Source organism: Salmo trutta, chromosome 25 (assembly GCF_901001165.1).
Source record: "Salmo trutta chromosome 25, fSalTru1.1, whole genome shotgun sequence".
In the NCBI taxonomy this organism is placed as follows: Eukaryota; Metazoa; Chordata; class Actinopteri; order Salmoniformes; family Salmonidae; genus Salmo; species Salmo trutta.
Genome location: NC_042981.1, coordinates 7,522,744 through 7,666,922, shown reverse-complemented (window position 1 = coordinate 7,666,922; position 144,179 = coordinate 7,522,744). Strand labels below are relative to the sequence as shown.

The 144,179-nt window shown below is 43.9% G+C and overlaps 2 protein-coding genes and 1 pseudogene across 2 annotated transcripts in view; all 3 read left to right on the top strand.

Annotated features, from left to right (window-relative positions):
• alkbh1 (alkB homolog 1, histone H2A dioxygenase) overlaps window positions 1–1,516 on the top strand; it is an 8,674-nt gene extending 7,158 nt beyond the window's left edge. The window contains exons 5-6 of the mRNA XM_029712801.1: window positions 91–284; window positions 889–1,516. Of these exons, the coding sequence (XP_029568661.1) occupies window positions 91–284; window positions 889–1,333 (639 nt within the window). The 3' untranslated portion in view covers window positions 1,334–1,516. The remainder of the gene's footprint in view (window positions 1–90; window positions 285–888) is intronic.
• A 22,077-nt stretch (window positions 1,517–23,593) lies between these two features.
• Window positions 23,594–86,586, top strand: LOC115161767 (serine palmitoyltransferase 2-like; annotated as a pseudogene).
• Window positions 86,587–93,446: 6,860 nt separating this feature from the next.
• On the top strand, window positions 93,447–135,287 carry LOC115161766 (isthmin-2-like). Its single transcript, XM_029712552.1, has 6 exons — window positions 93,447–94,086; window positions 100,544–100,789; window positions 103,838–104,858; window positions 129,003–129,140; window positions 130,746–130,814; window positions 134,770–135,287. The coding sequence occupies exons 1-6, from the start codon at window positions 93,952–93,954 to the stop codon at window positions 135,285–135,287; spliced, it is 2,127 nt and encodes a 708-aa protein (XP_029568412.1). The 5' UTR covers window positions 93,447–93,951.
• The last annotated feature ends 8,892 nt before the right edge of the window (window positions 135,288–144,179 follow it).

The following is a 144,179-nucleotide window of genomic DNA, read 5'->3' as shown; positions in this document are numbered from 1 at the left end:
AGGCTTGTGCAACATGGATGTTATGCTTCTTCCCTGAAATGGAAATGAATGAATACATTGTTTTTAGTTATTTATTTTTTTCTGTTGCAGACATATTCAGCAGATCACTACACTCCGTTCCCATCAGATCTCCACTCTATATCCGGCCATGTGGCCGCAGCCTGCCGATTTCCTGGGTTCAACGCAGAAGCTGGAATCCTCAACTACTACCGCTCCGATTCCTCACTCGGGATCCACGTAGACGAATCAGAGCTGGACCACACTAGACCCCTCCTGTCATTCAGGTGAGTGGAGGAGGGGCTTGTTGTACCAACCCACCAACCACGGCTTTCAGTGGGTGAACCGTGTTAGTGTTGATTGCATTCGATTTGGAACCTGAATGCCTTCCGGGTGTGAGCCGGGTGCCCCATTCTGACCAATGCCGAAGTCGGCTCAAAACAAAACTGACGTAGGTTAAGCACGTGGAGTGATGAGTAGGGTTCTGTGTGTTCACATGCAACAGTGATTGCTTTTGATTTAAACCAAAAAATGCTTTATCTGCCTTCCCTAAGAAAACCAGTTTGAAATTTGGGGAAAGAGATGTACCATGCTGCGTTGTTGACAATACAACCGAGCAGCACAGATTACTGTTCCATTTGAGCAGGGCGCGCCTCCCACACCGGCTTCGCCCGGACACGTGACGGGCCATAACACGGGGCAGCTTAATCAAACTCCCTCATTGAATATTGTCTCAATTCATCCTAAATTACAATCTGACACTCTTTGGTAATACTCTCTGGATGTGTTACTCTGAATGTGAAAGCGACTATTGACCATTTACTGTTTGTCTTGTCGTTGTTGTTATCCTCATAAGTGTCTTCCCCTCTCTTTTTTTTGGATTGACGTCAGTTTCGGCCAATCCGCCGTCTTCCTGCTTGGTGGAACTCAGAGGGAAGACCCGCCCACCGCCATGTACATGCACAGCGGTGACGTCATGGTAATGTCAGGACACAGCCGCCTCCTCTACCACGCCGTGCCTCGCGTCGTCCCCGCCCCCAAGGGAGACCCCTTACACCCCTCTCTGGAGGAGGAGGGCCCAGGGTCAGACCAGGGACTCGCCCAGGGAGAGGCCACCCTGATCCAGCCGGTTTCAGAGGAGGACTGGGCGGTGTGCTCCGGGTACATCCAGACCTCCAGGGTGAATATGACCATCAGACAGGTGCTTGGGTCTGGCCAGGCCTTCCCTGCGATGGACACGAAAGACAAACGAATAGACATGGGACAAATGGATGGGTACCATGACAACCAGGATGGAGAGAATGTGGGACTGAAGAGGAGGAGGAGTGACTCATGACACCACACCAAATGAGGTTACATGTATGGACTGTTAAATGTTAACAGGTCAAAGAGGAGTACCAGAAGACAGTTATAATAACAAGAGATCTACTGTACAGTGTTACCTCTTATGATGAATATTTATTTCTGGATAATTTCACATGGTGATGTTGTAATAAATGTGACATTGTATTTAAAGAAATTGTGGACTCCTTCATTTTACACCAAATGAGTTATGCAGGGTCAGCTGTTACATACTGTATGCAGACTGATGTCGTCGTGGAGTTATTTGAGGTCAGCTGTTACATACTGTATGCAGACTGATGTCATAGTGGAGTTATGTGAGGTCAGCTGTTACTGTATGCAGACTGACATCATAGTGGAGTTATGTGAGGTCAGCTGTTACATACCGTATGCAGACTGACGTCATAGTGGAGTTATGTGAGGTCAGCTGTTACATACTGTATGCAGACTGACGTCATAATGGAGTTATGTGAGGTCAGCTGTTACATACTGTATGCAGACTGATGTCATAGTGGAGTTATGTGAGGTCAGCTGTTACTGTATGCAGACTGACATCATAGTGGAGTTATGTGAGGTCAGCTGTTACATACTGTATGCAGACTGATGTCGTCGTGGAGTTATGTGAGGTCAGCTGGCAAGGTGTAGGCCGGTTCAAAGCACTGAAAACCCAGATTCTTTGATCTTGATATTGTGGTATCTGGATCAGAATGATCCTATCTGATTAGTTTCTTAAACCGGATCAAAAACACCCAGATCAATTTGATGCTGGATTACAAAAAAAGACAATTGCAGAATCCAAATCATTCTGATCCAGATTAAAAGTTTTGGAAAAACTGGGCCCTGGAGACAAGAGAGTGAAAATAGCATCAACACAGACAGACCATAAACATCCCTCTCCTCATTGGAAACCTATTAAAAGTTATTATTTTTTATAAAAGGTGATGGTTTTCTCTCTACGTGTTTGAAGTCATGAAGCAGTGAAGCCACCTGAAGTTCTTCAACACTTGTTCTGCCCCTTGAGAAACGCATCACTGGAGAATAACACTGGATTAATTGCCTCCTATTGAAAATGTGTTTCTTAAAGGGGTCAGAGAAACCTGATAGAGGGAGAATAAATTGGTTTCATGGTGAGATATTTTGTGTGTTCTTCTGTACTGCTGTAAACCAACAGTTTATACTGTAGCAGTGATTATTAGTCAACTATAGTCGAGTTCAGAGTTTCACTACATTAATTAGAGCAAACAAAGAAGTTGTTTTTATAAATGGGTTGTGATGTTTGTTTGTCTCTGTGAAATAGGAAAAAATAGTCTTCATGGTCCATTTATGGAGACTGTAATGTTGGAATGAGCAGTGAAGTGAACTGCAGTTGACCCATATCACATGACGAGTTCGCCGGAACGCCGGCAGATGGCGATAATGAGTAGTTTCATCTTACCGTCCAAAGGCATTGTATGCAGCTGGCTATACACTTGTATACCCTGCGGACCGGTTCATACATAAAAAAATCTCCAGGCTGCAAAGACGTCAATTTCCTCCTTAACTCGATTTAATGGCGAGAAGGCGGGGGAAAAAATGTGGAAAATATATGCGCCTGTTTTTTGTGAAACACCATTTTCCACCACCGTGCTAAAGTGGCTAATGTTAACTCCCTGATGTTGTGCCCCTCGTTCAGCCAAGGGTAAACAACAGACTGCTGCAACCTGATTGGCTGAACGCAATACGCAACATCAGGGACTAGCATTCCTAGGTATTCGCCATTAGCATGGGGGTGGAAAATGGTGTTTCGTAAAGAAAGCATACATATTTTCTATTTTTTTATTTTCCGTGTATGGGAGACGAGTGTATAAAATGCCTTTGGACGGTAAGATGAAACGACTCATTATCGCCTTCGGCTAATGATGAGTGAACTGGGGGAGAGCTGAGACTTGTAGAAGAGGATCCAGAAAAACGTTATTGTCCAGTGTGGGACGTTAGGTCATCATGACATGGACAGATATTACAGGATCACTTTGTCATCAACAGGATCTACAGTTGTTTTGTACTTGTATTATATAATACAGACAGTTTATGTATTACTTTATTTATAAGAGAGTTGGACTAATTTTTAGAATGTTGAATATTGTTCTAGACATTCAGTTTCATAGCATTATTTAAATATTCCCCATGTTATGTTAATGAGGAGCCAACATGGCTGCCATAGAATGTTGTAGTGTCATGTAAATGGAAGAGCCAACATGGCTGCCATAGAATGTGTCATGTAAATGGAGAGCCAACATGGCTGCCATAGAATGTTGTAATGTCATGTTAACAGAGAGCCAACATGGCTGCCATAGAACGTTGTATTGTCATGTTAATTGGCTCTAACATGGCTGCCATCTTTTAGGTGGTTGATGAATTTAACAGCTCCTTTCTGAATTTTGATATTTAGCGGGTATCGGCCTAATTCTGCTCTGCATGCATTATTTGGTGTTTTACATTGTGCACGAAGGATGTTTTTGCAGATTTCTGCATGCAGTCTCAATTTGGTGTTTGTCCCATTTTGTGAATTCTTGGTTGGTAAGCGGACCCCAGACTTCACAACCATTTACAATTCAATGGCTCAGACTTGAGACGTATGTGGCAGGGTCTACAGGAAATTAGGGACTACAAAAAGAAAACCAGCCACGTTATGGACACCGACATATTGCTTCCAGACAAACTAAATACCTTCTTTGCCCGCTTTGAGGATAATACAGTGCCACCGACGTCGCCCACTAACAAGGAATGCGGGCCCCCCATCTCCATCTCCGTGGCCGACGTGAGTAAGACATTTAAACCTGTTAACCCTCGCAAGGCTGATGGCCCAGACGACATCCCTCAGAGTATGCGCAGACCAGCTGGCTGGTGTGTTTACGGACATATTCAATAGCTCCCTATCCCAGTCTGCTGTCCCCACATGCTTCAAGATGACCACCATTGTTCATGTACCCAAGAAGGCAAAGGTAACTGAACTAAATGACTATTGCCCGGTCGCACTCACCTCTGTCATCATGAAGTGCTTTGAGAGACTAGTCAAGGATCATATCACCTCCACCTTACCTGCCCCCCCCCCCCCCCCCCGACCCACTTCAATTTGCTTACCGCCCCAATAGATCTACAGACGATGCAATCGCCATCACACAGCACACTGCTCTATCCGATCTGGACAAGAGGAATACCTATGTAAGAATGCTGTTCATTGATGACTACAGCATAGCATTCAACACCGTAGTACCACTCAAGCTCATCATTAAGCTGGAGGCCCTGGGTCTCAACCCGATCATGTGCAATTGGGTCCTGGACTTTCTGACAGGCCGCCCCTAGGTGGTGAAGGTAGGAAACAACATCTCCACTTCACTGACCCTCAACAGTGGGACCCCACAAGAGTGCGTGCTCAGCCCCCTCCTGTACTCCCTGTTCACCCATGACTGTGTGGACATGCACGCTTCAAACTCAATCATGAAGTTTGCAGACGACACAACAGTAGTGGGCCTGATTACCAACAATAGTGAGACAGCCTACAGGGAGGAGGAGAGGGCAATCTGAGTGTCGTGTCAGGAAAACAACCTCTCACTCAAAGTCAACAAAACAAACGAGATGATCGTGGACTTCAGGAAACAGCAGAGGGAGCACCCCCCTATCCACATCGAAGGGACAGTAGTGGAGAAGGTGGAAAGTTTTAAGTTCCTCGGCGTACACATCACAGACAAACTGAGATGGTCCACCCACACAGACAGTGTAGTGAAGAAGGAGCAACAGCGCCTCTTCAACCTCAGGAGGCTGAAGAAATTTGGCTTTTCACCTAAAACCCTGACAAACTTTCACAGATGCACAATTAAGAGCATCCTGTCGGGCTGTATCACAACCATGTACGGCAACTGCACCGCCCACAACCGCAGGGCTCTCCAGAGGGTGGTGCGGTCTGCACAACGCATCACCGGGGGCAAACTACCTGCCCTCCAGGACACCTACTGCACCCGATGTCACAGCAAGGCCAAAAAGATCATCAAGGACAAAAACCACACGAGCCGCTGCCTGTTCACCCCGCTACCATCCAGAAGGCGAGGTCAGTACAGGTGTATCAAAGCTGGGACCGAGAGACTGAAAAACATCTTCTATCTCAAGGCCATCAGACTGCTAAACAGCCATCACTAACTCAGAGAGGCTGCTGCCTACATAGAGACTCACTAGTCACTTTAAACAATGCCACTTTAATCATGTTTTACATATCTTACATTACTCATTTCATATGTATCTTGTACCATCTATTGCATCTTACCTATGCCGCTCGGCTAACGCATCCATATATTTATATGTAAATATTCTTATTCCATCCCTTTAGATTTGTGTGTATTAGATAGTTGTTGGGGAATTGTTAGATTCCTTGTTACATATTACTGCACTGTCGGAACTAGAAGCACAAGCATTTGGCTACACTCGCATTAACAGCTACTAACCATGTGAATGTGTCAAATAACATTTGATTTGATTGTTTAAAGGGCAATGGGTTCTGTTTCTGATTCATGTATTTTTAGCCAGATCCTAATTGGGATGTCAAATTGTATGTTCCTTTTGATGGCGTAGAAGGCCCTTCTTGCCTTGTCTCTCAGATCGTTCACAGCTTTGTGGAAGTGTCTCTCTCTCTCTCTCTCTCTCTCTCTCTCTCTCTCTCTCTCTCTCTCTCTCTCTCTCTCTCTCTCTCTCTCTCTCTCTCTCTCTCTCTCTCTCTCTCTCTCTCTCTCTCTCTCTCTCTCTCTCTCTCTCTCTCTCTCTCTCTCTCTCTCTCTCTCTCTCTCTCTCTCTCTCTCTCTCTCTCTCTCTCTCTCTCTCTCTCTCTCTGTTCTGAAGGAGAGCACCAGCTGCCGTTGGTTGTTAAGGTGATGGCGGGCTTGGCTAGGAGCGTTGTAGCAGCAAGGCCTCTCCATGTCTTCATTAGACCCAATTATGCCATTTCACTCCTGCTTTGTTTTTAGTTGGCCAGCCTGCCCCCGTTTCCATGGTCACCGATAGAGCACTGCTAGCTGCTCTTTTCAGACTGCTTTGGCTAACGGCTAGCTGTGCTCTTGACTGACAGACAGACAAACAGGCTTTGTGTTTTGAGGTCATCTATTGTGAAATAGGTCAGGAGTTTTTCAATGTGATCTGATCAGGAAAAAGTCTGGGCTATGGTAGAGCGGCCATATTATTATATGGGCCTATTATCCTGATGACCATGTGTGGTCAGCAGTGATATACTGTAGTGGTAAATTCTAAAAGGTTTGTTTACTCTCCGCTAGCCTACTGGTGGTCCGCCAGCATCGAGGTATGAAGTCAGTCATGAAGTCACTCATGAAGTCAGTCATGATGTCTGGCATGAAGTCTGGCATGATGTCTGGCATGAAGTCTGGCATGAAGTCACTCATGATGTCTGGTGTGAAGTCACTCATGATGTCTGGCATGAAGTCTGGCATGATGTCAGGCAGGATGTCTGGCATGAAGTCACTCATGAAGTCAGTCATGATGTCTGGCATGAAGTCTGGCATGATGTCTGGCATGAAATCAGGCATGATATCTGGCATGAAGTCATGCATGAAGTGGGTAGCAGTTTCATAATGTACATACTGTAAGGCCTCTAACGCTAATTGAAAACAATTTTTCCTACTCCTTGTATTAGCTTATGAGTTTTGACCTGACCAGGAAGGACTCCAGGCCCTAGCTATAGCCTGTAGCCTTGTTATAGAATAGAACTACCAGGTCACATGGTCATGAAAAACAGAAAGCTGCCTCCCTGGACCTAAACCAGAAAGCTACCACCCTGTGTTTGACTTGCTTGGTTATTCAGAGGGTGGAAACTGAAGGGAACTGGCGTCTAACATTCGCAGAGTACGACCCTGCCTCACACAGGAAGCGGCGCAGGTCCTAGTCCAGGCACTTGTCATCTCCCGTCTGGATTACTGCAACTCGCTGTTGGCTGGGCTCCCTGCCTGTGCCATTAAACCCCTACAACTCATCCAGAACGCCGCAGCCCGTCTGGTGTTCAACCTTCCCAAGTTCTCTCACGTCACCCTGCTCCTCCGCTCTCTCCACTGGCTTCCAGTTGAAGCTCGCATCCGCTACAAGTCCATGGTGCTTGCCTACGGAGCTGTGAGGGGAACGGCACCTCCGTACCTTCAGGCTCTGATCAGGCCCTACACCCAAACAAGGGCACTGCGTTCATCCACCTCTGGCCTGCTGGCCCCCCTACCTCTGCGGAAGCACAGTTCCCGCTCAGCCCAGTCAAAACTGTTCGCTGCTCTGGCACCCCAATGGTGGAACAAGCTCCCTCACGACGCCAGGACAGCGGAGTCAATCACCACCTTCCGGAGACACCTGAAACCCCACCTCTTTAAGGAATACCTGGGATAGGATAAAGTAATCCTTCTACCCCACCCCAAAAGATTTTGATGCACTATTGTAAAGTGGTTTTTCCACTGGATATCTTAAGGTGAATGCACCAATTTGTAAGTCGCTCTGGATAAGAGCGTCTGCTAAATGACTTAAATGTAAATGTAAATGTCTATTTTGTTTTCTGGCCTGTAGAAGAGATTCAGAACCAGGGGTAAATTGGTTCCTAGTCTCCTGTCCTCCACACTGTGACCGTTGAGTTCTCCTTCCCAGCGAGTTCGCCCAAGGGGGAACAGAGGAGTGAAACTACTTTTGTTTACATTTAACATACTCTCCTTTTGTGAGCGAGAGCTGGAGAGTGCTGTGTCTCTTTGTCCCTCTCTTTTTCTATTCCTCTCTCCCTCTCTTCTGTCCTCTATCAATTCTCTCATCTTTAGGCAGCCTGTCATTTTTTGTCTTTCAATTACACCGACTCCCAAGGTAACTGTTTGCTGAGTGTTCCAGAGAGGGGTCTGTAAAATGGTTCCAGGGCACAGCTGTAATTGGTAGCAGGTTAGGTGTAGAGAAAAACGCTGTGTGTTTTCCCATGCGTTATCACATAACTAGGTGTTATTGGCTTTCTGATGTAGCTAGACCTAGCTGCAGGCACTGCTAGGAAAATTATGTCATTGAAGCGCTTTGATTTCATAAATTAGTCATATGTAATGAAACAGGTCTTACTAACACATTACTACTACCCATCATGGTTTAGTTAAAAGTTTACATACGCATCATGGTTTAGTTAAATGTTTACGTTGGTTGTTTAATTGATCAAGGTTAGGTATTTCTATCTATTCTAATCCGATGATCCCGCCTGCATTGGGAAACTAATCAAGATAGCTTGTGGATATATATTTCAGTTGTTGTTTGTCTTCTGTTAGATAATCTTTCTCTAAAAGTTGTATGCTCAGCTAAAGCCCTGGTAATTCCAGGAGGCCTTTATATGTGTAGTGCATACAGCAAGTGACTTGACCAGCATCCTGCTGTGCTAATGGTGTAATCCCACCTCTGAATGAAGCCTGTGGTTCGTGCTAAATCAACAGTAATCATCTCACAGGTAGATGCAACGCGCTGCAGTGCAACAGTGACACCGGTAGGCCAGAGGCGGTAGTGCAGTGGTTCGCTGTAGCAGCAGGTGCATCTGTTAGTGTATTTACCGTGCTAGAGGGATACATCTTTAGAGGTGTTGATCACAGTGCTATATGGTCTCTCAATCAGGTGCTACACTGTAAAAAAAAAGGTGTTGAATCTACTTTTAAAAAATGAAGATGACAAGAAGACACTTAATATTATTTAGTAGATCTAACTTCCTATGTTTTTGAGTATAATGTTTTGGTTTTGTTGAATTTACACAAATTAAGTAAGTCCAGGTAATTAACAATAGCCATGAAAATGTGTTGGATTTACTGACAATATGATTAAATATGTCGATGTCACACAAATATTTAGTAAACCCAACATATTAGCGTTCAAATCAAATCAAAATGTATTTGTCACATGCGCCGAATACATCAGGTGTAGACCTTACAGTGAAATCCTTACTTACAAGCCCTTCAACCAACAATGCAGTTTTAAGAAAAAGACATAAAGAAAAATAAGAATTAAAAGTAACAAATAAACACTTAATGTTTAATATTGTTTAAGGTGTTCAATCATTTGTATTTGAACTGACTTTAGCGGGCGCTGTAACTGGGGATAGAACTGCAAGCATTTCAGGATTCAGCATTAGTCTCTGTCATTAAGAGGGGTGATGCTGGGAATGGGTGGCCTCATCATTGAACATTCATTTGCTTGACAATTTTGATATCCCTTTGTCATGACACCTCAACAAGCTGCTTAATAATACTATAGAAATATACAACATTCTGTAAGAGAATCATAAAGTCTAAAAATGTTGATTTATCCACAATTCTCTAAAAACGTAGCCATGTGGCAAGTTGTTGCAAGAACTTACAATTCTTAAGTTGTGAGAAATACAATTATTATTCAAATGTGCTCAATTTATTCAAATTGAGTAAATTAAAATCAGTCAATTTCTTTCTCTTTGGTTATCCTAAAAAAATATATACAGTTGAAGTCAGAAGTTTACATATACTTAGGTTGGAGTCATTAAAATGTGTTTTTCAACCACTACACACATTTCTTATTAATTAACAAACTATAGTTTTGGCAAGTCGGTTAGGACATCTACTTTGTGCATGACACAAGTCATTTTTCCAACAATTATTTACAGACAGATTATTTCACTTATAATTCACTGTATCACAATTCCAGTGGGTCAGAAGTTTACATACACTAAGTTGACTGTGCCTTTAAACAGCTTGGAAAATTACAGAAAATTATGTCAATGCTTTAGAAAATTCTGATAGGCTAATGGACATCATTTAAGTCAATTGGAGGTGTACCTTTGGATGTATTTCAAGGCCTACCTTCAAATTCAGTGCCTCTTTGCTTCACATCATGGGAAAATCAAAAGAAATCAGCCAAGACCTCAGAAAAAAATTGTAGACCTCCACAAGTCTGGTTCATCCTTGGGAACAATTTCGAAACGCCTGAAGGTACCACATTCATCTGTAGAACCAATAGTACGCAAGTATAAACACCATGGGACCATGCAGCCGTCATACCGCTCAGGAAGGAGACGCTTTCTGTCTCCTAGAGATTAACGTACTTTGGTGCGAGAAGTGCAAATCAATCACAGAACAACAGCAAAGGTCCTTGTGAAGACGCTGGAGGAAACAGGTACAAAAGTATATATATCCACAGTAAAACGAGTCCTATATCGATATAACCTGAAAGGCCACTCAGCACGGAAGAAGCCACTGCTCCAAAACCGCCATAAAAAAAGCCAGACTACGGTTTGCAACTGCGCATGGGGACAAAGACCGTACTTTATGGAGAAATGTCCTCTGGTCTGATGAAACAAAAATAGAACTGTTTGGCCATAATGACCATCGTTATGCTTGCAGGAAAAAGGAGTAGGCTTGCAAGCCGAAGAACACCATCCCAACCGTGAAGCACGAGGGTGGCAGCATCATGTTGTGGGGGTGCTTTTCTGCAGGAGGGACTGGTGCACTTCACAAAATAGATGGCATCATGACGTAGGAAAATTATGTGGATATATTGAAGCAACATCTCAAGACATCAGTCAGGAAGTTAAAGCTCGGTTGCAAATGGGTCTTCCAAATGAACAATGACCCCAAGCATACTTCCAAAGTTGTGGCAAAATGGCTTAAAGACAACAAAGTCAAGGTATTGGAGTGGCCATCACAAAGCCCTGACCTCAATCCTATAGAACATTTGTAGGCAGAACTGAAAATGTGTGTGCGAGCAAGGAGGCCTACAACCCTGACTCAGTTACACCAGCTCTGTCAAGAGGAATGGGCCAAAATTCACCCAACTATTTGTGGGAAGCTTGTGGAAGGCTACCTGAAACATTTAAACTGTTTAACTTGGGTCAAAGTCAATGCTACCATATACTAATTGAGTGTATGTAAACTTCTGACCCACTGGGAATGTGCTGAAAGAAATAAAAGCTGAAATAAATCCTTCTCTCTACTATTATTCTGACCTTTCACATTCTTAAAATAAAGTGGTGATCCTAACTGACCTAAAACGGCATTTTTACTAGGATTAAATGTCAGGAATTGTGAAAAACCGAGTTTAAAGTTATTTGGCTAAGGTGTACGTAAACTTCTGACTTCAACTGTACTTACAGTATGAGCAACGTATTAAGTAGATTTTTTTTAAATGCAAAAATTAAATTAACAAATTATTGAAACAACTTGCATTCATTTTTATTAAGTATGTTTTTCTTTCTTTTTTTTTCAATTCACCCCATAATAATTTTTTACAGTGTAGAGTTTAGATTTTAACGGTAGCGGTTAAACGTTACAAAAGTTTATTGGTTTAAAATTCATACTTAACATTTGATGGGATATACTCTTTATAAATAGACTAAAAAACAATAGTATTTTGAAGGGTTTCCTTCTCCATGAACTCATATACATACTTTAAAAAACTGCTCATTTTTTTATGGAGAGACAGTATCGAGTGACAGGTGCAGCTGGCTAAGCAACAACAGTGTCTGTTGGAGCGTAGTGACATCATGCCCTGAGGGGATTATAGAGCAGGCCCAGTCACGTCTAGGAAGGTGATACCAGTGCACACACAAAGGAATACTCTGTGTACAGGCTAGGCAGCCTGGGCTGTCAAACTCTGAGGAATGGAATCTTTGAGTGGATTCTTCTTGTGACTGGGAGTGATGCCAGACAGAAGCAATTAGTAATATATGGCCTGCCCGGGGATGAGAACAAATATGAGGACAGTCAGGACTGCTATCAAGTGTAGCTAGACAGCTAAATGCTTTTGGCTTATTTATTTTTGGACTTATTTGTCAAGTGGAGTCCTCCATTTTGGAATTATCACTTAATTAACCTGTTAACTGACAGAACTACTGCAGGGCACTGTAACGATCGTCGCCTGGTGACGAGGAAGCGGACCAAAACGCAGCTGGGAGCGAACACATGTTTATTGAACACACTGGAATTAAACATGTACACAAAATCAAGAAAACTGTCGATACGTTACGTGCTCAAAACAAAGAGACAACAACCCACAAACATCGTGGGGGGAAAAGGAACTTAAATATGATTCCCCAATCAGAGGCAACTAGCGACAGCTGTCTCTGATTGGGAATCGACAGAACCCAACATAGAAATACGCCCCAAAGCAAGGCTATACCAAAACATAGAAAATAAACTATAGAAATGCCACACCCTGACCAAAATAGAAGAGTTCACCTGGTCAGGGCGTGACAGTACCCCCCCTCCAACGGTGCGTACTCCCGGCGCACCAACCTAAAGTCTATTAGGGGGGGACCCGGGTGGGCGCCTCACCCTCGGTGGAGGCTCTGGCCCCGGGCGTGTTTCTCCCCCTGCCTCCACCCTAGCCTTACCCCTCTGGCCCGGACTGGACCACGGTGGAGCGGCATGCTCAGGCTCCGGAGCGGAGCCGCCGACCGGAACAGGACTGGTCACCGGTGGACCGGACACAGGCCGTGCCGGACTGTGGACACGCGCCGTGGGCCTGGTGCGAGGAACAGGGACGGGCCGGACAGGACCGGGGACACGCACCACCAACCTGGTGCGGGGAGCAGGGACGGGCCGGACTGGCCTGGGGACACGCACCACTGGCTTGGTGCGGGGAGCAGGGACGGGCCGGACTGGACTGGGGACACGCACCACTGGCTTGGTGCGGGGAGTAGGAATGGGCCGGACAGGACTGGGGACACGCACCACTAACCTGGTGCGGGGAGCAGGGACGGGCCGGACTGGGGACACGCACCACTGGCTTGGTGCGGGGAGCAGAGACGGGCCGGACAGGGGACACGCACCACTAACCTGGTGCGGGGAGCAGGGACGGCCGGGGACACGCACCACTAACCTGGTGCGGGGAGCAGGAACGGGCCGGACAGGACTGGGGACACGCACCACTAACCTGGTGCGGGGAGCAGGGACGGGCCGGACAGGACTGGGGACACGCGCCACTAACCTGGTGCGTGGAGCAGGAACGGGCCGGACAGGACTGGGGACACGCACCACTAACCTGGTGCGGGGAGCAGGGACGGGCCGGGCCGGACTGGGGACACGTACTGGTGACCTGAAGCGTGGAGCTGGTTTAGCCACTCGTCCTGGCTGGATGCCCATCCTAGCACGGCATGTGCTGGGCATGTCCACCGGACGCACCGGGCTGTGCGGGCGCACTGGCGACACAGCGCGCAACTCCGCTTCCCATGGCTTGGTGCGGGGAGCAGGGACGGGCCGGACAGGACTGGGGACACGCACCGTGGGCTTGGTGCGGGGAACAGGAACGGGCCAGACAGGACTGTGAACACGCACTGGTGACCTGAAGCGTGGAGCCGGTTTAGCCACTCGTCCTGGCTGGATGCCCATCCTAGCACGGCATGTGCTGGGCATGTCCACCGGACGCACCGGGCTGTGCGGGCGCACTGGCGACACAGCGCGCAACTCCGCATACCATGGGTCCTCCTCCAGATCTTCCCTCTGCAGGTCCTCAATCAAACGCCTCATCTCCTTCTCTTCCTCCGCCGTCATCCCCCATGAGAGCAGTGGTCTGGGCTCTTCCTCTGCCCTTCCGGACCACCCCATTAGCCCCCCCCAAAAAAAATTATTGGGGGTGTTTTCCGGGCCTCCTCGACCGCCGCCTGCGACTCCGTCTACCGACTGGCTTTACCCCCTCGACCTGGGAATCCGTCCGCCAGGGTCCTTTCCCCGACATGATCTCCTCCCAGGTCCAGAACTCCTTCCCCTCGCGAGCCCATCTCTCGCGCTCCTTTTCCTCCCGCTGCTTGGTCCTGGTTTGGTGGGTTGTTCTGTAACGATCGTCGCCTGGTGACGAGGAAGCGGACCAAAACGCAGCTGGGAGCGAACACATGTTTATTGAACACACTGGAATTAAACATGTACACAAAATCAAGAAAACTGTCGATACGTTACGTGCTCAAAACAAAGAGACAACAACCCACAAACATCGTGGGGGGAAAAGGAACTTAAATATGATTCCCCAATCAGAGGCAACTAGCGACAGCTGTCTCTGATTGGGAATCGACAGAACCCAACATAGAAATACGCCCCAAAGCAAGGCTATACCAAAACATAGAAAATAAACTATAGAAATGCCACACCCTGACCAAAATAGAAGAGTTCACCTGGTCAGGGCGTGACAGTCTCTCTCTCTCTCTCTCTCTCTCTCTCTCTCTCTCTGTCTCTCTGTCTCTCTGTCTCTCTGTCTCTCTCTCTCTCTCTCTCTCTCTCTCTCTCTCTCTCTCTCTCTCTCTCTCTCTCTCTCTCTCTCTCTCTCTCTCTCTCTCTCTCTCTCTCTCTCTCTCTCTGTGTGTGTGTGTTCACACACATCTGTAAGTCATGTGTGCTGTAATGGAAACTAAAAAAAGGACATCTGACAATGAATGCCAAGGCAACTCAGTGTCTGGTTCAACTCTGAGTCCTTGGTTGATCGTTTCAGATGCCAATAAATCCCCAGGTATAAGAAAGTCTACCACGTACCATCTCATTCCCTCACAGCATGAGTGTGAAGATACACTTCAAGCACTAACCAGCCAGTGTAGGTGTGGCGGCTAGGAGGTTTTATGGGGAGGTGCTGAGGCATCAGTTATTGAGGTGTTACAGTGCCACCATATCGCTAACTGGCGTGATTAACCAGTCAGACTGACCACAGGAGGCTAGCTGGTGTTTGGTCACACATGGTAAATTACCACAGCAGCCGTCGACCCCGTGGCAAAATGTAAGGCAAAAAATGGCTACTGTCTCTCTCCATCTGTCCCTTAGCCGACTATACTGTTACTTCTCCATCTCTCTCTCCCTCCCTCTCTCATTCCCTCCATCTCTCTCTGCCAGCAGCTAACATTAATTCAGGCAGGGAAGGAGAGAGAAACTGCTTAGGCCCCCCCCCCTCTCCTCTCCCCAAACCGGTTTTATTCCCATCAGCTCCACGTCTCTTATCGGCCTCTTCCAGACGCATGGCGGGCGAGAGAAAGATAATGAGGTGGCAATATATCAGACTTCGATCACTTTGTCCCCTTATCGGCCATGACACCAATCTCCTTGACTGACATTCCGGCCAAACTGTCATATACAGTGCCTTCAGAAAGTACTGATACCACTTGATTTTGTTTTGTTAGCATAAATTCTATATTTATTTAAAAAAAAATCTTACCCATCCACACACAATACCCCAAAAAGACAAAGTGAAAACATGTTTCTTGACATTTTTGAAAATGTTTTGAAAATGAAATACATAAATACGGTATGTGTATTCACACCCCTGAGTCAATACATGTTAGAATCACCTTTGGAAGCGATTACAGCTGTGAGTCTTTCTGGGTAAGTCTCTAAGAGCTTTGCACAGCTGGATTGTACAATATTTGCACATTACTCTTGTTGTTTTTCAAGTCTTACCATATACTTTTGCCTTGCAAAAGTATTCATCCCTTTTGGCATTTTTCCTATTTTGTTGCATTACAATCTGTAATTGAAATGGATTTTTATTTGGATTTCATGTAATGGACATACACAAAATAGTCAAAATTGGTGAAGTGAAATGAAAAAAATAACTTGTTTAAAAAAATTATTTAAAAACTAATGGAAAAGTGGTGCGTGCATATGTATTCACCCCCTTTGCTATGAAGCCCCTAAATAAGATCTGGCGCAACCAATTACCTTCAGAAGTCATATAATTAGTTAAATAAAGTCCACCTGTGTGCAATCTAAGTGTCACATGATCTCAGTATATATAAACCTGTTCTGAAAGGCCCCAGAGTCTGCAATACCACTAAGCAAGGGGCACCACCAAGCAAGCGGCACCATGAAGACCAAGAAGCTCTCCAAACAGGTCAGGGACAAAGTTGTGGAGAAGTACAGATCAGGCTTGGGTTATAAAAGAATATCTGAAACTTTGAACATCCCAAGGAGCACCATTAAATCCATTATAAAAAAATGGAAAGAATATGGCACCACAACAAACCTGCCAAGAGAGGGCCGCCCACTAAAACCCATAGACCAGGCAAGGAGGGCATTAATCAGAGAGGCAACAAAGAGACCAAAGATAACCGTGAAGGATCTGCAAAGCTCCACAGCGGAGATTGGAGTATCTGTCCATAGGACCACTTTAAGCCGTACACTCCACAGAGCTGAGCTTAATGGAAGAGTGGCCAGAATAAAGCCATTGCTTAAAGAAGAAAATAAGCAAATACATTTGGTGTTCGCCAAAAGGCATGTGGGAGACTCCCCAAACATATGAAAGAAGGTACTCTGGTCAGATGAGACTAAAATTTAGCTTTTTGGCCATCAAGGAAAACGCTATGTCTGGCGCAAACCCAACACCTCTCATCACCCCAAGAACACCATCCCTGGCAGCATCATGCTGTGGGGATGTTTTTCATCGGCATCGACTGGGAAACTGGTTAGAATTGAAGGAATGATGGATGGCGCTAAATACAAGGAAATTCTTGAGGGATACCTGTTTCAGTCTTTCAAAGATTTGAGACTGGGACGGAGGTTCAACTTCCAGCAGGACAATGACCCTAAGCATACTGCTAAAGCAACGCTCAAGTGGTTTAAGGGGACACATTTAACTGTCTTGGAATGGCCTAGTCAAAGCCCAGACTTCAATCTAGTTGAGAATCTGTGGTATGACTTGGAGTAGTTTTGCCTTGAAGAATGGGCAAAAATCCCAGTGGCTAGATGTGCCAAGCTTACAGAGACATACACCAAGAAACTTGCAGCTGTAATTGCTGCAAAAGGTGGCTCTACAAAGTATTGACTTTGGGGGGTGAATAGTTATGCACGATCAAGTTTTCTGTTTTTTTGTCCTATTTCTTGTATGTTTCGCAATAAAAAATATTTTGCATCTTCAAAGTTGTAGGCATGTTGTGTAAATCAAATGATACAACCCCCCAAAAAATGTTTAATTCCAGGTCGTAAGGCAACAAAATAGGAAAAATGCCAAGGGTATACTTTCGCAAATCACTGTATTTTCAAGGTGATTTAAGTCAAAACTATAACTAGGCCACTCAGGAACACTCATTGTCTTCTTCGTGTAAGCAACTCCAGTGTGTATTTGGCCTTGTGTTTTAGATTATTGTCATGTTGAAAGGTGAATTTGTCTCCCAGTGTCTGTTGGACAGCAGACTGAACCAGGTTTTCTTCTAGAATTTTGCCTGTGCTTACCTCTATTACATTTCTCTTAATCATAAAACAATAATCTCTATTCCTTGCCGATGACAAGCATAACCATAACATGATGCAGCCAACACCATGCTTGAAAATGTTTTGTGTTGGATTGCCCCAAACGTAACATTTTGTGTTCAGGACATAAAGTTAATTTCTTTGCCACATTTTGGGCAGTTTTACTTTAGTGGTGTGTTGTAAACAGGATGCATGTTTTGGAATATATTAATCTGTACAAGATTCCTTCTTTTCACTCTAACTTTTAGGTTAGTATTGTGGAGTAACTACAATGTTATTGATCCATCCTCAGTTTTCTCGTATCACTGCCATTAAACTCTGTGTTTTAAAGTCACCATTGGCCGCATGGTGAAATCCCTGAGCGGTTTACTTCCACTCCGGTAACTCAGTTAACTCACTGTAAAGTCCATGGAGAATAAGAGCTCCTCCTCCCAGCTGCCCACTGCACTGAGGCTAGGTAACACTGTCACCACCGATAAATCCACAATAATTGAGAATTTCAATAAGCATTTCTCTACGGCTGGCCATGCTTTCCTCCTGGCTACCCCAACCCCGGCCAACAGCTCCGCACCCCCTGCAGCTACTTACCCAAGCCTCCCCAGCTTCTCCTTCACCCAAATCCAGATAGCAGATGTTCTGAAAGAGCTTCAAAACTTGGACCCCTACAAATCAGCTGGGCTAGACAATCTGGACCCTCTCTTTCTAAAATGATCTGCCGAAATTGTTGCAACCCCTATTGCTAGCATGTTCAAACTCTCTTTCGTATCGTCTGAGATTCCCATAGATTGGAAAGCTGCCGCGGTCATCCCCCTCTTCAAAGGGGGACACTCTAGACCCAAACTGCTACAGACCTATATCTATTCTACCCTGCCTTTCTAAGGTCTTCGAAAGCCAAATTATCAAACAGATTACCGACCATTTCGAATCCCACCGTACCTTCTCTTCTCCGCTTCTCCGCTCTGGTTTCAGAGCTGGTCACGGGTGCACCTCAGCCTCGCTCAAGGTCCTAAACGATATCATAACCTCCATCGATAAGAGACATTACTGGGCAGCCGTCTTCATCGACCTGACCAAGACTTTCGACTCTGTCACTCACAATATTCTTATTGGCAGACTCAACAGCCTTGGTTTATCAAATGATTGCCTCGCCTGGTTCACCAACTACTTCTCTGATAGAGTTCAGTGTGTCAAATTGGATGGCCTGTTGTCCGGACCTCTGGCAGTCTCTATGGGTGTGCCACAGGGTTCAATTCTCGGGCCGACTCTCTTCTCTGTATACATCAATGATGTCGCTCTTGCTGCTGGTGATTCTCTGATCCACCTCTACGCAGACGACACCATTCTGTATGTTTCTGGCCCTTCTTTGGTCAATGTGTTAACTAACCTCCAGACGAGCTTCAATGCCATACAACTCACCTTCCGTGGACTCCAACTGCTCTTAAATGCAAGTAAAACTAAATGCACGCTCTTCAACCGATCGCTGCCCACACCCGCCCGCCCGTCCAGCATCACTACTCTGGACGGTTCTGACTTAGGTATTTGTAGTTGTCCACATATTCTATGTGTCTGGTTAGACTGTAAACTCTCCTTCCAGACTCACATTAAACATCTCCAATCCAAAATTAAATCTAGAATCGGCAACCTATTTCGCATCAAAGCATCCTTCACTCATGCTGCCAAACATACCCTCGTAAAACTGACCATCCTACCGATCCTCGACTTCGGCAATGTCATTTACAAAATAGCCTCCAACACTCTACTCAGCAAATTGGATGCAGTCTATCACAGTGCCATCCGTTTTGTCACCAAAGCTCCATATACTACCCACCTGTAATGCGTGTATATGGGAGGCGAAGTCAAGTGGGAGGAGAGCGGAGTATAATAAACAGGCGCACTTTAATACCGGTACCAAATGACAGCACATAACACATACAAGTGCCAAAAACATGGTCTAAAACAAAAGTGCAACGCACGAGAATAATCCACGTCACAAATAACAATCACTCACAAATACAACATGGGGAACAGAGGGTTAAATAATAAACAAGTGATTGGTTGAGTGAAGCCAGGTGTGATAAGACAAAGACAGAACAAATGGAAAATGAAAAGTGGATCGGCGGTGGCTAGAAAGCCGGTGACGTCGACCGCCGAATGGACTGGGAGACTAGTCAGGATCGAGGGGAAGTTGAATGGAGCAAAGTACAGAGAGATCCTTGATGAAAACCTGCTCTCGAGCTCTCAGAGCCTCAGACTGGGACGAAGGTTCACCTTCCAACAGGACAGCGACCCTAAGCACAAAGCCACTGTGTGGCTTAAGGACAAGTCTCTGAATGTCCTTGAGCGGCTCAGCCAGAGCCCGGACTTTAACCCGATCGAACATCTCTGGAGAGACCTGAAAATAGCTGGGCACCGACGCCCCCCATCAAACCTGACAGAGCTTGAGAGGATCTGCAAAGAAGAATGGGAGGAACTCCCCAAATACAGGTGTGCCAAGCTTGTAGTGTCATACCCAAGAAGACTCGAGGTTGTAGTCTCTGCCAAAGGTGCTTCAACAAAGTACTGACTAAAGGGTCTGAATAAATTTGCTAACATTTCTAAAAACCTGTTTTTGCTTTGTCATTCAAAATCAAATAAAATGTTATTAGTCACATGCGCGAAGTACAATAGGTGTAGACCTTACAGGGAAATGCTTACTTACGAGCCCCTAACCAACAATGTAGTTTCTTCTGGAGGAGAAATAAAAACTTGCAAGTAAGTAAAGAGCAGCAGTAAAATAACAATAGTGAGACTATATACAGGGGGGTACCGGTACAGAGTCAATGGGGGGGACAATGCAAATAGTCTGGGTGGCCATTCGATTAGATGTTCAGGAGTCTTATGGCTTGGGGGTAGAAGCTGTTTAGAAGCCTATTGGACCTAGACTTGGCGCTCCGGTACTGCTTGACGTGCGGTAGCAGAGAGAACAGTCTATGACTAGGGTAGCTGGAGTCTGAACATTTTTAGGGCCTTCCTCTGACACCGCCTGGTATAGAGGTATTGTGTGTAGATTGTTGAGGGGAAAAAAACAATTTAATACATTTTAGAATACGGGTCTGAATACTTTCCGAATGCACTGTAGCTAGATTTAATAGGCTAATGTTGGCTTTCTGGCCTGACACATCATTGCCCATGAAAGGAAGTTAGGCTAGCTAGCAAGCATTTTAGCCAGTTAGCCTAGGACAACAAAACTAAAAGCGTGTACTGTATCACAGAGTCATAGACCGTTTAGGCAACATGAAAGAGGAGGATGGCATTGGCTGTTTCTCTACAAGTAGTGTGAGTCAACATGTTACGCACTCACAGAAATCAGTAACATGGGTGGCCATATCATAATAGCTTACGTTCATTGACTAAATCGTTTTTGGTATCTTTTAGTTGTCACTGTGCTGGAATAGTGGAGGTGGTGCCTGTTTTCATTGCGACTTGCTGTAACTCCCCATGGTTCTAAATCGATAGTTGCTTAGTAGTCCGAAAACATGTGGGAAACATTAACTTGCTTGACCATGCTGTATGTTTTGTGTACTTCACAGGAGAGATGTTGCTCTCCGGTTTTGTGATGAAGCAAAGGTGTGGTTGAATTTATTCCACCACTCACTGTGCTGTGTCTAGTTATTGTCTCGGCTTTAGGCCTACATATTATGGTGTCAACGCATATGAACTAACAGGTTATAGAGCAAACAACGCAATTATCACAACACATACAGTAGGTTGTAATATGGCTTTTGTTTTCTGGCTTGACTTCCCCGTGATTTTACCCACGCACCACTACTGATAATAGTGGAGTCCTACCGCACCACACTGCCCATCCCACCTACTGGTGTGTGTGTGTGTGTGTGTGTGATGGTTCTACCTTGTCCTTGATGGAGGAGGTAGGTACATTATATGCCTCGGCCTAGTGAGGCTATCTCCGGTCTCCACTCTAACACAGGGCTAGGAAAAAAACACCTCATTCCCCACTTATAGGGCCTGGATAGAGGTTATGAAAGAAATAACAGCAGTAATCATTTTAAGAGTGTTGAGCTTTACTACATGTCACCCATACTTCTTCTTAGGCTCTCATCATTTTAAAAGGCAATTACAGTCAAAAGAAAACTTGACACCTGTTAAGAGTGTGAACCACTCAGTCATGAATTTGACAAGAATATCTGTTTTCAAGTTCTGTCAAATTTCAAGACCTTAACAGTCCTTAACAGTCCTACTTCACATGTCAGAGGAGCCCAAACAGTAGAGGTTACTACAGCTAATTTCCACTACCGAGGACCACTCAAATCAAATCAAATTTATTTATATAGCCCTTCGTACATCAGCTGAAATCTCAAAGTGCTGTACAGAAACCCAGCCTAAAACCCCAAACAGCAAGCAATGCATGTGAAAGAAGCACGGTGGCTGGGAAAAACTCCCTAGGAAAAACTTCTGAGAAAGGCCAAAAACCTAGGAAGAAACCTAGAGAGGAACCAGGCTATGAGGGGTGGCCAGTCCTCTTCTGGCTGTGCCGGGTGGATATTATAACAGAACATGGTCAAGATGTTAAAATGTTCGTAAATGACCAGCATGGTCAAATAATAATAATCATAGTAATTGTCGAGGGTGCAACAAGCACGTCCGGTGAACAGGTCAGGGTTCCGTAGCCGCAGGCAGAACAGTTGAAACTGGAGCAGCAGCATGGCCAGGTGGACTGGGGACAGCAAGGAGTCATCATGCCAGGTAGTCCTGAGGCATGGTCCTAGGGCTCAGGTCCTCCGAGAGAAAGAAAGAAAGAGAGAATTAGAGAGAGCATATTTACATTCACACAGGACACCGGATAAGACAAGAGAATACTCCAGATGTAACAGACTGACCCTAGCCCCCCGACACATAAACTACTGCAGCATAAATACTGGAGGCTGAGACAGGAGGGATCAGAAGACACTGTGGCCCCATCCGATGATACCCCCGGACAGGGCCAAACAGGCAGGATATAACCCCACCCACTTTGCCAAAGCACAGCCCCCACACCACTAGAGGGATATCTACAACCACCAACTTACCGTCCGAAGACAAGGCCGAGTATAGCCCACAAAGATCTCCGCCACGGCACAACCCAAGGGGGGGGCGCCAACCCAGACAGGAAGACCACGTCAGTGGCTCAACCTACTCAAGTGACGCACCCCTCCCATGGACGGCATGGAAGAACACCAGTAAGTCAGTGACTCAGCCCCTGTAAAAGGGTTAGAGGCAGAGAATCCCAGTGGGAAGAGGGGAACCGACAAGGCAGAGACAGCAAGGGCGGTTCGTTGCTCCAGCCTTTCCGTTCACCTTCACACTCCTGGGCCAGACAATACTTAATCATAGGACCTACTGAAGAGATAAGTCTTCAGTAAAGACTTAAAGGTTGAGACTGAGTCTGCGTCTCTCACATGGGTAGGCAGACCATTCCATAAAAATGGAGCTCTATAGGAGAAAGCCCTACCTCCAGCCGTTTGCTTAGAAATTCTAGGGACAATTAGGAGGCCTGCGTCTTGTGACCGTAGCGTACGTGTAGGTATGTACGGCAGGACCAAATCGGAAAGATAGGTAGGAGCAAGCCCATGTAATGCTTTGTAGGTTAGCAGTAAAACCTTGAAATCAGCCCTTGCCTTAACAGGAAGCCAGTGTAGGGAGGCTAGCACTGGAGTAATATGATCAAATTTTTTGGTTCTAGTCAGGATTCTAGCAGCCGTATTTAGCACTAACTGAAGTTTGTTTAGTGCTTTATCCGGGTAGCCGGAAAGTAGAGCATTGCAGTAGTCGAGCCTAGAAGTAACAAAAGCATGGATTAATTTTTCTGCGTCATTTTTGGACAGAAAGTTTCTGATTTTTGCAATGTTACGTAGATGGAAAAAAGCTGTCCTTGAAGCAGTCTTGATATGTTCTTCAAAAGAGAGATCTCCCTTTTCGAATCTGAAGGCTCCTGAACTGCACCCACCCCTGAATGCCCCAATACCATAGGCTGTTTCTGGTTGCTAGGGGCGTTTATTTCCGGTATTGCAGCTGCTGCTGGAATGTCAGGTCAGAATTCATTTCGGCACAACGTTTGCTACGTTGCGTGACGGTTTGTACTGATCGACGCGTTTCCCTTAAACGGTACACTGATTTTCAATATACTTTGAGGTACGTTTGCTCCGGTTTGGTGGATGTGGCCCTGATCAATATCGTTGTTTCTATGTGAAACCGCATAATTCGTTCAGTACAGTAACTGTTACCGGTTCCGTTGAATTAAAACGTTCCGTCGTTCTGAACGCACCCCTGGTTCCTGGTTATGGGTTTTGCGAGCTGAGACTGGCACGAAATCACACTGGAGTTCCCCATTCTGTGCTAGGCAGCTACATGCATGTTACTGTCGGGTCCGCAGTCATAGGCAAGCATGACCGAAAGCTCCGCGAATGGAGACGTTTTTCACCGAGCTAAGAACGGATTTAAACCGGGAAGAAACTACTATCCTGCTATCCCGAGGAAAAGGTAAGGACCTAGTGCACGATGAGGATGGATGGTAGGGAAGTGGCGAGGCTTATCTGCATATCCGCAAGCTGCAAATCAATATACTTAACTAAGTGTATTTAGCTTGATACGTTTTTAAACTGTAGCTAACCCGTGTTTATGGTTAGCTTTACTGATATCGATTTCAATTTGCTCAACGGTCTGCTAGCTAGACGTGACAATTGTTGGCCACCTTGCAAAAACGTTACCTAGGTACGTATATAGCATTATGTAACGTTACATCCCACGAGTGTTCGCTAATAATACCTGCAGTTGCCAGCTTCCTGTTTTCTTTTTTTTTGTTGCCTTTTATCTTATACAAACAATATGCAACATACTAACTTGCTAGCTAAAATGTCGACAATAATTTTGGTCATCACTGACATCTTCATTGTTCTCTAGGAAATGTTGAGTGTGTGCTGTGGAAGTCCAAACAGCAATGTCCGACAAGTCAATACGTTAGAAATATCTATAAACTGGGTCTTAGTTGGTCTGGGAAGGTCAAATATTTTCCTGTGTTTCTCTTTTTGTAATAGAAACAATGAAAAATGCATCATTTTTAAAGAAAGAAGTCTGCAAATGGTGTGTGTGTACACTTGGAATAAATACACCTTGTATTCCCCGACCTCCCAGCTTCCTGTCTATGGAAGGAACTCAGAGGAACAGAGAGCACTTTTAGGCTAATTCATTTTCTACCCCTGCCTGGATCCATACTTCATTTTAATTAGTGTGTTCTGAATTCGATAACATCTCTTTGAGCCAACAACAATTATATATCCTAAGAGGGCTCTCAATGAAAATCCTCAAAGAAAATGAAGAAGTATATCAACGGCTTGCCCCATAGGTAGAACAATGTAAATGTAATCTATAAATAAAAAGAAATACATGATTTCTATGGGTAGAGAATTGCATTAAAAGTTAAACCCTGGCCCAGATCCGTGTAGTGCTGTCTTGCCAACTAGGTTATGACATAATAATAATAATATTAATATTCCATTTGGCAGATGCTGTTATCCAAAGCGACTTACAGTCATGCGCGCATACATTTAGGTGGCCCCGAGTGGGAATCGAACCACCGACCTTTGGTTTTGCAAGCCCCATGCTCAAACGACTATGGTCCTATAGGTAGAGCAATATCATCTGTTTTATTACATTTATTCCTAGATTCTATTTCAATGGATTGAGCATTGCATTGGAAGTGAATCCCTGAGTCCCAGGTCAGTTTAGTGCCGTCTTGCCAACTAGGCTATTACAATTCCATTAGGAGTTGGTAAGAAAGCACAAATAGGTCTTGGATACAGGCTATGAATCAATGATTTACTGTCACTGTTGATGTGCCTACTTGCTGTAGCTTTACTACCTAGTCCTCTGCCTTTCCCAGGCACTTCATAAGGCAGAGGCAGGGAAGGGAATGCATGGTCTGGTTGATTGTAGTGCAGGTGACAGTCACCATCGCTAGCCTCTGAGGTATGTGAGAGAGGGGTATGACTAGTCACATGTGGTTACAAAGCAGTATGTATTGCCTTGAGCTACTGGCTTGATGTTTCAAGGGAAAGACTCAAAGGCCACGGAATAGAGCTAAGCACAGGCAGAGTCCTAGAATAAAACCTGTTTCAGTCTGCTTTCCAACAGACACTGGGAGACAAGTTCACCTTTCAGCAGGTCATTAACCTAAAACACAAGGTTTCAATGTTCCTGAGTGGCCTAGTTACCATTTTGACTTACATTTGCTTGAAAATCTGTGGCAAGACTTAAATGGCTGTCTAGCAATATTCAACAACCAATTTGAAGAATTTAAAAAAAATTAATGTGCAAATATTGTACAATCCAGGTGTGTAAAGCTCTTAGAGACCTACCAAGAAAGAGTCACAACTGTAATCTCTGCCAAAGGTGTGTTTACAGAGTATTGACTCAGAGGTGTGAATACTTAATGAGATATTTCTGTATTTCATTTTCATAAAATTTGCAACAATTTTTAAAAACATGTTTTCACTTTGTTATTATGGGGTATTGTGTGTAGATGGGTAAAAACATAATCTCTTTAATCCATTTTGAATTCAGGCTGTAACACAACACAATGTGGCATACATCACAGGTTATGAATACTTTCAGAAGGCACTGTGTGTGTTTCAAACCTCACTATTGCACTGTGTGTAATGTCCACATGTGCAATATGATCAGTTTTTATTTGCAGAAAATGACAACTGGTCAAAATAACAAAAAAGATGCAGTGTTGTCAGACCTCGAATAATGCAAATATTGCCTTGATTCATGCGTCCTTCACAAAGACAAATCTGATCCTCCACCAAATTTCTCAGTGTGTGCGAGACCTGGAGAGGCCTACAAACCACAGTGTCTCGCACCCACTGTGAAATTTGGTGGAGGATCGGTGATGATCTGGGGGTGCTTCAGCAAGGCTGGAATCGGGCACATTTGTCTTTGTGAAGGATGCATGAATCAAGCCACGTACAAGGTTGTCCTGGAAGAAAACTTGCTTCCTTCTGCTCTGACAATGTTCCCCAACTCTGAGGATGGGTTTTTCCAGCAGGACAACGCTCCATGCCCCACACCCAGGTCAATCAAGGTGTGGATGGAGGACCACCAGATCAAGACCCTGTCATGACCAGCCCAACCTCAAGACCTGAACCCCATTGTAGCTGGAGGGCCACCAGATCAAGACCCTGTCATGGCTAGCCCAACCTCCAGACCTGAACCCCATTGAAAACCTCTGGAATGTGATCAAGAGGAAGATGGATGGTCACAAGCCATCAAACAAAGCTGAGCTGCTTGAATTTTTGCGCCAGGAGTGGCATAAAGTCACCCAACATCAATGTGAAAGACTGGTGGAGGGCATGCCAAGATGCATAAATGCTGTGATTGAAAATCAGAGTTATTCCACCAAAGTTAAAACATTAGTATTGTGATGTTTAAAAATGAGTATGAACTTATTTTTTTTGCATTATTCGAGGTCTGACAACACTGCATCTTTATTGTTATTTTGACCAGTTGTCATTTTCTGCAACTAAATGCTCTAAATAACAATATTTTTTATTTGGAATTTGGGAGAAATGTTGTCAGTAGTTTATAGAATAAAACAAAAATGTTCATTTTACACAAACACATACCTATAAATATTAAAACCAGAGAAACTGATAATTTTGCAGTGGTCTCTTCATTTTTCCCAGAGCTGTATATATGTTTTTGTTGACATAAAATCCATCAAATCAAAGTTGATTTGTCACGTGTAGAGGATACAGCAGGTGTAAACGACACAGTGAAATGCTTACTTGCTCTTCCTTCACCGTACAGTAATACTTAGTCAGATAAACCCCACTGGGATGAATACAGTTTATTGAATTGACGTTTCCTCCATTCCCCAGATGCAGCACACATCGTATAATGGCAGCAGCGGTCTGGCCCTGTACAGCCGTCCCTTCAACGAGTCGTTTGAGGAGACTCCCATGCTGGTTGCGGTCTTCACCTACTTAGGCTACGGCATCCTCACCGTCTTCGGTTACCTCCGAGACTTCCTCTGGCACTGGAAGATTGAGAGGTGTCACATCGCTGGCGAGAGGGAGGAGCAGAGGGTAAGACTGTATAGCCACCTCAACTGGCTCAGTCCACAGTCTGTTTGCAAAAACCTTTTTACTTCTCATCACCATCTTCATCAACATCATCATTCTTTAAAATGATTCCCCAGAAAATAAAGTTCACCCCTAAAATCTAAGTAGACAGATTATTTCAAAAGTGGTATTTTATTTTTGTTAATTTTACTTTAGACCACTTGTTAGGTATTAAAATTAGGTTACCTTCCTCATTGGAATTGTACTTTCGGAAGCATTCACAATAACACATACACCCATTTTATTTAGACTCAGTAGTCCCATTTTCAGGAGGATATCAAATAACACAAGTGTTTTTTTGTTGTTGTTTTTTTTAAACACTCAATGTAATGTTTGTGAAAAAGGAAGGAAAGCCTTAGCCAGTCAAAACCACAGGCCATTCAGTGTAACACATCATTAATTCATTGTGACATACAGTAGTAAACAGGAAGTAGAAATATGTGGAGAATGTAGTTGTGTCCTCCTGTACTACACAGACCTTCACTCACTCACTGCCAGTAAAACAAGATTTCAGAATTTTTTGGGGGGGCACTGGGTCACCCTTGGAGGAGAAAAGCAGGAAAGTTTATCGCCCGAAGGATATCCTACTTTATGTTGCTTCACAGACTCACTTTGCCATCGGGTTTGAAGAAAGTGAAAACGCTTTCAAGGAAAAAAGCTGAATGCCTGTGGGGCTTTTTCAGTCATGTGTATGCTAAAGCTAACCTCTGCATACAGTGCATTTTGAAACTATTCAGGCCCCTTGAATTTGTCCACATTTTGTTACGCTACAGCCTTATTCTAAAATTGATTAAATTGTTGTTGTTTTTTTCCATCATCAATCTACACACAATACCCCATAATGACAAGTAAAAACAGTTTTTTTTTAAATGTTTGCAAATGTAAAAAAAAAATATATATATATATCACATTTACATAAGTATTCAGACCCTTTACTCAGTACTTTGTTGAAGAACCTTTGGCAGCGATTCTTCGAGTCTTCTTGGGTATGACGCTACAAGCTTGGCACCCCTGTATTTGGGGAGTTTCTCCCATTCTTCTCTGCAGATCCTCTGAAGCTCTGTCAGGTTGGATGGGGAGTGTTGCTGCACAGCTATTTTCAGGTCTCTTCAGAAATGTTAGATCGTGTTCAAGTCCGTGCTCTGGCTGGGTCACTCAAGGACATTCAGAGAGTTGTCCCGAAGCCACTCCTGCATTGTCTTGGCTGTGTGCTTAGGGTCGTTGTCCTGTTGGAAGATGAACCTTTGCCCCAGTCTGAGATCCTGAGCGCTCTGGAGCAGGTTTTCATCAAGGATCTCTCAGTACTTCAAGGATCTCTCTGTCCGTTCATCTTTGCCTCGATCCTGACTAGTCTCCCAGTCCCCTCAGCTGAAAAACATCCCCACAGCATGATGCTGCCACCACCATGCTTCACCGTAGGGATGGTGCCAGGTTTCCTCCAGACGTGACGATTGCCATTCAGGCCAAAGAGCTGAATCTTGGTTTCATCAGACCAGATAATCTTGTTTCTCATGGTCTGAGAGTATTTAGGTGCCTTTTGACAAACTCCAAGCGGGCTGTCGTGCCTTTTACTGAGGAGTGGGTTCCGTCTGGCCACTCTACCATAAAGGCCTGATTGGTGGAGTGCTGCAGAGATGGCTGTCCTTCCGGAAGGTTCTCCCATCTCCACAGAGGAACTCTGGAGCTCTGTCAGAGACCATCGGGTTCTTGGTCACCTCCCTGACCAAGGCCCTTCTCCCTTGATTGCTCAGTTTGGCCGGGCGGCCAGCTCTAGGAAGAGTCTTGGTGGTTCCAAACTTCTTCCATTTAAGAATAATGGAGGCCATTGTGTTCTTGGGTACCTTCAATGCTGGAGACATTGTTTTGTATCCTTCCCCAGATCTGTGCATCGACACAATCCTGTCTCGGAGCTCTACGGACAATTCCTTCGACCTCATGGCTTGGTTTTTGCTCTGACATGCACTGTCAACCTTATATAGACAGGTGTGTGCCTTTCCAAATCATGTCCAATAAATTTAATTTACCACAGGTGGACTCCAATCAAGTTGTAGAAACATCTCATGGATGATCAATGTGAACAGAATGCACCTGAGCTCAATTTCGAGTCTTATAGCAAAGGGTCTAAATACTTATGTAAATAAGATATTTCTGTTTTATATTTTTAATAGTGTGCAAAAACTTCTAAAAACATGTTTTTTTTTTCTTTGTCATTATGGGGTAATGTGTGCAGATTGATGAGAAAAAAACAAATAAATAATCAATTTTAAAATAAGACTAATGTGGAAAAAGGCAAGAGGTCTGAATACTTTCCGAAGGCACTGTATACGGAGAGATTAAACTCTAACATGTTTAACTGTTCTTTGACTGTGAGCCTGTATGCTTAGTGTAATATGGATGAATGGGCCGTAGTGCACTGAACATGCCTGACGTGATGTGGGAACTGGAGGCTGGTCACATAGCATATCACATGATAACACTGAGCAGTATGTGTGTGGTCGATACTAGGGAATGGGAATATTACTAATTTTAATCTCTTTCCCTATCCCTCTTTTCATATCCCTCTTTCCCTATCCCTCTTTCCCTATCCCTCTTTCCCTATCCCTCTTTCCCTATCCCTCTTTCTCTATATATCCATCTCTCTCTCTAGCTAGCCCTCTAGGACTTTGTCCCACTTTACCAGGACTTTGAGAACTTTTTTGGGGAACTTATACATGTGGATCCGTGACAGTTGGAACCGGCCCATCTGCAGTGTCCCGGGGGCCAAGGTGGACCTGGTGGAACGTGTGTCACACGATTACAACCGGACCTTTGAGTGAGTGTCACAGTCACAGGAAGTGTTCCAATTGGCACCCTATTTAGTGTAGTACTAGGGTCCCTGGTCTAAAGTTGTGCACTATATAGAGAATTTGGGATGTAGCCACAGAGTTGGTAGAAGAAGACCCTGACCACTGATCTAGGGTCAGATTATCCCAGTAATGGTTAGGATTCAGGTTTGGGTTTACTGATCTAGGGTCAGATGATAACATTAGCCCTGTAATGGTTAGGATTCAGGGTTGGGTTTACTGATCTAGGGTCAGATGAGAACATTAGCCCTGTAATGGTTAGGATTCAGGGTTGGGTTTACTGATCTAGGGTCAGATGAGAACATTAGCCCTGTAATGGTTAGGATTCAGGTTTGGGTTTACTGATCTAGGGTCAGATGAGAACATTAGTATAGAAACAGTGAGAAATAATAGATAAGTAATGACAGAAGGGATGGGCCTCTCCAAGCCTGGTGGACCTCCAAGCCTTTATTCCAGACCAGCGTAAATACACCAGATTAGGCCTAAATAATCAACTAATCATGGCCTTCAATTTGCACCACGATTATGTAATATGTATAAAAAATGTCTGAAGGTGTATAGACGGTGTGTCCAGTAAAGTCTTAAAGGCATAGTTAGGGATTTTGGAAGTTAGATGTTGTTTCACAAGCCAATGTTAACTAGCTTAGAGCAAAGACTGGTAGCCCCATACACTACCCACCACTGCAACCTGTATGCTCTCGTTGGCTGGCGCTCGCTTCATATTCGTCGCCAAACCCACTGGCTCCAGGTCATCTTATAAGTCTTTGCTAGGTAAAGCCCCGCCTTATCTCAGCTCACTGGTCACCATAGCAGCACCCACCCATTGCACGTGCTCCAGCAGGTATATTTCACTGGTTATCCCCAAAGCCAACACCTCCTTTGGCCTCCTTTCCTTCCAGTTCTCTGCTGCCAATGACTGGAACGAATTGCAAAAATCAATGAAGCTGGAGACTTATATCTACCTCACTAACTTTAAGCATCAGCTGTCAGAGCAGCTTACAGATCATTGCACCTGTACATAGCCTATCTGTAACTAGCCCACCCAACTACCTCATCCCCATATAGTTTTTTTTTCTCTCCTTTGCACCCTAGTATCTCTACTTGCACATTCATCTTCTGCACATCTACCATTCCAGTGTTAATGCTAAATTGTAATTATTTTGCCACTATTGCCTTACCTCCCTAATCTTACTACATTTGCACACACTGTATTAGATTTTTCTATTGTGTTATTGACTGTACATTTGTTTATCCCATTTGTAACTGTTGTATGTGTCGAACTGCTTTGCTTTATCTTGGCAATGTCGCAGTTGTAAATGAGAGCTTGTTCTCAACTAGCCTACCTGGTTAAATAAAGGTGAAATAAAAAAAAAAATGTGAACGGGATGGTGTACCTTTTTGCTTTGTGATCATTTGGTTAGATTTTCTGAGTGCTGTCCTGAGGCTCTATGGCAGGGCTATTCAACTAGAGTTGAAGTCAGAAGTTTACATACACTTAGGTTGGAGTCATTAAAACTAGTTTTTCAACCACTCCACAAATTTCTTGTTAACAAACTATGGTTTTAGCATGTTGGTTAGGACTTTGTGCATGATACAAGTCATTTTTCCAACAATTGTTTACAGACAGATTATTTCACTTATAATTCACTGTATCACAATTCCAGTGGGTCAGAAGTTTACATACACTGAGTTGACTGTGCCTTTAAACAGATTGGAAAATTCCAGAAAATGATGTCATGGCTTTAGAAGCTTCTGATAGGCTAATTGACATAATTTGAGTCAATTGGAGGTGCACCTGTGGATGTATTTCAAGGCCCACCTTCAAACTCAGTGTCTCTTTGCTTGACATCATGGGAAAATCTAAATAAATCAGCCAAGACCTCAGAAAAAAATGGTAGACACAAGTTGGTTCATCCTTGGGAGCAATTTCCAAACACCTGAAGGTACCACGTTCATCTGTACAAACAATAGTACTCAAGTATAAACACCATGGGACCAAGCAGCCGTCATACCGCTCAGGAAGGAGATGCGTTCTGTCTCCTAGAGATGAACGTACTTTGGTGCGAAAAGTGAAAATCAATCCCAGAACAGCAAAAGACCTTGTAAAGATGCTGGAGGAAACAGGTACAAAAGTATGTGTGTCCACAGTAAAACGAGTCCTATATCTACATAACCTGGAAGGCCGCTCAGCGAGGAAGAAGCCACTGCTCCAAAACCGCCATTAAAAAAAGCCAGACTACTGTTTGCAACTGCACATGGGGACAAAGGTTGTACTTTTTGGAGAAATGTCCTCTGGTCTGATGAAACAAAAATAGAACTGTTTGGCCATAATGACCATCGTTATGTTTGGAGGAAAAAAGGGTACGCTTGCAAGCCGAAGAACACCATCCCAACCGCGAAGCACGAGGGTGGCAGCATCATGTTGTGGAGGTGCTTTGCTGCAGGAGGGACTGGTGCACTTCACAAAACACCATCATGAGGTAGGAAAATGATTTGGATATATTGAAGCAACATCTCAAGACATCAGTCAGGAAGTTCAATTTTGGTCGCAAATGGGTCTTCTAAATGGACAATGACTCCAGCATACTTCCAAAGTTGTGGCAAAATGGCTTCAGGACAACAAAATCAAGGTATTGGAGTGGCCATCACAAAGCCCTGACCTCAATCCTATAGAAAAATTTGTTGGCAGAACTGAAAAAGTGTGTGTGAGCAAGGAGGCCTATAAACCTGACTCAGTTAAACCAGCTCTGGAGGAATGGGCCAAAATTCACCCAACTTATTGTGGGAAGCTTGTGGAAGCCTACCTGAAACGTTTGACCCAAGTTAAACAATTTAAAGTCAATGCTACCAAATACTAATTGAGTATATGTAAACTTCTAACCCACTGGGAATGTGGTTAAAGAAATAAAAGCTGAAATAAATCCTTCTCTCTACTATTATTCTGACATTTCACATTCTTAAAATAAAGTAGTGATCCTAACTGACCTAAGACAGGGAATTTTTACTAGGATTAAATGTCAGGAATTGTGAAAAACTGAGTTTAAATGTATTTGGCTCAGGTGTACGTAAACTTCCGACTTCAACTGTATATTCTTACAGGAGCCAGATGTAAAAAAAAAAAAAATATGAATTGCGGTGGGGGCATTTTGCCCGTGCGATTATTCTAATTTTGAACTGTATAAAAATGCAACACACAATAAAGCAGTCTTTCAAATTAAATGTTGCTAAAAGTAGAAGTGGAGGTGCGGCCTGTCAACATTTTGTTTTAATCATAATTGAAAAGGAAAAGGCGCAACGTTCACCGTTATTATTTTTTTTAGTTTAAACAACTATTCAAAATGTAAAAGGCACTCGCACATCTGAGCTATCTTTTTTGCAGCTGCATGGTAACAGTTGAATAAAATGAGAAAAAAGAAGAAACCCGCACACTGCTCTTGATAGTATCACTGATCTTTAATAAGCTTTACGTATCGGCCTTATGGCCTTCATCAGAGCTTTACGTATCGGCCTTATGGCCTTCATCAGAGCTTTACGTATCGGCCTTATGGCCTTCATCAGAGCTTTACGTATCGGCCTTATGGCCTTCGTCAGAGCTTTACGTATCGGCCTTATGGCCTTCGTCAGAGCTTTACGTATCGGCCTTACGGCCTTCATCAGAGCTTTACGTATCGGCCTCAGGGCCTTCATCAGAGCTTTACGTATCGGCCTTATGGCCTTCGTCAGAGCTTTACGTATCGGCCTCAGGGCCTTCATCAGAGCTTTACGTATCGGCCTTATGGCCTTCATCAGAGCTTACGTATCGGCCTTATGGCCTTCATCAGAGCTTTACGTATCGGCCTTATGGCCTTCATCAGAGCTTTACGTATCGGCCTTATGGCCTTCATCAGAGCTTTACGTATCGGCCTTATGGCCTTCATCAGAGCTTTACGTATCGGCCTTACGGCCTTCATCAGAGCTTTACGTATCGGCCTTATGGCCTTCATCAGAGCTTTACGTATCGGCCTTATGGCCTTCATCAGAGCTTTACGTATCGGCCTTATGGCCTTCATCAGAGCTTTACGTATCGGCCTTATGGCCTTCATCAGAGCTTTACGTATCGGCCTTATGGCCTTCATCAGAGCTTTACGTATCGGCCTTATGGCCTTCATCAGAGCTTTACGTATCGGCCTTATGGCCTTCATCAGAGCTTTACGTATCGGCCTTATGGCCTTCATCAGAGCTTTACGTATCGGCCTTATGGCCTTCGTCAGAGCTTTACGTATCGGCCTCAGGGCCTTCGTCAGAGCTTTACGTATCGGCCTTATGGCCTTCGTCAGAGCTTTACGTATCGGCCTTACGGCCTTCATCAGAGCTTTACGTATCGGCCTTAAGGCCTTCATCAGAGCTTTACGTATCGGCCTTACGGCCTTCATCAGAGCTTTACGTATCGGCCTTATGGCCTTCATCAGAGCTTTACGTATCGGCCTCACGGCCTTCGTCAGAGCTTTTGTGCGTTTTTTATATTAGCACCCTTATGTAGACCTAGCCACACCCACATCCGTTTCAGGCATCGAATGGGGTTGGAGTCGAGGGGAAACATAAGTGCTACCTGTCACGTGTGCTCCCTCTCCGGCCTCTAGGTCACCAGGCTGCTCGTTATGGCGCACACCTGTCACCGTCGTTACTCACACCTGCGTATCATCAGACTCACCTGGACTCCATCACCTCCCTGATTACCTTCCCTATAGATCTCACTCCATTTGGTTCTTTCCTCAGGCATTATTGTTTCTGTTCCTGTGTCATGTCTGTGCGTCGTTTATGTTTCTTGTTTTATATTATGTTGCGTTTATTTATTAAAACACTCACTCCCTGAACTTGCTTCCCGACTCTCAGCGCACATCGTTACACTACCAAATATAACAATGTACATTTCATTAATATTCAAATAAAGTGTATACATAAATGTATTAAACACGCCTGTAAAACCACAATGAGGTCATCGACCTACCAAGCAAGTTTTCATAAATTGTTGGGTACAGTGTAAGAAAAATGTCAGAGTAATCTGAAATAGAGGCATAATTCATGTTCACATTTACAACATAACATACATCGGCATTTCATCATGAAGACCTCTAGATAATGTCTGGAGGGTGAAAATCTTTTGCTCAGAGTATTATTTATATCACCTCCCCTGTCTGATATCTTAACTGTCTCTAAGCCACAAAATCTAAAAGTAGAAATGTCATGTTTTAGGTCATTAATATGAACTGCGACTGGATAATATCCCTGTCGTATCTCCTCAAATCAAATTTTATTGGTCACATACACATGGTTAGCAGATGTTAATGCAAGTGTAGCAAAATGCTTGTGCTTCTAGTTCCGACCATGCAGTAATATCTAACAAGTAATCAAACAATTCCACAACAAGTGTAAAGGAATGAATAAGAATATGTACATATAAATATATGGGTGAGCGATGGCTGACCGGCATAGGCAAGATGCAGTAGATGGTATAGAGTACAGTATATACATATGAGATGAGTAATGTAGGGTATGTAAACATTATAAAGCGGCATTGACTAGTGATACATTTATTACATCCAATTTTGAATTGTTAAAGTGGTTAGAGATTTGAGTCAGTATGTTGGCAGCAGCCACTCAATGTTAGTGATGGCTGTTTAACAGTCTGATGACCTTGAGATAGAAGCTGTTTTTCAGTCTCTCGGTCCCAGGTTTGATGCACCTGTATTGACCTCGCCTTCTGGATGTTAGCGGGGTGAACAGGCTGTGGCTCGGGTGGTTGTTGTCCTTGATGATCTTTTTGGCCTTCCTGACATCGGGTGGTGTAGGTGTCCTGGAGGGCAGGTAGTTTGCCCCCGGTGATGCGTTGTGCAGACCTCACTACCCTCTGGAGAGCCTTACGGTTGTGGGCGGAGCAGTTGCCGTACCAGGTGGTGATACAGCCCGACAGGATGCTCTCAATTGTGCATCTGTAAAAGTTTGTGAGTGCTTTTGGTGACAAGCCAAATTTCTTCAGCCTCCTGAGGTTGAAGAGGCACTGCTGCGCCTTCTTCACCACGCTGTCTGTGTGGGTGGACCATTTCAGTTTGTCCGTGATCTGTACCCCGAGGAACTTAAAACTTTCCACCTTCTCCACTACTGTCCCGTCGATGTGGATAGGGGGGTGCTCCCTCTGCTTTTTCCTGAAGTCCACGATCATCTCGTTTGTTTTGTTGACGTTGAGTGTGAGGTTATTTTCCTGACACCACACTCCGAGGGCCCTCACCTCCCTGTAGGCCGATTTAACTTCTGATTTAAGTTCAAAGATTCTCTGTTTGAGAGAACGAGAGGTTTTACATAGCACAGCCCACATGGAAATTTAATCATGTAGATAACATGAGGGGGGAGCACGTAATAATGTCATTAATTTGGAACTATTTTCCTGTATGTGGGTGGCAGAAATATTCACACTTCATCATATTGTTGCACTGTGCGCATCCTCTGCATTTATAGCTACCATTCCGAAGAGGGTGTAAAAGAGCTTGGCTGATTTTCTTTTGTGGCTGGCAGTTGGCATGGACCAATTTATCGTGTAAATTGCGACCTCTCCTATACACAATAAGTGGTGGATTCTTACTTTCAGCTGTCAAAGCTGGGTCTGATGAGAAAACATGCCAGTGTTTCTTGACAGCATCTCCCACTTTTCACGAGTTCAAAGTCTAAGTGGTGCTGAACATTACAGTGTTCTTTAGCTCTAGCGAGTATTTTTTGTAGCAGTTCATCACATGTATAGAGATTAACTAAATAAAGGTGAAATAAATAAAAATGTTTTCCCCAATGCCAAATTAAGAGTTTCATCCACACATTGTAGAGAGTAGCGTCTTCTTAGAAACCCATTGTTCATCTCCGCTGCTTTTTCTAGATAGTCCTCTGTGGAGTGGCATATATACGGCGGTCTGAAAAACGGGCTTCTTGGAAGTCCTCTTTTTAATGGCACAGGGTGGAAGCTGTCCCCTTGTAATACAGTACTTCTGTCCGTTTCTTTTATATACAGAGTTGTTCATTGAGTAATGCCATAAAGTCTGACAGCTCTTCCCCCGTTCCTCCCCATATGCAAAACATGTCGTCAATATATCAATACCACTTCAGGACTTTATTCAAAAATGTATTTTCATTTTCATTATTAACAAATACAATCTTCTGTTAAACCCGTTATTGGTAAGATCTTGTTTATGAAGTATGTTGAGTCTTTCACATATGACCTCAATGCTTGCACATGAGATTCGACAATGGTTCTAGCATTGAGCCTATTCCTGCCACCACTAATTGCCTTGTTGTGTTTTATGTGTAATTTCGGCAAATGTACAGGCATGGACGTATGACGTTCATTATTGAGTTGTCTCTGAATCTCTTCTTTGTATTTTTCATAGTCTAAAACAACTACAGCACCCTACTTATCTGCAGGTTTAATAACAAAAGATGAATCTTTCATTTATTCATTAAGTGCCTGTTCTTCTGTTCTAGTGAGGTTCTTCTGAATGTGGTTTGTTTGTCTCGTATACACTGACATGGCTTCTTGTTCGACTAACCTACAATAGGTATTAATCGAGGAGTTGTTAACTATAGGACAGAATTTGCTTTTGGGTTTAAAATGCGTACCAGTTCTTTGAGTTTCTAGACCCGAAACAGTGTTTTGAGAACACGTGCTTAAATTTAATCTTGCGAAAGAATTTAAACAGATCTACTTTCGTATCAAATGGTTTGTCTGTACATGTAGGAGAGGCACCTTAGATAAGACTGAGACTTGCGTGTCAGTAAGGTATTTTTTGGAGAGGTTAATTACCGCGTCCTGCTGTAGCTCCGTGTCCACTGCCTGTGTTCCTGGTCTCCTCTTTGACCGCTTACCTCTCCTACATCGTTTCTTTCGTGGAGCCTTGTTGTGCTGCTTTCGGGCCGATACGTACAGCTTATTAAAGAGCAGTGATACTATCAAGAGCAGTATGCGGGTTCCTTCTTTCCTCCTTTTTTCTCATTTAAACAACTACTAAAAGCTTCATAAAAGTAATTCAGTTATTTTAAAATAATCTGAAAACTAAGCATCTCAATAAATAACGCAAAGATATGTCAAATCAGGTAATGCCAAATTCCAGTCTGAAGGAAGTGTGCTTTAAATTAATTTCCCTCAGTCATTGGGTGTGTTTTTTTTGTCCCACTCCCTTCTAAAGAGTCCTTCTGAGTATCAGAGAGGGAAACAGAGAGTTGTCGCTTGTCCCACTCCCTTCTAAAGAGTCCTTCTGAGTACCAGAGAGGGAAACAGAGAGTTGTCGCTTGTCACACTCCATTCTAAAGAGTCCTTCTGAGTATCAGAGAGGGAAACAGAGAGTTGTCGCTTGTCCCACTCCCTTCTAAAGAGTCCTTCTGAGTATCAGAGAGGGAAACAGAGATTTGTCGCTTGTCCCACTCCATTCTAAAGAGTCCTTCTGAGTATCAGAGGGAAACAGAGAGTTGTCGCTTGTCCCACTCCCTTCTAAAGAGTCCTTCTGAGTATCAGAGAGGGAAACAGAGAGTTGTCGCTTGTCCCACTCCATTCTAAAGAGTCCTTCTGAGTATCAGAGAGGGAAACAGAGATTTGTCGCTTGTCCCACTCCATTCTAAAGAGTCCTTCTGAGTATCAGAGAGGGAAACAGAGAGTTGTCGCTTGTCACACTCCATTCTAAAGAGTCCTTCTGAGTATCAGAGAGGGAAACAGAGATTTGTCGCTTGTCCCACTCCATTCTAAAGAGTCCTTCCGAGTATCAGAGAGGGAAACAGAAGGCAGGTGTTCCTGAGAGTCATAGCTTTCTGGAATGGGGTCATAATATTTTGTAGCTTGAACCCTTCAAAAGCTAGAGGAAAATTCTTATAAAGAAAAAAGAATAAACATGCCACAAAGCTAAAGAGCGCTAGAAACCACACTATATACCAGGGATTTCCAAACTTTTTCACCCAGACACCCTTACAGTAATGGCACCATGTATTTTTCTATGGGCACAAGCACTGTTCATGACACAAACTGTTCACACCCTTGTTGTTGGCAGAGAGAAAATTGTACAGGTTTAAAGCTTATTTCCTTCAATTCTACACATTTTGTCATGGGGTGCAGAGAACATTTGTCAGTTTTAAAGCTAATTTTATTGCAATTCTATTGTTTCATCTCTTGACATTGTAAGGCTGTGTGATTTAAATGTTAAGGTGTCGCTTGTTTTTAGGTGGTTGTAAAAATGTAATTGTCTCTTATTTCAATTGGAATAAGGATTGGCTTAATTCTAATCTACACGTGTTCTTTTTGTTTTTCTTTGAACTCTGCATGCAGTATTTCGATTGGATGTTTGGCCCATTTGGTAAATTCATTATTGGAGAGTTGACCCCCTACTTCACTGCCATATAGAGAATTAGTTCTTTGATTGATTAATTGATTGGAACATTTTGAGACAGATTCTAATTGGAATTTTGATTTTAATATTCATTTTAATGGCATAGAATGCTCTTCTTGCTTTGTCTCTCAGCTCATTCACAGCCCTGTGAAAGCTACCTGTGCTGCTGATATTTAGTCCTAGATATGTGTCGTTTTTGGTGTGTTCTAATAGAACTGTGTCTAAATATAATTTATATTTGTGATCATGATAGCCGGCAGAAATACTTTGCACATTTTACAGTGTGCATTCGGTTCAGGTCAGGGAGGTACAACCATATTCTTTACAATACCATAGCTGCTAGCCATAGCCTACTGACAATGCAAATGCCACAGCAACTCCCGGCACACAAAACCTCAGCTCCGGGCCGCAGACAGGCTGGGAGACAGTAAAATGTGCATTCTAATATTCCCAACATTGGAATGATATTCTAATATTATACATTTCCAGAACCTAAATAATTCCATATGCTATGCCTAACCAGCCATATCATTTTTTCAAACCTGGACGTTTTACATAGCCTGTCTTACCTTGCTTTTAATAGCCTACAGACAAAATCCGACCATAGAAAAAAAGCGAATATTTCCTGATATGCCATTGAAACCAGCATTTCTTCTTCCATTATCCAAAGGCAGTAAGGCACAATCCTATTGTTGCATCTTCAGATATTCCCTCTTTCTACCATCAGGCTGAATATCCATCTCTGTTACATTATGAAAAAACGCTTGCATCAGGTGCGCGTTTGAGAATGGTGTTCTCACTTTGGAACAGATCATTTTTTTCCCTGTTTTGATCAATTCGATTGAATGAGTTAGTTCAGATTTATACCATTAGCTTTCGAGTCTCTGCCCTGTGTGACTCCTCCTCTTTAGCCCAAAAGCATGCAACGTAAAAATATTTCATTGGTGTTTTTTAATTTTTTTGTACTTTCAAAATTAGATCAACACTCCAACAGGAACTGTTAAAACATGTTTTTAACGTAAAAACTCTTATTATGCAAATGTATTTTATTTCTCATTTAAGATAACATTTTAATAATAATTTATACAATTTCTATAGCGCTTTTCCTAGAATCTCAAAGCACTTCAAGAACAAAAAAACAAACAAGCAATATATCATGGCAGGTCCAGGGTACAGTGTGGGAGTACGCTTACCGGTAAAATGGGAGCTTATGAAAATTAACACAAAATGTCAAAACCAACTATAGTCAATCACACCATTATTTAACATTACTTCATGTCATCCGCATGAAAAATGTGCGAATTGATTTGAAACCGACGAGAACACTTCCATTTTTCCAAGGTGGAGATGAGTGGCCGAGACGCTAACAGACAGACAAGGTGGAGATGAGTGGCTGAGACGCTAACAGACAAGGTGGAGATGAGTGGCTGAGACGCTAACAGACAGACAAGGTAGAGATGAGTGGCCGAGATGCTAACAGACAAGGTGGAGATGAGTGGCTGAGCAGTGAGTGGATGCATTAATTTCAGGCCTAATGACAAACGCAGAATGTTATTACAATACATGTTGGTGTTTTGTAACCAATGCCTCTTTCCATTCATCAAATTGCGTGTGCACAGTGCACTGTTGGGGTTTGGATGCTGGAATTGTTTTGTGCGCCTTTTTTAAGTGATTGTTTGACAATCAGATGAAAACATTGTGACTGGTTGTGTTTATGCCATATTAAAAGGCATAGGTGGCGTGACCATAAGGCTAGGGGAAGCTAAGCTTTCCCTAAAGTAAATTGCCAAAATTATATAGTTTAGTTAGCTTACTCCTGTCTATACAGAAATAAATAAAAATAATTCAAAATAGGCTACTACACCAGAAAGCATCATTTGGCCACAAAGGATCATTTAGCTTCTTAAAAAAAAGAAGCTTACATTTACATTTACATTTTACTCATTTAGCAGACTCTCTTTTCCAGAGCGACTTACAGTAGTGAATGCATACATTTCATACTTTTTTTTTCTTTCCCCGTACTGGCCCCCCGTGGGGGGACCAGCATAGCCTACAGTCGGAAGGGCCGACAATTTGGCAAATGTTCCACCAAACAGATGATTGTTGAGTTGTGACTGTCAGTGAAAAGGAGAGAGACCCAGCCAAGCATATCGCAATATTAAAAAATATTATCACAGAATAATTGTTTGGAAAGTGTCATGGAAATTCTAATCAAGTGATAAAGACTTTTGAAATTTCTTCAAACAATCAATAATGGAGATGGTCAACAAACCACCCGTAGGTGATTCGTCGAGAGCCCAATGATACAGGAAATGCTGATTTTCTTATATAGTAGACCTAAAAATGCTTAGTCATGGCTGGTTCCACCCCTCCCCTGTAGATCAGTGACATCATAAGCCACCTTGTTTCCTTCTTGTGGTGACGTGTGTAAAGCAAGTGATAACGTTAGTTCCGTTACTACTCCTCTCCGTTCACTTCATGTCGCCACACAGCTGTGACCTTGAAAGATATGAGAGGAACAGGACGCACTGAGACAATGTGGTCACTCTCAGAGGCTTTTTGTCTTATGCCGCATGACCAAGTTTCTCAGAAGCACAGCGTTGGTAGAACAGAAAAGTCTTACTATTTATTAAGCATATAGTTAACTATTAATATTAAACACGCAAGTAAATACGTCATTTTTCTCTCACAAAAGCAAATGGCTATTGTTGTAAAGAAGTGATGATGAAAAGACTCCAATCTGTCTTTTAGTTATCAAAATGTTCAACAGTGGCCTGTCTTATTGACACCAGCGGAGAACAAGCATTTTACAAGCATTTCGCTACACTCCCAATAACATCTGCTAACCATGTGTATGTGACCAATTCAATTTGATTTGATTTGAACCATATCCAGGGTGAGTGTGCATGTTCACTGTCTTTATCATTTGGGTCAGTACCATTTATTTATTTTTTTCATATTGTAATTGTGTCTCCCCTTTTCGTAGGTCTATATGGATCAGACAACGTCATTTTTATTGATCTGTGTCACGTCCTGACCAGTAAAGGGGTTATTTGTTCTTATAGTTTGGTCAGGACGTGGCAGGGGGTATTTGTTTTATGTGGTTCAGGGTGTGTTTGAGTATGTGTTCATGTAGAGGGGTATTTGATTTATTAGTCTGTTTTTTTTGGTTAGTTCTATGTTGTTAGTTCTATGTCTGTGCTAGGGTATTGTATTTCTATGTTTAGGTAATGGGGATTGGGGCCTTCAATTGGAGGCAGCTGTCTATCGTTGCCTCTGATTGAAGGTCCTATATTTAGGAGTGTGTTTGTTTTGGGTTTTATGGGAGATTGTTTCTTGTATTGCTGTGTGTTGCCTACAAGACTGTTTTGTCGTCAGTTTATCATTTTTCGTGTTTTGTTTTGGATAAATAAAAATGAGCATTCACGTACCCGCTGCGCCTTGGTCCTTCTATTACGACGACCGTGACAGAATCTCCCACCAACCACGGACCAAGCAGCGGAGGAAGGAGCAACAGGTGGACTATCGGGAGTCGTGGACCTGGGAGGAGATTAAAGCCGGAGTGGGCCCATGGAGGAGGGTGAAAGGGGACCGGGAATGTTACAGGGGTACACGGTTGGAGTCCAAACCTAAGAGGTAGGCCCAAGAAATCTTTTTGGGGGGGCACACGGGTAGTTTGGCTGGGCGAGGATTAAGCTCCAAGCCAAATCCCCATGCTTTTTTGAGGCAACCTATGACTGGACAGGTCCCGTGCTTCGGAGTAATGCGTACTGTGGCGAGGCCAAGTATTTTCAGGCCGGTGTGCGCAGTGCCAGCGCCCCGCATTTGCCAGGGGGAAGTGGGCATCCAGCCAGTAAGGGTGGAACCAGTGCTGCGCTCAAGACCGCCAGTGCATCTTCACGGTCCAGTGTATCCTGTTCCCGCTCTTCGCACTAGCCGTGAGGTGCGTGTCGCCAGTCTGGCACATCCCATGCCAGCACCACGCACCAGGCTTCCAGTGCATCAGCCCAGTCCAGTATGTCCTGTTCCTGCTCCTCTCACTAGCCTTGAGGTGCGTGTCCTTTGTCTGGCGTCTCCTAAGCCAGCACCATGCACTAGGCTTCCAGTGCGTCAGCCCAGTCCCGAGCTTACATTTATATTTCTGACGACAGTGCCTCGTCCAGAACTTCCGGCAACAGTGCCTCATCCAGAACTTCCGGCAACAGTGCCTTGTCCAGAGTGTCCGGTTACAGTGCCTTGTCCAGAGTGTCCGGCAACAGTGCCTCGTCCAGACTGTCCGGAACCAAGAGAGACGGCTCACTGTCCGGAACCAAGAGAGACGGCCCACTGTCCGGAACCAGGAGAGACGGCCCACTGTCCGGAACCAAGAGAGACGGCCCACTGTCCGGAACCAAGAGAGACGGCCCACTGTCCGGAACCAAGAGACACGGCCTACAGTCCGGAGCTCCCAGAGTCGTCCTACAGTCCGGAGCTCCCAGAGTCGTCCTACAGTCCGGAGCTCCCAGAGTCGTCCTACAGTCCGGAGCTCCCAGAGTCGTCCTACAGTCCGGAACTCCCAGAGTACAGTCCAGGGTCCTCAGTGACAGGCTTCAGGCAGAGGTATTCAGTGGGGGTGGACTGGTCAGGTAGGGGACTAAGGCCTGAGCCTAAGCCACCTCCACTGTAGGAGGTTTGGGGAGGGGGGGGTGTAGCACGGGAGCCGTCGGTGATGGCAGCCACCCTCCCTTCCCTCCCTTTAGTTTAGGGGTTTATTTTTTGGGTATTTTTGTTTTCAGGTGCATCCGGGGTATGCACCTTTGGGGGGGGTACTGTCACGTCCTGACCTGTAAAGGGGTTATTTGTTCTTATAGTTTGGTCAGGACGTGGCAGGGGGTATTTGTTTTATGTGGTTCAGGGTGTGTTTGAGTATGTGTTCATGTAGAGGGGTATTTGATTTATTAGTCAGTTTTTTTTGGTTAGTTCTATGTTGTTAGTTCTATGTCTGTGCTAGGGTATTGTATTTCTATGTTTAGGTAATGGGGATTGGGGCCTTCAATTGGAGGCAGCTGTCTATCGTTGCCTCTGATTGAAGGTCCTATATTTAGGAGTGTGTTTGTTTTGGGGTTTGTGGGAGATTGTTTCTTGTATTGCTGTGTGTTGCCTACAAGACTGTTTTGTCGTCAGTTTATCGTTTTTCGTGTTTGTTTTGGATAAATAAAAATGAGCATTCACGTACCCGCTGCGCCTTGGTCCTTCTATTACGACGACCATGACAATCTGTTTGTCAGTGTCAGCAGAGTAGGCTACCCTGTAATTTTTGTCCTATTAAAAAATATTTTGTTAATGTCTCCAGTCATATAAAATGTAGTAGAATGATACCACTTTTTGAAATGTGTTTTATAAAAGGCCAACAAGAAACCTATCTGATATTGTCTATAGCCTAGGACTACTCTACGCCACAACGCGCTGCATTGAAAAGTATTTTTTGCAAACAGTGATTGAGTTATATTATTTGCCTAAATTATGACTATTTCAATCTGCTCATTACTTTAGGAATAGTAGACTATCTTCAGTAAGTCTGTAAATGCGGTGATGCATGTAATACTTTATTATTACAAAGGTGCATTTTTATGGTGAAAATGAGCTTCCTTAAACTTGAATCTCATGCACCACCTATGGCTCCAGAAACACTGCTGGCCAAACATTACTGTATGGCTGCTGCCACCTGAATTAAAGGGTAACTTCACAAAAAAAGTCTATATTTCACAGATTTTTCCCAGACCTAAAATATTGGCCCCTGATGTGGTTTAAGCATTGTTGTGTACTTAGAATATCCATGTTGTTCTTTATCAATTACATGTTTTTTTGTTGAGCAAAACACTGAAAAAAATCTGTCCTTTTTTTGCCATTGTATCATTTTGGTATCAAGTATAGTTTTTCAAATTCTGCCCTCTAGACGATTTAGCAAAAAGAACACATGGCACTTTGAAATCTGCAATAAATACATTTTGCACTTTATTTTAATACTTGTCTTTATTGTTACAGTAAATCTATCCAAGTCGATGTAAGAACACAAGGGCATGCTAATGTAAAAGATGGCTAGTCATTATTAACCTGGTTCTGTGTGGATTACAGGCACATTATGGGACACAGGCCGGGTCACAGAACAACGCTAATATATCATGCATTGAAAAGTACTGTTTTCATTTTTGTAATTAGTCCATTGTATAGTTAACTTTTCAACTGTGCTCCAAATAGATTTTCAATCGGAGCATCGGCGCCTGCAATTTAACATCACAAGCTGCAGTGGTGTAAAGTACTTAAGTAAAAAATACTTGAAAGTACTACTTAAGACGTTTTTTGAGGGGTATCTGCACTTTACTTTACTATTCATATTTTTGACAACTTTTACTTCACTACATTCATAAAGAAAATGATGTACTTTTTACTCCATAGGTTTCCCCTGACTCCCAAAATTACTCTTTACATTTTGAATGCATAGAGGACAGGAGAATGGTCTAATTCACCAATGGTGCTGTCTGGTTTGCTTAATATATGGAATTTGAAATTATTTATACTTTTACTTTTGATAATTAAGTATATTTAAAACCAAATACTTTTAGACTTTTACTGAAGTAGTATTTTACTGGGTGACTTTCACTTTTACTTGAGTCATTTTCTATTAAGGTATCCTTACTTTTACTCAAGTACGACAATTGGATACTTTTTCCACCACTGACGAGCTGCACCTCTATCATTGTCCTGTCTTGCCACAGCACTGTGAACCGCGCACATTGAAGCCTTTGATTGGCCTAGTTATGTAAGGGATCAAGGGGATTGGATGCATGTTTTAAAGACACGCCCCTCAAGATTAGAGTGGAGTTGAATGGAGAGAGAGAACGTTCGCTGAGTTTATAAAACTGTAAAAAAAAAAAAAAGCAGCACGGTAGCGCTGTTTTATGTACAATGTTGTTAACAAAATGAGGTTGCTGTTACTCACATCCCTATTGCAGAATGCAGCCTTTTGACAGCATGTACTGTTAGGGTTTGACCAACTATTTGTGTGCATATCCTATATAACATAACACAGATGCTATAATGATAAGTTTATTAACTATACGATAATTGAATACTGCTATATGTTAGAGGAAGTGGCTCATGTGATGGTGGGTCATGTGGACAGAATGCTGATGCTTTAAAACAGGTTTTTGCAAGAGCTTTTCTGTAGAATAATAGCAATAACAGGATATGGGTGAAAGGTATATGCAGGGGGGTGTTAAGGGTTTTAGAGAACTGTGCATTGTGCAGTCACAAGATGAGACATCCGCCAGAGACAACAGCTACGCCAGGAAACAGGAGTGCGTCTAGAGGTTGGGACCAACCTGCACGCCAACGATAGGCTGGAATAAGTCTAAACCATATTCTAGCCTCTACTATGACAGGCCCTCATGGAGAGGGAATAAGTCTGTCCAGTATTTAAGGAAGAACTTGTAATGTCATTCCAGTTCTCTGTCTGCCCTGCGTGGTGTTACAGAGATCCCGTATATACGAGCCACACATTTACCATTCAAGTGTTTGCATTAATTAAAGTACAAAGAAATCAGTAGTTACTATGTGCTGATTATTATGTTCTGATACCAGATTCGAATTGACGCGACTTAACAATATGTTTAATACATTCACAAAAGTAGTGCACTGGGCCTTCACTTAACAGTACTAAAGTCGACTTCATCCCCACTTGAATTAGTCCCCTCGTTTGGTGATTGGCATTCAGGCTTTGACAACGAAAAGGCAGCAGACAAACCTACAGTTTGTTTTAGCAGGGAAGCTTGGAAGGGTAACCATGAAAATAATTTTGTCAAACCGATTGTGAACCCAAAAGAGTAAGTTTGATTCTAGAGTGGGGACAATACCATAGACAAATCATTTAGTTAGTGTGTAAGGGCAGATTTATGTCATTTGGTCTTCAAGATATTTTATTATCTATTTACTTTATTTAGTCTGATCAGTGGAACAATTCTCATTCCTAAAATATAGGGTAATTACTGTGCTTGTTAGCAAGAACACCACTGTTATTCTCCACACTTGTTGTATTATTCCATTTCTTCCCAATTTTGCCAGTGTAATCACATATTTGAAATCTGACATCTTGTATCTTTTGTAAATTAATTATATGAGGCTATGTATTTTTGTAGTCATCCATGGACAGTTTTGAATAAGTCCTATAAATAAGCATTGGATATTAAATGCTCCAGGAATCAAGTATAATTGCTGACGTTTTAGTAATGTGCACATGCTAGACAGAGATGGTAGGGGGACTCACAACTCATAAACGCATCATATCCTGTCTATGTAAAGTAAGATGATGTCATGGATCTTCAACTAGTAGACGAAGACTACTTAAATATTGATATTCATAAAAAATTTATTCAATGTTGGGTGATTATGCGAAATTAGCCCTATTTAAAAGAGTGAGTTCACCCAAAAGTACAAAATGTTTGTGTACTTACCTTTTAAAGCAATCTATGGACAAGGAGACTACAATCTACTGTATGATTTGGTTACCCACTGCCATTAACCATTAACGTTCAGATGTCCTGTGCAGAATCTTGGTGTAGTGGTAACTTTCCACCTGAGAACAGGGATTAATCCCTGCTTCCAACCCTCCGCACGGTTTCTAGCATTTTGCTATCTCCCCATCTCATTTCATTACTGTCTTAATAAAGTGTCAAATCACCTAAAAAAAAAAAATAGGTAAAAAAAATAAATTGTATTAGCATACTTTAAATGTAATGTCTCAGCAATCTCAAAGTAACAAAGTTGTTGAATTTTGAGTGTTATTTTAATGTTCAAAGCATCCTGAATATATCTGACCTGTTTTTATTTTATTTATATAGATATATAGATTTACCTCTCTGAGTCTCTCTCTCCTCTCCTCTCTAGGTTTCTCTCCCACTCTCCCCTCCACTCTCTGGGTCGCTCTCCCGCTCTCTGGGTTTCTATCCCTCTCCCTCTCCTCTCTGGGTTTCTTTCCATTTCTCCCTCCCCTCTCTGGGTTTCTCTCCCTCTCTAGGTTTCTCTCCCTCTCCATCTCCTCTCTGGGTTCCTTTACCTCTCTCTCCCACTCCTCTTTGGGTTTCTTTCCATCTCTCTCCCTCTCCTCTCTGGGTTTCTCTCCATCTCCTCTCTGGGTTTCTCTCCCTCTCCATCTCCTCTTTGGGTTTTTTCCTTCTCTCCCACTCCTCTTTGGGTTTCTCTCCCCCTCTCCCTCCCCTCTCTGGGTCTCTCTCCCTCCCCTCTCTGTGTTTCTCTCCCTCCCCTCTAGGTTTCTCTCCCTCTCCTCTCTAGGTTTCTCTCCCTCTCCATCTCCTCTTTGGGTTTCTTTCCCTCTCTCCCACTCCTCTTTGGGTTTCTCTCCCCCTCTCCCCTACCCTCTCTGGGTCTCTCTCCCTCCACTCTCTGTGTTTCTCTCCCTCCCCTCTCTTGGTTTCTCTCCCTCTCCTCTCTGGGTTTCTCTCCCTCTCCTTTCTGGGTTTCTCTCCCTCTCCTCTCTGGGGTCTCTACACTCTCTCCCTCTCCTCTCTAGGTTTCTCTCCCCCTCCCCTACCCTCTCTGGGTCTCTCTCCCTCTCCTCTCTAGGTTTCTCTCCTTCTCCTCTCTAGATTTCTCTCCCACTCCCTCTCATCTCTGGGTTTCTCTCCATTTCTCCCTCCCCTCTCTGGGTTTCTCTCCCCTCCCCTCTCTGGGTTTCTCTCCCCTCCCCTCTCTGAGTTTCTCTCCCTCTCTCCCTCTACTCTCTAGGTTTCTCCTTCCTCTTTCCATGGCACAGTGTGCTCTGTCTGTTGGTATCATCATTATCAGGATAACAGCTGCCAAGTATTTAGTCACAATCTAGAAGAAAAAGAAACCAAGCACACTTTTTGGAAGCAAATCACTCGATTTCGTCTCTGCGTTATATTGGCATCGAACATGTCACCCTCCCTAGGAGAGGGGGTGACCTTGATAATTTATTGTTAAAACGAGAGGCTGCCTGGATCTTTAACTTAAAGACCCTTGCACCCTTCAGTCTCAACATAGACTTTGATCTTAAGCCATTCTTGTGATTATTGTGACTTTGCCATTGTAATTGTTTGTAAGCTTGTGTAGTCTAAAATGAATTTATGATCGTATGCTATCCCAATTTTTTGTTGTTGTATGGTGTTCTTTGTATGCCATTTTTATATTTGAGAATTAACCAATGATATTAGGCCATACTTGGCCATGATTACAGACACCTGTGTGTCTTTTGACACTATATAAACAAGTCATCTCGCAGTGTTTGTGATCATACTCTGATGAAGACAGCTTGGCTGTCGAAATGTTGGATATTACATTTTTGCATCTGAGCTCCTAGAGTGTGCGGCTCTCCCTTATTTTCAAGTATTTAGTCACACCTTGTCCTTATTGACGTGTGTGTGTGTGTTGCGAGAGGGGAAGAATCGCTTCTAATATATGCAATACAAGCATGCTGTGTGGTGATGTCATGGTGTTGAGGGCACCTCCATATCTCCATGACAATAACAAGATTCCCTGACCTCCAGACCTGGGTGGTGCGCTGCTACGCCACCCGGAGAGGTCTGATAACACACGGCATATTATCAACAGGAAGTGATTCCTGCCACTATGAGCACATCACAGATCCACTTCCTGTCAGGGCAAAGGTTGTCCCCAGGGCAGCCAGAGGTCAACTCTGTTGTGCTGCTGTGAGAACAGAGCGGATGCAGCGGGAGGTTTCCAAACGTGACTCTGGACAAGAAAGAGAACAAAAAATGTGTTGTCTTTTTTGTGAGGAATGCAAAACGCTATATAGTGAGGTTAGGGTTTACTACTTAATGATCAAGCATAGAAGTAGCCTTGGTAGACCGGATCTTTCTCATTTTCTGTCTCTGTCTGTCTGTCTGTCTGTCTGTCTGTCTGTCTGTCTGTCTGTCTGTCTGTCTGTCTGTGTTTGTAGAGCTGTCTGATCCTGAGTGATGAGCTGAACCATGCCTCTCTGGTCCTGGGAGCCAGGCTGTCTGGGTCCATCATCCGTGTCTTCAAACACAACAGTGAGTCCGGCCTTTATCTCTATCCCCCTCCGCAATACCGTGTCCATTACCCATCTCTGTCCCCCACTGCAACATCGTGTCTGTCCCCTATCAAGGCTCCCTCCATCCTTTGTTCATGTTCAACCACAATGGTGGTTCATATACAGTGCATTTGGAAAGTATTCACACCCCTTGACTTTTTCCACATTTTGTTACGTTACAACCTTATTAAAAAAACTCAAAGCGGGCTGTCATGTGCCTTTTTACTGAGGAGTGGGTTCCGTCTGGCCATTCTACCATAGAGGCCTGATTGGTGGAGTGCTGCAGAGATGGCTGTCCTTCCGGAAGGTTCTCCCATCTCCACAGAGGAACTCTGGAGATCTGTCAGAGTGACCATCGGGTTCTTGGTCACCTCCCTGACCAAGGCCCTTCTCCCTTGATTGCTCAGTTTGGCCGGGTGACCAGCTCTAGGAAGAGTCTTGGTGATTCCAAACTTCTTCCATTTAAGAATAATGGAGGCCATTGTGTTCTTGGGGACCTTCAATGCTGCAGACATTGTTTTGTATCCTTCCCCAGATCTGTGCATCGACACAATCCTGTCTCAGAGCTCTACGGACAATTCCTTCGACCTCATGGCTTGGTTTTTGCTCTGACATGCACTGTCAACTGTGGGACCTTATATAGACAGGTGTGTGCCTTTCCAAATCATGTCCAATCAATTGAATTTACCACAGGTGGACTCCAATCAAGTTGTAGAAACATCTCATGGATGATCAACGTAAACAGGATGTGCCTGAGGTCCATTTCAAGTAATGAATATGAAATGTTTTCTAAAAACCTGTTTTCGCTTTGTCATTATGGGGTATTGTTTGTAGATTAATGAGGATTTTTCTTTATTTTATACATTTTAGAATAAGGCTGTAACTTAACAAAATGTGGAAAACGTTAAGGGGTCTGAATACTTTCCGAATGCACTTGACCTCCCTTACATCTGTCCTACATGCTACAATGGGTCCGTCCCTATTTTCTGTCCCCCTGCCATGTTTCTACAATGGGTCCGTCCCTATTTTCTGTCCTCCCTGCCATGTTTCTACAATGGGTCCGTCCCTATTTTCTGTCCCCTCTGCCATGTTTCTACAATGGGTCCTTCCCTATTTTCTGTCCCACCTGCCATGTTTCTACAATGGGTCCGTCCCTATTTTCTGTCCCCCCGCCATGTTTCTACAATGGGTCCTTCCCTATTTTCTGTCCCTCTGCCATGTTTCTACAATGGGTCCGTCCCTATTTTCTGTCCCACCTGCCATGTTTCTACAATGGGTCCGTCCCTATTTTCTGTCCCCCCGCCATGTTTCTACAATGGGTCCTTCCCTATTTTCTGTCCCCCCGCCATGTTTCTACAATGGGTCCGTCCCTAATTCCTGTCCCCCCTGCCATGTTTCTGCAATAGGTCCGTCCCTATTTTCTGTCCCCCCTGCCATGTTTCTACAGTGTACAGATCACTGTACGCATCGCCCTAAAGCCCTGTAACTAGTCCGTGAGAGGCATACACTACTTAGACAAGTTTGGGAACAACTGCACTAGTCTAGACAGTTCCGTCCCAGCAATGACATTTATGGGGAGTGTGTGTGTGTTGTGTGTGTGCGTGCGCGTGTCCCTGTGTGTGTGCGCTCAGAATTCTAAGGTCATGAATATGTGTTCTCACCAGCTGTAAAGGTCGTCTCTATGGCAATTACCCTTCCTAATAATCTCCCTTTGATGGTCCAGACAGACCATCTGAATAGAATGCGGATCGTTTTATGAGAACTAGACCCTCTAAATGGATGGCAGACTTCAGCTGAATGTGTAATGTTGAGGTTTCTTTGTCCTTAGTGGAGTATTTGAGTCGCACACACACACACGCACACACACACACACACACACACACACACACACACACACACACACACACACACACACATACACACACACACACACACAGCTAGAATGAACAGTAACGACAGTTCAGACAGTTCATTACCATAGTCTGCGAACCGTGTCTGAAGTATGGAGTGGTTTTAGTATCCCTGTCTGCAGCACAACGGTAATGTGGTCTCTGCCTGCTGGGGGAGATGTGCTATCTCTGCTATCAGATAAGAGGAGTTTGTATATCAACTAAGATAAGAGAGATGTGTAACCTTGTTCTGTGGTCTCTTGTCAGAATTTAACTGTAGTATGTCCGTGGTGATTTCTTTTGCTGTTTAACTCTGTGTAACTGTGTGTAACTGTGTAAATGTGTGTAAATATGTGTAAATGTGTGTAACTGTGTAAATGTGTGTAAATATGTGTAAATGTGTCTAACTGTGTAAGTGTGTGTTACTCTGTGTAAGTGTGTAAATGTGTGTAAATGTGTGTAACTGTGTGTAACTTTGTAACTGTGTAAATGTGTGTAAATGTGTGTAACTGTAAGTGTGTGTAACTGTGTAAATGTGTGTAAATGTGTAAGTGTGTGTAACTGTGTAACTGTGTAAGTGTGTATAACTGTTTAACTGTGTAAATGTGTAACTGTGTGTAACTGTGTAAGTGTGTGTAACTGTGTAAGTGTGTGTAACTGTGTAAATGTGTAAGTGTGTGTAACTGTGTAAATGTGTGTAACTGTTTGTAACTGTGTAAGTGTGTGTAACTGTGTAAATGTGTGTAACTGTTTGTAACTGTGTAAATGTGTAACTGTGTGTAACTGTGTAAATGTGTGTAACTGTGTAACTGTGTGTAACTGTGTGTAACTGTGTAAATGTGTGTAACGGTGTAAGTGTGTGTAACTGTGTGTAACTGTGCTCGTGGTGTGTCTTGTCAGACATGGTGAGTCTTGAGAAGATGTTGAGAGACGCTGTCGTCCATGGCCAGCCCAGAACACACCGGCCCTGGAAGAAGATCCTCATTCTAGTGGAGGGAACATACAGGTAGTGTACTGTACTCTATGAGATTAACAGGAATATACAGAATATACAGGTAGTGTACTGTACTTTGCTAACTACCTCTCTCAAAGAGTGCAGCAATGTATAAATTCAGAAAATCTGCTGTCTGTCACCAAGGGAGTACCCCAAGGCTCAATCTTAGGCCCACGCTCTTCTCGATTTACATCAACAACATAGCTCAGGCAATAGGAAGCTGTCTCATCCATTTATATGCAGATGATACAGTCTTATACTCAGATGGGCCCTCCCTGGATTTTGTGTTAAATGCTCTACAACAAAGCTTTCTTAGTGTCCAACAAGCTTTCTCTACCCTTAATTAACCTTGTTCTGAACACCTCCAAAACAAAGGTAATGTGGTTTGGTAAGAAGAATGCCCCTCTCCCCACAGGTGTGATTACTACCTCTGAGGGTTTAGGACTTGAGGTAGTCACATCATACAAGTACTTGGGAGTATGGCTAGATGGTACACGGTCCTTCTCTCAACACATTAAAGTTAAATCTAGACTTGGTTTCCTCTATCGTAATCGCTCCTTTTTCACTCCAGCTGCCAAACTAACCCTGATTCAGATGAGCATCCTACCCATGCTAGATTACGGAGACATCATTTACAGATTGGCAGGTAAGGGTGCTCTCGCGCGGCTAGATGTTCTTTACCATTCGGCCATCAGATTTGCCACCAATGCTCCTTATAGGACACATCACTGCACTCTATACTCCTCTGTAAACTGGTCATCTCTGTGTACCCGTCGCAAGTCCCACTGGTTGATGCTTATTTATATAACCCTCTTACGCCTCACTCCCCCCTATCTGAGATATCTACTGCAGCCCTCATCCTCCACTTACAACACTCGTTCTGCCAGTCACATTCTGTTAAAGGTCCCCAAAGCACACACATCCCTGGGTCGCTCCTCTTTTCAGTTCGCTGCAGCTAGTGACTGGAATGAGCTGCAACAAACACTCAAACTGGACAGTTTTATCTCAATCTCTTCATTCGAAGATTCAATCATGGACACTCTTAATGACAGTTGTGGCTGCTTTGTGTGATGTATTGTTGTCTCTACCTTCTTGCCCTTTGTGCTGTTGTCTGTGCCCAATAATGTTTGTACCATGTTTTTTGCTACTACCATGTTGTTGTTATGTTAACATGCTGTGTTGTCATGTGTTTTATTTTATTTATTTAACTAGGAAAGTCAGTTAAGAAAAAATGTCTTATTTACAATGACGGCCTACCTGCGAACAGTGGGTTAATTGCCTTGTTCAGGGGCAGAACGACAGATTTTTTTACCTTGTCAGCTCGGGGATTCGATCCAGCAACCTTTCGGTTTACTGGCCCAACGCTCTAACCACTACTGACTGTGTGTGAGGTAATCAGTGTGGTATATTGGTGGAAATGTACATGTTATACAGAGGCTGGTGAAGGCTCTGACTATACAGTAGACCATTCATCATTCATCTACAGTGCCATCAAGTGATCTTTGAATGGAATGAATGAGGGTGTAATCCTCAGCTTGCTCTGGGCTAAGTCAGAAGGAGACTGACCACTAGGCTACCTGCCGCCCCATTGCTGCCTTGCTATGTTGTTGTCTTAGGTCTCTCTTTTGTTGTGATGTGTGTTTTGTCCTATATTTATATAGTATTATTTTTTTTATCCCAGGCCCCCGTCCACGCAGGAGGCCTTTTGCCTTTTGGTAGGCCGTCATTGTAAATAAGAATTTGTTCTTAACTGACTTGCCTAGTTAAGTAAAGGTGAAATAAATAACAATAAAAAATACAGTACAGTATTTTTTATTGTTATTTAAAATACTGTACTCTATGAAATGAACAGGAATATACAGAATATACAGGTAGTGTTCTGTACTCTGAGATGAACAGGTACTTTTCAATAAAGGTTACTCATCTTTCCCTATGGAGGGAATATTTATACCTGCAGTATACTGCAGTATAACACTGATCTAACACTCTCTTCCCTCTTTCCCCTCTTCCGTCTCTCCCCTCTCTCCCCTTTTCCCTCGCCCCCTCTCCCCTCTTCCCTCGCCTCCCTCCCTCCCCTCTCCCCTCGCCTCCTCTCTCCCCTCTTCCCTCGCCTCCTCTCTCCCCTCCCTCCTCTCTCCCCTCTTCCCTCCCTCCCTCCTCTCACGTTTACCTGAAGTCATTGCTCTGAAGAAGCGCTACAGGGCCTATCTGTACCTGGACGAGGCCCACAGTATTGGGCCCTGGGGCCGGGGGGCCGAGGTGTGGTCGACTACTTTGGTCTGGACCCCAGAGACGTGGACGTGATGATGGGGACGTTCACCAAGAGCTTCGGAGCTGCGGGGGGCTACACCGGAGGCAGGAGGGTGAGGAGGAGAACATTGAAATATATAAAAATATACAAATATATTTTATATTTGAGATTCTTCAATGTAGCCACCCTTTGCCTTGATGCAACGGACGACACATGCACCTGTTACGAAACTGACTCTTAGAACTGTTAAGGATCCATGGGTTGATGAGGAATTGAAAAACTGTCTGGTTGAAAGAGATGGGGCAAAAGGAGTGGATAATACGTCCGGGTGCACATCTGACTGACCTACTGCAAATTGAGAAATTATGTCACTAAACAAAAAGAAGAAGAAACATTACGTTAAATGAAATTACTGGTTCTAACAGCAGACCTATAAGCTTGCTGCCAGCTCTTAGAAAACTGTTGGAAAAAATGTGTTTTTGACCAAATACAATGTTATTTCTCTATAAACAAATTAACAACAGACTTTCAGCATGCTTATAGAGAAGGGAACTCAACATGTACTGCACTGACACACATTGCTGATGATTGGTTGAAATAAATTGATAATAAGGAGATTGTGGGAGCTGTGCTGTTAGATTTCAGTGCAGCATTTGATATTATTGACCATAACCTGTTGTTGAAAAAAATGGTGTTATTTCTTGTCATCCTCTGACATATCGTGGATTCTGAGCTATCTATCTAATAGAGCTCCAAGGTTTTTCTTTAATGGAAGTATCTCTAATGTCGAACATGTAAAGTGTGGTGTCCCGCAGGGCAGCTCTCTTGGTCCTCTACTCTTTTCTATTTTTACCAATGACCTGTCACTGGCATTAAACAAAGCATGTGTGTCCATGTATGCTAATGATTCAACCATATACGCATCAGCAACCACAGCTTGTGAAGTCACTGAAACCCTTAACAAAGAGTTGCAGTTTGTTTTGGAATGGGTGGCCATTAATAAACTGGTCCTGAACATCTCTAAAACTAAAAGCATTGTATTTGGTACAAGCCATTCCCTAAGTTCTAGACCTCAGCTGAATCTGGTAATGAATGGTGTGGCTGTTGAACTAGTTGAGGAGACTAAATTACTTGGCATTACTTTGGAATGTAAACTGTCATGGTCAAAACATAGATTCAAAGGTTGTAAAGATGGGGAGAGGTCTGTCCGTAATTAAGAGATGCTCTGCTTTTTTGACACCACACTCCAAAAAGCAAGTTCTGCAGGCTCTAATTTTGTCTTATCTTGATTATTGTCCAGTCGTGTGGTCGAGTGCTGCAAGAAAAGACCTAGTTAAGCTGCAGCTGGCCCAGAACAGAGCAACACATCTTGCTCTTCATTGTAATCAGTGGGCTGATATAAATACTATGCATGCCAGTCTCTCTTGACTAAGATTTGAGGAGAGACTGACTGCATCACTTCTTCTTTTTATAAGAAACGTTAATGTGTTGAAAATCCCAAATTGTTTGCATAGTCAACATATACACAGCTCTGACACACACACTTACCCCACCAGACATGCCACCAGGGGTCTTTTCACAGTCCCCAAATCCAGAACCATTTCAAGAAAGCATATAGTATTATATAGAGCCATTATTCCATCTCATATTGCTCAAATAAACAGCAAACCTGGTTTCAAAAAACAGATAAAGCAACACCTCACGGCACAACGCCTCTCCCCAATTTGACCTAGATAGTTTGTGTGTATGTATTGATATGTCGTCTACTTGTGCCTTCTGTCATTTAAAAACAATTGTAATTGATATACTGCCCTTAAGCTCTTGTCTATTAATGTTCTGTATTATGTCAGGTTTCATGTTTTGTGTGGACCCCAAGAAGAGTAGCTGCAGCTTTTGCAACAGCTAATGTAGATCCTAAGAAAATTCCCCCCCCCCCAAAAAAATGGTTGTCTACCAACCAATTTGGCAGAGAATTAACTTTTAGAAAATAATAATCTGTAAATGTTTCACAATCCAGGTCTGGAAAGCTCTTGGAGACTTACCCAGTGTCGTGACTTTGGCATCATTAAAGTGAAGACTGTTATTTTATCAAATCAATTCTCTGTAATTATTATTACGTGATTAAAATAATAATGTAAATGTAATTAACTAGGAATTCGGGGCACCAAGGAAAATCTTCAGATTACAAAGTTATAATTTTACTAATATAACTCTTCAGATGTTATAATATCTGATCAATTAGTCTACTAATTAATGATTTATTCTTTACCTCACGTTAGTCTCATTCCAAACGTCATCCATACATTCCAAACGTCATCCATACACCAATTGTCTTAATCATTTATTTACAAACTAACTAAATCATCACAGAAATGCATAACAAACAACAGTAGATCTGGTTACAAGGAAATGATAGGGGAGGTTCCCTAGTGGGCTAAGCCAATAGGTCCCGTGTGGCTCAGTTGGTAGAGCATGGTGTTTACAACGCCAGGGTTGTGGGTTCGATTCCCACGGGGGACCAGTACGGGAAAAAAAAGAAAAAAAATGTATGAAATGTATGCATTCACTACTGTAAGTCGCTCTGGATAAGAGCGTCTGCTAAATGACTAAAATGTAAATGTGAATGACGGCTTGATAAACAAAGGGAAGTGTGGGAATTACAAAAAGAGTCACTACACAGTTGATCATTATATTATATGAAATGCTAATCCTTTGCACATGAACGCTCACTCATTTGGGAATAATTGCAATCAATATATATTTACGCCCAGTGTGTCATCGTGATCTTTGTTGGAATCGTCAATCCTTCTGTTGGAAGGTTCACCCGAGCATCTCTCTCTGCTTCCCTGAAGTCTTTCGTGGTTAGATGGATACTTCAGAGTACCATTCAGAAATGTTCTCATGGAATAGATGTTTTGGTGGTTGTTGGTCTTCGCATCCCAGGTTAACAATTTCTGGCTGCAGACTAGTAATTAGTATCTAAGATTTGCTCTTATTCTGTTGGGATTGATAGTCTCAGAGTTTAACCATTTCCACCCATGTAGCCAATGCTCCACGTGGTATGGTTAGGAATTCAACAACCATTACAACCTTAGCTTATACTGAGGTTTTTGTGGTCTAAACTCAACCTATGCCCCCTCAGCTGACCGAGGTACGCGTGGTCTGAAGAGGATTTCTTCAGGTGGGGTTTTTATTCGTAACAGTAGAAAAGGTCTGTTCCATGACGCCAGATCATGTCTGTGCTCATGGGAGCGGGCCAATGACTTAGTTAAACTTTAAAGGGAATACAATTCTCTCACATTAACATCATTTCACAAATAGTTTCATCTTTACTCATTCATTTTATACAATAATAAGACGTAAACCTAATAATGGAGGCACCTGTATAAACAGAGTTATGGTAATGTGGCTATATTGTCTTTCATGAGGTCACAAACATGAAACAAAACGGACCGGGTTGTAGCTGGCTTCTCCACCGACCGTTTGTACATTCTCCAAAACATGGATATTGTTCAGTTCTCAAGTTCTGTGATGTAGAAGAAGTTCCTTTGTTCTACTGTGAAACTCTCTCTCTCTATACTGCATGGCCAGGAGGAGAGAGTCTCCTCCAGGAATTTATGACCTGAGATAACAGAACCTGGGTGTAGGAGGGAGAGAGAGGGGGATGCCACGCTCTATACCCAGAAAGGGCCACGTCATGACACCAGAAAGACTCACGGCTATAATGCTGCCAAAGGTGCTTATACAAAGTATTGACTCAGGGGTGTAAATACTTATGCAAATTAGATATTTCTGTATTTCATTTTCAATAGATTATTCAAAGGCACTTGCACATCTGAGCTTTCTTTTTTGCAGGTGCGTGTTAACAGTTGAATTAAATTAGGATTTATGAAAACTTGCTTGGCAGGTCAATGTTTTCATTGTGGTTTTACAGACGTGTTTAATACGTTTTATGTACACACTTTATTCAAATATTTATGCATATTGTTATATTTAGTAGCACTTATTTGTTTCCACTCGACTCCAACCCCATTTGATGTGTGGAACGGATGTGGTTGGAGCTATGTCTAAATAAGGGTGCTAATTTAAGAAACCCACAAAAGCTCTGACGAAGGCCGTGAGGCCGATACGTAAAGCTCTGCCGAAGGCCGTGAGGCCGATACTTAAAGCTCTGACGAAGGCCGTGAGGCCGATATGTAAAGCTCTGATGAAGGCCCTGAGGCCGATACGTAAAGCTCTGATGAAGGCCCCGAGGCCGATACGTAAAGCTCTGACGAAGACCATAAGGCCGATACGTAAAGCTCTGAAGAAGGCCATAAGGCCGATACGTAAAGCTCTGACGAAGGCCGTGAGGCCGATATGTAAAGCTCTGATGAAGGCCCTGAGGCCGATACGTAAAGCTCTGATGAAGGCCCTGAGGCCGATACGTAAAGCTCTGACGAAGGCCATAAGGCCGATACGTAAAGCTCTGAAGAAGGCCATAAGGCCGATACGTAAAGCTCTGATGAAGGCCATAAGGCCGATACGTAAAGCTCTGATGAAGGCCATAAGGCCGATACGTAAAGCTCTGATGAAGGCCGTAAGGCCGATACGTAAAGCTCTGATGAAGGCCGTAAGGCCGATACGTAAAGCTCTGATGAAGGCCGTAAGGCCGATACGTAAAGCTCTGATGAAGGCCGTAAGGCCGATACGTAAAGCTCTGATGAAGGCCGTAAGGCCGATACGTAAAGCTCTGACGAAGGCCATAAGGCCGATACGTAAAGCTCTGACGAAGGCAGTGAGGTTGATACGTAAAGCTTATTAAAGATCAGTGATACTATCAAGAGCAGTGTGCGGGTTTCTTCTTTTTTTCTCATTCAATACATTAGAAAACATTTTTAAAAACATGTTTTTACTTTGGCATTATGAGGTATTGTGTGTAGATGTGTGAGAGAAAAACAATGTATTTAATCCATGTTGAATTCAAGCTGTAACAGAACAACATGTAAAATAAGTCAAGGGGTGAATACTTTCTGAATGCACTGTAATACATGTTCTGTTCTATTTTGATGTATTCTATTTTGTTCTGTTCTATTTTGTTCTGTTCTATTTTGTTGCATTCTCTTTTGTTGCATTCTCTTTTGTTGTATTCTCTTTTGTTGTATTCTATTTTGTTCTGTTCTATTCTATTTTGTTGCATTCTATTTTGTTGCATTCTATTTTGTTGCATTCTCTTTTGTTGTATTCTATTTTGTTCTGTTCTATTTTGTTGTATTTTCTTTTGTTGCATTCTCTTTTGTTGCATTCTCTTTTGTTGTATTCTCTTTTGTTGTATTCTATTTTGTTCTGTTCTATTCTATTTTGTTCTGTTCTATTCTGTTCTATTCTATTTTGTTGCATTCTATTTTGTTGCATTCTATTTTGTTGCATTCTAGCAGATCATCATCTCCATGAAGTGCATTATGGGGGAGGACAGGACTGTGATTGGTGAGTCTGACACGTAGAAATGCGGTAGATAGAATGGGAAAGGTTCTATTTTCCACACACACACACACACACACACACACACACACACACACACACACACACACACACACACACACACACACACACACAGACACACACACACACACACACACACACACACACACACACACACACACTCACACACACACACTGATGCAACTGAATGCCATTTCGAAGACATTGCACTTACGTGCAAAAAAATGTCATGAGGTGTTTGGTCTGGGGTTGGTACAGAATGATTTTCTATTGGTTCATACCAGCTATCACCACAAGGGGGCTGTAGAAGCTTGTGTGAGACTGGAGCAACTGCAGTTTACAACTGGTTGGGTCAGACTGCTCACTCTTGACAGGCATTCTAGACAGGAAGACAGAGGGTTTCTTATTTACTGACTGTGGGTGAGGTAATCAGTGTGGTAAATTGGTGGAAATGTACATGTTATACAGAGGCTGGTGAAGGCTCTGACTAGACCATTCATCATTCATCTACAGTGCCATCAAGTGATCTTGGAATGGAATGAATGAGGGTGCAATCCTCAGCTTGCTCTGGGCTAAGTCAGAAGGAGACTGATTTAATTTAGGCTAGATACCTGCAGTACTGGCCATGTCTGTATACTCTCTCACACACACACACCTACACTTATATTGTCTCCACCGTGCAGCCTGTCTGATCACTGTCAGCTCTGTGTGCAGAACAGCTTAGGTGTCATATTCAGATAACCCTGACACAAACACACACACGCACACGCACGCATGCCACTAAATCACGGCAGGACAACAACAACAAACAGTTGCTCTTGCCTTGTGCGTCCCAGGTGAAGTTGTGTGTGCGTGCAGTGTGTGTTTCCTATGACTAAATCTGCTGTAACTTGGCCTTCCTAAAGGCTGTCCATATAATCTCAATACATCTGATCTGATACGCACTCTGCTGCCAGGCAGGCCTTACTGCAGCCTCAGGTTGAGGACTTCTGATCCTACATACTCTCTCCTCCTTTTTTTCCATCCTTCGTTCAGTGAATATAGAGAGCTTTTCCAGAGGTGGACACAGGTGTCTCTCCTCCCAACCTCTTCCTTTGATTGAAAGCTGAGCTGTCCATACCTGGCTCTCCTTCCAACCTCTTCCTTTGAGTGACAGCTGAGCTGTCCATACCTGGCTCTCCTTCCAACCTCTTCCTTTGAGTGACAGCTGAGCTGTCCATACCTGGCTCTCCTTCCAACCTCTTCCTTTGATTGACAGCTGAGCTGTCCATACCTGGCTCTCCTCTCCGCCACTTCCTTTGATTGACAGCTGAGCTGTCCATAAATGGCTCTCCTTCCAACCTCTTCCTTTGAGTGACAGCTGAGCTGTCCATACCTGGCTCTCCTCTCTTGACCACTTCCTTTGATTGACAGCTGAGCTGTCCATACCTGGCTCTCCTTCCAACCTCTTCCTTTGATTGACAGCTGAGCTGTCCATATCTGGCTCTCCTTTCCGCTACTTCCTTTGATTGACAGCTGTGCTGTCCATACCTGGCTCTCCTCTCCACCACTTCCTTTGATTGACAGCTGAGCTGTCCATACCTGGCCCTCCTCTAAGGCCTCTTCCTTTGATTGACAGATGAGCTCATGGAAATCAGTATGAATAGAACTGGCTTGAAACCTCTAAACCTGGCAATTTGACTAGTAAACTCATGGGTAGACTCGCAATGATGGACCTTGTATTGTGATACAGGATTTCCATGGTTACCAGGCTTTGGTTTCCTCAAGGCGTCTGAGTCTTGGATGGTATGAGTCGGAATGAGCTCGCTAATGTTTGAATGAATGAGTTGATAAAGTTGAATAAAATGCTTTCCAAAATGTAAATTGTGTCTTCTCTTTGTGTTTTGCTAAGATGGACCGAGGATTTGAAAAGAGTTTGCAGACTACGAAGATAAAATGAATCTATACATGCAACGCCTTGTTCAACTACAAATCTTTGTTTATTTATTAAGGCTAACAGACAGCCCTTTTCATTATTTTGTCTACAACACATTTTGATTAGCCTATGTAATTGTAAAATAGGCGCATTGTAGCAGTCGTAATGGCATGAAATCAGCAGAAGCCAAGGCAGGTTGACGTGCTCAGAGTGGAGATATATTTACAGGTCTTGGTGGTCCAATAGCACCATATCATACAAAATATACATGTAGATTGACCAAATATACGTAGGCAATAGCCCTAAAGAAATAGCCTCTGTATCAGGCTGAACCGGTCCTATCTGAATAAACACAGGTAGAGGGCTGGACTGTACAGCCTCCCCTTGAGAAACCAAATGGAATCTGTCTAACAGGAGCTCAAACAGGTAGGCCTAGATAATATAAGCACTTGGCCCCCGGGACCATACAGTTACCCAATTGGCAATTACAACCAATAAACTGGTTCTACAATGTAAAAGGCAATTTCCACATCTGTTGTTACATTGGTACATTTGTCTATATCAGACTTAATGATTATTAATGATTTTTCAACACCATGCATACATGGAACAATCATTTGTTCACAAACAACAAAAAATGACAGAGACATAGGACACAGAAATGCCAAACTCTGACATAACCCGGGAAATATGAACAATGAAAACCATACATTTAATTACATAAACAGAACTTCTACCTCGTGAGTCTTGCGAATGTTCTATAAACATCGTGCTCATTCAGAGCAGGGTAAGAAATGGTTGGCCAAATGAAAATGTATTGTAGGTAGGGTTGCACATTTTGGGGAATATTCAGAGGTGGAAACTTTCCATGTGAATTAACGGGAATATATGGGAATTAACGGGAATATATGGGATTTATAGGAAATATATGCAAATTAATATTAATACCATTTAAATGTAGATGTTTTTTGCATTGGATATATTTACCATATCGTATGGAGACAGAAACATAAACCTTTTACCGTATCATAAGTAGACATTATTGCTAAGGATTAAATCCCTGCAATAGAAATAAAAAAACTATTTGGTCAAGAATTGAACTTTAATTAAATGAGTTGACTCTTCACATGGGATGATTTCACTGAACAACAAAAAAAAGGGAATATTGAATGATCCCCAATGATCCAGCGCATCTCCCAAAAATGTTTTCGACATATATTTGTAAAATGATAGTCCAGAAACTAAAGCTTTGGTTGTCTGCCTCTCAGGTGTCCATGTCTTCTCTCTGGACCTCCTCAATGTCCACCTCTTGAACATCAGACTCTGAGGCCTCATCTTCACTGTCACTTTCCAAACTTGTTGAGGATGGCTTGTTGTCAGGCTCAAAAAGCCTCAAATTTGCCCAGATGGCCACCAATTTTTCAGCCCTTGTATTGGTCAGCCTGTTGCATGCTTTGGTGTGTGTGTTCCCAAGCAAAGACCAGTTTCGCTCTGAGGCGGCTGATGTTGGTGGGATTTGGAGGATGATGGAGACAACAGGGGAAAGAGACTCAGATCCACAAAGTCCCTTCCACCAGGTGGCTGATGAGATATGTTGGCACGACTGCCATATTGCATCTTCCTCCCAAAGCCCTTGCTTGGAAGTGTACTTCGCCAGACTACCAAGAACCTTGCCCTCATCCAAGCCAAGGTGGCGAGACACGGTGGTGATGACACCATAGGCCTTGCCTTGTTGATCTCTGCACCAGACAGGATGCTCTTGCCAGCATACTTGGGGTCCAACATGTATGCTGCGGCGTGTATGGGCTTCAGGCAGAAGTCTTCACGCTTTCTGATGTTTTTCAGAACTGCAGTTTCCTTTGCTTGCAGCAACAGTGAAGTGGGCAGGGCAGTATGGATTTCTACTTTTACATCTGCAAGCAGAGTCTGAACATCAGACAGGATGGCATTGTCTCCCTCAATCCATGCAATGGCTGTTGCTATAGGTTTCAGGAGTTTCAAGCTGCTTTACCACTCTCTCCCATAATACATCATCAGGAGGATCCTCTTGATGGGGCTGTCCATATAGGCAGACTGTGATATGGCCATTTCTTGGAGAGACTCCTTCCCCTCCAGGAGACTGTCAAACATGATGACAACACCAACCTGATGAGTGTTGATGGGCAGCTTCAAAGTGGTGCTCTTATTCTTCTCACTTTGCTTGGTGAGGTAGATTGCTGCTATAACTTGATGACCCTTCACATGCCTAACCATTGCCATGATGTACTCGAGGAGCAGATTCAATGCATGAGCAGCACAGCCAATGGGTGTGATGTGAGGGTAGGACTCCTCCACTTTAGACCAAGCAGCCTTCATGTTTGCAGCATTGTCTGTTTCCAGTGCAAATACCTTCTCTGGTCCAAGGTCATTGATGACTGCCTTCAGCTCATCTGTAATGCAGAGACCGGTGTGTCTGTTGTCCCTTGTGTCTGTGCTCTTGTAGAATACTGGTTGAGGGGTGGAGATGATGTAGTTAATTATTCCTTGCCCACGAACATTCGACCACCCATCAGAGATGATTGCAATACAGTCTGCTTTCTCTATGATTTGCTTGACCTTCACTTAAACTCTGTTGAACTCTGCAACCAGTAAATCAGTAGATAAAGCATGTCTGGTTGGAGGGGTGTATGCAGGGCGAAGAACATTCAGAAATATCTTCCAATACACATTGCCTGTGAGCATCAGTGGTGAACCAGTTGCTTTCACCGTTTGAGCAAGACATTCATCAGCATTTCTCTGACTACGTTCCTCCATTGAGTCAAAAAAACTTCTTATTCCAGGAGGACCATGAGCTGTTGCTATCGATAAGGGGTCTGATTCATCATTTTCACCTCGAATAGAAGTAGAGGGACTTTTGTCAGAGGTTGTGTCACGCCCTGACCTTAGAGAGCCTTTTTATTCTCTATTTTGGTTAGGTCAGGGTGTGACTAGGGTAGGTACTCTAGTTTTTGTATTTCTATGTTGGCCTGGTATGGTTCCCAATCAGAGACAGCTGTCTATCGTTGTCTCTCATTCGGTTTGCTCTTTATTGTTTTCTGTGCGTTTCACTCGAATAAAGATGATGAAACCATTCCACGCTGCACCTTGGTCCGATCATTACAACAACGTTTGTGACAGGTTGCTTGTTGTGAGCGCTCAGGGAACTTTATGCACTTGGCCAGATGATTCTGCATCTTTGTTGCATTCTTCACATATGATTTGGTACAGTATTTGCAAATGTACACAGCTTTTCCTTCCACATTAGCTGCAGTGAAATGTCTCCACACATCAGATAGTGCCCGTGGCATTTTCCTGTAAAGATTAGTGAAAAAATATATATATATATACAATTCCATGTACGGATAAATAGTTAAGCAGTTAGATTAACCAACTCCTTTTGTAAGATAAATGTATTAAAATGAAACATGTATTAAAAACAAGTGAATTAACACTCCTCAGTTAGCATGGCTCAAGCAAGCTAAAACCCACATGGTAGCAAACACTAACTAGCAGATTGTTAACAAGTTAGGAATTATTTAAACACTTTGCTGTAGGTTAATATTTACTAGTTAACAAAAAATAATGTATGTCATATAAAATATATTCACCCCACCCAGTATTGTAATCAAAACTTACCAGAAAGCATGTAGTCCTTGGCTCAGACAGTGTAGTAGTGTGGGCTCAATAGCATCTCATTAGTGTGCAGGATCTTGAGAATCAGCTGTACAGGTGATGGAAGAGTGCACTGTGCATGCAGAGGGTTGCAATTCCATTGAATTGGGGATAATTTAACCAAAATATGCCACAAGACCTAGAATTGCCTTATGTGTATCCCACAAAAAAGATTCACTGTTATTAGCTAACTTTTTTTGATGAATTTAAGCAAAATTCCCCAGATTTCGTATTAGATGGAATATAGATTTACCACATAGGGCCTATGCATTTAAAGTGTGAAAGCAACAGCAAACGTTTCAAAAAGAGAAAAAAAGCACTCCACTGGCGGGAGTTTGGAGACTGCATGTGAAGAGCCTCGCCTATGGCGCATCTTCACCACAGTAATAATTTATTTTAACAGTAAATGATTCATTTCAAACCGTTGTGACACTGCCACAGGGTAAGCAGTTCCCGAGAGAGTTGATGGTTTAGGACTTGGAATAGGGTCTTGCAGGTCAAGGGTAGGATCTTGCAAGTCATGCTCCAGGCTGCTAATGAGTATCTCTGAACTCTTGTGGATTCAGTCATAATGCAATTCATTTTTTTATGAACATGTTGCTTTGTAAACAGAGGGACCATGACTCTCCTAGTAAGAGATCAGAGACACTCATTCAGCAAGCATTTCAAGATGAAAACGTTTCAGACATGAACATATGTGACAGTTAGGGAAGATGCATTCCCTACAGAATTTGAGGTATGGAGATACACATTACAAACAACAACAGATTCACTACAGAGAGGGGTGTGATAATAAGTTTGAGCAACATGATTTAGAGTGAGTTGTTATCCTCAGCCTTTCTATGTAATTGAACAGATATTGAGTGTTTTTATGACATGTTTTATGTCATGGGATTCAGCTAGCCCAACACCATTAGCTACCACTAGCCCAACACCATTAGCTACCACTAGCCCAACACCATTAGCTTCCGCTAGCCCAACACCATTAGCTTCCACTAGCCCAACACCATTAGCTTCCGCTAGCCCAACACCATTATCTTCCGCTAGCCCAACACCATTATCTTCCGCTAGCCCAACACCACCAGCTTCCGCTAGCCCAACACCATTAGCTTCCACTAGCCCAACACAATTAGCTTCCACTAGCCCAACTACGTTAGCTACCACTAGCCCAACACCATTAGGTACCACTAGCCCAACACCACTAGCTTCCACTAACCTAACACAATTAGCTTCCACTAGCCCAACACCATTAGCTTCCACTACCCCAACGCCATTAGCTTCCACTAGCCCAACACCATTAGCTTCCACTAGCCCAGCGCCATTAGCTCCACTACCCCAACACCATTAGCTACCACTATCCCAACACCATTAGTTCCACTAGCCCAACACCATTAGTGTATTTGTTGTCAATGGACAGACGATGAGACACAACTTCAGATATTGTTGTGGTTTTTAAGTTGTGGTTTTATTACACTGTTAGAGCAGAATCTTAAATAGAGAGGTGTGTGTGTCACTCAAACTTTCACAGAAATGATCAAATCAGTGTAGAATTTGCAGATAGAACATGTCACATGCACGTATCTCAGTGAGAATCAGTGATTGAGGATGAGGAATCAGTTGGTATTGTAACATTCGTCGTATGGTGTAGACCAAGGCGCAGCGGGTTGAGTGCTCATATTTACTTTTATTGAACACTTACAAAACAAGAAAACGAACGAACGACAAACAGTCTTGCAGGCTACACACAGCAATGCAAAAACAACTTCCCACAAACCACAGGTGAAAAAAGGGCTACCTAAGTATGACTCCCAATCAGCAACAACGATGTACAGCTGTCCCTGATTGAGAGCCATACCAGGCCAACAAAGAAATACACAACCTAGAAAATCATAGAAATACAAAACCAGAACAATACCCCAAAACCCCGGAACACATAAAACAAACACCCCTCTTACATAAATACATATCCCAACAAACCCTGAACCACATAAAACAAACACCCCCTGCCACGTCCTGACCAAACTACAATAACAAATTACCCCTTTACTGGTCAGGACGTGACAGGTATTGAGAATGAGGAATCCGTTGGTATTGAGAATGAGAAATCAGTTGGTATTGAGAATGAGGAATCAGTTGGTATTGAGAATGAAGAATCAGTTGGTATTGAGAATGAAGAATCCGTTGGTATTGAGAATGAAGAGTGATTCAATGAGAGAATTGAGAATGAAGAATGAAGAGAGATTCAATGAGAGAATTTAGAATAAAGAATCAGAAGAAGTGATTGAGTGAGATGTTCTCATCCTATATGAGGTTTTCAGACTTCATCTTGGCCTGTTAGAGGTAAAGTTAAATCGATCAACGCTTGGTTCTCACTCAACCTTTCTGTCACGTCCTGACCAGTAAAAGGGGTTATTTGTCATTGTAGTTTGGTCAGGGCTTGGCAGGGGGTGTTTGTTTTGTGTATTTCGGTTCTATGTTTTCTATTTCTATGTTTAAAACTAGTTTTCTATTTTTATGTTGGGTTTTGGTAGGACCTCCAATTAGAGGCAGCTGGTTGTCGTTGCCTCTAATTGGAGGCTATATTTAGTTGAGTTTTGTTTCACGTGTGTTTTGTGGGTGGTTATTTTCTGTATAGCCTGTGTGCCTTATAGAACTGTTTTACTTCGTACGTTTATTTTGTTTAAGTGTTTTCTTTAAATAAATTAAGAAGATGAGCACTTTGCCCGCTGCGCCTTGGTCCTATCCTTACGACGCCCATGACAGAACCACCCACCAAACAAGGACCAAGCAGCGAGGATTGGAGCACTGAGGAGAAGGATGGACGTGGGAGGCAGAACGACGCTTCTAGGAAAGGAAATTAAGGGAGCTACATGAGGCCGAGAGGCATCCCCCCAAAAATGTTTTGGGGGGGGCACACGGGGAGTAGGGCAGAGTCAGGATGGAGACCTGAACCAACTCCCCGTGCTTATTATGGGGAGCGACGGATCAAGCAAGCACCTTGTTATGCGGAGATACGCACTGTGTCGCCCATACGCACGCAAAGTCCGGTGCGGTCAATAAGGGCTCCGCAGCGTTGCTGGGCGAGAGTTGGCCGGCAGCCAGGGAGAAGTGCGCCGGCGCAGCGCATCTGGCCACCAGTGCATCTACTCGGTCCAGTTTACCCTGTTCCTGCTCCCCGCACTAGCCCTGAGGTGCGTGTCACTAGTCTGACGCCTCCAAAGCCAGCCCCACGCATCAGGCCTCTAGTGCGCCTGCCCAGTCCAGTACGTCCTGTTCCTGCTCCCCATACTACCTGCTCCCCGTACTAGCCCTGAGGTGCGTGTTACTAGTCTGGCGCCTCCAAAGCCAGCCCCACGCATCAGGCCTCTAGTGCACCTGCCCAGTCCAGTACGTCCTGTTCCTGCTCCCCGCACTACCCCTGAGGTGCGTGTTACTAGTCTGGCGCCTCCAAAGCCAGCCCCACGCATCAGGCCTCTAGTGCGCCTGCCCAGTCCAGTACGTCCTGTGCCTGCTCCCCGCACTCGCCCTGAGGTGCGTATTACTAGTTTGGCGCCTCCAAAGCCAGCCCCACGCACCAGGCCTCCAGCGACGCTCCTCAGCCCGGAGCCTCCAGCGACGCTCCTCAGCCCGGAGCCTCCAGCGACACTCCTCAGCCCGGAGCCTCCAGCGACACTCCTCAGCCAGGAGGCTCCAGCGACGCTCCCCAGCCTAGAGTCTTCTGAATGGGAGCTACGCCCAGAGCCAGAGCCACCTCCGTAGTGGGAGGATTGGGAAGGGGGGGGGGGTGTAGCACAGGGACCGTTGTTGACGGTGGCCACCCTCCCTTCCCTCCCTTTAAGTTTGGGGTTCTTGTTTTGAGGTGCATTCTTTGGGGAAGGGGGGGGGTACATTCTTGGTCTGCACCTTGGGGAAGGGGGGGGGGGGGTACTGTCACGTCCTGACCAGTAAAAGGGGTTATTTGTCATTGTAGTTTGGTCAGGGCGTGGCAGGGGAGTGTTTGTTTTGTGTATTTCAGTGTTTTGGGTTTGGGTTCTATGTTTTATATTTCTATGTTTAAATCTAGTTTTCTATTTCTATGTTGGGTTTTGGTAGGACCTCCAATTAGAGACAGCTGGTTGTCATTGCCTCTAATTGGAGAACATATTTAGTTGAGTTTTGTTTCACGTGTGTTTTGTGGGTGGTTATTTTCTGTATAGCCTGTGTGCCTTATAGAACTGTTTTTCGTCGTACGTTTATTTTGTTTAAGTGCTTTCTTTAAATAAATTAAGAAGATGAGCACTTTACCCGCTGCGCCTTGGTCCTATCCTTACGACGCCCATGACACTTCCAGTGTTACTCTCCGAAGACAAACACTGTGAGTTTTACCAGTTGAAGTCCATGGGGAAACCATCAAAAGATTCAAAACCCTTTTCTCTCTGTGTAACACAGATAAATTACCCTACACTGTGGGAACAGTGCTTTTTTATACACACACACGCACGCATGCCAACTTACACATATAAGCATGCATGCACACACGCATCTCCTAGCTAGCCAGTATAATTGATCTCCTAGCCAGCCAGTATAATTGACCTCCTAGCCAGCCAGTATAGTTGATCTCCTAGCTAGCCAGTATAATTGACCTCCTAGCCAGCCAGTATAGTTGATCTCCTAGCCAGCCAGTATAATTGATCTCCTAGCCAGCCAGTATAATTGACCTCCTAGCCAACCAGTATAGTAGATCTCTTAGCCAGACAGTATAATTGATCTCCTAGCCAGACAGTATAATTGATCTCCTAGCCAGACAGTATAATTGATCTCCTAGCCAGCCAGTATAATTGATCTTCTTGCCAGGCAGTATAGTTGATCTCCTAGCCAGGCAGTATAATTGATTTCCTAGCCAGGCAGCATAATTGATCTCCTAGCCAGGCAGTGGTACAGTAGAGCTATAACCTCTGAAGTTGCAGGAAACCTGAGTGAGAATGAAGAGAGATTCACTGAGATAATTGAGAATGAAGAATGAAGAGAGATTCAATGAGAGAATTTAGAATAAAGAATCAGAAGAAGTGATTGAGTGAGATGTTCTCATCCTATATGAGGTTTTCAGACTTCATCAAATCAAATGTTTTTATATAGCCCTTGTTACATCAGCTGATATCTCAAAGTGCTGTACAGAAACCCAGCCTAAAACCCCAAACAGCAAGCAATGCAGGTGTAGAAGCACGGTGGCTAGGAAAAACTCCCTAGAAAGGCCAAAACCTAGGAAGGAAACCTAGAGAGGAACCAGGCTATGAGGGGTGGCCAGTCCTCTTCTGGCTGTGCCGGGTGGAGATTATAACAGCACATGGCCAAGATGTTCAAATGTTCATAAATGACCAGCATGGTCAAACAATAATAATCATAGTAGTTGTCGAGGGTGCAACAAGTCAGTAACACAAGAGTAAGTGTCAGTTGGCTTTTTCATAGCCGATCTTTGAGAGTATCTCTACCGCTCCTGCTGTCTCTAGAGAGTTGAAAACAGCAGGTCTGGGACAGGTAGCATGTCCGGTGAACAGGTCAGGGTTCCAGCAGGTCTGGGACAGCAGGTCTGAGACAGGTAGCACGTCCGGTGAACAGGTCAGGGTTCCATAGCCGTAGGCAGAACAGTTGAAGCTGGAGCAGCAGCACGGCCAGGTGGACTGGGGACAGCAAGGAGTCATCAAGCCAGGTAGTCCTGAGGCATGGTAGTCCTGAGGCATGGTCCTAGGGCTCAGGTCCTCCGAGAGAGAGAAAAGAAAGAAAGAAAGAGAGAAAGAGAGAATTAGAGAGAGCATATTTAAATTCACACAGGACACCGGAAAAGACAAGAGAAATACTCCAGATGTGACAGACTGACCCTAGCCCCCCGACACATAAACTACTGCAGCATAAATACTGGAGGCTGAGACAGGAGGGGACTTCATCTTGGCCTGTTAGAGGTAAAGTTAAATCGATCAACGCTTGGTTCTCACTCAACCTTCCAGTGTTACTCTCCGAAGACAAACACTGTGAGGTTTACCAGTTGAAGTCCATGGGGAAACCATCAAAAGACTCCAAACCCTTTTCTCTCTGTGTAACACAGATAAATTACCCTACACTGTGGGAACAGGGCTTTTTTATATACACACACGCACGCATGCCAACTTACACATACAAGCATGCATGAACACACACACACATGCGCATGTACGCATGCACACACAGTTTATGGTGTGATTGGATTCCAGCCAGCCAGTATAATTGTTCTCCTAGCCAGCCAGTATAGTTGATCTCCTAGCCAGCCAGTATAATTGATCTCCTAGCCAGCCGGTATAGTTGATCTCCTAGCCAGCCAGTATAATTGATCTCCTAGCCAGCCAGTATAGTTGATCTCCTATCAAGCCGGTATAATTGATCTCCTAGCCAGCCAGTATAATTGTTCTCCTAGCCAGCAGGTATAGTTGATCTCCTAGCCAGGCAGTATAGTTGATCTCCTAGCCAGGCAGTATAATTGATCTCCTAGCCAGGCAGTATAATTGATCTCCTAGCCAGGCAGTGGTACAGTAGAGCTATAACCTCTGAAGTTGCAGGAAACCTGTAAAGTGAAAACACTGTCTCAGACCTTTGGGCCAAACGCAGTCATTTTTCAGGGCTAGTCTAGGCCTTATCAGGACCACAGACCAGGGCAGTCATTATTCAGGGCTAGTCTAAGCCTCATCAGGACCACAGACCAGGGCAGTCATTATTCAGGGCTAGCCTAGGCCTCATCAGGACCACAGACCAGGGCAGTGCGGATGAGGTTTGCAACGGAAATACAGTTGAAGTCGGAAGTTTACATTAGAGGTCGACCGATTATGATTTTTCAACGCCGATACTGATACCGATTATTGGAGGGCCAAAAAAACCGGTGCCGATTAATCGGCCGATTATTTTTGGGAAAAACAATTTTTATAATGACAATTACAACAATAATGAATGAACACTTATTTGAACTTAATATAATACATCAATAAAATCAATTTAGCCTCAAATAAAAAATGAAACATGTTCAATTTGGTTTAAATAATGCAAAACAAAGTGTTGGAGAAGAAAGTAAAAGTGCAATATGTGCCATGTAAGAAAGCTAACGTTTAAGTGTCTTGCTCAGAACATGGGAACATATGAAAGCTAGTGGTTCCTTTTAACATGAGTCTTCAATATTCCCAGGTAAGAAGTTTTAGGTTGTAGTTATTATATTATTATAGGAATTATAGGACTATTTCTCTCTATACGATTTGTACTTCATATACCTTTGACTATTGGATATTCTTATAGGCACTTTAGTATTGCCAGTGTAACAGTATAGCTTCCGTCCCTCTCCTCGCTCCTACCTGGGCTCAAACCAGGAACACATCGACAACAGCCACCCTCGAAGCAGCGTTACCCATGCAGAGGAATGGAAAAAACTACTCCAAGTCTCAGAGCGAGTGACGTTTGAAACGCTATTAGCGTGCACCCGGCTAACTAGCTAGCCATTTCACATCGGTTACACCAGCCTAATCTTGGGAGTTGATATGCTTGAAGGGGTGGGTATAATTTGTGGAACGTTCCAACAGGAATCTGTTCTAAAAAACGTAAAGTAAAAGGTTGCCAACCAACAACGCATACAAAGTAGCAACGCATACAAACCTAGCTAACTAGCTGCCGAATAGGCATCAACTCACCACATAGCTTATTCTTAATGTTTGTCCAAAGGCAAACAGACATGTGAGGACAGAAATTTTTCGGAATAAACGTGATGAGTGAAAAACGCAATGAAATAGACCACTCCCTACCCGGTATCTTATTCTGCCGCTATACAACTTTGTATGCGTTATTTTTTGGAAACCTTGTTATTTCCGAAGTTTTTGGAATAGATTCCTGTTGGAACGTTCCACAAATTATACCCACCCAGGTTGAAGTCATAAACAGCGCAATGCTTGAAGCACAGCGAAGGGCTGTTTGAATTAATGCTTACGAGCCTGCCGTTCGTCCGTCCGTCCGTCCGTCCGTGTAAACTTGAGCTGTTTAACCAACTTTGAGTAGGTTCAGGCTTTAGATACTCATTTTTCAGTTCTTCAATTGAATTATTATTTGAAAACTGAATTGACCCAACCTCTCTCTCTCTCTCTCTCTCTGTGTGTGGTGTCTCTCTCTCTCTCTCTAGGTCGTGATCGTGTGCAGTAGAGAATACAGTCTATTTCCGTTGGCAACTGACAGAGATGGGCTTTATCATCTATGACAACAATGACTCGCCAGTAGTTCCCATGATGCTCTACATGCCCTCCAAGATAGGGTGAGTACCCATAATGACTTGCATGCCCTCCAAGATAGGGTGAGTACCCAAAATGACTTGCATGCCCTCCAAGATAGGGTGAGCCTGCCCTGGCATCCATATTTCCATCTATGAAGTTGGTTATCTTTCTCTATCCCTCAGCTTTTCAGCAAACCATGTGGCTTAGTGGGACCTGGGAGGGCATAGGCCCACCCACTGGGGAGCCAGGCCCAGCCAATCAGAATTTTTTTTCTCACAAAAGGGCTTTATTACAGACAGAAATACTCCTCAGTTACATCAGCTGTCCAGGTGGCTGGTGGCAGACGATCCTGCAGGTGAAGAAGCTGGATGTGGAGGTCCTGGGCTGGCGTGGTTACACATGGTCTGCTGTTGGACGTACCGCAAAATTCTCTGAAACGACGTTTGAGGTGGCTTATGGTAGAGAAATTAACATTAAATTCTCTGACATCAGCTCTGGTGGACATTCCTGTAGTCAGTACACCAATTGCACACTCCCTCAAAACTTGAGACATCTGTGGATTGTGTTTTGTGACAAAACTTCACATTTTAGAGTGCCGTTTTTTATTGTCCCCAGCACAGGTTCCCCTGTGTAATGATCATGCTGTTTAGTCAGTTTCTTGACATGCCACATCTGTCAGGTGGATGGATAATATTGGCAAAGGAGAAATGCTCACTAACAGGGATGTAAACAAATTTCTGCCAACATTTTTTTTACATGTTGCGTTTATATTTTGGTTAAAAATATAAAATCTGTTTGTTTAAGCGAGAGATATATTAGTTTTTTTACATCGACTGCGTCTCAATCCAGTGCATCCGTCCATGTCAGCCTTCCGCATCTGCAGTGGTGGAAGGTGGCAGAGCTACACCGGTGTCTGGCAGAGCTACACCGGTGTCTGACAGAGCTACACCGGTGTCTGACAGAGCTACACCGGTGTCTGACAGACCAGGAGACAGACACGAAAATCTGTCTTCTCATGAAAACGTCTGTAGCGTTTGGGGTACAAACTGACCCCTTTATGGTGTTCTCCGTTTTGCTCTACGACCACCACAAGCGTCACGGGAATTGTCTGAAGTTGTTACCGCCTATCTGCCAACTTCTGCCTGTAGCGTCAGAACAGTTTGGGCTACACACAACCCTACCATGGAAAGGTGAGACTCCTACAAACACGTACATGTCGGTTGTTTTGCTCTAAGAAACCCACAAGCCTCACAAGACTTGCCTGAAAGTAGCAAATTATGGAAGTAATGTATACAGAGCCTTCAGAAAGTATTCACACCCCTTGACTTATTCCACATTTTGTTGTTTTACAAAGTGGGATTAAAATGCATTTGTCAACAAAAAATGACAATCTACACAAAATACTCTGTAATGTGAAAGTGTTTTTTATTTTATTTTTTATGACATGAAAAATAAACCCTAAAATATCTTGATTAGATAAGTATTCAACCCCCTGAATTTAAACATTTTAGAATCACCTTTGGCAGCTATTACAGCTGTGAGTCTTCCTGGGTGAGTCTCTAAGAGCTTTCCACCCCAGGATTGTGCAACATTTGCCCATTGTTCTTTTTAAAATTCTTCAAGCTCTGTCAAATTGGTTGTTGATCATTGCTAGACAACCATTTTCAGGTCTTGCCTTAGATTGTCAAGCAGATGTAAGTAAAAACTGTAACTCGGCCACTCAGGACCATTACTGTCGTGTTGGTAAGCAACTCCAGTGTAGATTTGGCCTTGTGTTTTAGGTTATTGTCCTGCTGAAAGGTGAATTCATCTCCCAGTGTCTGGTGGAAAGCAGACTGAACCAGGTTTTCCTCTCGGATTTTGCCTGTGCTTAGTTCCATTCTGGTTTTTTTTAATCCTGAAACATTCCACAGTCCTTAATGATTACAAGCATACCCATAACATGATACAGCCACCACTATGTTTGAAAATAAGGAGAGCGGTATGCAGTAATATGTTTTATTGGATTTACCCCAAACATAACTGTCACGGGTGTCGTAGGGTGCAGACCAAAATGCAGCGGGAAAATGTATACTCATCTTCTTTTTATTGAGGACAAAGAAGGAAAACCAAAACATATACAAAAACACAACGACGATTAACAGTCCTGTAAGGTAAAGCTATACACGGAAACAATCTCCCACAAAATCCCATGACAAACACATACCTATATATAGGACCTTCAATCAGAGGCAACGATAGACAGCTGCCTCCAACTGAAGGCCCCAATCCCCATTACCAAAACATAGAAATACAAACGCCTAGACAGAACATAGAAATAAACTAACATAGAACAATAACCAAAACCCTGGACTAATAAATCAAATACCCCTCTACATACAGAACCACCCCGAACCATATAAACCAAATAGCCCCTCTACATGAACACATACACAAACACACCCTGAACCACATAAAACAAATACCCCCTGCAACGTCCTGACCAAACTATAATAACAAATAACCCCTTTACTGGTCAGGACGTGACAATAACGCTTTGTCTTCAGGACAATTAGTTAATTGCTTAGCCACATTTTTTGCAGTATTCATTTAGTGCCTTGTTGCAAACAGGATGCATGTTTTAGAATATTTATCTTCTATACAGGCTTCCTTCTGAAATCCCTAAGCCGTTTCCTTCCTCTCCCGCAACTGTTAGGAAGGAAGCCTGTATCTTTATAGTGACTGGGTGTGTTGATAATCCAAAGTGTAATTAATAACTTCACCATGCTCAAAGGGATATTCAATGTCTGCTTTTTTTTATTTTTACCCATCTACCAATAGGTGCCCTTCTTTACGAGGCATTGGAAAACCTTCATGGTCTTTGTGGTTAAATCTGTGTTTGAAATTCACTGCTCGACTGAGAGACTTCACAGATAACTGTATATGTGTGGTACAGAGATGAGGTAGTCATTCAAAAATCATGTTAAATACTAATTGCACTCAGTGAGTCCATACAACTTATTATGTGACTAGTTATGCAAATGTTTACTCCTGAACTTATTTAGGCTTGACATAACAAAGGGGTTGAAAACGTATTGAATCAATTTGAGCTTTTCAGTTTGAATTAATTTGTTTTAAACATAATTACACTTTGACGTTATGGGTTAATGTGTGTAGGACAGTGACCAAAAATCTCAATTTAATCAATTTTAAATTCATGTAATTCAGCACACTTTTCTATATGGGTGTGCTTTAGTGCCCAAAAAAGGCTTAAATATGGATAAAAAAATAATATATATATATATATATATATAATTTCCTGAGCGTTCTTATAGCTCTCATATATAGGACATACACTTCAAAACAAACTTCCTTTTGATTTATTTTTTTATTTGTGTTTTGACTATCTGTTTTGCCATGTATGAATATGTTATTCAATATGTTTCTATGGGCTAATTACAGTAAGACCAAATTCATTGTTTCATCAAATCTTTTTTTAAATACTTACGAGGGTCCTTCAATTTTAAATCAGATAGCTAAATGATCCTTGGTATCTTAAAACAATTCAATTTTTTATTGTAGTGTGCACCTACTCTATTCCTCTAAAGTTGTTCTCTCTCTCTTTTCAATTCAAGGGGCTTTATTGTCATGGGAAACATATGTTAACAATGCCAAAGCAAGTGAAATAGATAATAAACAAAAGTTTAAATAAACAATAAAAATGAACAGTAAACATTATACACACAGAAGTTCCAAAAGAACAAAGACATTTCAAATGTCATATTATGTCTATATACAGTGTTGTAAAGATGTGCAAATGGTTAACGTACAAAAGAGAAAATAAATAAACATAAAAATGGGTTGTATTTAGAATGGTGTTTGTTCTTCACTGGTTGACCTTTTCTTGTGGAAATAGGTCACAAATCTTGCTGCTGTGATGGCACACTGTGGTATTTCACCCAGTAGATATGGGAGTTTGTCAATATTGTGTTTGTTTTCAAATTCTTTGTGGACCTGTGTAATCTGAGGTAAATATTAGTCTCAAATATGGTCATACATTTGGCAGGATGTTAGGAAGTAAAGCTCAGTTTCCACCTCATTTTGTGGGCAGTGGGCACATAGTCTGTCTTCTCTCGAGAGCCAGGTCTGCTTACGGCAGCCTTTCTCAATACCAAGGCTATGCTCACTGAGTCTGTACATAGTCTGTACATAGTCAAAAGTTAAGTTTGTGTCAGTCACAGTGGTCAGGTATTCTGCCACTATGTACTCTCTGTTTAGGGCCAAATAGCATTCTAGTTTGCTTTTTTGTTGTTAATTCTTTCCAATGTGTCAAGTAATTATCTTTTAGTTTTTTTCATGATTTGATTCGGTTTAATTGTGTTCTGTGGGGTCTGTTTGTGTTTGTGAACAGAGCCCCAGGACCAGCTTGCTTAAGGGACTCTTCTCCACGTTCATCTCTCTGTAGGTGATGGCTTTGTTATGGAAGGTTTGGGATTCGCTTCCTTTTAGGTGGTTGTAGAATTTAATGTCCCTTTTCTGGATTTTGATAATTAGTGGGTATCAGCCTAATTCTGCTCTGCATTATTTGATGTTTTACGTTGTACACGGATGATGTTTTTTCAGAATTCTGCATGCAGTCTCAATTTTGTGTTTGTCCCATTTAGTGAATTCTTGGTTGGTGAGCGGACCCCAGACCTCACAACCATGGAGGGCAATGGGTTCTATAACTGATTCAAGTAAACTCAACAACAACAAAAAAACATCCTCTCTCTGTCAACTGTGTTTATTTTCAGCAAACTTAACTTGTGCAAATATTTGTACGAACATAACAAGATTCAACAACTGAGACATAAACTGAACAAGTTCCACAGACATGTGACTAACAGAAATGGAATAATGTGTCCCTGAACAAAGGGGGGGTCAAAATAAAAAGTAACAGTCAGTATCTGGTGTGGCCACCAGCTGCATTAAGTACTGCAGTGCATCTCCTCCTCATGGACTGCACCAGATTTGCCAGTTCTTGCTGTGAGATGTTACCCCACTCTTCCACCAAGGCACCTGCAAGTTCCCGGAAATTTCTGGAAGGAATGGCCCTAGCCCTCACCCTCCAATCCAACAGGTCCCAGATGTGCTCAATGGGATTGAGATCCGGGCTCTTCGCTGGCCATGGCAGAACACTGACATTCCTGTCTTGCAGGAAATTACACACAGAACGAGCAGTATGGCTGGTGGCATTGTCATGCTGGAGGGGCATGTCAGGATGAGCCGGCAGGAAGGGTACCACATGAGGGAGGATGTCTTTTCTGTAACACACAGCGTTGAGATTGCCTGCAATGACAACAAGCTCAGTCCGATGATACTGTGACACACCACCCCAGACCATGACGGACCCTCCACCTCCAAATCGATCCCGCTCCAGAGAACAGGCCACGGTGTAACATTCATTCCTTCGACAATAAAGGTGAATCCGACCATCACCCCTGGTGAGACAAAACCGCGACTCATCAGTGAAGAGCACTTTTTGCTAGTTCTGTCTGGTCCAGCGATGGTGGTTTTGTGCCCATAGGCGACTTTGTTGCCGGTGATGTCTGGTGAGGACCTGCCTTATAACAGGCCTACATGCCCTCAGTCCAGCCTCCCTCAGCCTATTGCGGACAGTCTGAGCACTGATGGAGGGATTGTGCGTTCCTGGTGTGACTCGGGCAGTTGTTGCCATCCTGTACCTGTCCCGCAGGTGTGAGGTTCGGATGTACCGATCCTGTGCAGGTGTTGTTACACGTGGTCTGCCACTGCGAGGACGATCAGCTGTCTGTCTTGTCTCCCTGTTGCGCTGTCTTAGGCATCTCACAGTACGGACATTGCAATTTATTGCCCTGGCCACATCTGCAGTCATCATGCCTCCTTGCAGCATGCCTAAGGCACGTTCACGCAGATGAGCAGGGACCCTGGGCATCTTTCTTTTGGTGTTTTTCGGAGTCAGTAGAAAGCCCTCTTTATGTGTCCCAAGTTTTCATAACTGTGACCTTAATTGCCTACCGTCTGTAAGCTGTTAGTGTCTTAACGACCGTTCCACAGGTGCATGTTCATTAATAGTTTATGGTTCATTGAACAAGCATGGGAAACAGTGTTTAAACCCTTTACAATGAAGATCTGTGAAGTTATTTGGATTTTTACGAATTATCTTTGAAAGACAGGGTCCTGAAAAAGGGACGTTTCTTTTTTTGCTGAGTTTATGTTTAGCTAGATCCTAATTGGTATGTCAAATTTAATGTTCCTTTTGATGGCATAGAAGGCCCTTCTTGCCTTGTTCACAGCTTTGTGGAAGCTACCTGTGGTGCTGATGTTTAGGCCGAGGTATGTATAGTTGTATGTGTGCTCTAGGGCAACGGTGTCTAGGTGGAATTTATATTTGTGGTCTTGGCGACTGGACCTTTTTTGGAACACCATTATTTTTGTCTTAGTGAGATTTACTGTCAGGGCCCAGGTCTGTCAGAATCTTTGTGGAAGATCTACAGTAGGTGCTGCTGTAGGCCCTTCTTGGTTAGGGACAGAAGCACCAGATCATCAGCAAACAGTAGACATTTGACTTCAGATTCTACTAGCGTGAGTCCGGGTGCTGCAATTTGTTCTTGTGCCCTTGACAATTTGTTGATATATATATGTTGAAGAGGGTGGGGCTTCAGCTGCATCCCTGTCTCACCCCACTGCCCTGTGGAAAGAAATGTGTGTGTTTTTTGCCAATTTTAACTGCACACTTGTTGTTTGTGTACATTGATTTTATATTGTCGTATGTTTTTCGACATTTGACATTTGCTCAGTACATTGTTTTCACTGAGGAAATGTACGAGTCTGCTGTTAATTATAATGCAGAGGATTTTCCCAAGGTTGTTATTGGATGTTAAAGAGTTTAAGTATATCCAATTGGAATTTGTTGTCTGTATATTTTATAATTTCATTTAGGAAACCATCAACCCCACAGGCCTTTTTCGTTTGGAGGGTTTTTATTTTGTCCTGTAGTTCATTCAGTGTAATTGGAGAATCCAGTGGTTTCTGGTCGTCTTTAATAGTTGATTCTAAGATTTGTATTTAATCATGTATATGTTATTGGTCCAAAAAGATTGGAGAAGTGGTTTACACATACATCTTCCTTTTGGATAGATAACTCTTCGTGTTATTGTTTGTTTTCCAATTGTCCCAGAAGTGGTTAGATTCTTTGGATTCTTCAATAAACATTGAGCTGATTTCTGACGTTCTGTTCCTTCTTTTTCCCTAGTGTATTACTGTATTGTTTTAGTGAATCCCCATAGTGAAGGCATAGGCTCAGGTTTTCTGGGTCTCTGTTTTTTGGTAGATTTCCAAAATATTTTCTTCCATCTATAGCATTTCTTAATCTCTCTCTCTCTCTCTGTGTCTCTCTCTCCCTCTCCCCCTAATCTCTTTCTCCCCCCATATTTCTCTCTCTCTCTTTCTGTCTCTCTCTCACTTTCTCTTTGTCTCTGTCTCTCGCTCTCTCTCCCTCTCCCCCTAATCTCTTTCTCCCTCCATATTTATCTCTCTCTCTCAGGGCATTTGGTAGAGAGATGCTGAAGAGGAACATTGGGGTGGTGGTGTTTGGCTTTCCAGCCACACCCATCATCGAGTCGAGAGCGCGATTCTGTATATCTGCCGCTCACATCAAAGACATGCTCGACATGGTAACTATGCCCCCATGCTCAGCACAAAATGCTGACCTTACTTACACTAAAGACATGAAGATAGACACACTCATGGCCTTGTGTTATTCCTTTCTTACATCTGTCTTCCATTCCATATGCACTTCCTCTTCCAGGTGCAGCGTTTCCCAAAACTTGTGTGCAGGACCCCACGTGGGGTTGCCTGATTGAACAATGGGGTGGATAGAGAATATCTAGCTACCCAACGTCTATTCTACGTTGGTTCAACGTCTGTCCTACGTTGGTTCAACGTCTGTTCAACGTCTGATCTACGTCTGATCTACGTCTGTTCTACGTCTGTTCAACGTAATTTAATTGAAACGACTTGGAAACAACCTTAATTCAACCAGTGTGTCCAGTGGGTAACCATGGTTACCCCCATCCCCCTAGTGGTTGGTGTGTGTAAGTTCAGGCATCAGATCAAACAGCCTGTCTTCGTGTCTATCTCCCCCAGGACTCCCTGTTTAATGGCACTCTCCCTTTTTTAACTTCTTCTCTCTTTCACAAAGGTCTGTACCCTGTCTCCTCCATCTCCTCCCCCTAGAACCTTTCATGTGACGTTATCCATTTTCACGTCCAGTCACGCATTTAAAAAAAAGAAAATCTCATGTTTCTTTAACACGTTATTTTATCATAGTTGTAGCTTTACTCGTGCTTGGAAAGCTTAGTCGGGGTTTTTAGGAGAGGTAATAAGTGAAGTCAGGGTTTTTAGGAGGGGTACCGTAATTTCCGGACTATAAGCCGCAACTTTTTTCCCAGGCTTTGAACGTCGTGGCGGCTAATATATGGATTTTTCCCGCTTTCAAATTTTTTTCTCCAAAAAAACACATTCTGTGAAGTGCTCAGTTTTTTGGCGGCATGAAGCTTTCATTAGACCAATGAAATTGCCGAACGCGTTAAGGTCAAACATCTTTTTGGTTTACTGTTTAGATTAAATCGAGCGCTCTCAAACTTCCCATCATTCTGATTACGGTAGTCATTTTGTTACCCTGATTCCTGGGGGCACAACAAAGTATTTGCAGCCACTCGACATCAGTGTAAATCGTGCATTTAAGGTGGCGCTCCGTGTTCAGCGGGAGGCTTGGAAGACAAGTGGGGAGAAATCCTTCACTAAAACAGGCCGCATGCGAAGAGCAACTTATGGTCAAGTCTGCCAGTGGGTCCTGACAGCGTGGAGCATTGTCAAAAAATCCACTATCATCAACGGGTTTGGAAAGGCTGGACTGCTGCGTGTTGAAGAGGGCTCAGCGGGGGATTTGCCTCCGGATGAAAGTGACGAGAGCGACAATGAAAACGATCCAATATCGAATGAAGCAATTCTGAGGCTATTAAACTCCGACACCGAAGGAGATGGTTTCAGTGCACAGGAGGAGGAAGATAGTGACCAATGACTTTCTTGGTAGGCTACTGTTTACTGCTATTTTTTTATTTTTTTTACAAGCCGTGTTTCGTTAAAGCCTATTTATTTTTGTTACAAGCCGTGTTTCGTTAAAACCTATTTATTTTTGTTACAAGCCAAGTTTCGTTAAAGCCTGTGTAAAGTTCATTTGTTTCAATGTACCGGTAGGCACCTGCGGCTTATAGATTTATGTTCAAAATAATACTTTTTTTTTAATTCAGTGGGTGCGGCTTATATTCAGGTGCGCTTAATAGTCCGGAAATTATGGTAATAAGTGAAGTCAGGGATTTTAGTAGAGGTAATAAGTGAAGTCAGGGGTTTTAGGAGAGGTAATAAGTGAAGTCAGGTTTTTAGGAGGGGTAATAAGTGAAGTCAGGTTTTTAGGAGAGGTAATAAGTGAAGTCAGGGTTTAAGGAGAGGTAATAAGTGAAGTCAGGGCTTTAGGAGAGGTAATAAGTGAAGTCAGGGATTTTAGGAGAGGTAATAAGTGAAGTCAGGGGTTTTAGGAGAGGTAATAAGTGAAGTCAGGTTTTTAGGAGGGGTAATAAGTGAAGTCAGGTTTTTAGGAGAGGTAATAAGTGAAATCGACTAGAGAGGGTGGTAGATTCAGTATTTTTTTAATTTTGATGTTTTATTTAACCTTTATTTAACTAGGCAAGTCAGTTAAGAACACATTCTTATTTACAATGACAGCCTAGTTGTTTTTTGGTAGATTTCCACACTGCTTTAGTCACTGACAGATTGAGTAAATGGCAGGGTTGGGGTCAATTCGATTTGGAGGCAGGCAATTCAGGAAGTGATTTGAAATTAAACAATTTTTGTAACTTTTGAAATAAACAGCTTCTACTTTTCCGTTTATTGAGCATTCCCTGAAGATATATTTTTTCAATTATTTAATTGAAATTTCATTTTTTTTCCGAATTTAATGCCTTCAAATTGACCCCAACCTTGATGGAGGGAGTGTAGTGAGGGCTTCCACTGGCCCATAATGCTCTCTGATACGTTCCTCTTTGTCACAAAATACTTTGTGCTGTTGGAAGGAGGACCAAGGCGCAGCGGAAGTGTGGATACTCATATTTTAATTAACAAAAAAAGAGTAAAGCATCCACAGGAAAAAAAAAACACGACAGCAGCAGCAACAGTTTGCAGGCTTGAAAACACAGTGCAAAACAACCACCCACAACCCCAAAGAAAAACACACACACCTATATAGGACTTCCAATCAAAGGCAACTATACACACCTGCCTTCAATTGGAAGTCCCAATCATCCACAAACATTCACAACACAAACATGCCACGTCCTGACCCCAAAACTAAAACACTAGCTCCATCTGCTGGTCAGGACGTGACACTCTTGTCAAGTCATGATGCCATCCATCCACAGTAGGTCCAATGTCTGTCTTTCTCTCTGCTTTCATCTCTCTCTCTCTCTCTGTCTCTACCGCTCCCCCCTCTCTCTCTCTTCTCTCTCTCTCCCCTCTCTCGCTCTACCTCTCTCTCCCGTCTCTCGCTTTCTCTCTCTCTCTACCTCTCCCCTCTCCCTCTCTACATCTCCTCTCTCTGTCTCTCATGCCTCCTTCTCTCCCATACATTCTCCATCACCCCTTATTTATCTCATGTCTTTCTCTGCTTCCTTCTCCATCTCTCTCTCCCCCCTCGCTCGATCTCCCAATCTCTCTCTTTCATATCTAACTGCTGTCTGATATCCATCCTCTCTAGCTGTGCTCTCTCAAGACCCTGTGTGCGTGTGCGTGTGCGCGTGTGCGTGTGTGTGTGTGTGTGTGTGTGTGTGTGTGTGTGTGTGTGTGTGTGTGTGTGTGTGTGTGTGTGTGTGTGTGTGTGTGTGTGTGTGTGTGTGTGTGTGTGTGTGTGTGTGTGTGGTTAGGTGCTGAGTGTCATCAGTGAGGTGGGAGACCTACTGCAGGTCAAGTATGCCAGACACAGGAGACTGTCCTCTCTGGACCGAGCCTTCGACCACAGCGTCTACGGCCAGATGAAGAACTGAACTAGACTGGACCAAACCGGATCGGACCAGATTGGACTGGCAGTCTTCCACACCCAGAACCAAATGTGCACAGCTCCTCTCCGGAGCTCGACTTGACGACGTCACAGAATCACTTGATACACCGAACACAAGGCTTTTACCTTCACAGGCCTGCCTTATTTTACCAGGAAACACACAGCGTCATGGCAAAGAAGAAAAATATATGGAAAAAGTTCATTTTGAAAACAAATTATGTGTGCTTATAGCTGCTGTATGTCATGGGTTAGGGTTGAGGACTCCTTATGTGTGCTTATAGCTGCTGTATGTCATGGGTTAGGGTTGAAGACTCCTTATGTGTGCTTATAGCATGCTATATTTGGATCGGTTTGGGGTCCAAGGACTGATGCACTTCGCATCTTAAACATTTGAATCGGTGACCGATGCATATTGATGAATCGTTATCTCCCTATCTATCAGGTCCTCTCAGACTAGGTGTGCTAGGGAGAAAAGGGGATTTGGAAAGACCAACCTGACTGTAGCTACCAAGCTTTCGGGAAACTCACCCCAAAACCAACCTTCATTTTGCTACAGGAGTCACCCCGGAGATCCATCTAGCATGTCACAGGGACGATGAAACAACAGAAGTCCAGGAAGTCACCCCGGAGATCCATCTAGCACGTCACGGGGACGATGAAACAACACAAGCCCAGGAAGTTAAGTGGGCGGAGGACAGTTGTGCGACGCGAACATGGGTGAGGGAGTGTGAACTGGACGGGACCGAAATTGGGGAAAGGTGAACTTTATGCAAATACTCTGCGACATCGCGTTGCTATTGACCAATCAAAGCTCAGTATAGTTTACAGCCCCTACTGGATTGGCTTTTGATACCTAGCTCTACAACATGAGGTCTAAGCAAGCTTAGCTATCCAAATGTACCTGTTAGAAGGATCTCTGCCGTCAGCCTCACCAAACCTGCATCTCAAACACCCCTTGTACTGTACTTCACAGCAATACAACTACTGAGTAGTCGTGCTTTCACCCCCAATGGGTAAGGTTAGGATTCGTGGAGGGTAATCCGCTCCTAGATCTGTAACTATCAGGGCAACTTCTACCAAAATCTCACTGCGTATTGTATGATCTCTTTTGCAAAGCCACGTTTTAGAAATCACTGTGTTCGTTTGTGTTGATTCTTGTTGTTTTTGTTGCTCCCTCCATCGCCCCTCAACCGTTATAGCCAAGAGGCAGGAACAGTGGCTTACTTGGATCTCTAACTATCATTTCCCTTGCTTTACCAAAGTATTTATCATTCTGTTTTATTATACAGAGGACTATATCACACAATCGGTCAGTGAGAGACGACGTAACCAAGGCCTTTTACTTTGAGATTAGATATGTGCACAGCATCAGTCCTCCTCGTGTCCTCTAACCCATTACAGTCTGTTCCAGCTCTAGCTCCCAGCCACAGATCTAGGATCAGGTGATTCTACCCCTGATCATAACTTTGTCATTAGGGGGATGAAACACTATCTGACCCTGTATCAGCGGTAAGGGGCAACCTCCACACACAACGCCAGGGTTGTGGGTTCGATTCCCACGGGGGGCCAGTACAAAAAAAAAAAAAATTGCATGAAATGAAATGTATGAAATGAAATGTATGTATTCATTACTGTAAGTAAGAGCGTCTGGATAAGAGCGTCTGCTAAATGACTAAAATGTAAATGTAAAAATGTATCCAGGGCAACAGTCTGGTATCCAGGGCAACAGTCTGGTATCCAGGGCAACATATCTATCAGATGGGGGAGGGTGGCTGCCTTTATGATTTCATAAAAGGCGGCATTGGAAAAAATATCCAGATACGGGGTATCTGATACCACGTAAACAAATAAAATCATTGTTATTGTTTATTTGGAACAGATAGCCTTCCCTGTAGCTCAGTTGGTAGAGCATGGTGTTTGCAATGCCAGGGTTGTGGGTTCGTTTCCCACGGTGGGCCAGCACAGAGAAATGAAATGTATGCGTTCACTACTGTAAGTCGCTCTGGATAAGAGCGTCTGCTAAATGACTAAAATGTAAATGTAGATCAAATCCAAGTACAATCTCCTTCATTCATCTCTTGAGCTTGCCCTTAGTAGAAGGTCCTTAGTTGTCGTTAAATCTTTGATTTCAACACTGCCTTGTCTTATTCACTTTTGGCTCTCTGACCAATGCTAGCTTACTATGGAATGTGCTTTGACTGTATCAGACGTCTGGTTGTGTGATAGTTACAGAGGTTTATTGTACATTTACTGTACGTTTATTGTACGTTTCCATTGGGTTTTTTTACATTTGGAAAAATGTAAACTTCAGACCAACGGCACATCTGAGACCATGTCCTGAATGCACAGTACATTTACACCTCTCTGGTTTACACCTCTCTGGTTTACATTTCTCTGGTTTACATTTCTCTGGTTTACACCTCTCTGGTTTACATTTCTCTGGTTTACATTTCTCTGGTTTACACCTCTCTGGTTTACACCTCTCTGGTTTACACCTCTCTGGTTTACATTTCTCTGGTTTACACCTCTCTGGTTTACATTTCTCTGGTTTACACCTCTCTGGTTTACATTTCTCTGGTTTACACCTCTCTGGTTTACACCTCTCTGGTTTACATTTCTCTGGTTTACATTTCTCTGGTTTACACCTCTCTGGTTTACATTTCTCTGGTTTACATTTCTCTGGTTTACATTTCTCTGGTTTACACCTCTCTGGTTTACACCTCTCTGGTTTACACCTCTCTGGTTTACATTTCTCTGGTTTACACCTCTCTGGTTTACATTTCTCTGGTTTACACCTCTCTGGTTTACATTTCTCTGGTTTACACCTCTCTGGTTTACACCTCTCTGGTTTACATTTCTCTGGTTTACATTTCTCTGGTTTACACCTCTCTGGTTTACACCTCTCTGGTTTACACCTCTCTGGTTTACATTTCTCTGGTTTACACCTCTCTGGTTTACACCTCTCTGGTTTACATTTCTCTGGTTTACACCTCTCTGGTTTACATTTCTCTGGTTTACACCTCTCTGGTTTACACCTCTCTGGTTTACATTTCTCTGGTTTACATTTCTCTGGTTTACACCTCTCTGGTTTACACCTCTCTGGTTTACATTTCTCTGGTTTACACCTCTCTGGTTTACACCTCTCTGGTTTACACCTCTCTGGTTTACACCTCTCTGGTTTACATTTCTCTGGTTTACATTTCTCTGGTTTACACCTCTCTGGTTTACATTTCTCTGGTTTACACCTCTCTGGTTTACACCTCTCTGGTTTACATTTCTCTGGTTTACACCTCTCTGGTTTACACCTCTCTGGTTTACACCTCTCTGGTTTACACCTCTCTGGTTTACACCTCTCTGGTTTACATTTCTCTGGTTTACACCTCTCTGGTTTACATTTCTCTGGTTTACACCTCTCTGGTTTACATTTCTCTGGTTTACACCTCTCTGGTTTACATTTCTCTGGTTTACACCTCTCTGGTTTACACCTCTCTGGTTTACACCTCTCTGGTTTACACCTCTCTGGTTTACATTTCTCTGGTTTACACCTCTCTGGTTTACACCTCTCTGGTTTACACCTCTCTGGTTTACACTTCTCTAGATGAAGAATCAATATTTTTTTTAGATTGAGTATTTATTAGGTCATTATGTTAGTATATTATGTATGTTTGTAATAGTGTGTTATATGTGAAAGTGTGTTCGTATTATAAATTGTATTTTAATGTTTAAGGGCTCTTGGGAGATTAGTTCAAATGGGGCCTAAAAGAGATCCAAATAAAATCAAAATCAAATCTCTGGTTTACACCTCTCTAGGTGACCCATGCCCTCAGTGCACCACTACTGATTACTGTAATATATTGTTTTTAATGCCCTACTGAAGCTTGTACAGTTTGACATTGTCACTGACACTGCTAGTACACCACTTTGTCTTGTCAAAAATACAAGCTGAACTCATTCCAAATTGACTGATTTGAATGTATTCACTTTTCATATCTCTTATAACTGTTCTCTTTGGGACATTGTTATGTGTCCAATATTATTTTTCTTATTTTTTTACTATTTCTTTTTCTTTCTTTGAGAGATTATTCAAACAAGACCTGGGGAAAAGAGGGCAAGGGAGATGTTAAGATACTTACATTATTCTATATGGAGAATATAGAGATGTATGAGTGAACATTGATTTAGGTGTCTTACTGTACAAAGAACTGTCTTGCATTGACAAATGATTCGACTCAATCAACTAGCAAATGTTTTCCTCAAAGGCAAAAAAGTAGAAGTATATTTGCACTAGATGTGTGTAAAAATGTATTTTTGTATATTTAAATTGTTCTTGTTTGCACACAGAAAAACAATATGGCACTGATGTCAAACGTCTTAAGATTTCAACACTGTCCTTATGCCTCACGTGGATGAGCCATCTATTGTGTGAAACACAGCGAGTCAGTTGCCATTCAACTGCTTGAAAATTACATGTATGTGTTCTAACATAACGTGGATGTGTTCTAACATAACGTGGATGTGTTCTAGCATAACGTGGATGTGTTCTAACATAACTTGGATGTGTTCTACCATAACTTGGATGTGTTCTACCATAACTTGGATGTGTTCTACCGTAACTTGGATGTGTTCTACCATAACGTGGATGTGTTCTAACATAACGTGGATGTGTTCTAACATAACGTGGATGTGTTCTACCATAACGTGGATGTGTTCTAACATAACGAGGATGTGTTCTAACATAACGTGGATGTGTTCTAGCATAACGGATGTGTTCTACCGTAACTTGGATGTGTTCTACCATAACTTGGATGTGTTCTACCATAACGTGGATGTGTTCTACCATAACGTGGATGTGTTCTAACATAACGTGGAAGTGTTCCAGCATAACATGGATGTGTTCCAGCATAACATGGATGTGTTCCACCATAACGTGGATGTGTTCTACCATAACGTGGATGTGTTCTAGCATAACTTGGATGTGTTCTAACATAATGTGGATGTGTTCCAGCATAACGTGGATGTGTTCCACCATAACGTGGATGTGTTCTACCATAACGTGGATGTGTTCTACCATAACGTGGATGTGTTCTAGCATAACTTGGATGTGTTCTAACATAACGTGGATGTGTTCCACCATAATGTGGATGTGTTCTACCATAACGTGGATGTGTTCTAGCATAACTTGGATGTGTTCTACCATAACTTGGATGTGTTCTAACATAACTTGGATGTGTTCTAACATAACTTGGATGTGTTCCAGCATAACGTGGAAGTGTTCTAACATAACGTGGATGTGCTACCAATAGTGCATAATAAAAGCTATTATTTTTTGTGGATAAAAGAAAAATGCACTGTTGGCTACATTGGATCACCTATTTGTAACTGTTTAACTTGTGTTACTGGCATCAAAATGTCATTCAAATGATGTAACTAAGTTGTGTTTTATTATAAATGTATTGTCATCAACTTATTACACAACAGGGGCCCCTATTCACAAAGCACCTCAGAGTGCTGATCAGGGATCAGCCCCCTCCCTTATTCATGATGTTTTAAAAGGCAAAACTGATCCTAGATCAGCACTTGTACTTATAGACACTTTGTGAATATGAGCCAGACCACTTCATACTTTCCGTTTCATTTTGAAATGGCCCCTCATATTGCTTTTGCTATGTAATTGAACACAGTGGTGCTGGTTCAGTGGTGCGGGTTCAGTGGTGCTGGTTCAGTGGTGCTGTACGGCCGTCGGAAGAGGCATTTAAATAAAGGTTAAGTAAAATAAATTAATCAAATGTATCAAGTTTTTTGCTCTGCCTCGCCCATACAGTAATAAAAAAAAATGATCTTCAATAGTTATGTTTTAATTTTTATGTTAATTATTTTTTAATTGTGATTTATCAGGGGGTGCTGCCCCTCTGGACCCATGCCAGATAGCTATTAAGATCTGTCTGTTTATCATTGCTCCCACTTTATTTGACATAGTCACACCCCTCTGCTTCACTTCATATCTATGTATCTTCAGTCTATGAGAAAACACTCTCCATTTCCTGGCACCTACAACCTTCTGTAGTCCAAGGAAAATAATCAAAAAGTGGAATTCTGCCACATGGACAAGATGAAAACAAGAGAAATCGGAACTCTGTGGGAAAAGTTATTTAAGCCCCCCCTTCCCCCCCCCAAAAAATTGTTTTTCTTCTCTGTTTACTTGACATCTTCAGTGTTATCATTTCTCTCTTTCATCCTTTCATTTAGCTCATATTCAATCTTCCCGTTCACAGACATTCATTCATTCGGGCCTCTCATTCATTCACTATTTTATTGTGGGCTCTCTGGTAGGACCCTCCCCCATAACGTCACCCTGGCAGTGGGAGATGCAGGTCCAGCCCTCAGCTAATGAAGCCAGTACTACTATGACTCTGCAAAGATGAGTGGTACTGAACAGATGCAGGGCTGGCTTACTGAAGCTGGAACACAGGGCACATGCCCCGGGGCCTGACCTCCAGGGGGCCCCCAACACAGAAAATCAGCAAATAGAGGTCGTGGGCACCCAGATAGCATATGAACACATCACAAGCAATGGTCAAATTTGTAAAAAATATGCTATAAGGGGGGGGCGGGGCTGGAGGTAGGTGCCCCAGGGCCCCACATGCCATAGTCTGGTCCTGAACAGATGGTGACAGAGAGACATGCGGTATCAAAACCAGTGGGCTGTAGATGACAAACAGTTGTTCTCAAGCATTCAAAGAAGAGGTTCCTTACAACTAACTATAGAAATATTTTCCCAGACTGCATGGGAAAAGATTTATGTGTACATTTGCAGTAATAATGGTTAGACAAAGTTCCCTACCTACAATTATAACAACTTATTTCAAAGGAGTATAAGGTCGCAACAAGCAGCGCAGAGAAGACGCGTGCACGGAAAGCGAGCAAGGAATGAGACCGTGTGAAGTCAACGAAGGATACATAGCCTAGATACCAGCTTCTGAACGGTTTTGATACGAGAACACGTGTGGATATAAGCCGGAGAGGAATCGACGGGAATTATTGATTACAGCACCAAAAGTTCCAAGCAACTTTTGAGCGTCAACATAACGGCGCATTTGGAAAGCAAATAGCACTGGTAAAACGCATCAAATTTGTTAAAAGTTCAGGTCCAGCTCTGAAAAGCTCAGTTCACTTTTAGACAATGTTGGATTAAGTATCATATCTTGATTTTGCATTTATATTGATTATATTTATGGACCAAAGGCTAAGGTTCTGAAAACGTGTCCAGGACGCTAAGGGCTTCTAAAGATCAAAGGAGAAACCGACCACAGCAGCCCAACACCAGCGGACTTTGTCCCAACGTGGAGAAAACATGCAGAAGATACGCAGGCAGGTTCAGCTACTGTGTGTTGTCCTCTTGGCGACCATCCAGGTGTCAGTCAAGAGCTTCCCCACCAACAGTCAAAAAAGCGCAGTCCCCAACGGCAGGAGCACTTCGACCGCGGAGGTAATAGCCTACCCACTTTATCAATAACGAGGGGTTTATGTCCTTTTGTTAATTTTATCAACAACAAAAAATCTAAACTTTCATAAACTGTCTTATGATTGGGAAATGGGAAATGGGCTGAAACTTCACAGCGTCTATTTATGAATTGATGCGTACGGTCACATTCACACCTTGGCTGCGTGTAACACATTGTAGTCTGAAATGACATTATTGTTTAGGAATTGGCAGCATACATCATAAGGTAAATCTATCGGGTGAAACTCTTAATTCTGAGAGCCCAATAGTGCAGAGACCGTGAACAACGATGGAGTAGTCCAAAGTGGCTCCATTGCGCATTCACTTCGGTGAAAACTGAGGGGATTGGTAGCTGGGAAGGGCACTAGAAACGTATGTCTTCTCTTTACGTTTGTAGTCAAACAATTGGAAACATCAAATAATATACTGCAGAGGGAATGATTTCAGGCAGTTCAGGGGCTGACAGGGACAGTAGCAGAGACCGTTATTTTGGGCCGATAAGGAGATGGTCCAGTTATGATGACACCCTGATGACACCCATCAGACCCCAAATACCCCCTTCAGGTCTGCCAGTGTGGTTGTCTACTGTGATCCTGGAGGCCTCAGTTGGTAGAGTATGGCGCTTGCAACGTCAGGATTGTGGGCTGGATTCGCACAAATGACTGTACACCGTTTTGGGTAAAGGCATCTGCTAAATGGCATATATATGGATATATTATGTTGCTGAATAGACTTGCTCCATAGACTTTCTCCATAGACTTTCTCCATAGACTTTCTCCAGTTTAGACAGCGATGGGCTGTATTCTAATCTGTATGAAGATGAAGGCATTGCACTTTACATAGACCTGTATTTGTTTTATGCTGTTATTACTATGCTATACAGTTATGACTCAGTTACTAGTGATCATGTGTCTTCCAGGGTTCAGGGAGCATGTCAGAAGTAAAGGGTCAGAGGTCAGAGGATTAAGCAAGTGTAGCCTTTGGCTAGTACACTAAAAGATGATTTACAGAACTGGGGAGGGGTCCTCATTCTCTCTCTCGTTCTCTTTCTCTCGTTCTCTCTCTCTCATTCTCTCTCTCTCTCTCATTCTCTCTCTCATTCTCTTTCTCTCTATCTATCAGTGGCGGTCGTTGACGTTTAAGATCTATCCGTTTGTCCGTCCGTCCGTCCGTCCGTTCGTCCGTCCGTCTGTCTGTCTGTCCAGAGAACATTGCTTTGAGTTTTATGTTGTTTCCTCTCCACTCTTCCTCTTATTCCTCATCAACGTAACACATAAATGACCTGGTAAAGATCTGTCGAATGAAGCTGAGCTGAACTGCAGTGTATGTTGTTAGTTAGAGAGCTACCTCTTGTCTTTCTACCTCTCGATTTACGGGCTGTTGCTAAAACACAGAAACCCTATATCCTTCACTCTAGAGATATCTCTCTCTCTCTCTCTGTCTATCTCTCCCTCGCTCGGCCCGGCGTGGTGGTGGGGGGGGGGGGGTAGGAACACACTTCACCCGGAGGTTGAAAAGTAGCACAGCGCCAGTCGAGTGATGAAAGCAACGATGTCACAGGGCATCATCTCTCCCTATCCGGATCTCTCTTTTTTTCTCTCCCTCTCACTCCCTCTCTCTATCTTATTCTCTTTCTCCCCCCTCTCTCTCTCTCTCCCTCTATCTTATTCTCTTCCCCCTCTCTCTCTCTCTCTCTCTCCCTCTATCTAATTCTCTTCCTCCCCTCTCTCTCTCCCTCTATCTAATTCTCTTCCTCCCCTCTCTCTCTCCCTCTATCTTATTCTCTTTCTCCCCTCTCTCTCTCTCCCTCTATCTTATTCTCTTTCTCCCCCCTCTCTCTCTCTCTCTATCTTATTATCTTTCTCCCCTCTCTCTCCCTCTATCTTATTCTCTTTCTCCCCTCTCTCTCTCTCCCTCCCTCTATCTTATTCTCTTCCTCCCCTCTCTTCCACCCCCTCCCTCTCTTGCCCCCTCCCTCTCTCTCTCCGTAGAGTGCTGGGGTATGTGTTTTCATTGAAGCGAGAGGTTGGGTCACGTAGGTCAGAGTGAGCCGGCGAGGCTGAACGTTTGAGGGACGCCTGTTTTACACACAAACAACCACTTACTAATCCAAAATCTGGCCTGGAATGTATGCAGCGATATTGGATATGACTCTCGTGTGATGTGTGTGTGTGTGTGCGTGTGCGTGTGCGTGTGTGTGTGTGAAGACAGAGAGCAGCAGGGATGGAGGGGTAGAACTAGAGTAAAGGCTCTGGTATATTGTTAAACCAAATCATTCTGGAAGATTGTCCGGTTCCCCCTCTTAGAGGGGAGCTAAAGCCGATGCCGCCATTTCACGGAGGGTGATAAATTCTTCGCCACGTTCAGAAGTTCATGTTGCTCTTCAATATGGTAGCAGGAGATGACTGTGTGGTCTGGAAATCTCTCAAATGTCCGGCGCCCTAATTGAGGTTCATCTGAAACTGTATACCATCATGTAGGTATGAAAGTATAGCCTGCTGGGGACACACACTGCAAGCTCAGCTCAAAGTTTTAATGAGGAAGAAACATAAGCTAATGTTTCAGTGGAACATTAGCACGCACGCACGCACACACTCACACACACACACAGACACGCACGTGCACTCACACCGTGCATACACACACAGAGAGATCTGAAATAATTCATTGGAAGCATAACAGCATGATTTTAGAAGTCTCACATGAATATATCTAGTTCCTTATGGCGCTGTACGTTCTCCAGTCATGCAACTCCAATTTAGTCACAAAGTGTCCGTGTGAAATTACCTTGTTGTGTGCGTATGTGTGTGTTTGTGTGCGCGTGCGTGTGTGTGTTTGTGTGTAGGTGTGTGTGTGCATGTCTGTGTGTGTGCGTGTGTGTGCATGTCTGTGTGTGCGTGTGTGTATGTGTGCGTGTGTCTGTGCGTGTGTGTGTGTGTGTGCGTGCATGTACGTGTGTGTGTATGTGTGCGTGTGTGTGTGTCCTTGTGTGTGTTAAAGTAGTGGTATTAGGATCCTATATATCCCCCTGGGTGATGTTCTCCCAACTATTTGACCATTATAAACCCAGTCACTCAGAGAAGATGGAAAGATGTTCTCCCAACTCTGTGACCATTATAAACCCAGTCACTCAGAGAAGATGGAAAGATGTTCTCCCAACTCTCTGACCATTATAAACCCAGTCACTCAGAGAAGATGGAAAGATGTTCTCCCAACTCTCTGACCATTATAAACCCAGTCACTCAGAGAAGATGGAAAGATGTTCTCCCAACTCTTTGACCATTATAAACCCAGTCACTCAGAGAAGATGGAAAGATGTTCTCCCAACTCTCTGACCATTATAAACCCAGTCACTCAGAGAAGATGGAAAGATGCATTTTTAAAAAAACGAATCGTCTGTGGAACCGGTTGCCTTGGTGATGTTGATGTTAATATGGATGAGGGCATCCGATTGGCTCTGTGAAGTTAAGCAGAACCATTTAGTTCCTTCTTTCCACACATTTGAATAAAAGCCTCTGCTGAAAGACATATTACACTGAACTAAATATAAACACAACATGTAAAGTGTTGGTCCCATGTTTCATGAGCTGAAATAAAATATCCTAGAAATGTTCCATATTCACAAAAAGCTTCTGGACTGACGGACTGACTGACAGAAGGATAGATGGACTGACGGACTGACTGAATGAATGATAGACAGACAGACTGACTGACTGACTGACTGACTGACTGACTGACTGACTGACAGACAGAAGGATAGACGGACTGAATGGCTGAATGACTGACAGACAGACAGACAGACAGACAGACAGACAGACAGACAGACAGACAGACAGATAGTGATGGGTTAGACAGACAGACAGACAGACAGACAGACAGACAGACAGACAGACAGACAGACAGACAGACAGACAGACAGACAGACAGACAGACAGACAGACAGACAGACAGACAATGTCAAGTGACTCAGCTGGATTTGATGTGGCGTCTCTCTCTCTCTTGGCCCAGACTCACTGACCACATACTAAAGTGAACCAGATGATGGAGATCCATGTGTGTGCGTGTGTGTGTGTGTGTGTGTGTGTGTGTGTGCGTGCGTGTGTGTGTGTGTGTGTGTGTGTGTGTGTGTGTGTGTGTGTGTGTGTGTGTGTCTGTTTGATACTCTACCTGCTTGTACCACCCGAGCCTCCCTCCAGGTCTAAACAGACCTTCTCCATCCCTACAGATGGTATTACTGCTAACGCCAACCAGATGTGATGTAGACTGACTGAATGACTGACTGACGGACTGACTAACTGACTGACTGACCGATGGGGAGACGGACTGACTGACTAACAGACTGACTGACTGAGTAACTGACTGACTGAATGACTGACTGACTGACGGACTGACTGACTGACGGACTGACTAACTGACTGACTGACTGACTGAGTAACTGACTGACTAACTGATGGAGAGACTGACTGACTGACTGACAGACAGAAGGATAGATGGACTAACTGACTGACTGACTGACTGACTGACTGACTGACTGACTGACTGACTGACTGACTGACTGACTGACTGACTGACTAACTGATGGAGAGACTGACTGACTGACTGACTGACTGACTGACAGAAGGATAGATGGACTAACTGACTGACTGACTGACAGACTGACTGACAGACAGACAGACTGACTGACTGATGGAGAGACGGACTGATTGACTGACTGAATGACTGAAAGACTGACTGACAGAAAGATAGATGGACTAACAGACTGACTGACAGACGGAGAGACTGACTGACAGAAAGATAGATGGTCTGACTGACTGACTGACGGAAGGATAGATGGACTAACTGACTGACTGACTGACTGACTATCTGACTAATGGACTGACTGAATGACTGACTGACAGAAAGATATATGGACTGACGGACTGAATGACTGACAGACAGAAGGATAGATGGACTAACTGACAGACTGACTGACGGACTGACTGACAGACAGAAGGAGAGGCGGACTGACTGACTGACTAATGGACTGACTGACTGACTGACTGATGGAGAGACTGACTGACTGACTGACTGATGGAGAGGCGGACTGACTGACTGACTAATGGACTGACTGACTGACTGACTGACTGATGGAGAGATTGACTGACTGACTGACTGACTCTTCTCTGTAAAGAGGGAATCAAGACCTGTGTTGTATGTATTTCATCCTGTTAAGTGTTTTGTTTTGCGTCATTGTCCTCATTTGTCTCAGATCAGAGAGAGAGGGCGGGAGGGAGGGAGAGAAAGAGAGGGCAGAGAGAGAGGGCGGGAGGGAGAGACAGGGGGGTTGTTCAGACTGTTTTAACACTTGCTTTGACCTCCAGATGACATCTTAGAGAAAGAAAACAGTTATGAGCTGAAGATAACAGTCAGTGGAAGAGAGGACAGTAACAGGAGACACTATGAGCTGAACATAACAGTATGTCAGTGGAAGAGAGGACAGTAACAGGAGACACTATGAGCTGAACATAACAGTATGTCAGTGGAAGAGAGGTTTTGATATATCAAACATATAGACTCTTAGCTTTCATTCGACACCAGGTTTGACATGCTTCTATAACCTTCACATGTTGCTGCTCATGGGGCTTTTTACACGGAAATTACCTTCACATGTTGGTGCTCATGTGTCCTTTTACACGGAAATGACCTTCACATGTTGGTGCTCATGTGTCCTTTTACACGGAAATGACTTTCACATGTTGGTGCTCATGTGTCCTTTTACACGGAAATGACCTTCACATGTTGGTGCTCATGGGTCCTTTTACACGGAAATGACCTTGTCTGACTATGTGTGAAATGTTCTGTAATGTCACAGGAATGTTCTTCCGTCAACATTTACAAGATTATCAGCAAGACAATTGGACATTGTTATTCTCTCTGAACATTTCACAACATCTTGAAAACATTCCGACAAAAAATAGTTTTTGTGGCCAATTATTATAATTTTATTATTTTGGGGTTTATTTTTTCGTTGAGGTAAGTTACAGCCAGGTACAATATTTTAATTGATATAATTTCATATTCTATATATTTTGAATTAATTCTTTCTACATTGTCCCTGTGGGCTGCCACTCAAAGAAGAAAAAAATAAGAGATAGTAAAATAAAACATTACAGAAGGTAAATAACTACAAGTATTAATCATTTTGATCAATTTTTTTTAAATGTTTAAGTAATAATAAATTCAGTATAAAGAGGAAAAAGAAGTGGGCCTCTACCTCCAACCTCCCATCCCATTCCTCCAGCCCCACCCAGCCAACAAAAGAGATACCGACTCTCAATGGATCGAGTCAATATATCAATGTGAATGATGTCAGAGATCATGTCAACGGATCAAATACTGGATTCTACTGTCAACCTGTATGAGGTGATGCATGAAAAAAAGGTATCTCTCTATTTTTTAACAGGCAATATCTCAGGCCAGCCTGGGTGGCGATGTGGGTGAGACTCTGGAGGATCTCCAACAACAGAACCAGCTGCAAAGCTTGGCGTCCTCCACCCAGCCCTCCCAGAGACCCCGACGCCGGGGCTGGTCCCAGGGGGTTCTGCCCAAACCAGAACCAGAGGAGGAACCAGAACCCTTCATCCTGGACCTCAGGAACTTCCCTGAGTTGGCCAACGCAGACCTGGGATCTCAAAACCCTAATATACAGGTAGAACCCTAACCCACACACCCTAATATAATAACCACAACATACTGTACAGGTGGGACTCTGTAGTACCAGTTCATTCTAGCAGAAAGGGAAGGATGACTGAAAGCATAGAGTATTCACATCAAAGATCTCAGGGTGTTTTTAATGGCAGCTCCCAGAGGAATGATATTCAGCACAGCATTACCGTGAGCGCCACACACACACACACACACACACACACACACACACACACACACACACACACACACACACACACCCCTGCATTAAAACTAAGGGTGGCAGGTAGCCTAGCGGCTGGGAGCGTTGGGCCAATAACTGAAAGGTCACTGGTTTGAATCCCTGAGCCGAAAAACAGACAAATCTAAGGGGTGAAAGGTCAGCGTATTAACATGCTCTCCAAGAGCAGCCGCTCTCAATTATCTACCAGGACGTTTTTTTATACAGAGGTTTTATTTAATATTTTGGGTTATTACAGAGATGGTTTATATGTGCAAGTGGATTTGAAAATAAATTAAGTTAGACTTTGGGGTAAAACCGACACAAGAGAAGTCCAGGTATCCAGAAATTGAGAGCGCCTCGTTTTTTTATAACAAGGAACATGTGTTCTTCATCCAAGTGGGATTGGGCCATCCTCTTCTTGTTTATAGGAACCAGACAAATATATTTGGTTTAATTTTCAATCTTTCTTTGGGAGCCCTCGACTGCTTTACCCTCGACTGCTTTAATGGGCTTTTCACCTTGTTATCACGTTGGCTGGAATTCATTGGTTTTGACTGTGGGAGGTCATAGCTTGACCAGCTGAGTGAACCATACCAGACTGTACTGGTGCACTATGGGGAATAGAATACAACAGTAGAGTAGAATAGAATAGAACGCAGTAGATCCAAAATATAAATGAGGGTGTTCAAATATCTCTGTCTTGCACACAAACACTGGCCTGGTCTCTTCACTGTTAATAAATGACTAACATTCTGTACATTACAATCTCCTGATTGACAATATACAGTAAATATTTGACTGGAGTGGCTTGGTTCATGTATGGTTTGTTTGGGGCATTAAGGGTGGAAGTGGCTATCCTTCAGATCCACAGCTATGTACGAGTCACAGCCTCTAATGGGTCGTAGTGAGGCCTAATACACTCTTATAATTACCGCTCAGACAAGAGGGACAAAACAGACCTTAGCTTCAATATGCAGAGGTCCTATACAGTACAGTACAGCTTCAATATGCAGAGGTCCTATACAGTACAGTACAGTACAGTACAGCTTCAATATACAGAGGTCCTATACAGTACAGTACAATACAGTTTTAATATGCAGAGGTCCTATTCAGTACAGTACAGCTTCAATATACAGAGGTCCTGTACAGTACAGTAACGCTTCAATATACAGAGGTCCTATATAGTACAGTACAGCTTCAATATACAGAGGTCCTATACAGTACAGTACAGTACAGTACAATACAGTTTTAATATGCAGAGGTCCTATTCAGTACAGTACAGCTTCAATATACAGAGGTCCTGTACAGTACAGTACAGTACAGCTTCAATATGCAGAGGTTTTATACAGTAGAGTACAATACAGCTTCAAAATACAGAGGTCCTATACAGTACAGTACAGTACAGTACAGCTTCAATATGCAGAGGTCCTGTACAGTACAGTACAGCTTCAATATGCAGAGGTTTTATACAGTAGAGTACAGTCACGCTTCAATATACAGAGGTCCTATACAGTACAGTACAGCTTCAATATACAGAGGTCCTATACAGTACAGTACAGCTTCAATATACAGAGGTCCTATGCAGTACAGTACAGTACAGTACAATACAGTTTTAATATACTGAGGTCCTATTCAGTACAGTACAGTACAGCTTCAATATACAGAGGTCCTATGCAGTACAGTACAGCTTCAATATGCAGAGGTCCTATACAGTACAGTACAGCTTCAATATACAGAGGTCCTATTCAGTACAGTACAGCTTCAATATACAGAGGTCCTATTCAGTACAGTACAGTACAGTACAGTACAGTTTCAATATGCAGAGGTCCTATACAGTACAGTACAGTTTCAATATGCAGAGGTTCTATACAGTACAGTACAGTACCACTTCAATATGCAGAAAAGGCACTAAAGTAAAACTGCACAAAATTGGGCCAAAAAATGTACTTTATGTCCTGAATACAAAGAGTTATGTTTGGAGCAAATCCAACACAACACATCACTGAGTACCTCTCTTCATATTTGCTGCATCAGGTTATGGGTATGCTTGTCATCGGCAAGGACTGTGGAATTCTTTCAGGACTAAAATACATGGAATAGAGCTAAGCACAAAATCTTAGAATAAAACCTGTTTCAGTCAGCTTTCCACCAGACACTGGGAGACAAATTCACCTTTCAACAGGACAATAACCTAAAACACAAGGCCAAATCTACACTGGAGTTGCTTACCAATACAACATTGAATGTTCCTGAGTGGCCTAGTTACAGTTCTGATTTAATCAGCTTGAAAATCTATTGGCAAGACATGAAATTGCCTGTCTAGCAATGATCAACAAACAACTTGACAGAGCTTGAAGAATCGGTAAAAAGAATAATCTGCAAATATTGCACAATTCATAGCTCTTAGAGACTCACAGCTGTAATCGCTGCTAAAGGTGATTCTAACATGTATTGACTCAGGGGGTTGAGTACTTATGTAATGAAGATATATTAGTGTTTTATTTGTAAATCTTTATTTTTTTTCTACTACTTTGACATTACACAGTATTCTGTGAGGATGGCTAACAAAACATGACAATTAAATCCATTTTAATCTTTATAACACAACAAAATGTGGAAAAAAGTCAAAGTGTGTGAATACTTTCTGAAGGCTGCTGTATGTGTGATCAGTGTTGCTTTACAGTCATCTGGGAAAGTACTGTGTGTTCAGTAAATGCTGGCCATCAACTGCATCAGTCTGGGACTCCATCTCTGTATCCCAAATGACCCCCTTTACCAATATACCCCCCCCCCCCTCAATTTCTTTCTCTCTCCTCCCCATCCCCCCAGGTGACCATTGAGGTGGTTGAGGACCCCCAGACAGAAACAGAGATGGAGATGGACCTGGCAAAGGAGGGGGGGGATGGGGGCCGCAACGACTGGTCCCTGTTCTCAAAGGAGTGGCTCGGCCACAAGAAGCTGTTCTTGGCTCTGTTCTGGGAGTACCCGGACCAAGCTGAGACTGAGAGTGGGCTAGGCGGCAGGGCCAGCCTGGAGGAACAGGAGCAGCCCACAGAGGACTACAACTATGACCCTGAGGGACAGGAACCTGTGCTTAGTGGGACCAGAGGGACTGGGACAGGGGTGGAGACCGGGGGGACTGGGACGGAGACCGGGGGGACTGGGACAGGGGTAGAGACCGGGGGGACTGGGACAGGGGTGGAGACCGGGGGGACTGGGGTGGAGACCGGGGGGACTGGGACTGGGGTGGAGACTGGGGGGACTGGGACTGGGGTGGAGACGCGGGGGACTGGGACTGGGGCGGAGACCGGGGGGACTGGGACTGGGGCGGAGACCGGGGGGACTGGGACAGGGGCGAAGACGCGGGGGACTGGGACTAGGGTGGAGACGCGGGGGACTGGGACTGGGACTGGGGCTGAGACCGGGGGGACTGGGACTAGGGTGGAGATGCGGGGGACTGGGACGGAGACCGGGGGGACTGGGACTAGGGTGGAGACCGGGGGGACTGGGGTTGAAACTGGGGGGACTAGTACAGGGACAGGGGCGGTGACCGTGTGGACCGAGACTGGGACAGGGGCTGGGGTGAAGACCAGGGGTACTGGGACTGGGACAAGGGTTGGGATGGAGATTGGGGGGACTGGGACAGGGGCTGGGGTGAAGACCGGGGGGACTGGGACAGGGGCTGGGGTGAAGACCGGGGAGACTGGGACAGGGGCTGGGGTGAAGACCGGGGAGACTGGGACAGGGGCTGGGGTGAAGACCGGGGAGACTGGGACTGGGGTAGGGGTGGGGGGAGACTGGGGGAGCCACTGGAGAAACAACAAGGGATGGGACTCCAAGGACAACTATGGTAAGTTTTTTTATGTTTAAATGTTTTTGTTGTAATTATCTTGAAAAACTTTTATTTATTTATTTATTTCACCTTTATTTAACCAGGTAGGCAAGTTGAGAACAAGTCCTTTATTTAACCAGGTAGGCAAGTTGAGAACAAGTTCTCATTTACAATTGCGACCTGGCCAAGATAAAGCAAAGCAGTTCGACAACATACAAAAACACAGAGTTACACATGGAGTAAAACAACATACCATCAATGATGTAGTAGAAAAAAATAAGACTATATACAATGTGAGCAAATGATGTGAGATAAGGGAGGTAAAGGCAAAAAGGCCATGGTGGCAAAGTAAATAAAGTATAGCAAGTAAAACACTGGAATGGTAGATTTGTAGTTTGAAGAAAGTTCAAAGTTAAAATATAAATAATATGGTGCAAAGGAGCAGAATAAATAAAATAAAATAAATAAATACAGTAGGGGAAGAGGTAGTAGTTTGGGCTAAATTATAGATGGGCTATGTACAGGTGCAGTGATCTGGGAGCTGCTCTGATAGCTGGTGCTTAAAGCTAGTGAGGGAGATAAGTGTTTCCAGTTTCAGAGATTTTTGTAGTTCGTTCCAGTCATTGGCAGCAGAGAACTGGAAGGAGAGACGACCAAAGGAGGAGTTGGCTTTAGGGGTGACCAGAGAGATATACCTGCTGGAGCGCGTGCTACAGGTGGGTGCTGCTATGGTGACCAGTGAGCGGAGATAAGGGGGGACTTTACCTAGCAGGGTCTTGTAGATGACCTGGAGCCAATGTGTTTGGCGACGATTATGAAGCGAAGGCCAGCCAACGAGAGCGTACAGGTCGCAGTGGTGGGTAGTATATGGGGCTTTGGTGACAAAACGGATGGCACTGTGATAGACTGCATCCAGTTTATTGAGTAGAGTATTGGAGGCTATTTTGTAAATGACATCGCCGAAGTCGAGGATTGGTAGGATGGTCAGTTTTACGAGGGTATGTTTGGCAGCATGAGTGAAGGATGCTTTGTTGCAAAATAGGAAGCCAAATCTAGATTTAACTTTGGATTGGAGATGATTGATGTGAGTCTGGAAGGAGAGTTTACAGTCTAACCAGACACCTAGGTATTTGTAGTTGTCCACAAATTCTAAGTTAGAACCGTCCAGAGAAGTGATGCTGGACAGGCGGGCAGGTGCAGGCAGCGATCGGTTGAAGAGCATGCATTTAGTTTTACTTGTGTTTAGGAGCAGTTGGAGACCACGGAAGGAGAGTTGAATGGCATTGAAGCTCGTCTGGAGGGTTGTTAACACAGTGTCCAAAGAAGGGCCAGAAGTATACAGAATGGTGTCGTCTGCGTAGAGGTGGATCAGAGATTCACCAGCAGCAAGAGCGACATCATTGATGTATACAGAGAAAAGAGTTGGCCCAAGAATTGAACCCTGAGGTACCCCCATAGAGACTGCCAGAGGTTCCGGACAGCAGGCCCTCCGATTTGACACACTGAACTCTGTCAGAGAAGTAGTTGGTGAACCAGGCGATGCAATCGTTTGAGAAACCAAGGCTACTGAGTCTGCCGATGAGGATGTGGTGATTAACAGAGTCAAAAGCTTTGGCCAGGTCAATGAATACGGCAGCACAGTATTGTTTCTTATCGATGGCGGTTACGATGTCGTTTAGGACCTTGAGCGTGGCTGAGGTGCACCCATGACCAGCTCTGAAACCAGATTGCATAGCGGAGAGGGTGCGGTGGGATTCGAAATGGTCGGTAATCTGTTTCTTGACTTGGCTTTCGAAGACCTTAGAAAGGCAGGGTAGGATGGATATAGGGTCTGTAGCAATTTGGGTCAAGAGTGTCACCTCCTTTGAAGAGGGGGATGACAGCAGCTGCTTTCCAATCTATGGGAATCTCAGACGACACGAAAGAGAGATTGAACTGGCTAGTAATAGGGGTTGCAATAATTTCTGCAGATAATTTTAGAAAGAAAGGGTCCAGATTGTCAAGCCCAGGTGATTTGTAGGGTTCCAGATTTTGCAGCTCTTTCAGAACATCAGCTGAATGGATTTGGGAGAAGGAGAAATGGGGGAGGCTTGGGCGAGTAGCTGTGGGGGGTGCAGTGCTATTGAATGCAGTAGGGGTAGTTAGGTGGAAAGCATGGCCAGCCGTAGAAAAATGCTTATTGAAATTCTCAATTATAGTGGGCTTATCGGTGGTGACAGAGTTTCCTATCCTCAGTGCAGTGGGCAGTTGAGAGGAGGTGTTCTTATTCTCCATGGAATTTACAATGTCCCAGAACTTTTTAGAGTTTGAGTTGCAGGAAGCAAATTTCTGTTTGAAAAAGCTAGCCTTGGCGTTTCTAACTGCCTGTGTGTATTGGTTTCTAACTTCCCTGAAAAGTTGCATATCGCGGGGGCAGTTCGATGCTAATGCAGAACGCCACAGGATATTTTTGTGTTGGTTAAGGGCAGTCAGGTCTGGGGAGAACCAAGGGCTATATCTGTTCCTGGTTCTAAATTTCTTGAAAGGGGCATGCTTATTTAAGATGGTGAGGAAGGCATTTAAAAAAAATAACCAGGCATCCTCTACTGACGGGATGAGGTCAATATCCTTCCAGGATACCAGGGCCAGGTCCATTAGAAAGGCTTGCTCGTTGAAATGTTTCAGGGAGCGTTTGACAGTGATGAGTGGAGGTCGTTTGACCGCTGACCCATTACGGGTGCAGGCAATGAGGCAGTGATCGCTGAGATCTTGGTTGAAAACAGCAGAGGTGTATTTAGAGGGCACGTTGGTTAGGATGATATCTATGAGGGTGCCAGTGTTTGCGGCTTTGGGGTTGTACCTGGTGGGTTCATTAATAATTTGTGTGAGATTGAGGGCATCAAGCTTGGATTGTAGGATGGCTGGAGTGTTAAGCATGTCCCAGTTTAGGTCACCTAGTAGCACGAGCTCTGAAGATAGATGGGGGCAATCAGTTCACATATGGTGTCCAGAGCACAGCTAGGGGCCGAGGGGTGTCTATAGCAGGCGGTAACGGTGAGAGACTTGTTTTTGGAGAGGTGGATTTTTAAAAGTAGAAGTTCAAATTGTTTGGGTACAGACCTGGATAGCAGGACAGAACTCTGCAGGCTATCTCTGCAGTAGATTGCAACACCGCCCCCCCAGATGAAGATTTCAGAATTTTTGGTGGACTTCCTAAGCCAAGATTCAGACACAGCTAGGACATCCGGGTTGGCAGAGTGTGCTAAAGCAGTGAATAAAACAAACTTAGGGAGGAGGCTTCTAATGTTAACATGCATGAAACCAAGGTTATTACGGTTACAGAAGTCATCAAAAGAGAGCGCCTGGGGAGTAGGAGTGGAGCCAGGCACTGCAGGGCCTGGATTCACCTCTACATCCCCAGAGGAGCAGAGAAGAACAAGAATGAGGGTACGGCTAAAAGCTATAAGAATTGGTCGTGTTAAGTGACGGATTAAGAAGGAACAATTCAGCAGTTTCAAGTTACAATGCGAACCAATGTGATGTGTAGTACCAGCACCTACCTGGAAGATGCCCTGCGAATAACATCCTCTTAAAGGGACACTGCACTACCTGATTTAGCCTCGTTTTTCATCAATGCTCATTGATACTCAATGCTCACTAGCGGTCATGACTGAAGGCAAACAAGAGTTAATATAATAATGACATGTAGCTAGCTATCTAACCTAGCTAACCTAGCTTGCTAGTTATAAACAAAATGTATCTACTTACCAACAACACACCAGTCTCAGGTTTGACAGTTGACAGTAGATTGGATGTAATATCCATCTGCCCAAGATTGTTCAACAACTTTATGGAAGCCACATGACAAAATACTATGGTATAAATAATACATGGTCACTGTAGTGTTTTTGCAGACTTTACTGTAGTATTCACTGTAGTATTTACAGTTAACTACAGTATAAAAATTGTAGTAATAGAAAAATGCTGAATATACTACAGCAATTAATGTAGTGTTTTTGCAGATTGTAGAATACTGTAGTATTTGATATAATGTTTTGCAGACTGTGGTATACTATCATATCTACTCTAGTGTTTTTTGCAGATTGTAGTATACTGTCATATCTAATGTAGTGTATTTGTTTTAATCCAGGCTTTTTTCTTCAGGAAACCTACTGGAGAAATACTAAAAGTGCACATTTTCTATAGCTTGAAGGTAGGTAGGACTGGGGTCTGAACGGAGAGTTCTGATCTTCTGCTCTTTTCTATAACCTGTAGGTAGATTAGGACTGGGGTCTGAACAGCAACAACACAAGATATGGTCTATAGGTCATTATCATTAAAACGTCACAATAACGTGCAGAGTGTTCGATTTGCCTTCTGGGGGGTAAGGAGAGACCCCCCCGCTAAAACCATTGACAACTGCATGCCATTTTCTCAGGATTGTTCAATAAATGTTAACTATTTGGTTGTAATACTGTATCATACTGTATCATCAACTCTTGAACAGCATAGTAAGAACTACACATTTCTGATTATTCCATGCAAAACGATTGTGCACATTTAGGCTATACATTAAGTACTGAAACTGCTTTTCCTGGTCAGTAAACATCAATGTCATTTCAGATAGGTGAGGTTAGCCTCACGATATCTCAAAAAATTGGCCACCATTAATTGTATATTAATGGTAATAAAAGTCAACTATACCTGACAGGTGTGAGTGGTTTAGGTTAATTTCCCATCCTTTGTGGGCTCTGCCTATCAAGCAGCAGAAGGACACATTTGCCGATGTACTGTTCGCTGATAATGTTTATTTTGCAAGTTACCGGTAGAAACTTTGTACAGTAGGCTAATCATAGTGGTAAGTAGACCTAATGTACTGTTTTTCTCTAACCAACGTAGGACTACCTAGCAAAGTTAGCTAACATTATCTCCTCTTCAAGTGTTTAATCACGATTGCTGCTAACATATACATGATTGGCTACATTGATTGACGGACCATGTCAAATTGGCTAGCTAGCTAATGTGAGATTACATCAATATGTCTAGGTAACAAGCCAAATTTCAGGGGATAAACTAATGGCTAGTTAACAAGCTAACTTTCAGGGGAAAAACTAGATGGCTAGGTAACAAGCTAACTTTCAGGGGATAAACTAGATGGCTAGGTAACAAGCTAACTTTCAGGGGATAAACTAGATGGCTGGGTAAAAAGCTACCTTTCTGGGGATAAACTAGATGGCTATATCCAAATAGTGTTTGATTTGCTTTCCATCTATAGTGGTGATGACAGTATTCCGACTGGCTGCTTTACCAGGACTTGCCGATATCAAGCTCTTTTCCAAAAGCCTAATCTCCGATGAAACAAGCTAAATGACACATTGTTTCCTTAGCTAGCTAGCTACATGCCAAATGGATTTGCTTACCTTCAAGTAACGAAAAACACATGATCAATTGATGTTTATTGATCATGAAAAGCATGAGGTTACTTGCTGTATAACTCTGACGATAGAGCTGTGTGGAATAATGAAATCAAATTATATTGGTCACATACACATGGTTAGCAGATGTTAATGCGAGAGTAGCGAAATGCTTGTGCTTCTAGTCCCCGACAGAGCAGTAATATCTAACAAGTAATCTAACAATTTCACAACAACTACCTTATACACACAAGTGTAAAGGGATGAATAAGAATATGTACATATATCTAACCATTGGTTTTAGCGGAGCTGGGGGTCTCCTTGCCCCTTCCAGCATCCAAATCGAATGCTCACCACCGTATTGTGATGTTTGATTTATAACGACCTCGATATGGGGAGGGTATATTCAAATGAAATACTGTAGTACAAACTGTTGTTGCGGACATTACTGTAGTACTGTATTTACTATAGTATTATACTACAACATTATATAGTAAGTACTACACATGATCCAGGGATACTATAGTATTCTACAGTATACTACAACGTTCTATAGTAAGTACTAGACATGATCCAGGGATACTATAATATTCTACAGTATACTACAACGTTCTATAGTAAGTACTACACATGATCCAGGGATACTATAGTATTCTACAGTATACTACAATGTTCTTGTGATGATCGTCGTAAGGAGTAGACCAAGGTGCAGCGTGGTAAGTGCTCATGATGAAATGTTATTTATACTCAGAACACTAAACAAAATAACAAACAAAGGAAAACGAACGTCACGTTCTGCAGGTTTTCACTGAGCTGTACAAAAACAAGATCCCACAACTGAAGGAGGGAAAAAGGGCTGCCTAAGTATGATTCCCAATCAGAGACAACGATAGACAGCTGCCTCTGATTAGGAACCATACTCGGCCAAACACAAAGAAATACAAAAACTAGATTGCCCACCCCACATCACACCCTGACCTAACCAAACTAGAAGAAATAAAACGTCTCTCTAAGGTCAGGGCATGACAGTACCCCCCCCCCCCCCCCCAAAGGTGCGGACTCCCGGCTGCAAACCTGAATCTATAGGGGAGGGTCCGGGTGGGCATCTATCCCTGGTGGCGGCTCCGGTTCCGGTTCCGCTCCGCCCGCTGATCCCTCCGCTTTTGTTTAACCGGACCATGGATCGTTGCCGGAGGAACCGGACCGTGAATCATCGCCGGAGGCTCTGAACTGGAAACCCCCGCTTGAGGTTCTGGACTGCAGACCGCCGCTGGAGACTCTGGACTGCAGACCGCCGCTGGAGACTCCGGACTGGAGGCTTCGTGCCATGGATCATCACTGGAGGCTCCGGGCCATGGATTATCACTGGAGGCTTCGTGCCATGGATCATCACTACAAGCTCCAGGCCATGGATCATCACTGGAGGCTTCGTGCCATGGATCATCACTGGAGGTTTCGGACCATGGATCATCACTGGAGGCTTCTTACGTGGAGCCGGAACAGGTCTCACCGGACTGTGAAGACGCACTGGCGACACAGTCCGTAGAGCTGGCGCAGGATATCCTGGGCCATGGAGGCGCAGTGGAGATCTGGAGCGTATGGCTGGCACAACCCGTCCTGGCTGGATGTTCAGTTTAGCCCGGCAAGTGCGGGGCGCTGGCACAGGACGAACTGGGCTGTGAAGGGGTACTGGCGACACAGTGCGTAGAGCTGGCGCAGGATATCCTGGACCGAGGAGGCGCACTGGAGACCAGGAGCACTGAGCCTGCACAATCCATCCCGGCTGAATGCCCACTCTAGCATGACAAATGCGAGGAGCTTGCACTGAGCGCAGCGGGCTGTGGCTACGCACTGGAGACACCGTGCGCATCAACGCATAACACAGTGCCTGACCAGTCCTATGCTCCCCACGGTAAGCACGGGGAGATTGGCTAAGTCAGGGTTCAGACCTGAGCCAACTCCCCATGCTTACCATGGGGAGCATAGGACTGGTCAGGCACCGTGTTATGCGTTGATGCGCATGGTGTCTCCAGTGCCCCCCCGCCTCTCGTGCTTGCCTCGTGGTTGGTATAGTGCCTCGTAATATCGCCGCTCTGCTCTCGCTGCCTCAATCTCCTCCCTCGGACGGCAATACTCCCCGGTCTGACTCCAGGGTCCTTTCCCGTCCAGTATTTCCTCCCATGTCCACTCCTGATCACGCTGCTTGGTCCGTTGTTGGTGGGATCTTCTGTGACGATCGTCGTAAGGAGGAGACCAAGGTGCAGCGTGGTAAGTGCTCATGATTAAATTTTATTTATACTCAGAACACTAAACAAAATAACAAACAAAGGAAACCGAAAGTCACGTTCTGCAGGCTTTCACTGAGCTGTACAAAACAAGATCCCACAACTGAAGGAGGGAAAAAGGGCTGCCTAAGTATGATTCCCAATCAGAGACAACGATAGACAGCTGCCTCTGATTAGGAACCATACTCGGCCAAACACAAAGAAATACAAAAGCTAGATTGCCCACCCCACATCACACCCTGACCTAACCAAACTAGAGGAAATAAAACGTCTCTCTAAGGTCAGGGCGTGACAGTTCTATAGTAAGTACTACACATGATCCAGGGATACTATAGTATTCTACAGTATACTACAACGTTCTAAAGTAAGTACTACTGTAACGGCTGTCGTCGCAAGAAAACCAAGGTGCAGCGGAGGTTGTGGATTCATTATAAATATTTAATAAAATGAACCACTAATAACAAAACATCAAACAGCAACGAAAGCTAACAGTCCTGTCTGGTCAAAACGAACGAGACAGAAAACAATCCCCCACAAAACCCAAAGGAAAAACCTGCTCCTTATGTGTGACTCCCAATCAACAACAACGAACTTCAGCTGTGCCTGACTGGGAGTCACACACGGCCCAAAACAAAGTAATACAAAAAAACTAGAAAAAGAACATAGAACGCCCACCCAATGTAACACCCTGGCCTAACCAAAATAAAGAACAAAAAACCCCTCTCTATGGCCAGGGCGTTACAACTACACATGATCCAGCGATACTACAGTGTGTAGTATAGTATTCTACAGTATACTACATTTTACTATAGAATTCCATAGTAAGTGCTGTAATATTCTACAGTAAACAGTAGTATTTTTTTCATGTGGGAAGGGCAAGTACCAACCACATGTTGTCTGGGGAAGGTGGTGATTTCATGTTGAGTGACACTGTGTCCCGGGTGGGCCGGGTTTGCTCATTTTCGACCATTCCATTGGTCATCCAAAGGAGAGGTCTCCGACCGGCCGTGGTCACCGGGCCATGGAAAGCGAACTCGCCAAGTCATTATCCCACAAAACAAGGTGCCACCACGTGTTAATAGGATAAAAGAGCCATTGACTGTTGATATAATTATAATTCAAAACCCAACCGTTGTGATGCACTCAGGTTCCAAACTCAGTTTTGGACGAGACTGACTTTATGACCCAAATTATTCTATTTACATGTTTTTGACTAATAACTATGCCACATAGGCCGTTTTCAAAAGGAAAACCTTTAAAAAGACACCTTTTCAGAAAGCAGAAGTTTTGTCTCTTTAGTTTCTTCGTTAATGGCTAGATAAGGTTTCTAAGAGAATGTATTGGCTTGTGTATTGTTACTGTATGTCTCTATTGTAGAAGTGGGTTACTCCTGTTTGTTTGGTGTCCCTTATCACAGGTCTGAGAGAGGGCTGGTGTTTGTGTATGATTCTGGGTCAGGGGTCAGGGGTCAGGGGCCAGGGCCAGGGCATGTATGCAGCGAGCTGTCTGAGATGTTTTCGTTCTGACAGTTTCCTCCGTGGGGCTCAGAGACAGTGATACCGGCCTGCCCCCCCTCTCACTTACCCTCTGTTCTTGACATGATTTATGATTCCAGGCTGTTCTTTCAAGGTCGGCTACATAAACATGCCAACTCCCTCCCTCCCTCATCCTCCCTCATCCTCCCTCCCTCCCTCCCTCATCCTCCCTCCCACCCTCATCCTCCCTCCCTCCCACCCTCATCCTTCCTCCCTCCCTCCCTCCCTCATCCTCCCGCCCGCCCTCTCACCCTCATCCTCCCTCCAACCCTCATCCTCCCTCCCTCATCCTCCCTCACCCTCCCTCATCCTCCCTCCCTCCCTCCCTCATCCATCCATCCTCCCTCCCTCCCTCACCCTCCCTCTATACTCCCTCCCTCCCTCCCTCATCCTTCCTCCCTCACCCTCCCTCCCTCCCTTCCTCCCTCCCTCCCTCCCTCCCTCATCCATCCATCCATCCATCCATCCTCCCTCCCTCCCTCATCCTTCCTTCCTTCCTCCCTCCCTCCCTCCCTCATTCATCCTCCCTCCCTCATCTTCCCTCCCTCCCCCCTGCCTCACTCCTTCGGGCTCTCCCAAACTCTCCCTCCCTCAGCTCTCTGATGCCTATTTTAAAACAGCCAGGGAGAGGGAGGAACAGGCTGGACTTGGCCTGTAAGGTATACTGTGTTCACCCTGCCTAGGTAAGGGATGGGCTTTCTGTCTTCTGGGGACACGATTAGAGGTGTTTGTTGACATCCTAGAGTTTCGGCTATACGATCAAATAATAAACTTGCTATGGTATATTGTAGGCCTGTAGGTTGATTTCGTTAGAAATACTGCTATTACTCTCTCTCTCTCTCTCTCTCTCTCTCTTTCTCGCTCTCTTTATCTCTTTCTATCTCTCTGTCTGTCTATTTTTCTCTCTCACTCTCTCTGTCTCTCTCTCTCAGTTCAATTCAATTAAAAGGGCTTTAATGGCATGGAAAACATATGTTTACATTGCCAAAGGAAGTGAAATAGACAGGAAACAAAAGGGAAATAAACAAGGGAAATAAACAATCAAAAATATCAGTAAACATTACACACATAATAGTTTTAAAATAATAGAGACACTTCAAATGTTATTTTATTGGCAATGTTGTAAAAATATGCAAATAGTATGAAAGTGAAAATAAATAAACAGATAATGAATGCAGGATGCTGGATGAAGTAATTTCCTCTTCTCTCCTCTCCTCTCCTCTCCTCTTCTTCTTTTCTCCTCTCCTCTCCTCTCCTCTCCTCTCCTCTTCTTCTTTTCTCCCTCCTCTCCTCTCCTCTCCTCTCCTTTTCTTCTTTTCTCCTCTCCTCTCCTCTCCTCTCCTCTCCTCTCCTCTCCTCTCCTCTCCTCTCCTCTCCTCTCCTCTCCTCTCTTCTCTTCTCTTCTCTTCTCCTCTCCTCTCCTCTCCTCTCCTCTCCTCTCCTCTTCTTCTTTTCTCCCTTCTCTCCTCTCCTCTCCTCTCCTCTTCTTCTTTTCTCCCTTCTCTCCTCTCCTCTCCTCTCCTCTCCTCTCCTCTTCTTCTTTTCTCCCTTCTCTCCTCTCCTCTCCTCTCCTCTCCTCTCCTCTCCTCTTCTTCTTTTCTCCCTTCTCTCCTATTCTCTTCTCTCTTCTTCTCTCCTCTTATCTTCTCTCTTCTTCTCTCATTTTCCCTGCTCTCCTTTTCTCCTCTCTTCTTCTCTCCTCTTCTCTCCTATTCTCTCCTCTTCTCCTCTCCTTCTCTTCTCTTCTCTTCTCCTCTCTTCTTCTCTCTTCTTCTCTCCTCTTATCTTCTCTCTTCTTCTCTCATTTTCCCTGCTCTCCTTTTCTCCTCTCTTCTTCTCTCCCCTTCTCTCCTCTTCTCTCCTATTCTCTCCTCTTCTCCTCTCCTTCTCTTCTCTTCTTTTCTCCTCTCTTCTTCTCTTCTCCTCTTATCTTCTCTCCTTCTTTCCTCTTCTCTCTCCTCTCATTTCCTCTTCTCTCCTCTCATTTCCTCTTCTCTTCTCTTCTTCTCTCGTTCCCTCCATCCCTTGATCACATGTTGAGTATGTTCCTTGCTGGATCTCTCCCTATCTCCAACCTAGCATTGCTCCCTCTCTCCATCTTCTACCCACTCACCCTCTCCCTTCAATTTTAACCCTCTCATTTTTTCCATTGCTCTCCCTCGCTGTTTGTCTCTCTGTTCCCTCCTTCCATCCCTTCTACTCCTTCTCACGCTCTTCCTCCATCCCTCCATCCCTCCACTGAGTCTGTAATCTTTTTAACATGGGGAGAGAACTCATTGTTCATTAAACAGAAAACCTACTAGCCAGAGGCCTAACTGTCCTGGGGCATTGTTTGTTTTGGCTCTGTCCACTCTGCTGGAAGCTGCTGAATTTACCATTGACATACTGTATGTATTAGAACCAGGAGAAACACACACACACGCTGGCACATGAACGAGCATGCAAGCATACACACTTACGTGGATACATATGTCCACACACACACACACATGCACACAGACTAGTGCATACACATGCGTGTTCGCACGCTCATACACACACACAAACAAACACACACACACACACACACACGCACATCCTAAGCTGCCAGCTGGCCCCATAGCCTAATCATTAGTGACATCATACTTTCCTGAAAAATATGCAGTATTAATTTAGTCCCACGTCGTTAACTTCTTTGTGGAAACAGAACCGAGCAGAACAATTAAGCGTCTTTGGTGCTGGGATGGAGTCTAACTAAGACAGAGACAGGTCCTAGATCAGTTTACAGTAGGTTGGTGTCTGTCTCCGTTAAGGAGATTCACTTTACTTGACAGGTCCTACATCAGTTTACAGCAGGTTGGCGTCTGTCTCTGTTAAGGAGATTCACTTTACTTGACAGGTCCTACATCAGTTTACAGCAGGTTGGTGTCTGTCTCTGTTAAGTAGATTCCCTGACTGGTCATTGTATTGCACAGCCTAGTCTATTTAATCTCAGAGCCTGTATGTAGCCTCGCTACTGTTATAGCCTCGCTACTGTATGTAGCCTCGCTACTGTATGTAGCCTCGCTACTGTTATTTTTCACTGTCTTTTTTACTGTCTTTTTACTGTTGTTTTTATTTCTTTACTTACCTATTGTCCACAAAATACCTTTTTTATACTGTTGGTTAAAGCCTGTAAGCATTACACTGTAAGGTCTCTATACCTGTTGTATTCGGCACACGTGACAAATACCAAGGCAGGATAGGAGCGTGACAGTCTAGTCTATTTAATCTCAGAAACTATACCAAGGCAGGACAGCAGTGTGACAGCCTAGTCTATTTAATCTCAGAGACTATACCAAGGCAGGATAGGAGCGTGACAGCCTAGTCTATTTAATCTCAGAGACTATACCAAGGCAGGATAGGAGTGTGACAGCCTAGTCTATTTAATCTCAGAGACTATACCAAGGCAGGATAGGAGCGTGACAGCCTAGTCTATTTAATCTCAGAGACTATACCAAGGCAGGATAGGAGCGTGACAGTCTAGTCTATTTAATCTCAGAGACTATACCAAGGCAGGATAGGAGCGTGACAGCCTAGTCTATTTAATCTCAGAGACTATACCAAGGCAGGACAGCAGTGTGACAGCCTAGTCTATTTAATCTCAGAGACTATACCAAGGCAGGATAGGAGCGTGACAGCCTAGTCTATTTAATCTCAGAGACTATACCAAGGCAGGATAGGAGCGTGACAGTCTAGTCTATTTAATCTCAGAGACTATACCAAGGCAGGATAGGAGCGTGACAGCCTAGTCTATTTAATCTCAGAGACTATACCAAGGCAGGATAGGAGTGTGACAGCCTAGTCTATTTAATCTCAGAGACTATACCAAGGCAGGACAGCAGTGTGACAGCCTAGTCTATTTAATCTCAGAGACTATACCAAGGCAGGATAGGAGCGTGACAGTCTAGTCTATTTAATCTCAGAGACTATACCAAGGCAGGATAGGAGCGTGACAGCCTAGTCTATTTAATCTCAGAGACTATACCAAGGCAGGATAGGAGCGTGACAGCCTAGTCTATTTAATCTCAGAGACTATACCAAGGCAGGATAGGAGTGTGACAGCATAGTCTATTTAATCTCAGAGACTATACCAAGGCAGGATAGGAGCGTGACAGCCTAGTCTATTTAATCTCAGAGACTATACCAAGGCAGGATAGGAGCGTGACAGTCTAGTCTATTTAATCTCAGAGACTATACCAAGGCAGGATAGGAGCGTGACAGCCTAGTCTATTTAATCTCAGAGACTATACCAAGGCAGGACAGCAGTGTGACAGCCTAGTCTATTTAATCTCAGAGACTATACCAAGGCAGGATAGGAGCGTGACAGCCTAGTCTATTTAATCTCAGAGACTATACCAAGGCAGGATAGGAGCGTGACAGCCTAGTCTATTTAATCTCAGAGACTATACCAAGGCAGGATAGGAGCGTGACAGCCTAGTCTATTTAATCTCAGAGACTATACCAAGGCAGGATATGAGTGTGACAGCCTAGTCTATTTAATCTCAGAGACTATACCAAGGCAGGACAGCAGTGTGACAGCCTAGTCTATTTAATCTCAGAGACTATACCAAGGCAGGATAGGAGCGTGACAGTCTAGTCTATTTAATCTCAGAGACTATACCAAGGCAGGATAGGAGCGTGACAGCCTAGTCTATTTAATCTCAGAGACTATACCAAGGCAGGATAGGAGCGTGACAGCCTAATCTATTTAATCTCAGAGACTATACCAATGCAGGATAGGAGTGTGACAGCCTAGTCTATTTAATCTCAGAGACTATACCAAGGCAGGTGATAGAAACACAATCAAGTGTTGATAACTAAAATATTGAACATCATTTCGTCTTTTGCATAGAAGTGATGTCTGTAGCATTTACTTTTAAATTGTTCAAAAACGACAATCAATATTGATTCCTCGTGTGAGGAATGTTAAAGGAAATTTCCAGATTTTTGAGTACAGTAATAAAAAAATATATAAATTAGAAAACATTTTGTCGAAACCTGATCCCGCCTCCTAAATAGAGAGCAAAATCAGCCACTGTTGTCTTCTCTCTGTCTTCTCTCTGTCTTGTCTCTGTCGTCTCTCTGTCTTGTCTCTGTCTTCTCTCTGTCTTCTATCTGTCTCTATCTTTAGCTCTGTCTCTATCCCCAGTAATTCATAGGCCACTGTCTTCTCTCTGTCTCTATCCCCAGTAATTCATAGACCCCTGTCTTCTCTCTGTCTCTATCCCCAGTAATTCATAGGCCACTGTTTTCTCTCTGTCTCTATCCCCAGTAATTCATAGACCTCTGTCTTCTCTCTGTCTCTATCCCCAGTAATTCATAGGCCACTGTTTTCTCTCTGTCTCTATCCCCAGTAATTCATAGACCCCTGTCTTCTCTCTGTCTCTATCCCCAGTAATTCATAGGCCACTGTCTTCTCTCTGTCTCTACCCCCAGTAATTCATAGGTCACTGTCTTCTCTCTGTCTCTATCCCCAGTAATTCATAGGCCACTGTCTTCTCTCTGTCTCTATCCCCAGTAATTCATAGACCTCTGTGAGTGACTGTTCTCTTCTCTCTGTCTCTATCCCCAGTAATTCATAGACCCCTGTCTTCTCTCTGTCTCTATCCCCAGTAATTTATAGGTCACTGTGAGTGATGGTTGTCTTCTCTCTGTCTCTATCTGTCTTCTCTCTGTCTCTATCCCCAGTAATTCATAGACCTCTGTCTTCTCTCTGTCTCTATCCCCAGTAATTCATAGACCCCTGTCTTCTCTCTGTCTCTATCCCCAGTAATTCATAGACCTCTGTCTTCTCTCTGTCTCTATCCCCAGTAATTTATAGGTCACTGTCTTCTCTCTGTCTCTATCCCCAGTAATTCATAGACCTCTGTGAGTGACTGTTCTCTTCTCTCTGTCTCTATCCCCAGTAATTCATAGACCCCTGTCTTCTCTCTGTCTCTATCCCCAGTAATTCATAGACCCCTGTCTTCTCTCTGTCTCTATCCCCAGTAATTCATAGACCCCTGTCTTCTCTCTGTCTCTATCCCCAGTAATTTATAGGTCACTGTGAGTGATGGTTGTCTTCTCTCTGTCTCTAGCCATTTTAATCTTATTACAAGGGTAGCAACCCTGGTCCTGGAGTTTCACAGTCACTACATGTTTTTGTTTTAACTGACCTGGATGACCAGGTGTGTGTAATTTAGGTAATCACTGAACTGATCAATTAGCTCAGGTGGTGTGGTGCCTAGTTGGAACAACATCCTGCAGTACCTGTGACATTCCAGGAACAGGGTTACCTGCCCCTGTTCTATTACATTGGTATGGCAACCTTGGGCATAATATATTATTTTGATAATCAAAACATTAGTGAACATGGAGTTAATCATTAGGATTCAGATGTACTTGGTGTTTTAACTGTGTTTATTGAGCCTTCTATTTCCACTAAGTATAGTGCTTTCTGTATGAAACGGTTGTTTGAGGGGTTAATGTTACTGGACAAAAACACACATGATGTCACGCTTGTGTGTAGAAACAGACCAAGGCGTAGCGTGAGTATCGTTCCACATCTTTGTTATATGTGAAACTTAGCCAAACAAACAATAAACTATAAACAAAATAACAAACCGTGACAACAGCTGTGCAACACGCACTAACTCAAAATAATCTCCCACAAACAGAGGTGGGAAAAACAACTACTTAAATATGATCCCCAATTAGAGACAACAATGACCAGCTGCCTCTAATTGGGAATCATACAAAAAACCCAACATAGAAAAAAATAAACTAGATAAACCCCCCAGTCACGCCCTGACCTACTCTACCATAGAAAATAAGAGCACTCTATGGTCAGGACGTGACACATGAACTGTAATCCTAATAACAAGTGGCTACCTATCTCTTAAAAATTCCTCCTTTGTTTTCCTTTTAAGATAATTACAATAATTGCTCGCCTATAGCCTTAGTTAAAAGCCTAGTTGAATACATCCCTTCCTCTCAGATTAGGAGCCCATTCGGCCATCGTGTATGATTCATACTCTAGTCCTTATCCCTTAAGGCAATTATATTGTTGGATTTTATTGCATAAGGTACCATCTGGGCTTGGATAAATCATATTATGTTGATATTGAAACTTGGTGGATGTGGTGTTGACCCCTATGGTCAAGGTATAGTTGAAGTTAGTGTTTTAATTAATGGTGATTATTGCATTAGTATTCCTCCTCTGCTAAATACAGTGTCCATTTTAATTGATGGTGATTATTGAACACAGTGTCCATTTTAATTGATGGTGATTATTGAACACAGTGTCCATTTTAATTGATGGTGATTATTGAACACAGTGTCCATTTTAATTGATGGTGATTATTGAACACAGTGTCCATTTTAATTGATGGTGATTATTGAACACAGTGTCCATTTTAATTGATGGTGATTATTGAACACAGTGTCCATTTTAATTGATGGTGATTATTGAACACGGTGTCCATTTTAATTGACGGTGATTATTGAACACAGTGTCCATTTTAATTGATGGTGATTATTGAACACAGTGTCCATTTTAATTGATGGTGATTATTGAACACGGTGTCCATTTTAATTGATGGTGATTATTGAATACAGTGTCCATTTTAATCGATGGTGATTATTGAACACAGTGTCCATTTTAATTGATGGTGATTATTGAATACAGTGTCCATTTTAATTGATGGTGATTATTGAACACAGTGTCCATTTTAATTGATGGTGATTATTGAACACAGTGTCCATTTTAATTGATGGTGATTATTGCCTTATTGCCTTACCTCCTCACGCCATTTGCACACACTGTATATAGACTTTCTGTTTTTCTATTGTGTTATTGACTGTACGCTTGTAAGTTCCATGTGTAACTCTGTGTTGTTGTTTGCGTCGCACTGCTTTGCTTTATCTTGGCCAGGTGGCAGTTGTAAATGAGAACGTGTTCTCAACTAGCCTACCTGGTTAAATAAAGGTGAAATAAATAAATAAATACAAATGGAATACAATGGCCATTTTAATTGATGGTGATTATTGAATACAGTGTCCATTTAAATTGATGGTGATTATTGAATACAGTGTCCATTAACAGGAAGCCAGTGTAGGGAGGCTAGCACTGGAGTAATATGATCAAATTTTTTGGGATCTAGTCAGGATTCTAGCAGCCGTATTTAGCACTAACTGAAGTTTATTTAGTGCTTTATCCGGGTAGCCGGAAAGTAGAGCATTGCAGTAGTCCAGCCTAGAAGTAACAAAAGCATGGATTAATTTTTCTGCATCATTTTTGGACAGAACGTTTCTGATTTTTGCAATGTTACGTAGATGGAAAAAAGCTGTCCTTGAAACAGTCTTGATATGTTCTTCAAAAGAGAGATCAGGGTCCAGAGTAACGCCAAGGTCCTTCACAGTTTTATTTGAGACGACTGTACAACCATCAAGATTAATTGTCAGATTCAACAGATGATCTCTTTGTTTCTTGGGACCTAGAACAAGCATCTCTGTTTTGTCCGAGTTTAAAAGTAGAAAGTTTGCAGCCATCCACTTCCTTATGTCTGAAACACAGGCTTCTAGCGAGGGCAATTTTGGGGCTTCACCGTGTTTCATTGAAATGTGTCATCCGCATAGCAGTGAAATTTAACGTTATGTTTTCGAATGACATCCCCAAGAGGTAAAATATTCTCAATTTCTTTATTAGGCTTTTGCATTCTTCATCAAACCATTTGTCATTGTTATTTTCTTCGTTTTTCTGTTTGAATTTTTTTTATTTGATAGGGAAGCTGAGAGGTCAAATATACTGTTTAGGTTTTCTACTGCCAAGATTACACCTTCACTATTACAGTGGAATGTTTTGTCCAGGAAGTTGTCTAAAGGGGATTGAATTTGTTGTTGCCTAATTGTTTTTTGGTGTTTCCACAATACTTTCCCTCCATCTATAGCATTTCTTAATGTTTTACAGGGCCTTTGGCTTCAATGCCTCATGATTGAGTTTTGCTCTGTTCAAGTAGACTGCGATTTTGCTGTGATCTGATAGGGGTGTCAGTGGGCTGACTGTGAACGCGCTAAGAGACTCTGGGTTGAGGTCAGTGATAAAGTAGTCTACAGTACTACTGCCAAGAGATGAGCTATAGGTGTGTCTACCGTTGGAGTCCCCTCGAAGCTTACCATTGACTATGTACATACCCAGCGTGCGACAGAGCTGCAGGAGTCGTGACCCGTTTATGTTGGCTATGTTGTCGTAGTTGTGCCTAGTGGGGCATGTGGGGGAGGGAATGCTGTCACCTCCAGGTAGGTGTTTGTCCTTCGGTGTGCTGAGGGTGTCCGTTTCCTGTCCAGTTCTGGTATTTAGGTCGCCACAGACTAGTACATGTCCCTGGGCCTGGAAATTATTGATTTCCCCCTCCAGGATGGAGAAGCTGGCTCGATTAAAGTATGGGGATTCTAGTGGGGGGATATAGGTAGCACACAGGAGGACATTTTTCTCTGTTGAGATCATTTCCTTTTGAATTTCCAGCCAAATGTAAAATGTTTCTGTTTTGATTAATTTAATAGTGCGAGTTAGGTTATCAAACAAATCAGGTAGGTATGTAATTTTTCCCTGACAGGTCTGCTCTATACAAAATTAGCATACTCCCTGAGTCCCTTCCCTGTTTCACACCTGGTGGTTTGGTGGATGGGACTACCAGCTCTCTGTAACCTAGAGGGAATCGTAGGATGACAATGTCTGTATTTCTGATTTCTTTGATGAAGTTCAGGTTCCTGCTCTTTGGGCCAAAGGCAGATGACCTCAGGCCTTGGATATTCCAGGATGAAATAGTGAAGGATTTGTGTTCCAAAAAGTGTCCAATGTTGTTAGTCGTGTGAGCAGAGCCTGCTGAGCATCTGGTACATGCCATTGGCTTGGGCTTGTGTAAGAGTGGGCGTCTGGCCTGTTTGCTTACGGCCTGGGCGTATGTGTTACTTTCATGTTGAGGCCCACTTTGAGGGAGTGGGGGGCATGGGGTGGGCAGGAGGGGCATATGTCTGATCTGAGGGGCCTAAATGGGGTGTGGGCATGGTTGACTTGGGTGGGTGTTGATTGGTTGGGATGGGGGTGTGGATGTGGCTGGTGGTGCTGTGGTCTTGATGTAGGTCCTCGGTGTGGGTCCTCTATGTGTAGGTCCGGGGGGGGGGGGTCTGGGAGAGTGTCTTGCTGGTCTGGGCAGGGTGTCTATTGATTTGTTGCTCCAGTGTGAGGTGTTGGGGCTGCGGTTGAGGGCGATGTCCTTTAGCGTCCGGGCGAAGATGGGCACTGCTGCCTTGTATAGGTAGAACTTGTCACAAAGGCTGTTCAAGTCCAGGGTGGAGTGGTGGGCCAGGTAAACATTTGGTTTTGAGGCACAGTCACGGGAAATACTTACGTTTACCCGCTGTATGGTAGCAGGGTGGAAGTATTTTTGTGGTAGCAGGGTGGAGATAACCACTTGTGCGTTGGGGCAAGTAGAAGAAGCTTTTTCAATCACTCCCGTGAGTGCTGTGGCCACCCTTTCCTGCTGTGTTCTCAGGTCGTTTGTGCCTGTGTGTATTATTATGTGGCTGGGTGACCATAGTTGGTCCTCAGACTGAAGGTCTAGGGCGCGCTGGGTGTTTGGACACCAGAGCTTAGACACTGTGTGTTTGGGAAAAAGTTTATTTTCTTGTGTATATTTCCCGTTTGAGTCCATGGGGAGTATTATCTTTGGCTTGGGTATGTCCTCATTGGGTGTGTGAAGGGGAGGGGGCCGCACTATCAGGGTGGCTGACAGGGGGGGGGGATCCCCTGGGCTTGGGGTTCTTCATTTGTCTGTCCTGCTGTGATATCGAGGCTATGGTCAGGGTCTGTATCTCTGTCTCTCGCTCTCTCTGTCTGACCATGCTTAGACTAATGCTTTTTAATGCTTGTTAATGCTTTGTAACTTGCACGTGAATCCGTTCATTTTCCAAAGTAATTAATTAATACTTGTATTTAGAATCCATTCTCAGACATTTCTTCATTGCTGATCAACCTCTTTTGTAACTAGTGTAACTTGACCTTGAGCCATAATATAGATTTTGACACTTAAATGAGGTAAAAAACTATTGTCTGAAAGTACTCTGCTCTTTCAGTTAGCTACTGTTACTGTTTCTGTTTACATGCCACTTTTAGGGGCACATAGACAGATTTTTTTTTTAAACCTAGTTGGCTCGGGATTCAAACCAGTGACCTTTGTTACTGACCTAACGCTCTAAACCACTAGGCTACTTGCCATCCATTACCAGTAATCAAAGGGTACACAGCAGGGGGAGTCATGCACCAGGTCAGATAAGATTAACCCATATGGGAAGTTAGGGGGGCATCAAAGCTCAACTGGTTAATAACCTTCTCACTTTCTTTTCCCAGTCTGTATGCTAATACTTTTAGTGAACACTAATCTCTGCACATATCAGTTTGTCTTAGTTATTAACAGACGTTGATTGCATTTTCTTGTTTTAGTTTAAATTTGCATTTATTTTATTTTAACTAGGCAAGACAGTTAGGAACAAATTCTTATTTTCAATGACGGCTTAGTAACAGTGGGTTAACTGCCTTGTTCATGGGCAGAACGACAGATTTTTACCTTATCAACTTGGGGATTCAATCTAGCAACCTTTCGGTTACTGGCCCAAAGCTCTAACCACTAGGCTACCTGTCGCCCCAAACTGATTGAAACTCACTTAAAGTGATTTCTTACTAACACACAATATAATTGGTGCGCACCTTTTCCAGGTCCATAAAGCCCTTTTATATTTACAGTACACTCCCATTGCTGAACCATTATCTGTTTCGCCTGTCTTTGTGATTGTGTCCACCCCCCTCCAGGTGTCGCCCATCTTCCCCATCATCCCCTGTGTATTTTTTATGTGTTCTCTGTCTGTCTGTTGCCAGTTCGTCTTGTTTGTTCAAGCCTACCAGCGTTTTTTGTATCAGCTCCTGCTTTTCCCCCCGTCTCTCTTTTTCTCGTCCTCCTGGTTTTGACCCTTGCCTGTCCTGACTCTTAGCTCGGCCTCTTGACCTCTCTGCCTGACCCTGACCCTGAGCCTGCCTGCCGTCCTGTACCTTTGCCCCTGTTGCTGTAATAAACATTGTTACTTCAACACGATCTGCATCTGGGTTTTACCTGATTCCTGATAGAACCAGTCATCAGTTGCATGTGTGTTCCCCAGAGCCGGCAAGCTCTTTTTTATGTGTACATTCGACTCTCTTGCAAGGGGACAGCTTCTCAGGAACAACATGCATACGCACTGTTCCAGGTAGTCCACTGACCACAGATGACACAAGATGTCCCTAAAGAGGCGAAAGCTGCCTAGTGTGTTGCCACTTTTAACCAGTCACACCCCCTTTACAAAGCAACTTAGAGTTCTAGGGGGGGAGGGTGGTGACCTATATTATTACTTCACCAAATCATTTGGCACCTCAAAATGATGGTAAATTGTCTCTCACTCTAGTCAAATCAGGTTGTACAACAATTCCACTTTCTGTAAGCCACGGTGTCGATGCCACGGTGTCGATGCCACGGTGTCGATGCCACGGTGTCGATGCCACGGTGTCGATGCCACGGTGTCGATGCCACGGGGATATTGTGTCCCATCTACACATAGCTTCGTGTTTTAACTGTATCTTTAGGCAGTCTCAGAATCCTATTGGTTAGGCATAAAACAATTGTCTTGGTTTTGTGTTATAATCTTCTAATCTTGGTGGTAAAACTCTAGAGGGTACGGTCCTCGTAGTCAACCTGCATTCAGCACTCATCAAGTTCACACTGTAAGAAGGTAGGACCCAGGACTATGCCCAGGTAAAGATGGTAAAACAGGAGAGAGAATTCACCAAAGGAATTCAGAACCAATGCAGTGATTCCAATCCATGTCAACTCTGAGACAAGACATGGACACAGCAGGGTTCTGATGAAGACTGAGGATGACTACGACAGCCAACTAAGCCACGAATCTTCTCCATTGGAGAACAATACACCGCCTCAAACTCTCTTTCCTCAAGCAAATAGTGTAAACGGACTGAAAATGACAAGGTTAAAAGTGTTGAGATGTGCGTGTGCTTTTCTGACAATTAACAGGTATTACCCTTATTCGTCCACGGAAAAGTATACTGTTTGGTATCTGTGCGATTACACGGTCTTTACACAGAAAAGTATACTGTTTGGTATCTGTGCAATTACACAGTCTTCACACAGGCGGTGGATGACGTTATGAGAGTGTACAAAGTACCATCCATTTATGTGGACAGTTGATTAACTCATACCCTGCCATGTCACAGAACAATGCAGGTGATGAATGGGGGCTGACCCAGACCCAGGAACTATTCCCTCACCTGAGCCAATCACAGATCTCCAGACGGGAGGCCTAAATATGTGTATGAACATAACAAGATTCAACAACTGAGACATAAACTGAACACGTTCCACAGACATGTGACTAACAGAAATTGAATAATGTGTCCCTGAACAAACGGGGTCAAAATCAAAAGTAACAGTGAGTATCTGGTGTGGCCACCAGCTGCATTAAGTACTGCAGTGCATCTCCTCCTCATGGACTGCACCAGATTTGCCAGTTCTTGCTGTGAGATGTTACCCCACTCTTCCACCAAGGCACCTGCAAGTTCCCTGACATTTCTGGGGGGAACGGCCCTCACCCTCTGATCCAACAGGTCTCAGACGTGCTCAATGGGATTGAGATCCGGACTCTTCATGGCAGAACACTGACATTCCTGTCTTGCAGGAAATCATGCACAGAATGAGCAGTATGGCTGGTGGCATTGTCATGCTGGAGGGTCATGTCAGGATGAGCCTGCAGGAAGGGTGCCACATGAGGGAGGAGGATGTCTTCCCTGTAATGCACAGCGTTGAGATTGCCTGCAATGACAACAAGCTCAGTCCGATGATGCTCTGACACACCGCCCCAGACCATGACGAACACTCCACCTCCAAATCGATCCCGCTCCAGAGCACAGGCCTCGGCGTAAAGCTCATTCCTTCGACAATAAACGCGAATCCGACCATCACCCCTGGTAAGACAGAACCACAACTCGTCAGTGAAGAGCACTTTTTGCCAGTCCTGTCTGGTCCAGCGACAGTGGGTTTGTGCCTTTAGGCGACATTGTTGTCGGTGATGTCTGGTGAGGACCTGCCTTAAAACAGGCCTACAAGCCCTCAGTCAAACTTCTCCTAGCCTATTGCGGACAGTCTGAGCACTGATGGAGGGATTGTGCGTTCCTGGTGTATCTCGGGCAGTTGTTGTTGCCATCCTGTACCTGTCCCGCAGGTGTTATGTTCGGATGTACAGATCCTGTGCAGGTGTTGTTACACGTGGTCTGCCACTGCGAGGACGATCAGCTGTCCGTCCTGTCTCCCTGTAGCGCTGTCTTAGGCGTCTCACAGTACGGACATTGCAATTTATTGCCCTGGCCACATCTGCAGTCCTCATACCTCCTTGCAGCATGCCTAAGGCACATGCATGCAAATGAACAGGGACCCTGGGCATCTTTCTTTTGGTGTTTTTCAGAGTCAGTAAGAAGGCCTCTTTAGTGCCCTAAGTTTTTATAACTGTGACCTTAATTGCCTACTGTCTGTAAGCTGTTAGCGTCTTAACGACCATTCCACAGGTGCATGTTCATTAATTGTTTATGGTTCATTGAACAAGCATGGGAAACAGTGTTTAAACCCTTTACAATGAAGATCTGTGAAGTTATTTGGATTTTTACGAATTATCTTTGAAAGACAGGGTCCTGAAAAAGGGACGTTTCTTTTTTTGCTGAGTTTATGTACAATGCATTCGGAAAGTATTCAGACCCCTTGACTTTTTCCCCATTTTGTTACATTACAACCTGAGTCACTTCAAACTGCCAATGTGAACAAGGCTTTAAATACCCCCCCTCTCATCCCTCCATCTCAGAGTACGAGGAGGAGGAGTGGAGTGACTGGTCGCCATGCAGCGTCACCTGCGGCAATGGCAACCAGAAGCGTATCCGTTCCTGTGGTTACGCATGCACAGCGACCGAGTCCCGGACCTGCGACCTGGACAGATGCCCAGGTGAGATAGAAACCTGGGTGATGTCATCAATAATGGCCTCGGTGACATCATCAATAATTCCCTAGGTGATGCAATCAATAATGGCCTGTGTGATGCAATCAATAATGGCCTGGATGATGTCATCAATAATGGCCTGGATGATGCCATCAATAATGGCCTTGGTGATGTCATCAATAATGGCTGTGTTTCTGGTTGTGTCCCAGTAGTTCCAAATAGCATCTGTCTCCTTTCCTTCATGATCACTGATGCCAAAAGACTTCATAAGTGTTGAAGCAATAATTACAGGTCAGTTGCTTGTGTGTCTTGTACAGTGATCGTACCAGTAGGCTCTTCCTGATGGGTCAGCCTGATGCTTCCAGTACAAGGCTCTTTATATCAGTGGAATGTGCTCAGTCCAAATGGGACTTGGATTCAGTCCAGCTGGGACTCCTGTGTTGCTCTCCTGAGGAGTCCTGGTGTGTACACAGATCCATGGCTGTTTCACTCCGCTCAATGGAGGCTTGTACCACAGAGCAGGAGGGTAGAGGAGATTGTGTGTGTGTGTGTGTGTGTGTGTGTGTGTGTGTGTGTGTGTGTGTGTGTGTGTGTGTGTGTGTGTGTGTGTGTGTGTGTGTGTGTGTGTGTGTGTGTGTGTGTGTGTGTGTGTGTGTGTGTGTGTGTGTGTGTGTGTGCGGGCACAGACATTCACTCCAGTCATATATCCACAGCTAATCATGAAATAAAAATCTACTTTTATTAGTCACGTGCACAGACTTACAGATAATATCCCAGGTGCAACGAAATGCTTGTGTTTCTAGCTCCAACAGTGCAGTAGTCATACCTACCTAAATTATTGTGTTTCCAGCTCCATCAGTAATACCTAGCAAAATGCTTGTGTTTCTAGCTCCAACAGTAATACCTAGCTAAATGATTGTGTTTCTAGCTCCAACAGTAATACCTAGCTAAATGCTTGTTTCTAGCTCCAACAGTAATACCTAGCTAAATTATTGTGTTTCCAGCTCCATCAGTAATACCTAGCTAAATGCTTGTGTTTCTAGCTTCAACAGTGATACCTAGCGAAATGATTGTGTTTCTAGCTCCAACAGTAATACCTAGCTAAATGATTGTGTTTCTAGCTCCAACAGTAATACCTAGCTAAATGATTGTGTTCCTAGCTCCAACAGTAATACCTATCTAAATGATTGTGTTCCTAGCTCCAACAGTAATACCTATCTAAATGATTGTGTTTCTAGCTCCAACAGTAATACCTAGCTAAATTATTGTGTTTCTAGCTCCAACTGTACATTAATACCTAGCACGTTAAAAATCTATACACACGAAATCCAGAAAAATACAAAAAAATGTAATATATGTAAACATTATTAAAGTGACCAGTGTTCAATGACTATGTACATTGGGCAGCAGTCTCTAAGGTACAGGGTAGAGTACCAGGTGGTAGCCGGCTAGTAACAGTGACTAAGGTTCAGGGCAGGGTACTGGGCGGATGCCGGCTAGTGGTGACTGTTTAACAGCTACCCATTGAAACATATTTTTTTCCTTTTTGTGGTATCTTGTGCTATCCATTCAGCAGGTTTCATAATGTCTCTTTCACCTTTCTTTCTGTAGATGACCTCCTAGCAGTTACTGAGCTGATGCCTCTGGAGAAAACGAATGACACTGACTTCCTTGACACAAGTACGTTTGTTGCAATGTGTATGTGACAAGTGTGTGTGTGTGTGTGTGTGTGTGTGTGTGCGTTGTAGTATTTGGGGGGCCTTCATGGTCTGTTCCGTTTAGGATGGTTTAAACTGTTCTACTGGGGCTCATAGAGGGACTGTGGGAGTCAGAAACCCCTTTCCCCTTCACCTCGTTAAGGATTGCTCCACCGAGAGTGTTGCACAGCCAATGGAAAACCTGACTGTTCCTCCAAGAAATTCTTGAATTGTTCTTTAGTTTGTCTTTCAGTACCCCCGCTGATAGCTCTCTTCAGTCCGGGCAATAATATCAAAGAATGAAACTATTAAAACATAACGAGAAAGTGTCTTTCCCCAATCCTCTATCGAACATACACTGTACATTCTTATAATGAATTGGTTCCAATTTGAACACAGACTATAAGATAGATTGTATTATTTGGCAGCGAGTACGGACGTGGCTGAGTTCTCAACCCGCTCTTGTTCGAGCTCTGTTGTCTTTGAGAGCTTTGCAGTCCCCCGGTTTAAAGTAAAGGGTTTTAAGGTGCTGAAATCACTCCTTTATGCTTGGAAAGTCTCTCTCTCTCTGGTTTCCTCAAGGTAATCAATGCTGTCTTCACGTATAATCCTTCCAAGTTGTGTCAACTTGGCTGGATGTCCTGTGGGTGGTGGATCATTCTTGATACACATGGGAAACTTTTGAGTGTGAAAAAATGGGTGGAATGTTACCTGCCGGGGTGGAATGTTACCTGCCGGGGTGGAATGTTACCTGCCGGGGTGGAATGTTACCTGCCGGGGTGGCAGGTAGCCTAGTGGTTAGAGCGTTGGACTAGTAACCGGTTGCAAGATCGAATCCCCGAGCTGACAAAGTAAAAAATCTGTCGTTCTGCCCCTGAACAAGGCAGTTAACCCACCGTTATTGAAAATAAGATTTTGTTCTTATCTGACTTGCCTAGTTAAATAAAGGTAAAATAAAATTTATATTTTTCATAACTTCATAATTTGTGAACATTATTCCCGCCGAAAATCCAGTGTTTCTATGTCAAACAGCTTAGTTATATTTCACTCTTCTGTGATGTACAGTACCGGTCAAAAGTTTGGACACAGCATTTAACACTATGAAATAACACATATGGAATCATGTAGTAACCAAAAAGGTGTTAAACAAATCAAAGTATATTTTATATTTGAGATTCTTCAAATAACCACCCTTTGTCTTGATGACAGCTTTGCACACTCTTGGCATTCTCTCAACCAGCTTCATGAGGTAGTCACCTGGAATGCATTTCAATTAACAGGTATGCCTTGTTAAAAGTTAATTTGTGAAATTTCTTTCCTTCTTAATGTGTTTGAGCCAATCAGTTGTGACGTGACAAGGTAGGAGTGGTATACAGAAGATAGCCCTATTTAGTAATAGACCAAGTCCATATCATGGCAAGAACAGCTCAAATAAGCAAAGAGAAATGACAGACCATCATTACTTTATGGCATGAAGGTCAGTCAATACGGATCATTTGAAGAACTTTGAAAGTTTCTTCAAGTGCAGTCGCAAAAACCACCAAGTGCTATGATGAAACTGGCTCTCATGAGGACCGCCACAGGAAAGGAAGACCCAGAGTTACCTCTGATGCAGAGGATAAGTTCATTAGTGTCACCAGCCTCAGAAATTGCACCTCAAGTAAATGCTTCACAGAGTTCAAGTAACACACACATCTCAACATCAATTGTTCAGAGGAGACTGCGTGAATCAGTCCTTCATGGTCGAATTGCTGCAAAGAAACCACAACTAAAGAAGACCAATAATAAGAAGATATTTGCTTGGACCAAAAAACACGAGCAATGGATATTAGACCGGTGGAAATCTGTTCTTTGGTCTGATGAGTCTAAATTATCGATTTTTGGTTCCAACCGCCGTGTCTTTGTGAGACGCAGAGTAGGTGAACGGATGATCTCTGCATGTGTGGTTCCCACCGTGAAGCATGGAGGAGGAGGTGTGATGGTGTGGGGGTGCTTTGCTGATGACACTGTCAGTGATTTATTTAGAATTCAAGGCACATTTAACCAGCATGGGTACCACAGCATTCTGCAGTGATAAGCCATCCCATCTGGTGTGCGCTTAGTGGGACTATCATTTGTTTTTCAACAGGACAATGACCCAACACATCTCCAGGCTGTGTAAGGGCTATTTGACCAAGAAGGAGAGTGATGGAGTGCGGCATCAAATGACCTGGCCTCTACAATCACCCAACCTCAACCCAACTGAGATGGTTTGGGATGAGTTGGACCGCAGAGTGAAGGAAAAGCAGCAAACAAGTGCTCAGCATATGTGGGAACTTCTTCAAGACTGTTGGAAAAGGTGAAGCTGGTTGAGAGAATGCCAATCGAGTGCAAAGCTGTCATCAAGGCAAAGGGTGGCAACTTTGAAGAATGTAAAATACAAAATATGTTTTGATTTGTTTAAAACTTTTTTGGTTACTACATGATTCTATATGTGTTATTTCATAGTTTTGATGTCTTCCCTATTATTATACAATGTAGAAAATAGTAAAAATAAAGAAAAACCCTTGAATGAGTAGGTGTGGCCAAACATTTGACTGGTACTGTATATAAAATGTAATATTGGGATTCAAACTCAAAATGTAATACATTTCAACTCTCTATCTGACATGGTACAGGTGTCTTCTTTATTTAAACACCATTACCATGTGTGTGAGGTGTATACTTTTGTTTCAAACTAGATTTGTTTAAAACTACCAAGAAACACTCTGCTTGGCCCTGATTTATCCCACTGGAGTAAAAGTTTAACCTGTATCCTCCACTTCATCTTCACTGATTAGAGTGGACTTAACAGGTGACGTTATTAAGGGACCTGTCGTGGAATATCTAATCAAAGGGAAGAAAGACTGCAGATTCTTTCAAATAACACTTTATTATAAGATTTGCAAAAATGGAGAATCAACTATCCACTCAACAGTGCATAGTTGAAAAGCTCAACGAACTGTGCTGGTTCAATGCAGTTATAGAGAAAATACATACAACCCCTGTCTGTATACGTGGCAGTCAGTAGACATTGTGTATAAGGTCATTCATTGTATGTGCAGATTTAAGATAACACAAGGTTGACAGCCCGAGGGCTCAACCGTCTAACTGCTGTTCACAACGGTAAAACACTATAATGTGCTCCTTTCTGCAAGTTTCCATTCATGTGACTGCCTGTAGATAGTAAACCCACGGGATGTCACATGCTGCGGTCGCACCCAAACGTACCTTAGCTTTTCTCCCAGTCTCATGACTAAGTCCCACAAAGACAAGTTTGTATCAGGTTAGCAAAAACACTAACATATAACAAGAGACAATTCTTTAAACAGTTAAATATGGGATAGCATAATTAATTATGTAATTTTCTACAATAGATCGTAGCTTTCACCTGGATTCATCTGGTCAGTCTATTTAATGCAAAGAGCAGGTGTTCTTAATGTTTTGTACACTCAGTGTATATGATTGACTCCTACTGTAAATGGTTGACTCCTATATGATTGACTCCTATATGATTGACTCCTATATGATTGATTCCTATATGATTGATTCCTATATGATTGACTCCTATATGATTGACTCCTATATGATTGACTCCTATATGATTGACTCCTATATGATTGATTCCTATATGATTGACTCCTATATGATTGACTCCCATACGATTGACTCCCATACGATTGACTCCTATACGATTGACTCCTATATGATTGACTCCTATATGATTGATTCCTATATGATTGATTCCTATATGATTGACTCCCATATGATTGAATCCTATACGATTGATTCCTATATGATTGACTCCTATACGATTGACTCCTATATGATTGACTCCTATATGATTGACTCCTATACGATTGATTCCTATATGATTGACTCCTATATGATTGACCCCTGTATGATTTCTCTCCTCCCAGATGTGGACAGCTGTGACAAGTGGCTAAGCTGTAAGAACGACTTCCTCCAGAAGTACCTCCACCAGGTGCTGACCGAACTACCCAGCTGCCCCTGCACCTACCCGTCCGAGGCCGTCTACAACGCCGTCAACATCTTCGACAAGATGCTGCGTAAGACCTACCGCTGGCGCGACGCCTCCGGCCCCAAAGAACGCCTGGACATTTACAAGCCTTCCGCTCGCTTCTGCACGCGCTCCATGATCTCCTCCAATAGCACCACCCTGGCTGCGCAGCACTGTTGCTACGACGACCACACAAAGCTTATCACGCGGGGTAAAGGGGCGGGTGCTCCGAACCTCATCAGTACGGAGTTCTCGCCGGAGCTGCATTACAAAGTGGACGTGCTGCCCTGGATCCTGTGTAAGGGGGACTGGAGCCGCTTCCACTCTGTGAGGCCACCCAACAACGGGCTGTTTTGTCCCGACAACCCACACGAGGAGGTGCATAAGGCTCAACTGGAGGAGGCCAGGGAGTACTGATGGGGAGGAGGGAGGAGAGGGGGAGGAGAACTGAGACCCAGACGGGGGAAGAGCTGGAAAGAGGGGGTAGAAAGAGCCACATGGTCCCTAATTATGGCTCTGTTGGATTTCAGCATAGACCACATACTGAATATGTAGCGTTAACTATCAGTTGGTATGGAGAAAAGGACTCCTGGATATCCCATCTCTAGCTCCTCCTTATTCAGTGTCCGGGCCACATTGTGACACGGAGTTTATTAATGACTGAAATTTGATATTTCTCCAATCAGGGAACCCAGCAACCAGCCATCCAAAATGGAGTGAAGTTGAGCTCCTCTCTTGCGTGTACTCTGGCGTGCATGGGAAAACGATGTGAGCGCCCCATCTTAACGGCGTGTTATTATGACAGCTTCACCATCAAGTACTTCACTCCTTGGATGACTCGTCAGGATCCACCGGGCCAATTGGAAAATACTCTTCCATGAATGACATACTGTGGCATTACAGGAAGAGAACAAAATATAAAATAATTCTAACGTGCTGCTGATGTATTTCTTGTGAAAGTCCGGATTTTGGAGAGCGTTTCTGAGACTACACTAATACCCTGTTCAATCAGAAGAAAAAACACTGGTTTGTGAACGTTAGGAACATTTGGAGAGGATGAGATGGTCCTAGTTATCCCCAAGCCCCCGACCCTCCACTCCCATAGACTCACATGTGCTGCTGCTATTGAGAAGAGGGATGGGTACAGGGGGATGAGTACAGGGGGGTGAGTACAGGGGGGTGAGTACAGGGGGGGGTGTATACAGGGGGGTGAGTACAGGGGGGTGGATACAGGGGGATGGATACAGGGGGGGTGAGTACAGGGGGGGTGAGTACAGGGGGGTGAGTACAGGGGGATGAGTACAGGGGGGGTGTATACAGGGGGGTGGATACAGGGGGGTGAGTACAGGGGGGTGAGTACAGGGGGGGTGTATACAGGGGTGGATACAGGGGGGTGAGTACAGGGGGGTGAGTACAGGGGGGTGAGTACAGGGGGGTGGGTACAGGGGGGTGGGTACAGGGGGGTGAGTACAGGGGGGTGAGTACAGGGGGATGGGTACAGGTGGATGGGTACAGGTGGATGGGTACAGGGGGATGGGTACAGGGGGATGGGTACAGGTGGATGGGTACAGGGGGATGGGTACAGGGGGATAGGTACAGGTGGATGGGTACAGGTGGATGGGTACAGGTGGATGGGTACAGGGGGATGGGTACAGGGGGATGGGTACAGGGGGATGGGTACAGATGGGTACAGGTGGATGGGTACAGGTGGATGGGTACAGGTGGATGGGTACAGGGGGATGGGTAACATCTGATGTCCCTCTAATCACTCTGACATCAATGTAAATGTAATGGCATATCTAGTCAAACACTTCATGAGAGACCATGAGCTCATGTTGCGCAGAAGGGAAATAAACAATACAAAAAATGTACAGTAAACATTACACTCACAAAAGTTCCAAAATAATAAAGACATTTCAAATGTTATATTATGTGCAAATAGTTAAAGTACAAAAGGGAAAATAAATAAACATAAATATGGGTTGTATTTACAATGGTGTTTGTTCTTCACTGGTTGCCCTTTTCTTTGTGACAACAGGCCACACATCTTGCTGCTGTGATGGCACACAAATGGGGTTTGTTTTCAAATTATTTGTGGGTCTGTGTAATCTGAGGGAAATATGTGTCTCTAATATGGTCAGGTTAGGAAGTGCAGGTTAGGAGGTTAGGAAGTGCAGCTCAGTTTCCACCTCATTTTGTGGGCAGTGTGCACATAGCCTGTCTTCTCTTGAGAGCCAGGTCTGCCCACGGCGGCCTTTCTCAATAGCAAAGCTATGCTCACTGAGTCTGTAAATAGTCAAAGCTTTTCTTAATTTTGGGTCAGTCACAGTGGTCAGGTATTCAGTTTTTGTATGCCTTTCCAGTGTATCAAGTAATGACATTTACATTTTCTCATGATTTGGTTGGGTCTAATTGTGATGCTGTCCTGGGGCTCTGTTGGGTCTGTTTGTGTTTCCCTCCCTCCAGTTAGAAGGGATGTGGGGTGGGCTGGGCTGGGGGAGAGGGATGAGGGTGGGCCTGAGGTAAGGGAGAGGTGGGGGGTGAGGGTGAGGGTGGGGAGGAGGTGGGAAGGGGAGTTGAGGAGTGGGGTGAGGGTAGGGAGGAGGTGGGAAGGGGAGGTGAGGAGGTGGGAAGGGGAGGTGAGGAGTGGGGTGAGGGTGGGGAGGAGATGGGAAGGGGAGGTGAGGAGTGGGGTGAGGGTATGGAGGAGGTGGGAAGGGGAGGTGAGGAGTGGGGAGGAGGTGGGAAGGGGAGGTGAGGAGTGGGGTGAGGGTGGGGAGGAGGTGGGAAGGGGAGGTGAGGAGTGGGGTGAGGGTAGGGAGGAGGTGGGAAGGGGAGGAGTGAGGTGAGGGTGGGGAGGAGGTGGGAAGGTGAGGAGTGGGGTGAGGGTGGGGAGGAGGTGGGAAGGGGAGGAGTGAGGTGAGGGTGGGGAGGAGGTGGGAAGGTGAGGAGTGGGGTGAGGGTGGGGAGGAGGTGGGAAGGGGAGGTGAGGAGTGAGGTGAGGGTGGGGAGGAGGTGGGAAGGGGAGGTGAGGAGTGGGGTGGGGGTGGGGAGGAGGTGGGAAGGGGAGGTGAGGAGTGGGGTGGGGGTGGGGAGGAGGTGGTAAGGAGAGGTGAGGGGTGGGGTGTCTGGGCTCAGCTGATGGATGGAGGTCCTTTCTCCAGAGAGGAGTGGGAGTTGCCAAGTGGGGAAGTGGAGAGACATCTCTGTAAACAGTGGGGCCCTTTGAAGAGGTCTCTCCTTCTCCTCCTCATCCCCCTTTCTCTCCCTCCTCAACTGTCCCTCTCCCTCCCTCCTCTCCACCCTGACCTTGGCCTGTTGCCTGTGTGTTGTGAGGATGTTGTTTTGAGGTCTTAATCCTAACCCTGTTCATCAGGTTGAGTGTCACTGAGAGATGTTGAGGCTGAATGGGTCCTGATGTGGTTCTGAGAGAGTAATGTTGATTGACGGCTCTCTCTCCCTTACTCTCCTTTCTCTCCCTCTCTGGCTTTATTGCCATGGGAAACACACAGTTTCTTCGGAAAGTACTGAGACCCCTTGAATTTTTCCACATTTTGTTACGTTACAGCATTATTCTAAGATGGATTAAATAAAGAAAGTTCCTCAGAAATCTACACACAATACCCCATAATGACAAAGCAAAACAGAAATATCTTATTTACATAAGTATTCAACCTCTTTGCTATGAGACTTGAAATGTAGCTCAGGTGCATCCTGTTTCCATTGATGATCCTTCAGATGTTTCTCCAACTTGATTGGAGTCCACTTGTGGTAAATTCAATTGATTGGACATGATTTGGAAAGGCATACACCTGTCTATATAAGGTCCCACAGTTGACAGTGCATGTCAGAGCAAAAGCCAAGCCATCACGTCGAAGGAATTGTCCGTAGAGCTCCGAGACAGGATTGTGTCGAGGCACAGATCTGGGGAAGGGTACCAAAAAATGTCTGCAGATTTGAAGGTCCCCAAGAACACAGTGGCCTCCATCATTCTTAAATGGAAGAAGTTTGGAACCACCAAGACTCTTCCTAGAGCTGTCCGCCCAGCCAAACTGAGCAATCGGGGGAGAAGGGCCTTGGTCACGGAGGTGACTAAGAACCCGATGGTGGTCACTCTGACAGATCTCCAGAGTTCCTCTGTGGAGATGGGAGAACCTTCCAGAAGGACAACCATCTCTGCAGCTCTCCACCAAAGGCCTTTGTGGTAGGGTGACCAGACAGAAAGGCACATGACAGCCCGCTTGGAGTTTGCCAAAAGGCACTTAAACAAGATTTTCTGGTCTGATGAAACCAAGATTGCACTCTTTGGCCTGAATGCCAAGCGTCACGTCTGGAGGAAACCTGGCACCATCCCTACGGTGAAGCATGGTAGTGGCAGCATCATGCTGTGGGGATGTTTTTCAGTGGCAGGGACTGGGAGACTAGTCAGGATCAAGGCAAAGATGAATGGAGCAAAGTACAGAGAGATCCTTGATGAAAACGTACTCCAGAGCGCTCAGGACCTCAGACTGGGGGCGAAGGTTCACCTACCAACAGGACAACGACCCTAAGCACACAGCCAAGACAACATAGGAGTGGCTTCGGGACAAGTCTCTGAATGTCCTTGAGTGGTCCAGCCAGAGCCCGGACTTAAACCTGAGTGGCGCAGCGGTCTAAGGCACTGCATCTCAGTGCTAGGGGCGTCACTACAGACCCTGATTCGATACCAGGAAGAATCACATCCGGCCGTGAGTTGGAGTCGGGCGCACAATTGGCACAGCGTCGTCCGGGTTAGGTTTTGGCCGAGGTAGGCCGTCTTTGTAAATAAGAATTTGTCCTTAGCTGACTTGCCTTGTTAAAAAAGGTTAAATAAAAATAAAATAAAAACATCTTTGGAGAGACCTGAAAATATCTGTGCAGCAACTCTCCCCAATGTGAGAAACTCCCCAAATACTGGTGTGCCAAGCTTGTGGCGTCATACCCAAGAAGACTCGAGGTTGTAATCGCTGCTAAAGGTGCTTTAACAAAGTAATGATTATTAAAGGGTCTGAATACTGATGTAAATGTGATATTTCCGTTTTTTTATTTTTTATAAATGAGCAAAAATGTCTAAAAACCTGTTTTTGCTTTGTCATTATTGGGTATTGTAATATCATTATTGGGTATTGTGATGTCATTATTGGGTATTGTGATGTCATTATTGGGTATTGTGATGTCATTATTGGGTATTGTGATGTCATTATTGGATATTGTGTGTAGATTGATGAGGGGGAAAAAACGATTTCGTCAATTTTAGAATAAGGCTGTAACCTAACAAAATGTGGAAAAAGTCAAGGGGTCTGAATACTTTCTGAAGGCACTGTATGTTTCCATTGTTTCAATTCTTATTTCTCTTTAATCACAATAAGAACAGAGGCATGTAGTAGTTGAACTCTGACACACTGAACAATTTAATCAATTTTAGCATAAGGCTGTGATGTAACAAAACGTGGAAAAAGTAAATGGGTCTGAATACTTTCCGAATGCACCGTGAACTTGTGCAGTATCTATTGAAATGAATCGTATGAAGAGACACTACTGACAGGAGAATGAGGCATCTCCACTGTGGTCTCTGTTACAAAAGGGATCACTGGAATATAAAAGGTTGGGAATCGCTGTTCTCTACCACAACACCCCACTGTGTTACCCTCCATGGACTGACTGTTCTCCACCACAACACCCCACTGTGTTACCCTCCATGAACTGACTGTTCTCTACCACAACACCCCACTGTGTTACCCTCCATGGACTGACTGTTCTCTACCACGACACCCCACCATGTTACCCTCCATGGACTGACTGTTCTCTACCACAACACCCCACTGTGTTACCCTCCATGGACTGACTGTTCTCTACCACAACACCCCACCGTGTTACCCTCCATGGACTGACTGTTCTCTACCACAACACCCCATCATGTTACCCTCCATGGACTGACTGTTCTCTACCACAACACCCCACTGTGTTACCCTCCATGGACTGACTGTTCTCTACTACAACACCCCACCATGTTACCCTCCATGGACTGACTGTTCTCTACCACAACACCCCATCATGTTACCCTCCATGGACTGACTGTTCTCTACTACAACACCCCACCATGTTACCCTCCATGGACTGACTGTTCTCTACCACAACACCCCACTGTGTTACCCTCCATGGACTGACTGTTCTCTACCACAACACCCCACTGTGTTACCCTCCATGGACTGACTGTTCTCTACTACAACACCCCACCATGTTACCCTCCATGGACTGACTGTTCTCTACCACAACACCCCACTGTGTTACCCTCCATGGACTGACTGTTCTCTACCACAACACCCCATCATGTTACCCTCCATGGACTGACTGTTCTCTACCACAACACCCCACTGTGTTACCCTCCATGGACTGACTGTTCTCTACCACAACACCCCATCATGTTACCCTCCATGGACTGACTGTTCTCTACCACAACACCCCACTGTGTTACCCTCCATGGACTGACTGTTCTCTACTACAACACCCCACCATGTTACCCTCCATGGACTGACTGTTCTCTACCACAACACCCCATCATGTTACCCTCCATGGACTGACTGTTCTCTACCACAACACCCCACTGTGTTACCCTCCATGGACTGACTGTTCTCTACCACAACACCCCACCATGTTACCCTCCATGGACTGACTGTTCTCTACCACAACACCCCACTGTGTTACCCTCCATGGACTGACTGTTCTCTACCACAGCACCCCATCATGTTACCCTCCATGGACTGACTGTTCTCTACCACAACACCCCACTGTGTTACCCTCCATGGACTGACTGTTCTCTACTACAACACCCCACCATGTTACCCTCCATGGACTGACTGTTCTCTACCACAACACCCCATCATGTTACCCTCCATGGACTGACTGTTCTCTACCACAACACCCCACTGTGTTACCCTCCATGGACTGACTGTTCTCTACTACAACACCCCACCATGTTACCCTCCATGGACTGACTGTTCTCTACCACAACACCCCACTGTGTTACCCTCCATGGACTGACTGTTCTCTACCACAACACCCCACTGTGTTACCCTCCATGGACTGACTGTTCTCTACTACAACACCCCACCATGTTACCCTCCATGGACTGACTGTTCTCTACCACAACACCCCATCATGTTACCCTCCATGGACTGACTGTTCTCTACCACAACACCCCATCATGTTACCCTCCATGGACTGACTGTTCTCTACCACAACACCCCACTGTGTTACCCTCCATGGACTGACTGTTCTCTACTACAACACCCCACCATGTTACCCTCCATGGACTGACTGTTCTCTACTACAACACCCCACCATGTTACCCTCCATGGACTGACTGTTCTCTACCACAACACCCCATCATGTTACCCTCCATGGACTGACTGTTCTCTACCACAACACCCCACTGTGTTACCCTCCATGGACTGACTGTTCTCTACCACAACACCCCACTGTGTTACCCTCCATGGACTGACTGTTCTCTACCACAACACCCCACTGTGTTACCCTCCATGGGCTGACTGTTCTCTACCACAACACCCCACTGTGTTACCCTCCATGGACTGACTGTTCTCTACCACAACACCCCACTGTGTTACCCTCCATGGACTGACTGTTCTCTACCACAACACCCCACCATGTTACCCTCCATGGACTGACTGTTCTCTACCACAACACCCCACTGTGTTACCCTCCATGGACTGACTGTTCTCTACCACAACACCCCACCATGTTACCCTCCATGGACTGACTGTTCTCTACCACAACACCCCACCATGTTACCCTCCATGGACTGACTGTTCTCTACCACAACACCCCATCATGTTACCCTCCATGGACTGACTGTTCTCCACCACAATACCCCACTGTGTTACCCTCCATGGACTGACTGTTCTCTACCACAACACCCCACTGTGTTACCCTCCATGGACTGACTGTTCTCTACCATAACACCCCATCATGTTACCCTCCATGGACTGACTGTTCTCTACCACAACACCCCATCATGTTACCCTCCATGGGCTGAATGTTCTCTACCACAACACCCCACTGTGTTACCCTCCATGGACTGACTGTTCTCTACTACAACACCCCACCATGTTACCCTCCATGGACTGACTGTTCTCTACCACAACACCCCATCATGTTACCCTCCATGGACTGACTGTTCTCTACCACAACACCCCACCATGTTACCCTCCATGGACTGACTGTTCTCTACCACAACACCCCACTGTGTTACCCTCCATGGACTGATTGTTCTCTACTACAACACCCCACCATGTTACCCTCCATGGACTGACTGTTCTCTACCACAACACCCCACTGTGTTACCCTCCATGGACTGACTGTTCTCTACTACAACACCCCACCATGTTACCCTCCATGGATTGACTGTTCTCTACCACAACACCCACCGTGTTACAGTACCTTCCATCGACTGCTCAGCAGTCTTGTCTGCGACCTAATAAATGCGTTGTAGTAAAATATAATAAATATAACTTTTCCATATGTTCCTTGTCCCTCTTGTGTTTATGTTCAAGCTCCTCCCTCCCTCCCTCCCACATACCCATCACAATGGCTGGTGCATAGGGCAACAACAAAGGATATCCACTTCTGTCGGTCTCTGGACGTTTTCTTCACCGCACCCCAGCTCTGTCTCCTTTGTATGTTCAGGCTTACCTGTCGTATCAGACATATAGCAGTCAGAGACATATTGTTATGGTATGATCATGAAGGAAGAAACGATAGCTTGCAAATAAACAGGCGTACAGGCTAACAGGCTCGCAGGCTAACAGGCGTACAAGCTAACAGGCTTACAGAATTACAGCCTTACATGCTATCAGGCTAACAGACTAAACAACTTTCAGGCTTACAGGCTAACAGACTAACAGTGGTCCCGTGTGGCTCAGTTGGTAGAGCATGGTGTTTGCATGGTGTTTACAACGCCAGGGTTGTGGGTTCGATTCCCACGGGGAACCAGTACGGAGAAAAAATATATGAGATGTATGCATTCACTACTGTAAGAGCATCTGCTGAATGACAAAAATGTAATAAAAAAAAAAAATGTAACAGGCTAACAGGCTTCATTTTGGTTGGTTTCTTCAAAAGAGACAACCGTTCTTGTGCACAGAGTATTTTTGGTTAGAAACATTTGGTACTCATGTTTACTATGAATGAGAGAGAAAGTTCAGTTGGCGTAATACCAATTCTGAAGGACAAACTTCAAATGGCCCAGGACAAACTGAAGAGAATCACACTTAA

What these genes read in the sequence shown, in the direction of transcription:
- LOC115161766 (XM_029712552.1), top strand. Translation starts at nt 93,952, where the DNA reads ATGCAGAAGATACGCAGGCAGGTTCAGCTACTGTGTGTTGTCCTCTTG. An exon ending in CTCAAAACCCTAATATACAG is followed by an intron (nt 100,790 to 103,837) that starts GTAGAACCCTAA and finishes CCATCCCCCCAG; the next exon opens with GTGACCATTGAGGTGGTTGA. An exon ending in CACTGACTTCCTTGACACAA is followed by an intron (nt 130,815 to 134,769) that starts GTACGTTTGTTG and finishes CTCTCCTCCCAG; the next exon opens with ATGTGGACAGCTGTGACAAG.